The following is a 142,753-nucleotide window of genomic DNA, read 5'->3' as shown; positions in this document are numbered from 1 at the left end:
TGATACGACCACACTTTCCAGACGCTCCCAGGTTTATAATTCCCGCCCGGGTGGCTGGGTGGCGAGAAACCCGTGTTTGGATTTTGATTTAGACGAACGTGGTCATCCATTCATCTTCTTTTGTGGTAGGACAAAAAAAATTTCAGATTTAAAAAAAAAAAAAGGGCCCCAAAGGGTAAAATGAACTTTTGAAAACCAAAGGAAAAACGAAGAGGACAACGAGCTCAACTCGAAAAGGGGGGTTTTGTTTTGTTTTGTGCGCACTTTTTATTTTGTTTTTTTTTTATAAATGTTTTTTGCTTGTATTATGTTTCACCTGTAAATTTTTAATACGGTTTTGCTAAACTGTATTCGGGTGGTATTCCTTTTAATTGATTTAAATCCAGGCTTTAACTTTTTAGGTCTTCTTCTTGGGCCAAATCGTAGTTTGATAACCCTATGACTACTTTAGACTATTAAATTTTGTATGTTTCTACCTCGAAAAGGGTTACATATTCAAATTGATCTTGATGAATCTACTGTATGATAAAACCCATCTTCAGGTCATGTCTTCAAAATCATTCAATTGATGATTTGCTGTCAAAAAAACATTTCGATTACAATTTGAAAACAGGTGCGCACAGTATTTTTGTTAAAACGATACATTTATTTTTGGATTTTTGATGATTTTAAAAAAGTAAAAAAAACAAAAAAAAAAACAGCTTTTATTTAAACAAAATTTTTTGAAACATTGTAACTTTCTTACTGTCATTTTTGTCAATTAATGCAAAAATTTAAAATTATATATAATTATATGTTGTTGTGTGTGTGTTGGGGTTGTGTGGGTGTTGTGTTGTGGGGGTTGTGTGTGGGTGTGTGTTTTCCAACCTTGTAAAAATTTATGTAACAGCACCTTTTAAAAAAAATTTACTGAGAAAAATGGACTCGTGTTCAATGCTTATTTCAGCCCACTGTTATATGTTCATATATCTATATATAATATATTGTTGTTAATCAACCTGTAAATGACTACAGTCATACCATCATTTTTATAAACATAATTGAGTAGAATAATTAATGCAGTACAAGGGTCCTAAAGGCGGTTTTGGGAAGTAGATGTTGTCTCGAAGCGGGCCGCAGGGACCGGGTGGCGTTTCTTCATGGAAGATGAGACTGTGTTCTTGAGGGTTTATCATGAGAAACCTGCTGTGTGTGTTGCCAGATATTGACATTTCACACTCATCTCAAATCCCTTTCTTGCTGATACAGTCGGGACTGAAGAAACGGATCTTAGATTAGTGTCGAAACATTCTCATAGCTCTGAGACACATGGAGTGTGTGTGTGTGTGTGTGTGTGTGTGTGTGTGTGTGTGTGTGTGTGTGTGTTGTGTGTGTGTGTGTGTGTGTGTGTGTGTGTGTGTGTGTGTGTGTGTGTGTGTTTGGAGAGCTGGTGAAGACGATGATTGCTTTTTAACCTGGTCCAGTTTGATGTTCGCTCCGCTGCACCGCTGTAAACCGCGAGCGAAGCTGCAGCGTATGAACATCAGGTCATCTGTCTTTATTTGTGTTTGACTCTGAACAGAAGATTTTCTCTAACTCTGTTCACTCAGGAGGATTATGGATGTTGTATGACTTTAAAATGGGTTTGGTTTAATACTTTTCTACCTTTTACATGCACAAGTTGTGACCATTTACTTGCTCTAACGCATGTGTTTTCATGTCACTTCAGGGACTTTATTTTATTATTTCACATAACTACCTTTATATTGACCTTTTGCTTCCGTAAGTTGTATCTATAGCGATAGTTCATCCACAAAAGCACAATTCTGTCCTCATTTGTTGACTCTCGTGATATTCTGAACCTGTATGATTTTGAACAATACATGCATGACAGTGAATTAGATCTAATAATTAATGAAAAAAATCCTAATAAGTAATATTATTATATATTAGGCAAAATAATAATGTTATTATTTCTATAGCACTTTTTAGTTTAATATTACAATACATGAATCAATAAATGCACTTTTTAGTTTAATATTAAATACTGAATACAATTATTTTATTTTTTTTTTAATGTAGCATTTTTTGTTTTTTTGTATTATTTTCTATTTTATTTATATATTATTATTTTTTTGTTTTTTTATTTTATATTTTTTTCCATTTAGTTTTAATTTTGTCTGTTTTTTTCTAATAATAATAATATTATTATTAAGTATTAAATAAAATATTACCTATTATTATTTCTGTAACGTCCTATAGTTTCCTTTTTTTATTTTATTTTTTATTTTTTATTGTGAATGATAAATGATTATTAAATATTACAAATACAATTTTTTAGCAACGTTTATTATTTCTTTTTTTTTTTTTAGTTCACCTTTTTCACATTTGGTTTCCATTCTTCTAATATTATTAATAATACTATTTGAATATGAAATAATTTTTATTGTTATTTATTATTTTCATATAAGCAAGGCATGCAGCTCAAAGCATTACCCTTCAGCACATTACACAATACTTTACATGAAAAAAAGTAAAATACCATAATCAATATAACATTTATTCCCTCTCATATCATTCCAAAAAATTATTTTATTTTTTGTGTAAACTTTATTCTTAATATTTAATGTTATTCTGATTCTTTCCAGTTTAGTTGTGGTTTAGGAGTGCTGTGTTTTGTTCAGTGTTTTTGGACTTTATTCAGCCAACTCTGCTTTTAATTTCTGACAGACCTTTTTATTTTGGGAAACTTTGGGGAAAAAAAAACATTCCCCTTTTTGTTTTCATTAACAACTAGGTTCCTTTGTTTGGCTCTGAATCAGCGTGTGTTCCTTCCAGCATTTACTGCCAAAAGCATCCCAGCATGCACTGCTTCCAGCAGGGTCTCTGGAGACTTCACATCTGTTTTTGTGTTTTTCATTAACAACTTGGGGGTAGCGGGTACGGGGGTCGCAGTGTTACTGGGAAACAGCGCCGGCGAGGCCTTCAATGCGCCGGACGTCACTCTCTGACAGAGGGACAGTGAAATCACGGAGCTTTTCAGTGCCTCAGTGCTGCGGGGTTAGTAGACTGCATCAGGGTATAGAGTTTATTGTTACAGTTTTTATTTTTTTTCTTTATTTTTTCTTTTTTATGATTATTATTTAATTATTATAATTTATTATTTTCTTTTTATGTTTATTTTGTATTTTATAATTTGAATCTTGATTTCTTTAGCAATTTTCAATCTTATTTTCTATAGTAAACATAAGTATTTTCCAAATGATTAAAATTAATATATTATAGTAATTATACTTAATTTTAAATTCTATGAGTCTTAATTCTTTTGCAGTTATAGGACTCTTAGTTTCTGTTTATATATAATTATTTTATATGCTGCAAAATTGAAAATTAAAATTGTGTGTGTGCATATTATAAATTAAATTAATTTTAGATTTTAATCTTTTGCCATTTCTATCATCATTTTCTATCATATATAATTATTTTCATATTAAATAATTGTAATTAAAAAATATTTGTCTGTGATTAAAATTAAAATTATAATATTATGAATTTTACTAATTTTAGATTTTTTATTATTTTTTATGCAATTTCCATCATAGGTTTTTTAATCATAAATAATCTATTTATATTATTAAAGCATTATAATGAATATAATTAATAATAGTATTTTTTGTACAAGGAAGGTTTTTATTGAATATAAATATGTATAATTTTAACTTCATTATTAAATATTTTTGAATTATTTTGCGGTTTTCCATTATTTCCATCAAATATAAGTATTTTCAAATGATTTAAAGTTAAAATTACTTGACAAAATAAATAAAAATTTGATATTATATAATATATATATGTATATTATATTAGATAATATATATAGATATACTATATATATATATATTGTATATAATTCATTATTATTTGTGGTGTATGTATTGTAGATAATATATATATATATTATATATATAGGTCACAAAAACACAAACACAAAAAAACAAACAACACCAGGCCGAACACACCCCTAATAAACGTTGCGCCAGTTATGTAGTTAGGGTGCATTATTAATCTCAGGTGTGATAATTTGTAGTCTTGATAGATCTGATTGCTCCATTTCAAGCCTAGTTGGTTTCTCTCGGGGGACTACACGTGGCGGGATGGTTTTCAGGCAATAAGGAACGAATTCATGCAGCAGTATAAAAGAATAATTAAGTTATTGAGATTGCTGTCAGATGTGGATTGGTCTAAAAGCAGCTTGTCATGTGTGCTGTGCAGCTAACGGTTAACATCCAGTCACTGCGTCGGGACAACACACTTTCACTGACTACTCTAATAGCTGGTTGTGGCTCAGAAGGCTTGTGCTTCGTTACACTCCAGGTAATTAAATTCACTTAACTACTGCTGCTTGTTAGCTCTTGCCACGGTATAAATGATTTTATCAGGGAGACATTAAGAGATAATGAAAGCATGACAATTTTGGCAAAGTCACACCAAGCAGCTTTAGATGAAACTGAAAGAGAACCCAGTTTCTCTGGCGAAAACCTATAACGACGGTTCAATCTGAATATATTTTAAGTGTGTTTATATAAGTATTTATAAATATGTAGCATATATGCGTAAGTTTTATTTTATAGTGGCGGTAATGTAGATTTTTGTTTTATTTTTATGTGATTTTACTACAAACCTATTGTAATATTTGAAAAATGTTATATATTATTTAATAAATATATATTATAGATGCTTAATACATTTGAACAATATATTGTCATTATATATTTCTATTCTTTTACATTTCTGTATACTATGTGTAATTTTACAAGATGAGTTATATAGACTTTCAATTTATACAGATAGATATAATATTATTTCAAGTTTGCAATAGTATTATAAAACATAAAATAGAACACTAAATATTTTTTAAATAGGATAATTTAATGAATGAAATAATATCCTTATTTAAGCACTAATAAAACAAAAGTATAAGGAGAAAAGGCCAGGATTAGATGCTAGAGTCAATGCTTATATTGTGTGTCATGCTGCCTTCTCAGAGAGTCCTGCTGACAGTGAGAAGGATGGGAATTGTTTTGGGAAAGTAGTTAGTGCGTGCATTAACTGTCTGAATGGTTAGTTATTTTCAGCCTCGCTTTATTGCTTTATTGACTTCTTCTGGGGTCCGCGGCACATAAAACATTAAACTGAATATACGACATGTCAGCATCACAGTAAATCACTCAGTGCACTCTTTTCAGATCGCGGGGGTCCCGTGCTAAATGCTATCTTGTAAAACGGCGGGATGACATGAGGCTGAAGCAGCCTTAGTTCATGAATTATGACACAAAACTGATCCCAGACCTGCCTCAAACAGCTTAACTCCCATAGCTCTGGGCTGACTGGTTTAAATAGCCTTTCTCCTGCTCGCAACACCAATACATTTGAACATTCATCGAGTGCGGCTTTACTCCCACTCCAGCATTCACACTCGAGCCCCTCGCTGCTCTCTCAAACCGTTAGATGCGGAAAATGATGGAAGGATGCAGTGCCTGACTGTGCTGCTTCATCAATAACGCGGAAGCCGGCGTCATACCCAAGGCTTACTGAATGACCAAAAGTGACCGTAAGGACATTTATAATGTTACAACAGATTTCTGTTTAAATAAATGCTGTTTTTGAACTGTCTGTTCATCATGTGTAATCCTGGAAAAAATATTTTTGTCTCATGGTTTACACCACCAACTTATTTGCAGCACAACTGTTTTCAACACTTGAAATAATCAGAAATGTTTCTTGAGCAGCAGCATCATCATATTAGAAATTCTTTCTGAAGATATGTGGGACATTGAAGACTGGAGTATGATGCTGAACCTACAGCTGAATCCCCCCCACAGAAACTAACCCACATTTTGGGACTATGTTATTATAATAATAATATAATATGATAAAAATGTTTTACATTTTTTTGTTTAAAATGTTAAAATATTATATACATATATATATATATATCTATATATGGGGTGTGTGTGTGTGTTGTGTGTGTGTGGGTGTGGTGTGTGTGGTGTGTGTGTTGTGTCAATCTTTATTTTCTATCAAACATAAGTATTTTCAAATGATTAAAATTATATATTATATTAATTATAATTAATTTTAAATTCTTTTGAGTTCTTAATTCTTTTGCAGTTACTAGTACTATTATTTTCTGTTATATATAATTATTTTTATATTGCTGAATAATTGAAATTAAAATTGTGTGTGTGAATATTATAAATTAAATTAATTTTAGATTATTAATTCTTTTGCCATTTCTATCATCATATTTTTATCTATCATATATAATAATTTTTTTTCTTATTTAATTGTTGTTAATTAATAATTTTTTTTTTGTTATTATTATTATTATTATATTATTATTTTTTTTACTTTTTTTATTTTTTTTTTTTTTTTTTATGTTTCCATCATAGGTTTTTTTATCATAAATAATTATTTTAATATTATTAAATCATTATAATGAATATTAATTAAAATAGTAATTTTTTCCAATTTTTATTTGATATATAAATATTATAATTTTAACTTATTTTAAATATTTTTGAATTATTTTGCGGTTTCCATTATTTCCATCAAATATAATTATTTTCAAATGATTAAAGTTAAAATTAATTGAAAATAAATAAAAATTTATATATATATATATAATATATATATATATATGATATATAAATAGATTATATATATATATATTTATATAAGTATATATTTATGTGTGTGTATGTATGTTATATATATATATATATATATATATTTATATTCACACACACACACACACACACACACACACACACCAGCTAAAACAACACCCCTAATAAACGTTGGCAGTTTCTGTCGTTAGGGTGCATTATTAATCTCAGGGTGAATTTGTAGTCTGATAGATCTGAGTGCTCATTTCAGCCGTGTGGTTTCTCTCTGGGACTCTGTGTCGTGTGGTTTCAGGCAATAGGGAAAGCATTCATGCAGCAGTATAAAAGAATAATTAGTTATTGAGCTGCTGTCAGATGCTGGACTGGTAAAAGCAGCTTGTCATGTGTGTGTGCAGCTCACGGTTACATCACAGTCACTGCGTCGTGACACACACTTCACTGACCCTCTAATAGCTGTTGTGGCTCATGAAGGCTTGTGCTTCGTTACACTCCAGGGTAATTACATTCACTTAACTACTGCTGCTCTGTTTCGTATCTTGCCACTGTATTAAATTATTTTAATCAGGGAGACATTAAGATGATAATGAAAGGCATGACATTTTGGAAAATGTCACCAAGCAGCTTTAGATGAACTGAAAGAGAACCAGTTTCTCTGGCGAAACATAACGACTGGTTTCAATCTGAATTATGTTATGTGTTTTATATAATATTTATAAATATGTATTATATATGCTTACGTTTATTTTTATAGTGGTGGTAATTTAGATTTTGTTTTATTTTTATATGTGATTTTACTAAACATATTGTAATATTATGAAATTGTTATTATTTTTGTTTATTGTTTTTATATTTATTTATGATTTTATATTATTTGAAAATATTTTGTATTATATATTTATATTCTTTTTACATTTTTAGTTATAATATGTAATTTTACAAGATAGATATATAGATTTCAATTTATATAGATAGATATAATATTATTTTCAATTTGAATAATTATAAATAAAATAGAACACTAAAAATATTTTTTTTAATAGATAATTTAATGAATGAAATAATATCCTTATTTAAGCACTAATAAAACAAAAGTATAAGAGTAAAAGGCACAGATTAGATGCTAGATCAATGCTATATTTGTGTCTGATCCTTCTCATGAGTCCTGCTGACAGTGAGAATGATGGGAAATTTGTTTTGGGGAAAGTAGTTTAGTTGCTTCATTAACTGTCTGAATGGTTAGTATTTTCCAGCCTGCTTTATTGCTTTATTGCTCTTCTTGGTCAGCGGCACATAAAACATTTACAAACTGAATATACGACATGTCAGCATTCACAGTAACACTCAGTGCACTCTTTCAGATCGCGGGGTTTCCCGCTGCTAAATGCTCATCTTGTAAACGGCGTGATGTACATGAGCTGAAGCAGCATATGTTCATGAATATGACAAAACTGATCCCAGACCTGCTCAAACAGCTTTAACTTCCCTAGACTCAGTCTGGTTATAAATAGCCTTTCTCCTGCTCGCCACCAATACATGACATTTCATCTGTGCGCCGCTTTACTCCCACTCAGCATTCACACTCGAGCCCCTCGCTGCGGCTCAACCGTTAGATGCAGGAACATGATGTGAAGGATGCTAGTGACTGACTGTCTGCTGCTTCATCAATAACGCTGAGCAGCGTCATACAAGTGCTTACTGACATGACCAAAAGTTTGATAATTAAATTTATTTTTTTTGTTAAGATTTATTTTTTTTTATAAATGCTGTTCTTTTGAACTTTCTGTTCAACTGTGAATCCTGAAAAATATTTTGTATCATGGTTTCCACACAAATATTTTGCAGCACAACTGTTTTCAACATTGATAATAATCAGAAATGTTTCTTGAGCAGCAAATCATCATATTAGAATTATTTCTGAAGATCATGTGACACTGAAGACTGGAGTAATGATGCTGAAAATACAGCTGCACATCACAGAAATAACACACATTTTGGACATATGTTATATAATAATAATATAATATGATAAAAATGTTTTAAATTTTTTGTAAAATGTTAAAATATTATATATATATATATATATATATATATATGTTGTGTGTGTGTGTGTGTGTGTGTGTGTGTGTGTGTGTGTGTGTGTGTGTGTGTGTGTGTGTGTGTGTGTGTGTTAGTTATCAGACAAAAACAAAAAAGATATATAAATAAATACATTTTGAACATATGTATATATAATAAATAAGAAATATAGTATAATAAAAATGTCTTTAAAATAAATAAAAATTTTAAAATAAATGTTGTAGACAATTTTTTTTAAACGTTAAAATATTGTGTGTGTGTGTGTGTGTGTGTGTGTGTGTTATCAGACAAAAACAAAAAAAGATAAATAAAAATTTTTAAATAATTATAAAAATATAAATAATACATATAGAAAAACTATATATATTATATATATATATATATATATTATATATATACCTATATATATATATAGTCATCTATATCTATTTCTTGTCCATACATACAATACAAGTCTTGGTTTGTCTTAAGTTGAAAGACGGTTAAAACATTATTCAAAATATCTTCTTTTGTGCTCTGCAGAAGAAAGAAAGGCATACAGGTTTGAGAGCCATGAGGGAAGTAAATGAGACCAGAATGCGCATTTTTTGGGTGAACTGTCCTTTTAAGTGTCTGGAGCTCTTAAAAAGAGCAGTGATGTTTTCCTCTCGCAGTCATTGAGGTGTTCATCATCAGTCTCTCCAGTCGCTGAAGATCTTCCTCCTCCTTTAACTCGAGCTGATATCAAGCCGATACTCCTCCGCTCTCATGAAGAGCGCTGGACACACACTCCTCTGAAGAGCCTCGGCTGACAGATCAATAGCTCTGACTCAGAGTCTGTGGAGGGAATGATTCACAGCGGATCAGGGACACACAGCTAGTGCTAAATACATGCGTCGTCTTTAATGATTTTGACCTCAGATATCAGATGGAGGTTCAATAACTGGAGCGAAGTTGAACTCAATCAATCTTGGTAAAGAAAACACATTGAACTGTTTCATCTTGAGACAATTATTCATTAGTTGTTGATCATTGGCATATTTTATCGATAATTATTTTATTAATTATTTTTGGTATGTAATTAAACATTTGTTTCTGTTGAAAATGGTGTAAAATATATTATTTTAATGATTTTTTATCAGCGTAATGTTATTGTGACTGATTGATTGATTTAAAAACATTTAATATAATTAATTTATTTATTTAGTTATTTCTTAAGGAATGATTCATATTATAGGTTTTATATTGTAACAGCGCTGCTTGAAGCAAATTTTTTGTAGCTATATAGATGAATATAAAAAAAATATATAGCATTAATTGTGAGTAGATTTCAAGATTTTGAGTAGATGTGCTTGATCATTGTATTTCTAAAATGTTATTAATTATAACTTTTGATCATTATGTGTTGTTATTATTATTATTGGTCTGAAGATCATCTGACCCCATTTTTGTGAAGTCTGATTAAAATTTTATATATATATATATATATATATATATATATATATATATATATATATATATAATACACTAAAATATTAATTATAATATATATACACTAAAATATTAATTTAAATACTTTAATAAATATTTTATTAAAATTCTAATATTTTTAATGTGTAATGTGCACAGTCACTTTAAGTGAGTCACTGGTGGTTTAACTTTCTGAAGAGTGAAACAATGGATGCAGTAAAACCATTTGGGAAACCTGTTTCGGAAACAACTGCAGTCAATGCTGAAATGTCACATTTCACCTTGGACTTGTCATTTAATGCTGAGGCTTTCACTCATTCTTGTGTCGTGTCATGTATGTTCACAGGTACGAGCGCGTGCCCGTGATACTCGTGGGAAACAAGGTGGACCTGGACAACGAGCGTGAGGTCTCGTCGAGCGAGGGTCAAGCTCTAGCTGAAGAATGGGGCTGCCCGTTCATGGAGACGTCGGCCAAGAGCAAAACCATGGTGGACGAACTGTTCTCGGAGATTGTCAGGCAGATGGACTACGCCTCTCAGCCGGATAAGGAAGACCCGTGCTGCTCCTCCTGCAATATACAATAACCCCTCACAATCACACGCGGTTCTCAGAGGGGGTCAACATGGAGATCATCACTAAAGTGGTGTCCATACACGTCAAGCCCGCATAAACGGCGTCTACACACTAGAGAATGCTGCAGATCCATTGGTTTGAATGGAAATGATGCATTGCAAAGACATACACAGCCAACAGGGAAGGTTCTCAGTGTAACGTAAACAGAATGTTCGTTCAAAGTTTAATAATGCTCACAGAATGTTTGCACAAAAACATTATTCATACACCATTCATGGAATGTTTATTTCTAAAACGTTTTTGTCTAACATTTTTTAAATGTTACCATTTGTTTTAGAATGTTAGAGAGCATTTAATAGTAACATTCCTCTAAAGTTTGCAAAATGGAATGTTCGCATAACCAAGAAAGAATATTTTTAAAACAATAATAATAAAAAAAAAAAATGGAATGTTTTGAATGTTCAGAGATCATTGAGAAATAACGTAATGGAAACATTAGGGAAACATTCATAGAACTTTTTTGTTAGCTGCCAGTTTCTTCTTGGTTATGCGAATGTTACAGAAAACATTAGGGGAACATTTCATTTTATCATTTTGCAAACATTATCGAACGTTCCGATAACATTCAGATATAATGTTTTCACAATGTGATGGGAACGTTCCCAGAACATTCTTAGAACATATGTTTGTTAGCTGCCCATGTGTTCTTGGTTATGCAAATGTTACAGAAAACATTAATGGAATGTTCCATTTGATCATTTTGGGAACGCTACTTTTGAATGTTCTCTGAACATTCTGAAAACGCAAGTGGTAACATTTAAAAATGTATCAAAATGTGCCATGTATAAATAACGATTTTGTGAATGTTATTATAGACAATGCAACTTTGAATGAACTTTCTATTAATGTTACTGGAAAGAACGTTTGTTCAACTTTGAGAGAACCTTACTGTAGATCACAAGGGTTTGAGAAAGGGATTTTTAGCATCCGTTCAGCTCTTGGAATCTCAAGTGAGGCGAAATCCAGTTCACTGTTTTCCCGCTTATGATCCGACGTTTCCATCCAAGACGGATTGCAAGGTACAAAGCTTTATCTAGTGTGTAAATGCTTTAATTCAACACAGTTATGATTAATAAATTAACAAGAAACTGTAAAAAAGGTCAAAGGGGTTAAAAATGCACCAAACTTGAGTCTTTCTTTTCCCCGCATGTTTTCATTCTAAGTTTGACGCTGTTCGCAAGAGACTCGATCGCGTTGATTTCGCCGTTTAGTTTGCACATATAGAACCTGATGTCTTAAACTGCCATTACTTTAATAAAAAGCCAGAATGAGCTAGTTTTGTTCTTCCAAACGGCCCGCTGTCAGCGAAGGTGACGTTTCCTCAGAGGGACTCTCAGACGTCATGGTTTGAAATGTTCATGAGGGGATCGATAAGTGCGCGGGTGTCCCGTTGCAGCGATGAGGGGCTTTACTTTGAGGGACATTTTCTTTGAGGAAGCCAAATAGGATGCTGAGAAGCACTTTTCTTTTGTAATGTTGTGTCTGGTTTGATTTATGACACTGCTGGGAATATTCAGCTGATTATGGTGTGGTTTTTAATTAGCACTTCGATATAGAATGTTGCAATTATGTATTTTGTAATAATGTAGTAAAACAATCATGGGATTCGCTTTAGAATAGCTTTGAATTGGGTGGGAACAGTATTTGTCATGAAACGCTATCGGTACTTTCCACAAAAAGAGTCCAGATGCCCTGCTACTTTTATTTAAAGCAATAAAGACATAAAGAACTAGATAAACTGTTAAATTAATCTAGCATTCAAAGTAGCTAGTTTTAAAAATCTCAAATGTCTGTAAGAACCCTTGAAAATGATGATTTTGTCGTGTCACACCTCAGGAGGTCTAGACTATATTCAGTGGTTAAAATCATATAAAATCTGTTGAATTACTATTTAATTAAATGCAGAAAATTATTAATTATTTTTTATTAATTAATATTATTTAAAAATATGTGATAATTTAAAATAAATATTTTAAAATATTTGCAAACATTTTATTTAATTAGAATTAATTCATTTAATTTTAATTATTAAATCTTAATTTTTCAAGTAACATTTAGTCATTTAGCAGACGGATTTATTCAAAGTGACTTATTCTATTTAAATTATTCAATTTAACTAAGTTATTAAATAACTATAATAAACACACACACAAAAAAACTAGTAAGATAAACTATTCTTTCAAAGTAGCAGGTTTTAAAAACATAAACATGCTACATAAACATTTTATGTTTATGTCTCAGAGGTCTAGTTAAACTCATATAACATCTGTTGAATCGATATTCAGTTTAATATAGAAAAAATACCATTAATATTAGTTAAAAATAGGTAATCATTTTAAATATTTTTCTATAGTTTATATGTCTAAAAAAAACATTATATTTATTTTAAATTCATTTTAGTTATCAAAAATAGCTAAAATATACCTAAAAAAATATATTTAATATAATATTTAGTTTGACCTCCTGAAGTGGAGGAACATGATTTTCAATGTTTCAAATTCTATTTTGTACCCTATTTGTGGAAAGTGCCTTCGATCTTGAAGCCTGTACTAGATGTGATTATTAATTGAATGATATTTTGGAACGGGAATAATCATAATGCAGTCAAACACGTGAATGTTGTACAGAAACACGGAGGAAAATAAATATAGTTTGTACGGGGCAAGCATCCCTCGATTCATCTGCTTGAGCAAACATAACAAGAAATAATAATAAGCAAAATCATTTCATCATACCTTTCTCAGGAGAGTTACAGGCTACCAAATCTGTTATTAAAGTTTATTAGAGTCATTTTATTTCTGTTTATTTAATCAAGATAATAACGTTTCTTTATCTGTATTGTCATTTTAGTTTTATGGTCATTTGGTATTACAGAGCAATTCTTATTTAAACCATCACATGTGATCCATATGATCATGTGGTTCACGAATGCAGAAATGTACAAATGTGTAAAAAAAAAAAAAATGTAAAGAAGAAAATTCAAGACGGTTGTGTGTAGTTTATATAAAAGATGCCAAACTTACAGTATGTTGATTTAGCGGTCATATGCATGGCTAAAACATCATTGTTTGTGAATATTACAGCAGATGAGACTGAACAAGTGGAATAGACACACACAAAAAAATACACGATCACTCAAGGATCCTCCAGACGATCGTTTATGGGTGAATATGCCTTGCCATGCGAACTAAGGGTTTGCCTTTTTAACTTTCACCATTGATCTTATATTTTTTTAAGTGAACATTTACCCTCTTCCACATGGTAAATGGATTGTGAATGTGGGTTCATTCAACACTACAATAAAGACATCTTATTCACAGCTGAAGACGCAAGTTTGAGTTTGTCTGGCTGTTAGAGCCAATCCTTTTCATGGAAATGCATGTGCATTAGATGTGTGTGATTTCAGCTAAAGTTGCACAATTTATGAGTATTTTGTTGCCAGATTGTATTCCTAGTATTTTATTATAATGTTGACAAACAGTTTCTAAAAATTTAGTATTTTCCTGTTCAAGCAGACAGAGCTAAATTACTTTGTTTGTGGTTCAGTAGCCTTTATACAGTATAATAACTCAATCTAATCTAATGAATCTCTTTGGAGTGTCTGTCAACCAATCGAGAATCGTATATCAGTTTTATTTTAGTATTATTTATATACTCAAAGTATTTATTAATATTTGGAATTTGCATTTATTTTTATATTGTGAGGCTTCATTGTAATTTTAGTTAACATTTTAGTAATGTTTTGTCCTTTTGTCATTTTTATTATTGTTATGTTATTTTTATAATTGTAATGTTTCTATTTAGCTTTAGTTTTTATTTATATAATTTATTATTTTATTAACTTATGTACTTAATTAAAAAAATTTAGTTTTAGTTAACTACCCATACTGTGTTATAAGTACATGTACTTAACATTTTTATTGTTAATTATTATTATTTTTTATTATTATTATTTTTATTTTTATATTTATTGTTTTCATTTCTAATTTTAATTTCGGTTTTGTTTTTTCATCTAGTATTTCTATTTCACACACACACACACTTAATCAAAATCTCTTTTTATCAGTCAATTAAATACTGTATATATATATATATATATATATATATATATATATATATACATTCTTGTTATATCAGAATTTTATATTGTAATTAACCGTAATTATATCCATAATAGTTTTAGTTTTAGTTAGTAATAACAATGCTTCACACATTTCCCTCATAATAGAGTTAAGGTGTTGAATTCCTCCAGAGCTGAACATAAAGCTTGACTTTAATGTTGCATTAGCGGCGTTTGCAGTGAATGCGCTGTTATCTGGTGGAGTGAGTGAGACGTTTGACAGGAGATTTCACACCACCCACTACAGCAGGCTTTCATCCTCCTCTGACATCCTGCAATGATGGAACAGCATGTGAAGAGCAGGTCTATAGAGGACAAGATTCGCCCGAGGCGACATCGCTGGGTGTCATGGCAACAGGATGGTAACATAACATGATGTCCTTATCTCTGTTTATGGTAAATTGGGTTTTTGTATAGAAGAAGGAGCTATACGGTGTGTGCAGAGGCTCTGCATTCTCTCAAACGCTCTAATGTCTCAGTTGTTTCTCCCACACAGCAATGGCATTAAATGGAGTCTCCTTAACAATGTCTCAAACTTGGAAGCATTTCTAAGAAGCATTTCGAATCAAATTCACATGATCTAAACTGAAGAAGACAAACGTTGCGCTGGTGAATTGCTCAATAAAACATTTATGAGAAAGTAAAATAAGCCAATTCTGATTCCATGTTGACTTTAAGTCTCCTGGGTTTTAAAAAAGGAGCAGCAGATATATTTGTTTTGGATAGTTTGGACATTTCTATTGCTCTTGTTTAGAGTCTCCAGTAGTCGTTGTTTTGAATGTTTTCTGTAATTGTTTGTAAACTGGATTGTGATGGGATCTGGAGATGCCATTCAGTAAATCAGAGATGTTGGTACAGTAATGACGGGACGGAGGCAAGGACACAGGAGATGGTTGTGTGTGTTTGTATGTGTCTGATGGGAAGAGAACAGTGGTTTATTCAATCACAGCATAAAATGAACTATTCACACACAGTACAAGACGTTATGAGAACATCCATCTTCCTCAAAGAAAACCAGACTGACATGAACTTTACTGTATGACTTTCAAAGCATAAATGTCCTATTCAATAAAGACTTTATGACTGATGTGCGTGTAAAGCCTCAATGTCCTTGTCAGAAATCTCTCCACAATTTTTAATATGTCTCTGTCATTATGTGGAGCTGTCAAAATGCTGAAAAGATTATTTCTTTAGGGGTTGTAAAGAAATATTACATAACATTTGCAATAAATATATCTTAACAAAACAAATGCTGGTTATAAAAAGCCTAAGTCAGTCCCCTCACGGACTTATTTTAATTCGCAAAAAATTAACTTGCCGTCTACTCCGACTAAATGTTTTTCACAAAAAAAGAAGGAAAATTTGCACCGCCAAAAATAATAAATACTGCACTAATAAATGCGATACAAGTCACGTTAAAATGCGTTCCTCTGAAAAAATTCATCAGATTTCCTTTCTATTCCCTTTCTATGTTCTATGTAAACGCGATAGATGGACATATTTGACTGTTGCACTCGCGTCTCACGTTCTTGCCAAAAACATGGCGCTCAAGTAAAAACAAATTTAGCTTTTAAAAACGCTTTTTCTACCCTGCATTTTGGGGGTTTTAAACACAAAATGCATTCTGTGTGAATGTCCCTTTAAAATAATGCAGCACTGTGCTAGTTTATGTTATCACATGGACTAAAGCTGATTGGTCATAGGCCTCAATGATCTGAGCTGCACCCCATTTTATGAGTGCATATTGCCAAAATTATCCACTGATAATGACTTTTCACTCAAAAACTGAGGTACATAAGCTTAGGTTAATGAGGCCTACGACCAATCAGCTACACTGAATCAGAAATGTTAAACCTTTGCTAATTTTAAAGTAAACAAGTTGACAAAAGGATTGATGATAATATATCATATAAGGCTGGTTTTCAGCACAGCACAAGGGTTAAACTAGATTTGTAACTAAGGGGTTAAAAAGAGCTCTTCAGAACTTTCTACCATATAACAAATGGTTTCAGAATAGTGTCGTTTTTCAGAAACAAGCAGCTGGTCACATCTGGAAACACCTTCCCATGATTCATCATTCGAGGCCCAGTGAATTCTCCGCAGTGCTCTTTAAAAGGCATTATTTGCACTAACGAGGGCCAAAATATCCCGCTGATTCTGCTGGTGCGGTACGACATCCATCACTTTCTAATGCTTCATTAGAGGCTGCGTGTTATTGGGACGTTGTCAAGCTAATTATGGCCATTACCTCCAAAACACACTAGTAAAAAGTTAAAAGTTTCCATCAAATGTAACTGCAATGAAAAGAGCATTGTTCATGCTTACAGCACAAATGCGAAGTGATTTTTTTATTGCCCAAATAAACAATACCCAGATGTTAACAGTTTGTGTTTATGTGAATAGTTCTCGCCATGCAAAACTCTGTCATACAGTGCAGTCTGAAATGACTACAGAAATTTGTAATACATCAGTTTCTTCTAGACAGTAAAGACAGCAAATAGGGAAGTTTCCTGCTTCTCAGATGCTTTTCCTGAGGAAAATGCTTCATTAAATGTGCAGTATGTAATATTGACAGCTAGTGGTGGAAATTGGTAGGCCTACTGCAGTCCAAATTCAGATTGATGCTGACGAGGGTTGCCAGATTGAGGACATGCAACAGAAACGAGTGCATTGGAAGGCCTTACACAATTTGATGAGTTAATTTATCCGGGTTTTAATATGGCTCAGTCTGGGAATAGAGCTTTTTAGATGGATGCGAGGTTTTTTAGGTCAGGTAGACCCAATTTGTTTGCTGGCTTCCATGGCTGCAATACGCTGTGTTCTTCACCAACTGGCAACCCGTGGTAGACGGTCAGTGGGCGGAGTCACACAGACCAAAACAAAAACAGACATTCCAACACTGAGCACACAATTCAAAGAAGAATAACTGGCTGTAGCATTGTTATTGTTTTGTTTGTTTGATTGTTTGTTTGTTTTGTTTTTGGAGAAATAAGCCTGTGAACTTTATTTTTATTTATTATTATGATTCAGTACAGTCAGAAAATAACATACAGCACCTTTAAGTTTTTCTCATCCAATTCTTTTAAAGGAAACTTTATGAGAAAAATCTGAGACAAAGTACAACATTTCAAACTGATAACTCAATTATGTCTTCAAAACAAAAATAAATCCTTATGATTTTTGAGGAGTGCTGGTCTGGATCATCATTTGGGCAAAGCCATCTGAAGCTGGTGGTGGGTGGGGATGAAGAAAGCTGTGAAGTCAAGGCTTTCAAAGGGTCTCCATGCTGAGAGTCACTCTGTCGGGAGGCTCTTGGATGAGAGGTTTCGATCCTGCTCCTGGAGATGCGTCTTCCTGCAGAGTTTATCTCCAGTTCTGCTCCAAACACACCTGTCTGTGATTTAGAAGTGAACTCAAAGACATTGCGGAACTGGTTCAGCTGTGTTTGATACGAACTGAAAGTAATGGTAGAGGATTACGAATTTCCAACTTCCTTTTCGCAAAATTGCTATAAAGTCAATAGATTAAGATTATTATGGTTCCCTTTTGGTTAGATATTGTAACTACATCATGCACCTTCCATTCTGTTTTGGTCTGTTGCCAGGGTGTTGCTATGTTGTTGACAGGCTGTTGCTATGCATTTGTTAGGATGTTTTGGTTAGTTTCCAAGGTGTTGCTGTGCAGTTGCTTAGGTATTGTGAGTTATTGTTGGCATATTTCTATGTGATTGTTAGGATGTTGCTATGCAGTTACTAAGATGTTTTGGATGGTTGACAGGGTGTTGTGCTATGTGTTTGCTAGGATGCTTCGGGTTGTTGCCTGGGTGTTGCTGTGCTGTTACTAGGATATTTTGGTTGGTTGCCATGGGGTTGCATGCATTTTGCATTTTTGTTCTGTTGATAGTATGTTTTGGCTTGTTGTCAGGGTGTTGCTATGCAATTACTAGGATGTTTTGGATAGTTGACAGGGTGTTGTTGTGTGTTTGCTAGAGAATCCTGTGTTGTTATGCTGTTACTAGGATGTTTTGGTTGGTTGCCAGGGTGATATGTCTGGTTGCTAGAGGGTTGTATGCATGTTGCATTTCCATGCGGTTGCTAGGATGTTTTTAATGGTGCCCAGGGTGTTGCTATGTGTTTACTAGGGTATCCTGTGTGGTTGCTAGGGTGTTCCTATGCTGTTACTGGGATGTTTTGGCTGGTTGCCAGGGTGATATGTTTGGTTGCTAGGGGTTGCATGCATGTTGCATATTCAAGCTGTTGCCAGGATGTTTGGGGTTGAAGCCAGAGTGTTGCTGTGTATTTACTAGGGTATCCTGTGTGGTTGCTAGGGTGTTCCTGTGCTGTTACTGGAATGTTTCGGATGGTTGCCAGGGTGATATGTTTAGTTGCTAGAAGGTTGCATGCATGTTGCATTTCCATGCTGTTGATAGGATGTTTTGGATGGTGTACAGGGTGTTGCTATGTGTTTACTATGGTGTCCTGTGTGGTTGCTAGGGTGTTCCTATGCTGTTACTGGGATGTTTCGGGTGGTTGCCAGGGTGATATGATTGTTTGCTAGAGAGTTGCATGCATGTTGCATTTCCATGCTGTTGCTAGGATGTTTTGGATGGTGCCCAGGGTGTTGCTATGTGTTTTCTAGGGTGTTTATGTGGTTGCTAGGGAGTTCCTATGCTGTTACTGGGATGTTTTGGGTGGTTGCCAGGGTGTTACTATTTGTTTGCTAGTGTGTTCTGGGTGGTTGCCTGTATTACAACATAGCATGTATTGCTATGCTGTTACTAGGATATTTTGGTTGGTTGCCAGGGGGTTGCATACGGTACATTTTGCATGTCTGCGTTGTTGCTAGGATGTTTTGGATGGTTGCAAGTGTGTTGCTGTGTGGTTGGCCAGGCGTTCTGAGTGGGTGTTAGCATGTTTCTATGTGGTAACTGGGGTGTTCAGCTTTGTTGCCAGGGTGTTGCTAAGTGGTTGCTATGGTACTCCTATATTCTATTTAGTGGTAGCTAAGGCAATGTTCTTAGCATGTTAACACAATTTATTTAGCCACATTACATACTTTTTGTATAGATTTGAGCTCATTAACATATGACCGCCCACATTTATATATCATCACCTATTGAGAATATTTAAACTGTGCCTTTAAGCAAAGTTTGGTCAAACATAACAGGCTGTTTATTTCTTTTAAACAAACAACCCATTTAAGGATGTGGAAAATTTTCATAAAACACTACATTTTTTCAATTTGTGGTGACAGAAACTTTGACTAACATTAGAAGTGGAAAAATAAAGTGCCACTGCCACCCTCGGTGAACTCCACATCAGGCCTAGTGATGTTTACACACCACATTCTCCTCTGAATCTTCTGTTTTCCACACACACACTTTGATCTGTCACATCTAACAAGCATCCAGAGTTGTGCGCCATCTGGAGATACAATCTACATCAGATTTTGCAAAGCTTGTGTTTCCTCAAACCTCATACTTCTCATGCATATCAGAAATATCCACTTGTGTTATTCCACAAAGGAGCCAGTAGCTTTAAATTATAAATTTATTTTTGGCTATATTTTGAATATCATATTGCTATACTACTACTCATGCTACTTCTGCAGTATATGCATAGTATGGACATTTTTAGTATGCATAGAATGACCTTCTATATTTGCTGAAATGTGCACTGAAATGACTTAGTGTACTGCACTACAGTATATTAGTCTGAAACCATCTGAAATTATCAGTCTCTGAGGGTAACAGTATATATGTAGCACACTTTAGATTTAGAGAACATGATTCAAATAAATATTTTTATTCTATCTGCTGCATACATCCATAAATACCTTCCCTCCTGTTAGTCCTGTTCTCCCAAACACACCCACGTACATTACACACACTTTACATAATACCCATGAGCCCCTCTGTTCTGGGCAGCTGTGGAGGACGAGGGCTGAAAATGTCTCTGAAGGACACACGTACCATTAGACATCAGACCACTATGCAGATACAAAATCATGAGCAAGACTTTGACATTTTTTGAAGAAAATATCACTGGTGTTCATGCAAAACTTGCTAGCGCTTTGCTGAATAATTCTTTTTATGTATAGTGCATTTCTATCCTGTTGCTTGGATGTTTTTCTGTGGTTGTTGGTATGCAGTTGCTAGGATGTTTTGGGTTGTCACCAGGGTGTTGCTATACAGTTGATATTTTGGGTTGTTGCCAATGTGTTGCTATGCAGTTACTATGATTTTGGTTGTCACCAGTGTTTTGCTATGCAGTTGATGTTTTGGAATGTCGCCAGGGTGTTGTTATGCAGTTACTAGGATGTTTTGGATTGTTGCCAGTGTGTTGCTATACAGTTGATGTTTTGGATTGTCACCAGGGTGTTGCTATGCAGTTACTAGGATGTTTTGAGTTGTTGCCCGGTTGTTGCTATACAGTTACCAGAATGTTTTTGATTGTTGCTCAGTTGTTGCTATCCACCTTTTTCTTGTCATAAAAATGGTCTGGCTTCCGGTCTCATCTGCATCCACTCCATCCAGCAATTATTAGCTGAACAAAACAATTTGTTTTGCTGCTTGATATTGAAAGTTGGTGTGTCTTATCATATTATTTTAATGTATTTTCTTAATTATGAGCACACTGGTTTGTAGTGCAAACAGTTTTACCATTTACTGCAAATTGTTATTCTCCTCATTATTTACCTATAGCGGCTAATGAACCGGAAGTCCTTCCTTGTTGAAGAAAAAGGTGGATACAGTTGCTAGAATGTTTGCGTTGTCACCAGTGTCCCTATACAGCAGGATGTTTTGGGTTGTCGACAGGGTGTTTCTATACAGTTGCTTGAATGTTTAGGGTTAACACCAGGGTTTTGCTACACAGTTACAATACTAGGATGTTTTGGTTTGTCGCCAAGGTGTTGCTATACAGTTACTGTGACATCAGAGTGTTCCTATACAGTAGGATGTTTTGGTTTGTCGCCAAGGTGTTGCTATACAGTTACTGTGACATCAGAGTGTTCCTATACAGTAGGATGTTTTGGTTTGTCGCCAAGGTGTTGCTATACAGTTACTAGAATGTTTGAGTTGTCACCAGGGTGTTGCTACACAGTTACTATATGTTTTGGGTTGTTGGCAGGTTGCTGCTGTAAAGTTGCTAGAATATTTTGGGTTGTCACCAGGGTGTTTCTACACAGTTACTGAGATGTTTTAGATGGTTACCAGAGTGTTGCTATACAGTTGCTTAAGTGTTCTTAGCTATTGTTAGCATGTTGTTGTGTGGTTGCTCTGGTGCTCTAGGTGGTTGCTAGGGTGTTGTGGTTTCTAAAGTACTCTGGTGGTTGCTAAGGTGTTCTGAGTGTTTTGTATCACACTTATCATGTGGTTAGTGTATTCTTAGTAGTTGATTGGCATGTTGTGAAGTTGCTAAGGTGTTGTGCATGTTCCCTAACATTATTATGTTTTTTTTTGTGTGTTTTAAACTCAACTGTACATACTTTGATTTTTTTTTCACTAACCTATATTCAGCTGCAAAGGCTTGACGGGTAGTTTTACTCCACAGAACGCATGCCTCTTTCTTTTCCAGCTTCTATTTCCACTCCGCTTTGGTCGCTGTCCAAACTTCCAGAGGGACTCGACTGCTGCCAAAATGCAGAGTGCTATTTCCACATCTCCATCCCACACTGCAAAGGGTCATGGGAGATCCTGCTTTCCCCGTCTGTCAGTTGATGTGGCCTGGCTCAGAAACATTTCACTTGCCATTACAGCTCCTGGCTCCAGAGAGTGTATCTATTTTCTATCAATCACACACAGATCTATAGCAAATGATCTGTGAATTTGATTCAAACTGTAGGTTGTTTAATGAGAATAAATATGGGAGGCACTAGAGCGAACACTCTTTTAACAAATCACGTTTTAAAATATAACCTAGATACCCTGACAACTGCATGGCAATGTCCTAGCAACCACTTGAAACACCCTAGCAACTCCCTAGCAACCATTTAGAACATGCATAGAAAATACTGGAAAAGATGGGAACATGCATTGGTGAGTTTTGCATTGGCAAGCACCGCTCATATTCTCTTCAGAAAATATCATCTTAGTTTGTTTTTCTAGTGTGTGCACTGGGTCAAAGCGACTGTTGCGGAAGCATGCAGAGGCTGGACACTTTCCAGAAGTCAGCCCATGCATCCCTTCACAGGCTGTGAGCTTGAAAATAAAAGCTGTTCACAAAATAATGAAGCCATAAAAATATGAATAAACAATAATAGAACATAAACATTTATGGCGTAGGACTAATTTACTTGTGCACAAGGGTAAACAGACATTGTGTCATGTCAACAATTTCTGTGTGAGCCAGGGTTGATTGATGAGCCTTAAATATATTCAAATATCGAATTGTGTAACTCTTTTTGTGCATAATGTTTGACCAAAAAAGTTTGAAATTCTAAAACAATAGATGCAGTGTTGACAATGAAGACAGACAGCATTGTTTGTTTGTGGTTTCTGACTTCAAAAATCATGAAGAAAAGTGAAGTTGAAAATAAAAAATCCTGGAGCGTTTGAGTACAGATGACATTTTGTTCTCTAGTGTAATGACATTCAGTGTGACTGAAGAGAACAAATAGTTTTTGAAGGGTTTGCATGTGTCTGGAGATTGTCAAATTCTCTCGCGCCCTCTTGTGGCCAATTAAAGGTAATTTTATTCATTTTAAAATTTGGCCTTTTTTAGTCCTTCAGCAGAGCAGAGTCATTCTCAGATTTCCAAAGTTCAAGATTTACATTTCTGTACAGCACTTGCATCGCAACTGGATGGATAAGACGTTTATTTGTTAAAAGTATGATAAAACAAACATTACAGTCCAAAGCGCGGACACACACACACACACACACACACACACAGAGAGAGAGAGAGAGAGAGAGAGAAAGAGAGAGAGAGAGAGAGAGAGAGAGAGAGAGAGAGAGAGAGAGAGAGCTGTTTACATCATTCTCTTTGCATAAGAGATGTAATAAACATTTCCATTTTTAGTACTGCCTTAATGGAGCTAATTGATGTATGAACATGTATTTAATTTTCCTTTCAAACAATGCAAAATAGGCTTCAAACTAAAAGTTATTCAAGACATAAAAACAGAAGCTGAGCAGCAGCAAAGACAAATACAAACAAATATATAATATAATAAATGTAAGCATCAACAAGCATTTGTGATAAATCACTTAAAACAGACTTGTGATTAATCACTTTTATTTATGATAAATTGAACTCTTCATCTCACTATAATGTTAAAACAAATTGTAAACTTTAGCACAATTCAGTGTTAAGAAATCAAGGCCAACCAAAATTATTTTGTTATCATTTAATATATATTTATATAACTACTGTACATTTGAATAATGAGTGATATTTCCCATTTACAACATTAACAACATGAAGTCTGATGCTCCAAAGATATAATATATGATGTGTGTGTGTGTGTGTGTGTGTGTGTGTGTGTATTTACATTTACATTTAGACATTTAGACTTTTAATCAAAATCAACAAAAGAGCAATAATATACAAGTGCTATAACAAGTCTCAATTAGCTTAACACATTACACTTAGCAAGTTTTTTTTTATTATATAATAAATAAAAAGAAAACAGATAGAAAAGGAATAGAGCAAGCTAGTGATAGAGGTCTTTTTGCTTTTGTTAACCGAGAAATAAAAAAGAAAACAAATCGATAGAATACAAAAATATTAGAGAAACAAGTGTTAGTTTATTATTATTATTATTTTTTTTATTTAAGAAAACAAGCAATTAGTAAATAGAGTTCAAGTCTAAAAGGGTCTAAAAGTTTTTTTTTAAGAATAGAATTAGAATAGAGATTGCTAAAGTTAGAGGGTCACATAAAGATGGAAGAGATATGTTAATAAAAATAATATATATACACAGGCTAGTTTTCATTTTTGGGTGAACTAACCGTTTTTTCACAAGATAATCTCCCGCGTTTACGGTCGCGCTTATTTTGCAATGACGTCATTGCGTCCGTCTAGACTCCGCACACTTCGACTTTCCCCGCGTTCCGCAGCCAACGGGCTGATCAGCAGCTGAATTACACGCGCGTTACGATGACTGACAGCCCAACGCACCAATCACACCAACCATTTAATCTCATTCACAAGCCTTAGCCAATCAGCGGCGCAGAGACGGCGCGTCGGGAGCCAATCACGTCCCTCCGTTCATGCCGTCCGGTGTCAGAGGTCGCTTCCCCTGCCGGCTTTCATTCGCTCGTCCCTCTTTCTGATTTCAGCAACGATGGCGGAGCAGCAGCAGTTCTACCTCTTACTGAGCAACCTGATGAGCCCTGACAACACCGTCAGGAAGCAATCCGAGGTACGGAAGTCGCGTCGGGACCGCGTTGTGTGGCTGTATGTCGGGAAATCTAACGCAGTCTCGGCTCGCAGGTTTAGCGCGGGCCGCTCAGCCTCGCTCTGGCCCAGCACACGTGTGAAGCGCGCGCTGCTGCTATGCGGCTCCGAATCGCTTCAGAGAGTCGATTCGCTTCAGCGTGTGTTGTGATTTTTGTTTTGTTTTTTTTACTTAATTTCGATATGTTTGGTTAGATTACGTTTTAAATGTAAATTTGAGACCGTCTAGGGAGTTATAAACACTGACCAAATTGTTATCGTTTTTAGTTATATTGACGTTATTCACTCTGTACGCTATCGGATTTACAAAAACTGAATTCGGTTTAGTTTACACATTAATCTTACTATATCTGGGATTGTAGGCGTAATACGAAAGAGATGCAACTTCGAAATCAATCCGACCGAATCATTTAAAGGAATCGATTCACTTGAGCGATTCGTTCGCGAATCGGACATCACTGTCGTTCGTTGCGTATCAACGTGGCCTAACCAGCATTACAAACATGTGTTTTACGTATTTGTGCCCCGTCATATTTAAAACGCTTATAAATCAGATGTTTTTCTAATTGAATCGTTTAATGTCGTCTTTTTTATGTTTTTGTGTGTTTTTTCGTGACTGTTCTATGTGAGGCTGTTTGTCGGTTGGTTTGGCTTGGGTTGGACTGAGCGGTGGATTAAATGGTTGTTTAATAGGTGTTTCAGAGTTTAAAACGAGTCACACTTGCGTCTTATATTCCGAGATCTATCAGTCAAAGTGACGAACGCTGACCACACCGACAAAATCGCAATCTGTTTGTACTCTATATGCGTTGTGCTTGATTTGTATCTCCCCACAACAAGCAACACGATAACGGAACAACGTTCCTTAGAAGAATGATGAATATTTAAAAACTCCTTATCGTCGCTATCACACTGTCATGTTGTGGAAACACGTTGGATTTGGGTCAGGGATGTGAATTCAAGCGCATAGACCTTTTGGGGTTCTCCTCGTTATATTAAATTCGCACTCATAAACCCACTTTTGCATGGAAGGTCACCAGCGTTCCAGGTTTCGCGGCAAATTCGAATTTCCCCCCAAAACCTGGCTCCTTATTGGCACGTGTTCAGACTAGTCTCTTGTTAGGCGCTTCTTTCTCTGCGTGGAGTTCAAACCTGAGCTCATGTGGATCAGACTGGGTCTAATCGCTCATCTCTGCTGTCGGTCAGCACTTTGCTTTAGCACGGACAATGCTTGACCGGCGTGCCGCTAATGCTGAGCGGAAACAGACTCAGACTGGCCCCCAGAAATCAGATGTGATGTCACTCTTATGTCTGACCGTCCAGTGAAATTATTGCCATCAAGCTTCTGAGAGCTTTGAGGTGTGGGATTTTCCTGGTTTCAGTTACGTTCCCATTGCACCATTCATTCCAGACATTCTGTGCGTAACCACATCCATTTGTCACTTGTAAACCGACTCCAGGAGTCTGTTTGACTCATGCAAAATGAACATCTTAAGAGGCTTAGTTGGTCTCTTTCCTCCTCCTGGAGGAACAGAATGAACTTATTTCGCTTTTAAAGCTGCAATGTTCCACAAATAAGTAATTAAAAGTCTGAAATTAGAGCAGGGCATTAAATGATGGATGCATCTGTGTTCTGTGTTTTGTTTTGCAATATGAATATCTAAGCATCCTCGTATCATGCATTTGCTTGAGATGCAAATATAATATGCAGTCTAGAAAAATGGTTTATGCTTAAAACAAGAAAAAAATATTGGACGATTGAGGAATGAGAATGTTTCCATTTGAATTAAGTTGATTGGGAAATTTGTTGTTTTCTGTGGACTTTTTGCATCACTTTGCATCTTAAGTAAATGTACGCATTTTTAAGAAACTTTAGAAATTTGCACTGGGCAACAAGACAGATATTGAGTAGGAACTTCGCTTTTTTGCAACTCCCTAATCACAATCTCGAATTATTAAAGTCTAACCAAACATATTGGAATCAAAGTCATTTAATCCAAATAAGAAATTATCACATCATTCGAAAAAATACACCACAGAAGTGCCACACAACAAGCAATCTTCTGTGATCACTCAAAAAAACAAAAACAAAGATTGCTTTGAGATTTTTAAACTTGAAATGTTGCAAATAAAATACAATTTCCTCACCCTCATGCTATTCCAAACCTGTGTGAATTATTTTCATCTGATTTTTTTCGAAGAATGTTGGTAACCAAAAAGTTGCTGGTAGCCACTTCTTGGTTGCCATCATTCTTCAAAACGTTGTTGTTTGTCTTCAGTAGAGGGAAGAAACGCATACAGGTTTGGAATGACATGAGAGTGGGTAAACGAGGATGATTTTCATTTTTGGGTGAACTATCCCTTTAAGAAAACACATTTGATTCCTTGTATTCGATCTTAAAGTTCTTACAACCGTCTTTATGTATAAACTGTGATGGCGCTCATTAACGTCTTCATTTCTTCTTGTAGGAAGCGTATGAGACCATCCCCGGTCAGACGAAGATCACATTTTTACTGCAGGCCATCCGTGATGCGTCCGCTGCCGAGGAGGTACGTGAGCGTCTGTTTACTGTCATCAGAGCTGTAATATTTATTCCAGGCGTCCATTTGGACTCTATGCACTGTCTTTAACAGAATACATGGCAGACAGTGCTTTGTTTACTCTATTATGCCTCATACCTGCTCTCTCGGGGTCAGATGGTGTGCTGCTGTCTGGAGGTCGTTGAGATGTTGTTAGTAAAGTTGTGCTGACCGTGAGTGGGCGAGGTTAAATGGAGAGGCTGGTGTTCTTCAGACTGTTTATGCTTGAGTTTGATTCCTGGAAAAACTTGATTGCTCAAGAAGAGACCCACAACTTATTCAGACTAACCTGCGATGGAGTTACAGTTGAGGTTTTGACTTTACAAGAGCGGGCAGGCTTTCACCGCACACTTAACCCTCGGTAAACCTCTTTTAAACCCAGTGTGGTAACTATTGTTTCACAATATGTAGTGGTTTTTTATTTTTTATTTTTAGGGCTGCATGTTTAACTGTAAATAAATAAAAGGTTGAGATCTAATTTAATGTGCACTGTTTCAGATGGAAGCATGTCAGCTAGGTCAGCCAAAAATATTACTGTACTCATCAGTTGTACTATTTTTTTTTTTTTGCTTTATATATTTCAATATTTATTTAGTTTGAATAATTTGTAGTAGCAATCAAAACAAAAAAAAATTAATATTGATTTGTAATCACACTTTTTGTCTAAATTGTGCAGCCGTGCAAAAAAAGCACAGCAAACCTGGATTAAAAAAAAAAGCAATTAATTGTTATATTTATAGTTTTTTTTTTTTTTTTTTTTTTTTTTTTTTAATTAATTTGTTTAAAATGAATTGAGTTGTTCATTTTCATTTATTAAAAAAAAAAAAAAAGTCTTTTTTTTCTAAATATTATATATTTTTTACTTCAGTTTTGGTTTATTCCAAATTAGCAATTTTGGTTTTTCAGATGAAACTTCTTAAGATTTTTTTTTTTTTTTAATTCAGCTTTGTCAGTACTTTTTAAACTGTAATTGTTCATCACAAATTGCAATTCGTTTTTTGTTTTCATGCATTGTCATTTAACGATTTTTACACATTTTGTGAATGTTTTCTAACACAGAAAGTCCAAACATTGTGAGAAGCAGAACTAGGCTTGTGTCTTAAATCAATGTTTAGTTAAAAATAACATTAAATTGTGTAAAGCCCACCTTTAAACATCTTCAACGACCTGAATACCAAGATGACAATGCGGTTACTCCAAACATGCCGCCCATTGTCTAGCTGTCCTCTCAGTGCGTTTTAAGCCTTTGCTTCACCTACTGTCTCATTTCGCTCTCCTGACCTCAGATATTTATAGATGTGTGAAACTAGAGTGCGACAGTCAACCTGTAAAAGTCCTTGTGCATCCTTGTGTTTTCATGCTCTTTAACTGTGAAGAATACTAGTTCACTTTAGTAAAACGGTTCTTATCATCGTTAAGTATTCTCTTAATGCTAATACTTTATATAGCACAGCATAATGCATCATTTTTGTGTGAAATTATCTCCCGAGATGCTCTCTAGAGTTATTTTAGACTGAGTCTCCACCTGGACAGGAAGCTGCAGTCATTAATCAACCCTGCAGTTGTAAACTTCCTTTAATGCTTCACCTGTATGTTTACTCAAACTTTAAGTCCCACGTTCGCACCTGTGGCTTTATTTGCAAAGCATGTCCCTACAGTTGTGTAAAGCTCTTAAATGTGTCTCCACAGGTTAAGCAGATGGCAGCCGTGCTGCTGCGGCGCCTGCTGTCCTCGTCTTTCGAGGAAGTCTATCCCAGCCTGGCCATCGACGTGCAGACGGCCATCAGGACAGAGCTGCTCGCTGGAATCCAGTCCGAAGGCTCCTCCAACATCCGCAAGAAGGTCTGTGATATCGCCGCGGAGCTCTCTCGCAATCTCATCGGTGAGTCGACTCTTCTACTTCGGTTCGGTTGAACCAAATGGCATCAGTGTGAGCTAATGCCTTGTGTTTCTATCCCTAGATGATGACGGCAACAATCAGTGGCCAGAAATCCTCAAGTTCCTGTTTGATTCGGTGAACTCTCAAGACGTCAGCCTCCGGGAATCAGCGCTGCACATTTTCTGGTGCGTGAAGTTTAAGCTTCTACAGTTACTCAGAACTGATTCAGGGTTAGTGTACGCTGTGAAATTGTCTTTCTGAACCGTGTCCTCGTACAGGAACTTCCCAGGGATCTTTGGCAATCAGCAGCAGCATTACCTGGAAGTGATCAAGCGCATGTTGGTTCAGTGTATGCAGGATCAGGAAAACCCACAGGTCAGTGTCTCAAGCTCGTTAGCTTCCCCCGTCACACATTTGATAACCAGAAGTGTTTGAAATTTCAAAGTGATTTGAAAAACGAGGAGTTTTAAGTTGATAATGTGTATGTTTACAAATATGCATGCTTCTAAGAATGTGTGTGTGTGTATATAGTACTTAATTTAAAATGCAAAAATTATCAAGGTTTGTAAAATTTAAAAAGAAAAATCAAGAATTGTTTTGAAGCATATTGTGGGGAGCCTAAATAATCCCACCTTTACAAATCATCTGACATCTGTTTTCCTCATTGGTTGGTTGCAAGTTTAAACTTGCTCCTTGTTTGTATTTAACTGCGTTTTATTTTTTGTCGCCTCATATTCAGTCTTTTAACCCTGATGAAAGCCTTTGAACATGATGCACAGTAAAGAACTGGTTTTCTAAGCTGCTTTATTCTTTGATTCCTCCTCTCCACCGTGTTGGTTTTGTGACGTTGCACCAGAATAAACCTGCCAGAGTGACTCACTTGCACTTGCTTTCATTTTCAGATTCGAACACTGGCTGCGCGTGCGGCTGCGTCCTTCGTCCTGTCCAATGAGAGCAACACAGCCTTGCTGAAACACTTCTCAGACCTTCTTCCTGGCATCCTACAGGTGAAGAGCTCCTCACCACACCTTTGCTCAGTAACTTGCATGTCAGCTCTTTTGAATTTGGGCTTTCAGTAACTTTTAATTTTTTATGACTCAGAAAGTGCTACCTGGTTCCCCCTTTGTGTTTTTTAATATACCCTTTTGCCGAGTTCACACTAGAGAACTGAAAGGGCGGAGGGCGGCGTGCATATTAACACTTGTATAGTTACCATTGCACACTTTGAGCTTAACGAGTTTAATGCACCCTTGTGTTCATCTTCATTATAGTGTCTGCAGTCTTGCTTTGAGGTAAACTGGAGCATAAAATCAAAGATATTCGTCAAAACATTAAATACTGCCAAAGACATGAAAATACGCTGAAGACAGTTGATCAAAAATGCATCATTGAATTAAAAAGTCTATACAATGTCTAAACATTCAATCAATTTAAAATCATTCAAGTGCAAGACGTGAAAGTACTTAAAACTTCCGGATTGAGTCCTCTTTCACATCTTGTGCAAATACAATCAAAAGTCATCTTGGCGGGTATCCTCATAATAAAAATCAGAAATGAATAAATATTGAATCTGTGCGTTAGGTCTTAAAGTGACAGCAGCCTAATATACCTGCTGCTGTCTGTCATTAATGTTAATCAGTTAAAAGATAATCATTCACTGCTCTTGACTAAATAACTTATACAGACTAAGCAGTGTTTTTACTTTTAAATTTCTGTACCTAAATACCACTGTTAGACTTACCTGTTTTCTAACTTAAAGCAGTGTTTCTTTAATTTGTGCCTTTGTTCTAATGTATTGTATAACTTGTTCATTTATAAATTATTACTGACTTCAATGTTCTGACTTTATATCAGTTAGGCTAGTTAGTTTTGCTGTGGAATCAAGAATTGTGGTATCTAAAGTGTAGGTGTTGTAACAGCCTTATCTATTAGCATGTATAATTATGGGTCAAAACAACAAAACATTGAGGCTTTTATTTGTATTTTTTTGCAGGGAAAGTAAGAATCTGTACAACTGTAGAAAAAGTCCTTAGTGTTGAGCCCCGCAAAAAAAAAAAAAGGTGCACTGCAAGAATCTTTCTCTCTCCAATCAGGCGGTGAATGAATCCTGTTACCGTGGTGACGACTCTGTGCTGAAGTCATTGGTGGAGATTGCAGACACGGCCCCCAAATACTTAAGACCAAACCTGGAAGCCACTCTCCAGCTGAGCCTGAAGGTGAACAAGATTGGGAACTGCTTGTAACCGGCTGCATTTATTAGATCGAAATATACAGTAAAAAAATTTAAAATTGTGAAACTATTTATTTCTGTGATCAGTTGAGTCTTCAGAAATCGTTCATTGTAACAATATGTACTACTTCGATCACAGCAATAAATTCATATAGCAATTTTTTTTTATGGCAATAAGTTCACAATTTTACTGTGTTTTTGATCCCAAAAAACAGTTTTTGATGAGCAGAAGAGACTTATTAAAAAAATTAAGTCCTACTAATCCATAACTGTGTGTGCATCTCTTGCATTATTAACCTCTTCAGCTGTGCCTGGTGGTTCCTTGAGGCAGCTCATCTGTGCTGATCCATGGGGTTTAATTTAACAGGCACATATCGATCTCTGCGATTTAATGCTTGGAAGTTGCCATTCCCATGCAGCTTCCACAGCCCGGTTGCAGAAACATGTTATCATGGGTGTGTAAGCATGCTGAGCCTCAGACTAAAACCCTGTACTGCTGTCAAAGTGAGAATAATGCACAAACCCTCGCTTTAAACGATGTGACCTTTTTAATAGATAGAGACGAATGCGGAATAACATCAATTATTATAATCTGATTAAAATGCGTTTTTCCTCGTTCGACTCCAGTTGTGCGCAGACACCAACCTTACAAACATGCAGCGGCAGCTGGCGCTGGAAGTCATCGTCACACTGTCTGAGACCGCTGCTGCAATGCTGAGAAAACACACCAACATCGTTGCTCAGAGCGGTAAGAGAGGGACATTTAACACTCCGTACGTTTCAATACTAATCACCAGAGTCAACGCTAATGAAAGAGAAACTTGTCAAGCTTAAAGCTACAAAAAGTGCACCGTACCATGCAAATTAACATGCACTGACATTTTGCATTAGTGTTTTGTCATGTAAAATATGATTGCAGTTCAGAAGCAGTTGATCCGTTGTCACATTTCAGAAAAATGAAGCTGATTGCAATGCTAATTAGTTACTCTCCCAACACTGTTAATTACTTGTAGTTTAATAATGTTTGCTCTTAAATGTTTAGTACCTCAGATGTTGAGTATGATGGTGGATCTGGAGGAGGATGAGGAGTGGGCCATGGCTGATGAACTAGAAGATGATGATTTTGACAGGTGAGGTTAATATTTGCATACAGTAATACTGTTTTGGGGGCAGCAGACAATTGTTTGGTCATGCAAAATATTTAAACCACAGTTTAGCCGCAATTGACCAATCCAAGTATTCATAGTAATTTTCCAGTTACTAAAAATAGTTTTTCGGCAGCTCGCTAGGATTTGATCTTGGTGGAGTTTTGTGGATGTTAAGACCTGCATACAAACTGATGCTATGAAAAGGAGCTGAAAGTCCTAAATTCATGAAGTCATGGCAGTAAATTTAGCATGCACCGCAAAAAAGTTATATCTTCCCCTGTTTTTTTTTTTTCCCTTGTTTTACAAATATCTCAACTTCCCTTAAATCAAGGTACATTTACTTAATGCAAAATGAACAAGTCTTGTTTAAAACACCATAAACGTTACTTGAAATAAACTTACTTTTAAAAATATATAAAGACTCTATTTCAGCTAGTTGACGAGGCAAATCTTTCCAATTTATTTAGTTTAACTTGTAAAAAAAAAACTTAAACTGAAAAACATCTTAAATAATGCTGACAAAAACTCGCAACAAAAGTATTAAATTAACTAAAATTTAAATAAAGTAAAAAAAATGCAAATGATAGTAAACATTAAAATAAACTTGAATAAAATTAAAAAAAAAAAAATAGAGAGACTAATTTTATTTCAGCTAGTTGACAAGCCAGAATTTCTAATTGAGTTTAACTTGTAAAATAAACTGGAAAATATTAATAAAACCGATAGACATGAAATAACCCAAAACTATTAAAATCAACTAAAATTAGAACGAAAAGAGGGTATTAAAATAAAAGCTACTTCAAAATGTTAACTATAATAGTATCTTAAAATAACTTTGAAGTGTTGCTAATTCAACATTTACATTTAAATATCAATGATGCATTGATTCTTTACTCCTTACGTTTTTTTTTATAATTGGTCTTAAATGTACCTTCATAAACCCTGCTGTATCTGCAGGCGTTATTGTTTTGAAATGTCTGTCGGTAAAGCTTCATTGTTGCCGGTTCTCGGTGTTTCTGAGTGTAATCTGACTCTGTCCGGTCTCTGCTGGTGTTCAGTAATGCCGTCGCGGGTGAAAGCGCTCTGGACAGGATTGCGTGTGGCCTCGGAGGAAAGATCGTCCTTCCCATGATCAAACAGCACATCATGCAGATGCTGCAGAACCGTGAGCAGATGCGTCAGGATCTATTACTGTGATTGCGTTTATAGAAATGAGATTTCGTTCATGATGTTTTATGTCCTCTCAGCCGATTGGAAGTACAGGCACGCCGGTCTGATGGCGCTCTCCGCGATCGGCGAGGGCTGTCACCAACAGATGGAGGCCATTCTGAGCGAGATCGTCAGCTTCGTTTTGCTCTTCTGTCAGGATCCTGTAAGAACAATCGCAGCACTTCATTTCTGATGTGTGTTAACGAGTACATACGCTAAACCGAGCCTCATTCCGACCCCCTGCAGCACCCCAGGGTTCGATACGCCGCCTGCAACGCTATTGGACAGATGGCCACAGACTTCGCCCCCACCTTCCAGAAGAAATTCCACGACAAGGTATCGCTGGGTGGTGTTTTTTTTTCTTTTTTTCTCACTGGGCACACAATCATGATATAATATATAATATATATAATGAAAGGTGGGTTGCTCTAAAAAGGAAAGAAAAGCAATAGAAGTTTGAACAGTTTTGCACAAGTCTCTCTAAACTCCTGTCTTGCATATGACAACTACTGTATTAATGGTTATAGTGATTTATTTTTATTGGTTAACTAAAGCAGTAAATATAGTAATCAATATTACTATAATAAAAATGGTCATAAAAAATAACGTTATTATAGTAGCAGTAAATATAAATTAATATAACTGTGGTGAAGTGATTTAAAATAAGCAATGTTATTGAAATTATTACTGTAAAAATAAAAAAAAGATGACTAGTTAACAATGTAAACTACTACTAAAAACAATAATAAACAGCAGTTGTAATGATTTAAAGGTCATATGATGCGATTTTAAATTTTTCTTTCTCTTTGGAGTGTTACAAGCTCTTGGTGAATAAAGAAGATCTGTGAAGTTGTAAAGACTAAAGTCTCAAATCCAAGGAGATATTCTTTATAAAAGTTGAGACTCGTCCACGCCCCCCTGAAACGGCTCGTTTAAACACGCCCCCACATCTCTACGTCACGATGTGGGAAGATTTGCATAACGCCGCCCAGATGTTCACGCAGAGAAAGAAGGCATACCTTGTATTCTGGTTGTAGTATTGTTGTTTCTGCTGCCGCCATGTCATATAGACGCTGTGTGTTTCACTGTGAAAGCAAAACTATTTTGTTTGGCATCATACCTGGAGCTGATCCGTGCTGGTCGCTCAAGGTCGCGGTGTGTGACGCTGTTTCATTGAGAAAGCGTTCTTCCAAAAGAAGACACAACTAGAAATAATGTTTATATCACTTTATTAGGGGTTTAATGTTTATGTCTCGTCGCTCCGGCCGGACAAGGCATCACAATATGTTAAGAGGAGTAACATTTCTGTCACAAGTCTGAGGCATTCAGCCAATCACAACGCGCTGGATAGCTGGCCAATCACAACACACCTCGCTTTTCAGAGCGATGAGCCTCGTGAAAATCAACGTGTTTCAGAAGGAGAAACAATAATGTACAGTATGTGGAAAATAATGTGTTTTAACCTTAAACTGCATAAACACATTTCATTACACCAAATACACCAAATAATGTTCTTTTAAGCAGCATCATATGACCCCTTTAAATCAATGTTACTAATTAACAATAATAGTGAAGATTAGTTGTTGTTTATAAAATATAGTAATTGCTAAATTACAATTGCTGTAAATAAGTTAATAATAAATTTAAACAAATCAGTGTTATTACTAATTACAGTAGTAGTAATATATAACTAATATTATAACTAATTTATTATTATTGGTTAAAATATAATAACTGATTAATGCAAATTACTGTTACGACTAAAAATAAGTTATAATTTAAATCAATTATACTAATTAACAGTAGTTACGATGATTTATTATTGTTATTAGTGGTTATAAAATATGGTAATATTGATAAATTACAACTACTGTAAACAAGTTATGTAAATTACTGGTAAAAATAATAATAAACAGCAGTTGTGATTTTGTTTTATAAATTTTAATAAAACAGCAGTTACTAATTAACAATAATGGTGGTGTTAAATTACATCTACTGTAAGTTAATTTAAACAAATCAGTGTCATTACTAAGCAATTACAGTAGTAATAAAAACAACTGTTTTTATTGTAACTATACAATTTATGATTATTGGTTAAAATATAATAATTGATTAATGCAAATTGCTATGACTAAAAATAATAAATTAACAATAGAGACAATGATTTATTATTATTATTAGTGGTTATTAGATATAGTAATATTGATAAATTACAACTACTGTAATCAAGATAATACATTTAAATGAATCAGTGTTTTGTAATTCTAGTAGTAATGGTAATAAGCAACAGATATGAAGACTATAATTGTATTATAATATTTAATAGTTATAGCAATATTAATAATTGTAGTAAAATATTGATTTTAATTAAATTACGGCATATATATATATATATATATATATATATATATATATATAATATATATATATATATATATATATATATATATATATATATATATATATATAATTTATTTATTTATTTATTTATCTAAAATGAACTGTGCTAGTCCTGCTTGGTTGTCCCTTTAAAGTATAGTTTTGTCATTGCGTGTCTTGTTCATGGTTGCTGTCTGTATCTGCAGGTGATCTCTGCGCTCTTGCAGACCATGGAGGATCAGTCGAACCCTCGCGTCCAGGCCCACGCTGCCGCGGCGCTCATTAACTTCACCGAGGACTGTCCCAAAACCCTGCTCACGCCCTATCTGGACAGCCTCGTCCAGCACCTGCACGTCATCATGGTGGCCAAACTCCAGGAGGTGCGTCCCGTCTCTTCCGTTTATTGGGAGTTTGTACCTGAGCTGCTCCTGTAATGAGTTTAAGTCCGCGATCTCTCTTCTCTTCCGTTAGGTGCACAAAGCGAACGCGGTGAGATGTGGTTTGATCTGGATTAGGGTCTGTTCAACTTCAATTCAGGAGTGAACGCGGTTTCTTTACGTTTCCTGAATTGAAATTCAATTGACCCTCAATTCAGATGTTGGATTTGTTTGATCACACGTGACCCTGGAGCACAAAAGCAGTCTTGAGTCGCTGGGGTATATTTGTAGCAATAGCCAAAAATACATTGTATGGGTCAAAATTATTAAAAAATCATTAGGATATTAAGTAAGGATCATGTTCCATGAAGATATTTTGTAAATTTCCTACCATAAATATATCAAAACTTAATTTTTAATTAGTAACATGCATTGCTAAGAATTCATTTGGACAACTTTAAAGATGATTTTCTCAATATTTAGTTTTTTTTTTTTTTTTCATATAGTTGTATCTCGGCCAAATGTTGTCTGATCCTAATAAACCATACATTAGCAGAAAGCTTATTTATTCAGCTTTCAGTTGATGTATAAACCTCACTTTCATAAAACGGACCCTTATGACTGGTTTTGTGGTCCTGTGGTGTGACCGTGTGAAGTCTTCGATGCTTGCGGTGTGTGACGCTGTGTGTGTTATGGCGGTGAGTCGGTGCTTGAATGTCGGGTTTGATTCTTCCAGCTGATCCAGAAAGGCACTAAACTGGTGCTGGAGCAGGTTGTGACGTCCATCGCCTCGGTGGCTGATACTGCAGAGGAGAAGTTTGTGCCGTACTATGATCTGTTCATGCCCTCCCTCAAACACATCGTGGAGAACGCCGTTCAGAAGGAGCTTCGCCTGCTCAGAGGAAAGACCATCGAGTGCATCAGCCTCATCGGCCTGGCTGTGGGCAAAGAGAAGGTGCGTCTTGAGGGAGAAGGATCGTGGAAAAACAATACTTTTTATTTTTTATTTTTTTATTTTTTTTTAAGTATTTTTAGTTTTTTGATTTTATTTATGTACATGTTTCGTTCTATTTGATTTGATTTTTTTTTAATTATCTAAAAGAATGCATTCAATTTAATTTTAGTTTAGTTTTATTTTAATCTTTCTAATTTTCTTTATTTTAATCTAATGGATAAGTAAAAATTAAAAATCAAGAAAGTAATTTTTTTTTTTTAATAAAATTAAAGTTAACAATATTGAATCGGATAAATGGATCAAAATAAGGGAAATACATTATTTTTGTTTCGATTTATCTTTATTTAAACATTAAATGTGATGCATTAACTTCTCAATTAATGAATGAAGAATTGCAGATTATAAAGATTTTTTTTTTACTTGTTTTTAATTATTTACACTTATTTTATTGCTTTAAGTTTATTTGAATCTCAATTTTTTAGTGTATTTATTTGAATAAACCTAATTTGTTTCTTATACTTTCTTGACTTATTTTTATCTAATTAATTTTTTTTTATTCATCTTTATTTTAATTTATCCTTTTAGGTACAATAAATAGCTAAAAAAATCTGAAAAATAGCTCTGGCTTAAGCTAACTACACTTTCGAAAATAAAAAAAGATCCTGAATTCTTTTTTTTTTTTTTTTTTAACTTAATCCATTTTATTATTTACACTTAAATTTAAATAATGCTCAAAATACATTCATCAATTTTATTTACGTTAATTTATCTGCTTATTTAAACCTTGACAAATGAATACATCCCTTTTAAATCATTTCGCTGATGCCAACTCCTCGCGCTCTTCACCTGTGTGATCTGAACAGTATGTTTGTGTAAACTCGTATCAATCCTTTCACGTGATTTCTCTTGTAGTTCATGCCGGATGCTTCAGCTGTGATGCAGCTCCTTCTGAAGACACAGACTGATTTCAATGATCTGGAGGATGATGATCCACAGGTCAGCAAACACCAGCCCAGCACATCGTGGAGCCCGATCTCTAAACTAGACTTCGCTGTCTTGTGTGTTTGAGCTGCTGTCTTGTGTGTTTGAGCTGCTGTCTTGTGTGTTTGAGCTGCTGTCTTGTGTGTTTGAGCTGCTGTCTTGTGTGTTTGAGCTGCTGTCTTGTGTGTTTGAGCTGCTGTCTTGTGTGTTTGAGCTGCTGTCTTGTGTGTTTGAGCTGCTGTCTTGTGCCTGCAGATCTCCTACATGATCTCGGCCTGGGCGCGCATGTGTAAGATCCTGGGCAAGGAGTTCCAGCAGTACCTTCCTGTGGTGATGGGCCCGCTGATGAAGACGGCCTCCATCAAACCTGAAGTGGCCCTGCTTGATAGTGAGTGAGCCGTCTACACAAGCTGTGTGTGTTTAGGCATCATAGACACTCTTATGGTTTAAATCCATGTATCTGTGTATAAGAAACATATTGTACTTTTTATTTATTTATTTTTATTCAGGCTTTCACTTAATGCCATTGTAATTTATTATTATTGACTAAGATGTAGAAAAAATATTTACATTTATAACTACTGTAGTAATATTAATAATTCTGATAAGACAACCTACAATATAACTTGTTATTATTTAGAGTTATAAAATATAGAAGTTTTGATTTAAATTTACAACTACTGTAGTAATTCGTAACTGATAAGTTGCAATAATTTTAATAAATCAATTTTACTTTAGTCTATTATATATATATTATATATATATATATATATATATATATTATATATATATATATATATATATATATATATATATATATATATATATATATATATATAGTTGTTTTAAAATTTGTTTTTACATTTATAATAAATGACTGATAAAACAGTAAAAATTCAGCATTACTATATTTTACCAACTGTTTTAAAATATAGAAATACTGATTTACATTTACGACTACATTATTGTTATTAGTAGGTGATGATAAAGTAGTTTTAGTAAATTAACTAAATCAGTATTACTACATTTAGAAATTTTACATTTAAATCAATAATTCTACATATTAAAGTAATACATTTCTTAGTAAAAAAATAAATAAAAAAATTTGGCTGTAGTAGTTAAAAATAATGATTTATTTAAATGTTGCTGTTGTTGGTGGTGTGGAATTTGATTAAATCTGTTTATTATAGATAATAGTATTGAACCCGAAACGTTTCTTCAGACTTTCGCTGTTTTAATATAGTGTTAGATTAGTAGCTTTTGACTGTCTTGGACTTTGGCGTGACACTCTTTGGTCCGACTGGTTCAGCTCAGGACATGGAGAACATGTCTGAAGATGATGGTTGGGAGTTTGTGAATCTCGGAGACCAGCAGAGTTTTGGGATAAAGACGGCAGGACTGGAGGAGAAGGCGACGGCGTGCCAGATGCTGGTGAGAAGACGATCCATACGATTAAACCAGTGTTCACAATGACACCGAGTCACCAGAATGAACGCTTGAGGAACAAACTGATGTTTTGTTTTCCATAGAGTCTGGAAATGTAACAACCACTACATTTCCTTATTCAAAATTTATTTGAACACAATATTGCATTAAAAAATAGATGTAAATGTATACATTTTCATGCATGAAAAATAATGCATTTCTTTGGGCAGAAAGTCAGTTTTGGGCCCTGTAACTAACCAGTTTTCTGATGTGTTGCAGTAAAGGTTCTGTTGAATTTCTAGGGTGATGTTTAATTTGGTCCGTGTTTCTCCTCAGGTGTGCTATGCTAAAGAGCTGAAGGAAGGGTTCGTCGAGTACACCGAGCAAGTGGTCAAGCTGATGGTTCCTCTGCTGAAGTTCTACTTCCATGATGATATCCTTCATGAGATTACAATTACTTTTCTGGATCGTGCAGAGTAACGGTCCGAAATAGTTTTCTTTAATGCTCTTTAATCTAGAGTGCAGGACGGGTTTATTATCGAAGTGCTAAAACTGAAATAAAATAACTAAATAATAGGGATATGCCGGTATCAAATTTTCCTGTTGCGGTTAATTGATAATGTTTTATCACGGTATTATCACGGTATTGAAATTAAGTTTCAAAAAAGTGATCATAATACAGTAAAACAGGTTAAATAACTTTTTTCTTATAACAAAAATAGCTGAACATTTAAATACAATAAAGCAATACAAAAAATATATTTAAAGTTAAAAGTTTTACACTGATTAAAGTGCAAAAGAACTTTAAACACCCATAGGTATCACTATACAATAAGACCTCATTAGTTAGGCTTAGTTAATGCATTAACATTCACAATGAGCAATAGCTACATTTGCTACAGAAGTTACTAATCTTTCTTAAAAAATTCAAGTCTTAGTTCATGTTAGCTCATTAAATAACACAGTTGCAACTTTCGATTTTAACAATGTGTTATTAAATATTGGAATACTTAAGATTAATGAATGTTTAGAAGAATTTTTCATTGGCAGTAACTAATGAAGCCCTAATGTAAAGTGTTAATGAACAATAAAGAATCAAAACACTTTCAAACAATATCTAGGGCATGTTGTAATCCAGATTAAAATGGAAAAATTTTATGGAAATATCTAAATATTATTTTATATTATTTAAATGTTTAGAAAGTAGCAGCTGCTTTTATTCATGGGGTTTCCAGGGTAAGGGGCTGCATTTTCTGCAGTTTAGCGCCATCTGCTGTCAGAGAGTGAATGTGCTTTCATTCAGCGCGTCTCTCACGTGTTCCCCCATGTGCTTCTCGTGCGTGCTTGTTTACATCAGAGCGCACACACGTCTTTAAAGCAGCATACAGCAGTGTTGTGCATTTTGACCAGTTGATGGGAAAAGTGTTCTTAAAATGCATTCCAAATTCTGAATAATTTGCAATATATAATTATTCTCGGTGTTTAGAAGTGCCCACGATAACAATATTGTGACTGTTCATTCCACTACATAATAAATAAACTAAAAATGACAAATGCACAACAAAATTACTAAAACATAAAAATGGAAAATATTTAAAAAAAATTATTTTTATTTTATTGCGATGTCAATTTAATTTGACTTAGTTTTAGTAAGTTTGTTGTGTCTGTCATTATTTTTTTAAATGTCTATATAGTGCTTGTCTGTTTTTTGAAGTTAAAACCGTTTTTATTTTATCAGTTCATGTTTATATTTCCAAGGCACCATTTCTCTTTTTTTTGTTTAACTTGAAGTACTAAAATAACTAAAACTAAAATGAAATAAGACGCATTAAAAAATGTGTATATATAATGCATTTAGACTGAACAGCATGCAGTTTAGCGTTCACAAATAAGAGACACAATTTTACACCTGGTTCACTTTCAGAAACATAAAAACTGGAAATGTGTATTTTTACATTTATGTTCGTCTATAGCTATTAACTTTTTTTTTTAGTTTTAGTCATTTTAGTACATCAACTTTAATTTGTTTTGTAACTTATTTTCCAAAGTAATTATTTTTTTGATAGTTTGTTAACTGCAGTATTCCTCCACTTTAAAACTGGTGTTCAGAGATGATTGTTGACGCACCGGAGACTCTTGATAGCGTCCTTAACGTGTGTTTGACGTGTGCGTGTGGCGGCGGCCGAGTCCATGCCTCTCCTGCTGGAGTGCGCTCGCGTCCGAGGCCCAGAATACCTCACGCAGATGTGGCACTTCATGTGTGACGCCCTCATCAAATCCATCGGCACCGAACCCGACTCAGACGTGCTGTCAGAGATCATGCACTCGTTTGCGAAGGTGAGTCACGTGTTCCTTCTGCAGTTCCCTGAACGAGTTGTAAATGCTTTGTTTTAACACGTGAATGTCTTCTCATCAGTGCATCGAGCTGATGGGAGACGGGTGCCTGAACAACGAGCACTTTGAGGAGCTGGGCGGCATTTTGAAGAGCAAACTTGAGGAGCACTTTAAAAACCAGGAGGTCAGACAAGGTGAGTCACACGGGAGTTAAGCTCTCACTGAGGCTGTTTATTTGATAAAAATACAGTGAAAAAATTACAATTTAAAATAGGTGTCTTCTGTTTGAATATCTGTTAAAATGTAATTTATTCATGTTCAAAGCTGTATTTTCAGCATCATTACTCAAGTCTTCAGTGTCACATGATCATTTTAATATGCTGATTTGCTGCACAAGAAACATTTCTGAATTGACTGTGCTGCTGAAGATTTTTGTTGAAACGTTTTGATACATTTTTATTTTTCAGGTTTCTTTGATTCTAGAAAGTTTAAAAGAACAGTGATTATTTGAAATAGAAATATTTTGCAACATAAATTTCTTTACATTCACTTGATCAGTTTATTTAATCTGTGATGAATAAAAGAATGAATTTAAAAAAAAAAATGTTGAGGAAGAAGTTTCCAGTTTTCTTTATGGATTCAATCTTTAATTTTTTTTTTTTAATTTTTCCCCCGAGTTGTTTTTTGTTTTTTAATAAAAGTATTGACTTTTCAAAAATATATTTAGGCCCCTGTAAAATCCTTTTTTTTTTTTTTTTTTTTTTTTTTTTTTTCTTCCTCTCTCGCGCTCAAATGCATTTTTTTTTCTGGATTCTGTTTTAATGATTGGATTAAAATTTTAGAAACCAGAAAGTGTATCTAATTCATTGAAATTATGAAACTTAAAAACAAAAACAAAAAATTATAAAAAAAAAAAATCCCTATAATCCCCAACCCCTAAATTCAGTCTGCCTTTTTTTTTTTTTTTTTGAACATTTTTCCAACTTCTGGATCATTATTCTGGATTCAGTTTTAGTGTATGTGTGTGTGTGTATATATATATATGTATGTGTATATATGTGTGTGTATATGTATATATGTATGTGTATATATAATATATATATATATATATATATATATATATATATATATATATATATATATATGTATGTGTGTGTGTGTATATATATGTGTGTGTGTATATATATATATATATACATGTATATATGTATGTATATATATGTTGTGTGTGTATATATATGTGTGTATATATATATTATATATATATATATATATATATATATATATATATATATATATATATATATATATATATATATATATATATATATATTCATATGGAAAGTCGTACAGGTTTGTGAAGTTTTACTAATTGTATCTGTTCTCCGCAGCCAAACGACAAGATGAAGACTACGATGAGCAGGTCGAGGAGACGTTACAAGACGAGGTGCGCGGCTCATCTAACCTGTTTCTTCTAAGCAGCTGATTGGTTTAGTTCAGTAATCGTGAAGCGCCTCTTGATCTGTATGTTCAGGATGACAATGACGTCTACATCCTGACCAAGGTTTCGGACATCCTGCACTCCATCTTCAGCAGCTACAGAGAGAAGGTTCTGCCGTGGTTCGAGCAGCTGCTGCAGCTCATCGTCAATCTGATCGTGAGTCCTCACATCTGCACTTAAGATGGGTTTTTAAGGGTCATTCTCTGGAAATGTGCATTTTTCTGTCCCTGTCTTTTTGTTTGGATATGCTGTCAATTATAGTTTTTAGAAAGAAAATCTGCATCGGCAGGTCACACTTACAACAAATCGAAATCGGCGAAGATAATTGCAGTCGGTGCATCTGTCGCTTAAATGTTAGAAAACGAATTCATGCCATACCAAAAGTGGACATTTGTGTAGAATTACCCTTCCCTGGTTACAGAGTGTTTATGGTGTTGTGCTCCTGACAGTGTCCTCACAGACCCTGGGCGGACAGACAGTGGGGTCTGTGCATATTCGATGACATCATCGAACACTGCAGCCCGTCTTCCTTCAAATACGGCGAGTACTTCCTGCGGCCCATGATGCAGGCGCTGTGTGACAGCAGTCCGGAGGTGCGGCAGGCGGCGGCGTACGGCGTCGGAGTCATGGCTCAGTTTGGAGGAGAAAGCTACAGGCCTGCTTTCACAGGTGAGACATCCTCTCTGATGTCCAGCATAATTAGCGTCAGTAGGGCCTGATTAAGTGGGTGGTACTTGTTCCCAAATTCCAGTTTATTTATTCAAAAAAAATATATTTCATCTTCCTAGATTCTGCTTTTCGGTATTCCCCGTCCCAATAGTTAAAAAATAGTATTTAAAAAGCATGTCTAATTTAATCAAATTATTGACTATGTGGTTTATTAAAAGTTAAACAAATTACATCTTCGAAAGGGCCTTTTGAAATGAGTTTTTTTTTTTTTTTTTTTTTTTTTTTGAAAGTTCATTTTGGCTTTTTTTTTTTTTTTCCTTTTTTTTTTCTGGATTCTGGTTAATGTTTTTTTTTTTTTTTTTTTTTTTTTTAGTAATCACAAAACGCATCCAATTAATTGAAATCATTAAACTTGTACAATTTAACGAGTTTAACAATCAATTTTGAAACCCATAAGTTTTTTTTTTTTTTCATTAAACTTCTATCAAAAAGCATGTGTAATTAAAGTTATGAAATGTATTTTTTTTGTGTGTGTATATATATATATATATTAGTTATTTATTTATTTTTTGGAAATCCTTTACCACCAAAATGTAATTTTCTTTTTTTTTCTTTTTTTTTTTTTATTCAGTTTTAACAACATTTTAGATATAATTTATCTAATTAAGTGAAATCATGAAACTTGTTTATGATGTTTATTTAACAAATTTATTAAGTATAATAACTTCACTTTTTTTTAGGTCCCCTATTTTTTTTTCTTTTTTTTTTCTGGACTGCGTTTTTATGATCTAATTAAAATAAATCATTTGAGGCAGTATTTTTGCACTTGAGTTTTAATTTTTGTTCTCCAAAATTTGCCAGATGCCATGACATTGTGTTATGTTTTGGTAAATTAGTGGATTCTGTGAGTTGGTGTTTTTCTTCTTCATGGACATCATAGTTCCCTCCATCATGTTCTGTTTGTTCCCATTGTGTTGTTCTTCAGAGGCCGTCCCTCTTCTTGTGGGTGTGATCCAGTCTCCAGACTCCAGAGCTAAAGAAAACGCCAACGCCACGGAGAACTGCATCTCTGCTGTGGCCAAAGTCATGAAGTACCGGCCAGAGTGCGTCAACGTCACCGAGATCCTCCCCCACTGGCTGTCCTGGCTGCCGCTCAACGAGGATAAAGAGGAAGCCGTCCACACGTTCACCTATCTCTGTGACCTCATCGAAAGGTGCGTGTCCGTCAGCCGATGTGAACTCTGGGAGTCTCGGATGCAGAGTTGAGTTCAGTGTTTGTTTCCTCCTACAGCAACAATCCCATCGTTCTTGGACCTGATAACACGAACCTTCCCAAGATTTTCATCATCATCGCTGACGGTGTTGTGAATGAATCGATTAAAGGTGAAGACGGGTGCAGCAAACGATTGGCCAACGTGATTCGTCAAGTACAGGTGAGTGTGAACAGACAGGCAGAACAACACCTGCAGAAAACATAGAATGAGTGACTTGTCTAGTCTATTAATTATCTTTTTAATATATAAACAACACATGAATGACTTGGTGACTATTACTGTTTGTATTTGTTATATTGGTGCTTATAGATTTAAAAATACCAGCCATGCCTTAATGATTTACAATATAAAAGTGCATGTTTATCAAATATAAATATCTATATGAATTGAGCACCAAAGAGCTGATTTGTGCATGTTAGCATTGGTTTAAATTCATGTAGATATTTCTAATTGTTATATTGGTGCCTATAAGTATAAAATTGTTTATACTTGTTTAATGATCTGGTAAAATACAAATATTCAGTATCTTAAAATATTCAATGTGTAAATCTAAATTATTGCAAACTAATGTTTTAAAATTTCATCTAATTTGTCACCCTAGTCATCTTCTGTATATTCTATTATATTGCATAAACAGTGTAAGTGTGTATATAATTATAATTATAATATCATATTCAAATGTATGCATTTAAATATTGTATGCATTTGCTTTTAAATGTAATTAATTTCAGTTGTCTAGTCATGTAGTTAAATATTTGTATTTGATATGTTGATGTATATAAATAGTGTAAATATCTAGTAAAATAGAAATATATTTAAAAAATGTTTCTTGCATGTTTATGCATGCTTTTAAATGTTTCTATTTGCTATATTTATGCGTATAAATGTTGAATTGTTTATTCTCGTTCTTAAATTTCCTTTTTAAAAAAATCATGTTTTCTGAATACATGATGATAGTTCCTCTGATTTTAAAGTCCATCTTTAGAGTGTTTCAGGTTGACCCGTGCAGAGTTTGCATGTATTGACTGCACTGCATGCTGTTTCTCTCCAGGTTTCTGGAGGACTCTGGACGCAGTGTGTATCGGCGCTCAACGAGGCGCAGCAGAAGGCCATCCAGGACCTCCTGAACACGGCCTGAGTGAACGAGCGAAGCCTTAACCCTGTAAAACAGCCCATCGATTGAGGATTAAAAACTTTGCACCTGGAGTTCCACATCTAGATTTTTGGCCCTGTCCCCGTTTCGAGTAAAGAACCGTCATGAGTGTGTGTTGGGCCTCTGAGCCGTCTGGACCCGATCTCTTGAAGTCTTCATCACTGGGCCGAGTGTGTGTTTCACCTCAAACAGGGCCGACGGCTTCAGAAGCCCTCATCTTGAGCGGACGTGGGGGGGGTTTAGGGGTATGAAATGAAACTAACAGTCATCCATCGTAGATCTTTAAGAATTTCTGGTGTAGAAATTGTGCTTTTCTCCCTTCCGTAGTTGTTTTGTCAACTCGTGTGTCTGTGGACGCTTGCCGAAGCTGATTTAGGGCTCGGTCCGACTCTCTTCTCCGACGGACCGGACCGAACGGACTCGTGTTGGTTGAGCTCGAATGCAGTAGAGCGATGATGCAGCGGTTATGCCAACTTTTTTTTCTTTTTTTTCTTTGGTTTTCTTTTAGGCTTTTGTGTTCTTCTCTTGGACGCCGGCGCTGATGTTTGGGAGAATCGGGCAGCGGTTCGCTCCACCTTCGCTGATGATGTCTGTGTCACGGCTAACATTGTCTGTCATTGGCTCACTTAATCCATGCAATGAAATAAACAACATTGGAAAACCAGGACTCTGGGTTCGGGCTTCTGATATTATGAAGGAAATGCACAAACCTGAGGCCGGTTGGCTTAAGGGTTGTCACGTGTCCATGGAACATTTGTATGATATGCAATCTCTCCTGGTTAATCATTTTACAACACTTTCACTATTAAAGCTGCAAGACATGAACTTTGTGTGTCAGCGTTTCATTGCGATCTGCATGCTCTCAAAATGTGAAACTGGAATCCAATTACTTTTCTAAATTGAATTCAGTTCAAGTTTAAATGTTACGTTCCTCAGGTTCTGATTCTGAACTAGTAAACTTGATTCAGTAGTTTTACTCTCAAGTGCTCGTTCTTAACCATTGTTTACGAGAGGCTACAGAAACTAACATCACAGAAGCCGTTTATGGTTTTACAGCAGTGACCACAGATGAAGCTGATGGGAGCTTTTATATAACGCTTGGATTGTCACTAGCAATATCCGTGAAATGATGTGGGTTTAAAAGAGCATAAACAAATGAGGAAAAAATATCTACTTGGTCAGTTTTTAAACTAGTTCTAGTCAAAAAAATATAAAAGTGGATGTTTATCAAATATAAATATCTATATGAATTGAGCATCAAAGGGCTGATTTATGCATGTTAGCATTGGTTTAAATTCATGTAGATATTTCTAATTGTTGTATTGGTGCCTATAAATATAAAATTGTTTATACTTGTTTAATGATCTGGTAAAAATACAAATATTCAGTATCTTAAAATATTCAGTGTGTAAATCTAAATATTATTGCAAACTAATGTTTTAAAATATTTCATCTAATTTTTCACCCCAGTCATGAGTCTAGTCAAAACAAACATGCACAGGATGCTAAATTAACTTTAAGATGCTACTGGATTCATCCGTGAGAGTGATGCTGACTTTAACTTTTGGCGGGAATGAAAATGAGGCTGTGAAAGGATGAAGTATGGCGCGTCCAGTGGATTGTGTTTAATGACTTGTGTTTGTTCAGCTATGAAAAAAAAAAAAAATTCCTGATCCAAGGTCGCTCTCAGATTTCATTTTCATTCCCGTTAAATTTCCCTGATTATTAGTGTTGTTAGAATAATGTCTTGCTGGAGCTGTAAAATCCTCCAAGGTTTTAATTTTGGCCTGCTACATGCTCATTATATCCTGTTAGTGTAGTTACATTCAGTGTTGGGTAAGTTACTCTCAAAAAAATAATTGATTACTAGCTACTAATTACATCTTAAGCAGTGTAATTAATTAGATTACTAATTATCAGCTCTAAAAGTATTGCATTATTTATTACTTTCTAAATCCCATATCAACCTCGACTAGTTGAAAAATAAAAGGATGAAACTGCTCTTTTAAGACTTTAAAATAAATATAAAATTGCATAAATTACCCTTAAACTGACCAAAAATGAGGTCATATTAAAAACCTGTTTTAACATGATGTTACATTCACTGTTTTATACATAATTATTCAATAGTCTATGATACTGTAGTATTTGATGAATTACGTAACTAATAAGAGAAAGTAATCCCTTACTTTACAGTTTCAAGGAAAAAGTAATGCATTTACAGTATTTAGTAATTTATTTATTTAGTAAGGTATAAGACCCAACGCTGGTTACATCAAAAAACGTTCATCAAAGCTGAGACAAGAACACATTTTGGTTTCAGGACAACTTTGATAAAAGGTTTTAAATCCACATCGTCTTAAGATGTTGGTTACTGTATTTTGTAGTTTATGTTGGAAACTTTTGGACTGATTTTTGGACTGAATCGGTCCTGATTCCTTTAAATGTTACTAGAGAAATCCTGAAGAAACCCCCCTTATTTATTTATTTAATTATTTATGTATTTGAAGGGAAGTGAAGGATGCACAGCTTGGAGGCACTGTTACTCATCACAGTACTTTCTAAGACTGTATAAATGTAGACCTTTAAGTTCCTGGAAGCTTTTATTTGAGTCACTTGTGATTTCATAGTCCTTGAATTGTAAAAATGTGATGTGTCTTTTTACCACGGTAAAGTGAAATCTGGTACATTGGGACTTAGGTTGCCATCCCAGATGGTAATAATGTGATGCACTCCAGTGTTCTTCCAAGAATACTATGGTACAGCATGCCCCAAAACATGGTACATTTTTGTACCTCGAGGACTTGAGCAGGTGGAGCTTAATCCTCCGCCAGGTGTCGCTGTTCTCATCACGGCGTTCGTGAGGCTGTAGTGCTGGTGTTGGAGGCTGGAGGCGGTGTTTTATTGTATGAAATCAGTTTGGGATCAGTTCAGTCATGGCGTCTGGGAAGACGGTGGACTGCAGCGCCTCCCGCAAATAACCGCAAACGAGCCGACTTACCGCGACTCCCGCCGCTGCTCTGCGCGTTACTTCCGCGGAATATCATTCAACAACATAGTTACAGAGCTATCCAGACCCACGGAGTGTTCATTCAGCAGTACAGGTAAGAGTCTGGGCTATTTTATTGGCTCGCAGTAAACCGGCGGCAGCGAATCAAAGTAACTATTAATCGTTCGATCTCGAGATACATTGTAGCGGTTTCCATGGCTACACGATTAAATCTCTCGCGCCGCTGCTGTTGCCACGCGTCATATTGTTAGTTTCTACTCCTCACCTCTGAACATCAAAGATTTACTATAGTGCTTTACCATAGTGCTCTCCTGCAGAACTCTACTGTACTTTTTCGTTTAGCAGAAATACTATGCTGATAGCATGTTTTGTTTGATCCCAAAGAAAGTCCTCGGCAGTATACATGGTGTAGTGATGGTAGTTTATTTAAATGCCACTCAAAGGTAGTTCCAAGAATGCATTGGCCCTTGTCCAAAAACATAGTATTACCATAGTAAATGGTTTTCTTTGAAATATCTTGGTATTATTTGATAACATCAACCATACAATGGTATAACCACAGTATGTTCACTTTGCTTTTCCCTCAGCCTGCTTTTTTTCAGCCTGCAGAATATTGATGTATGGACTTAAACCAGAAGTAGATGAAGCATCTATATTGATCTTTGTCTTAATTGCATTAATTTTTCACATGATGTGGTATTTTAAGTGGGTGTGCTGGACATTATAGAATTTCCCTGTCACATGAATTCTTGATTCGGCTAAAACACACACACACACACACACACACACACACACACACACACACACACACACACACACACACACACACACACACACACACACACACAGAGTCAATGCAGCTTAACCTACTAACATCTGAACCTCAGGGATTACTAGAATAACCTACATCTGCTGGCCCACTGTAAGCACATGCATTGGCATGGATTTCCAAACTCATTTAGCACAATGACCACGGTAATCATCATTTCTACAGTTTTACCTTCATATTTCCCATCTTTAAAATTCAAAACAGCATTTCATGCTGTAATTATTGCCATTTATTTCCAAATTTACTATGGTGATCATTTGTTGTTTTTTCTGTTAATAATTATATATATATATATATATATATATATATAGGGGGTTGTGGGTAATTACTAGATGATTAGTCAAAATAATAAATAGCACAATTGTCTCATTATTACATGACATGCACGGTAAAGTGTGTACTTGTTACTTAAAAATTATGGGGCGTCGCAACAACACTGTTGCCGACTAAAAATGGAAAACTTTATGCATTTTAGCCGTTTATTTACATGACAATGTTTTGGGGGCCTGAAAACAAACTTTGGAAATGGGTTTCAAAAGTGGAAGTTTTCGGAAACAATAGTGTTATTGTCTCCATGAAAACTACAAAACAGCTAATTTGTAAAAATGGTGACATCATGTGTAAGCGTGTTTCGTGTTCAGTCTGTAAGAATGCATATGTGTGCATGCAAAGTATCATCGCCAACTACTGGCCTGTTATGATAATACTATGGTAGCCCAGTAGTGCACAACACAACAAAAACACATAGGACAAATTTGGTCGTTTTGTGCTGTTTTTGCAGTGTTGCTGCTAGTTTCCATTGTGTTGTGCGGCTTGATTCCGTGGTGCTGTGATATTTTCGCTGTGTTGCGACTTGTCTCTAGTGTGTTGTGACTTTTCCATTGTGTTGCGACTTTCTTCTGTTACGTTGCAACTTTTTTCCTGTTATGTTCTGACTTTTTTTTCCATTGTGTTTCGGCTTGTCCCAGTTGTGTTGTGCGAATTTGTTGTGTTTCGGCTTGTTTCCGTTTAGATTTCATTGTGTTGTGCACTATTGGGTCACCGTATAATACAGCGCTTTTAGTCATGTTTTTGAATCTGTATTTGAATGCAAAGAAAAACTTGTCAGTTTTTAGTACAATCCTTGTCGTGCATGTTTGAGCATGTTAATCACAATATGAATTTTCAGTATTGTTTGGCAAACTTTAGTATTTAGACAATATGATAAGTGTCGTACTGGTTTAGTATGTTGACAAGCAGTAGGCTATAGAATGAGTCCTCCTCAAAGTCTGCTTTACAGAGTTTCCCTTCCCATCAGTCCCTGGGCCAGCGGTGTTGATCCATGCGCTCAGATGTGTATTTTGAGTCTGTCTCACACTGAAGCCTCTGTGAACTCCGTGTGCCTCAGTGAACACTGGGAACTTTCAGGCAAACAAGTTGAAAGGCAGGTTAACTAGCCGAGCGAGATTCTGGGAACGAACCCACGCTGCACGCATTGTGTCCCTCGTTCACTGTTTTCTGTGATGGGTGTGTGTGTGTTTGTATAGGATGGAAAAAGAAAGATGTTTACGTGAAAGTGTTTAAATAAAGTAACAGTTTGGGAAGGCATCAAATACCCTGTTTTACCCTGCATGAGATCATTGACTAGCAACTTGCTACTGAAATAGATTTGCACTTTGGTTTTAATGACACAAAATAGCTTTTGCTCCAGAAGTACTTCCTGTTTCTCGTCTCAGACGAGTTGTTTATCTGTGTGTGACCTTCCTTCTGTGTTCACATGCTTCCTACTTTGTGTAAAACTTTCCCATTTGTGGCCTGCTTGCAGAGGTTTCCCTTTTGCTCATTTGTCAGTGTTCACTGTGACGGGTTAGCATGAGACGCTTCCTGCTAATGGCCAATTATAGAAAGATGTGCTGCACTGCATCAGGACGCTCTTATATAATAACTCTGTGGTAGCAATGGATAGCAATGCCCTAGCGACCAGCTAATGATGCCCTAGCATCCATCGAGAACACTGTAGGAAGTAAAGAGCAACTTGCTTAAAACCACTCAGAATGCCTTGGCAACCACATAGCGAGATACCACAACTCCCTAGCAACTGCTTAGCAATGTCTTTAATGAACAAGAAACAGGAAACTTAAGCATTTTGGCTGTTCATTTACACATCAGTGGCGTCTGGGAACCTAAAAATGAAAACATTTTAAAACGGGTTTCAAAATAGAAGTTTTTTTTTTTTTAATGATATGCGTGTTACATGTTCAGTCTGCAGGAATGTGTATGTGTGTATTCAAAGTGACATCGCCAACTACTGGCCAGGCATGATAATACAGCGTTTTTAGTCGTTTTCACGGATTCCTTTGAACAGGGATCGTCTATAGGGCTGCAACAAATGATCATTTTGATAATCGATTAATCTAACGATTATTAAAATGATTAATCGACTTGTTGATTATTCAGCTTTTGCAGTTCGTTAAAATATAGTTATACATGTTCGTACACATATAGAGCTGCTTTATAGTAGAAAATCAAGTTTTAATTTTAACTGAAAGTGACACTGATGATGATTATTCATGTTTAATATTGTTTTTAGCGATAAATTTATTGCATAAAGTGTTAGCCTATATAAATAATTTTTACGTGACTTCCACATTCACATCATTCTGATCTGATGCTTTCTTAACCGCTGTTTTCTTCATGTTTGTGTGTGTGTAATAGTTATTGAGAGGGAAGCATGTAGCATATTTTTACAAATTCATCTAAAGCAGTGTCAGGATGTTTGCTAACAGTAAACCCGTTGCTTGCATATATCCAACTTCTTTTTAGCCCCAACCAAAGAACAAAAAACTTTGCAGTGAGTATATCGAGAACATTTTTTGTTTGAATTTTTGAAAAACTTTCTCACGTTTGGTTTTGTTTGCACATCCCATAAGCGCCGTGTGTGTCTTCTTCTATTGGATTACATGCAGGAGGAATGACTTAGTCTTGTGCTACAGCGCCACACTGGTCAAACTGTGCAATTGCAGGCCATTACATTACATCATATGAGATCACACAACTATTTGAAAACCAAAATATAATTTTTTTTTATTGCTAATAATGTTGACTAATCGTTTCAGCCCTAGTTGTCTGTATCCACAACTTTTCAAAGTCTTTTAGCACATTGTTGTTCAGTGTACATTCACTTGCAACTTTTAAAAATGTGAAAAGATAAAATCTCATATGCTATATTGTGTTTCACTGATTGTAGAACTCTCAGTGTGGATGAAATGAGATTAGAAGCTGATCTGATCCATACGCGGTTATGGGAACGTGATCCCTCATCTTTATGTTTGTCCGAACTCCTTTGGGAAAGATTATGAGCTCTGAGAAAACATAAACGAAGCTCCTCTGAGATGATATTAGCAGGAGCTGGAGTGTGAGAAAGTCTTGTTGAATCTGCCTGCAAAAGAAGCTCGGTCAACCTGTTGAACCAGTAACCGGTGCGCTTCTTGTCATGTGTGTTTCAAACCAGCGCATGGTTAAAACACAAGCTTTACCCAACTACAGAGGAGTTTCTTCTGCAAATGGCCTGTTAAAAATGGGTGAACTAAAGATAGCTCGAGGAAGATTAAAGATAATGGAGGTGCATTTGTCATCATGTTTCTGTAAGTGGGTTTTAATGGCTCTGGTTTGAATGGAAATCCAGTTCTTTAGAGGTCTTTGTTCCCTGCCGTTTGTGTTTGCATTGTTCTCGTGATCAGTCTCTCTGTAATTAAAGGGCCGCTCCGCTAATAGAGCGGCAGACGTTCATTGGTTTACGCATAAATTAGACTCTCAAGACTCTGTCCCGAACGAGTGGGTTTTGGGCGGGTAATGAAACTGGCAGCCGGGGGGGATTAAAGGTCCCCGAGGAGCCGCTTCTCAATTACTCATTCAGTTTAAATGTGTGTAACCAGTAACTTCGGCCCAGGACAGGAAAGAATGGGCCCCTTTATTGCGGTGTTTGTGCTTGTGGACCGGCTCCTGAAGACTTCATGGGAGCCTGTTGGTCTTTCTCTGTCCCGTTCACTCTCTTCATCATCTATAACACAGTCCTCTTTATCACACAAAATGTCAAACAGCAGATGGAAGTCAACTCACAACCAACTTCTTCCATTGCAGGAAAGCTCATGTTACAGTGAACATCTCCCTCGCTCTCTTGTTCCCTTGATGAACAAAGCTTTGTAAACGTCTGCTAAGCTCTATTGATCAGCTCTAACCTCATTAACATCACATCCTCTGGATCTACTGTTATCACAACGCCTCAGATAGACTCAGCAGGTCTCTGGGATGGTGGTTAGTGTAGGTTGAGTCAGAGGGGATATCTGAGGGTGTAGATGCAGAAACCCCCTCATGCCTGGTAACCTGTCCAGACTCGTCTCTCTATCACACATCTAAGTGCTGGTGAGGAATGTGATTCTTTGGGAATCAGATGAGGGTTCAGCGTCTGGATCTGAGATTCAATCAGTGCTTTTTAGTGTTAGAGTATTAGTTAGTTCAGTCTGTGCAGTCTTTGCCCATTTTTTTACACTGAAATTTTTCAGGTTAAAGAAAAAAATAAAATAACTACGATTAATGGATTATTATTATTATTATTTATTTATTTATTTATTTTTTTATTCTTTTTATTTTTGTTTTTATTTATTTATTTATTTATTTTTTACATTTTTTTTCTAATTTGTAATTTTGTGAAATGTACTTTTTCAGCGAGAATTTCCGAGTAAATTCAACATCAATAGTTTTTCAGTGTGTCTGGTATTTTGTGTCTGGCACTGTTTGCTTTCAGTTTTTCATTTTTATTTTTTTTTTTTTATTTCTTTTTTTTTAGTTTGATTTTTTTTTATTTGATTGAAATTGATTTTTATTGCATTCCATTGTTTTTTGTTATATTGCATTACGTTTAGTGGCATTTCATTCCATTGCATTGCATTTTATTTTGCTTTATTGTATTTTGTATTGCTTTGCATTTTGGTTTATTTTTCTTTATTTGATTTTTTTTATTGCATTGCATTGCGTTTTGTTTCATTGCATTGCACTTTATTTTGCTTGATTGCATTTTGCTTTTTTTTGCATTGCATTTCACTTTGTTTCATTGTAAAGATTGCAGTACACTTTACAAGAACATACTATTTTAGTGTTTCTACTTCAAATTTCACGTACAGTTCAATGTTACTTGGTCTTATTTGTTTATTTACTTGCAATTAAATCTACATCAGTTTTTTAGCTCAACTAATGTTCATGTCATTTGCATGCTTTGTATGTAGAATTGAATCCTGATGCTTTCTTGTGCAGCAGTGTAGTTTTTCACGTGTCATGTTTGTTTCCAGTATGTAAATCCTCATGGCAGTGTTTGTGTTGGGTAAACACCGGAAAGCTCTACTGTACATGTTCCTGTTATGTTATGTTTGTAGTGTACTTCTGAGGTTCCTGTTGAAGAATTGAAAGTGGCGTCTCCATGGAAACCACTTCAGGTTATCATAGGAGAAGTTTTTCAGTGCTACAAGCAGATAATTGGTCTCTCATCTCTCTTTGATACAAACGCACCGTTTGTAAGTTTGATTATCTGCTGAGGTGTGTGTGTGTGTTTCCTCACATATCATCAGCTTCAATGCTGCGGTTTGGCTCATTTTCCATCTGTGACTCCTGTAGTAACTCATTTCATGCAGCTACATGTGTCTTTTTATTTTTGTGTGTTTTAGCGATACAGGTTTTTCATTGGCTGATGTTTAGAGAACAGGCTGGCAGATGAATGGTATTTATCACCCAAGCACAAGGCTTGCTGCACTGAATACACAGTGATATTGTTTTTATTCAGTAGTTCAATAAACAAGACGGCTATATCAAGAAACTGACATTTTAGAAACAATATGACCAGATGTTTCATTTATTGTGCTTTGTCAAAGAAAATAGACGACGAAAGGAGTGGAAATGCACTGAGAGAGTGATGTAGACCGAAGCATTAACAACTATTTTAATGACTAAATTCTATTCAATGACTAATCAATTCATGCAACTTAAAAAAATTGGAAAGGATAAATAATTATTAAAAATATTATATAGTATATATCCGTGAAACAAATTTTTCTATTAAAAGGATAGTTCACACAAAAATGTAAGTGAATTATGTAAATCACGACACATCTCATAACAGCTAAATACTGGCCAGTTAATCTGTCATATTATATATTGGTCCATCACTATTTTATGCTCTTATTTATGATCATAGTTTATTTTTGTATTCAGAAAACAACCCAACATCAATGTCAGAACATTTGCCAAATTGCTGACAAGCAAAGACTGTAATTCTGCGGTTTATTGTTGCTGTTAATAGATTGATGTTCACTGAAATACTCTTAAAATTTGATTGTTTAACCCTTTACATGAGGGTAAATGGTGCTTCCTAACGGAGGAGGCAGCGCTCCAGTTACTTCAAATAGAAGTCAGACTTATTTTGTGCTGTTTACTTTAGTCAAATATAATTCTGTATAATTTAGACCCTTCAAACATAGTCATTCAAAACATTATGCTTTCCTTCCCAGACAGAATATTTTGGAGGACGTCTGTAACAGGGTTTAGATGTAAGTGGGCAAATTTCATTAAGTCTCAGTTCCTTAGAAAGACAGGTTAGCATGAGGGGTTCAAGTAGAACCAGTAAAAGCTGTTTTTAGTGTCTTAGTTGAAGGGATTTCCCATCTTTAATGAACGTTTCTGTTTCTTAATGTTTTCAAAACAAGTTGAAGGTTAAAAATGATTGTCCATTCGGCCATGCAAGCTTATAATCCAGTCATTATCTTGGAGGTACAGTGTGCAATCTGGTTCTTTAGGGTTAGAAATCCCTGGATTTAATGCCTCTAAAACCTTCCTAATGATTTCCTAAACCTATAAACTCTGATTTTTTCAGCGATGAGAGATGATGGGCCTATTGTTTGACTTTAAGCCGTCACTGCAGTATTAAAGACCTTGCTCAGTCACAAACATGTATACAACATACAATTTCATTGCATGTAATTTTATTACATTGCCATTTTTGTATTGTTGTGTATTTTGGTATAATGAATTGCATTTTATAGCATTTTTTTCACATTAAAATGCATCACATTTTATTTCATTGAATTTGATTTTTTTTTATTGCATTGCATTTTGTTCCTGTGGCTCAGTGGTAGAGCATTGTGTTAGCAGTGCAAAAGGTTGTGGGTTCAATTCCCATGGAACACACATACTGGGAAAAAATTAAATACAGTGCATTCAGGCTATACATTTTAAGTCACTTTGGATAAAAGCGTCTGCTAAATGCATAAACGTAAACGTAAATTGCTTAACGTTGTATTACATTGACTTGCATTGAATTGCATTTTATTGCAGTGGATTTCATTGCACTTTATCACATTGAAATGCATCACATTTTACTGCATTGAATTGCATTTTTTATTGCATTGCATTTTGTTGCATTAAATTACATATATTAATACATGAAATCGCATTAAATTAAAATTACATAACATTGTATTGCATTGCATTGAAATGCATTGCATATTGTTGCATTTTATTGCATTGCATTTTTTTTTTTTATTACATTGCATCTGGACAGGATTTGTTTTTTCAGAGTTTAAGATGGGATTGAAATCACAAAGTATGTCTACGGAACACACATTTGCCTGACCTGTTGGTGCCAGGTTGGATTTGTATGGTTCACTTCTTTACCAATGGTTGTAAATTTTTTTTGGGTTGGTCATAACTAACAGCTGTGTTTATTTGGCTAACTAGCAGTCAGGCAGAGCGAGGCTTAAAATCAAAGATATGTGTGAGAAATTGCTATAGCAGCACAAGTTGTTTACTGCAGAAATACACATTTCAGGAATCATAAATCATTCCATGCTCCTTGGCGTTTCCCAGGGCAGCGTGAGGCTGAAATTCCAGCTGCAAAAAGGAAAACTATGTAAACGTCCGTGGCGATCACTAGACCAGCTTTAGGGAAAAGTATAGAGTCTGTGTGTTTTGGCCCTCATATAAACGTTTTAATTATTTGTGTTGTCAGGTAGGTTTGCAGCAGTATGGTGGAGCCAGAAGAGCGGCCCTCAGTGGCGGGCCAGAGGCTTGGGGCCCCTGAGAGCATGGGCATCAGTACGCTGGAGCCTGGTCAGCGGCCCCCCACCATGCCCCCCGGCAGACAGGTCTCCATCCGGGTCCAGATGCTGGATGACACTCAGGAAGTCTTTGAGGTCTCGGTAAGGCATTATTTACTTTCTGTTGTTTTTATTTTTTTTATTTTATTGCATTGGACATTGGACATATATTGCATTGCATTTTGATTTACTTTATTTTAATTATTGCATTTCATTTTCACCTTACTTTATTTTATTGCATTCGATTACATTTTATTTTTATTGCATTGCCTTTTGTTTTATTGCTTTGCATTATATTTTATTTATTGCATTCTGTTTGCATTTAACGCATATAAGACAACAACTGGACAGCAGTGGACAATGTAAGGAGGTCATGTGACAACAGTGCTGCATACTACTACTTGAATGACTTTTTATTGCATCATTTGTATTATATTTCTTAAAAATTGTAGGCAGGAAGCTAATTTTTCATTTTGAGCACAGCTCTGGTTTAATTGTGTGGAAAACCCCTACATTTTATAAATGTTTAGATCTGGCTGTGTACCTCAGCAGGCCAGCAAGAACATACTAAAGCGTCTGCTGCTTTCCGCCTCAAGTTTAGACTCTTTTGTGTTCACTTGCCCTCCTGTTTCGTCACTTAAGCTCCCTAGGGAATGTTAATGATGTTGAAAAGCTCAGTCTTGTTCTCTAATGAGTAAATGCCCTCATTGATCGCCACCAGGGGAGCCATAAGCTCCTCAGGCATGTTGCGCAAGTGAAAAATAAGGAGAAAGAAGATCTTCCAGCCACTCAGCAGGCAAATACAACCCGCACTGAAGGAAAAGCAGCGGACACATGGGTGGCAGCTCATTCTGTTACCTGACTCTTTGTTTCTGGGGTTTGTGAAATGCATATGTGTGGTTGGAGGCACACCCAGCTCTCCGGTGATGCCCTGAGGGCCGGTTATTGACAGTTAGGCTCCACCTGATGCTGTTTTAATAGCGAGATAAGGCCTATAAAAGCACTGAGCTCCTGTTCTATGGCTGTTCCTGTTTTGAAACGCTGTCAGTCTCACTAAATTGATTTTTGGTTTCCTGAGGCGATTCACAATCAGTCTCCATTCAGACGTGACACCTGACTTGTGGAGAAACGGATCACCTGTGGTTTTGTGTCATTTGTTTTCAGTGTGCAGGGCTTTTGACAGCTCTGTTGGTTTTGTTTGATTCAGGCCTACTTGGTTTTAGCTCGTTGTTGGAATCATTCAGTGGATTAATTTGTTTTTAATGATTGCAGATTGTAGCCTCTACTTCATTCAGCGTTATATTCTATTCTATTCTATTCTATTCTATTCTATTCTATCTGTCATTTTAAGATCAGCATCAGTCAATAAACCTCCCGATAACCTTGGCTGTTTGTTATAACTAACCTTTGTGTCAAAGGCAAAATCTACTGTACCAACAGCCTTATAAATAATCACAAAATTTCTAGAGAATTTTTAGAAAATATTGTGCTTTTTTAAAATTATTTTTCATTTTATTTCACTGTTTGTTCATATTTAATATAATTTTTTCATATATTATTTTGAAAATGGCCATGAATTGAACTTAACTCATGTGCTAGTGTTATTTTGGTTTTACTTAGTTTTATTAATATGCTATATTATACTATTGTAGTTTTCACTGATATTTAGATTTAGTTTTATCACTATATATTCTGTATTCATTTTAATTTTAGTTAATATTTTAGTACTTTTGTTGTTTTAGTACTTTTATTATAATTTTAAGCATGGTCGTATTATTATTTTAAAAATATTTCTATAGAATTTGTATAATATTTTATTGCAGTTTTAAAGCAGTGGTAAATGCTTTTCGATGCGATAAATTTTGTATTTTTTGTAGTGTGTGATAAAAATTTTTGCAAAAAAACAACAACAACAACAACAAAATCCCATAGACGTAGCAACTACTCACAGCATCTTTTCTTCATAAAATGCAAATTTATAGTAAAAAAAAATTTAATAAAAAACTGTTTATCATTATAACATCCATCATTTTTTTTTTTTATTTTAATGTCTGTCCTTCTGGTGTTGAAGAACCCATTTGGGTGTTATGCATTCATAGCCGATCCGAGGGAAGAATGCTGCTCTTTTCTTCTTTTTCCAAGAAATCTCCTGGAACAGCTGCTTTTCTACTGAGCCATTGAAAGCCACTGCGTTCTCCTCCAGATTTCTAAAGTGAATCTGACACACCCTCCACAGCGCAGATCCTCTCTGGCAAGAATTCATAATAAAATGGATAAAAAATGGATGAAAGGCTTTATCTGTCCTCTAAAGGCCAGAGGTGTGAAATCATAAATATGTATCGTAAGCCTGTGGCTTTGGTGAATCAGTGATGGAGGGTTTCATATTTCACACACATTTTTTATTTTTTTTAAATTTTTTTATGGAGAATCAATTAAAATAATAAATCAACATAAAATGAATGATCACAACTAGAAGTCGACAAATATTTTAAGTTGGACTGCATTGCCCGATAAACCGATTAAGTAACCGATTGAAATGGATACTGAATGAAAACAAACATAACACTCTAAATAAAATGATGAACTTTATATAAAAAAAAATATATATATATTAAAGAAAACAGTACTGACCCATGAAAATGCACCATATGGATTTTGCAGATAACCGATTGTTCCAGCATTATCGGTGCCGATTAATCTGCAAAACCGATCAATCTATCGACCTCTAATCACAACCCACTTATTTATTATATGTTTAAATTCTGTATTTCTGTGAAAGCGCAGTGTATATTTAACGTCTTTGAGGGAAAATACAGGTTTTGTTATTGAATGAGACAGCTGAGGATGCTCATGCCAGTCCAGTGACATACAACATGCGATAGAAGCTCCCACAGTCATGTAGATGAGACGGCCTGATGCTTGAGATGTTTGATCTGTGCTGTGAGGATGCTTTTGGCTGGGCTTCGTTAGTCTCAATGACAGAAGCATGCTGGGATTGGAAAGGCTGATTTCCTGTATCTCACAATATCCAATTTCGTACTTATCTTTCATACTTATCTTGACTAGATTTGACAGTGCTAACTGCTTTAGATCTGGGCCGGTAAGATTTATTAATATTTTTGACAAAAAATAAAAAACAAAACAAGTCAGAAATGTCAGTAAAAGTGAATGAAGTTTGAGTGATCAGACCATGAAATTCTCTCATCTGTACTGACGACAGCTCTCTTTTGAATAAAAAATGAATTCTTTGAATAAGAAATAAACCTTGACAAAAGAGGCAAGCTGAAGTGAAGCCTCAGAGCTTTTGAAAGGACGTTCGCTCCAGAAATTCAAATTGAAAGGCAGTGAAGTGAAACATCAGCTATACGCTCGCTGGAGGTAAATAATGCACGTTCAGATAGCGCCACAATCTGTATATGCAAATGGACAAGAACTAATTTGGGACACAATGTGAGCCGAGGCCATGTCTGTGTCGTGCAGTGGCTGCGTTTCCTCGGAGGGCCGTTCGTTGCTCTTCCTGTTGGAGCGTCTCAATCTGTGAGAACAGAGTCAGTCTGAAAAGTTACCATGCAAAAACATAATGATTCCTTTTTATGCAGAGAGATTTTTCCTTGTATATTTTGGGGTTAAATATGAGATTCTTCCATACATTTAAAAATACCTGATTGCACTGTGTTTCTCTTAAAATGTTGTTCAAAAATACAGACCACCATACTTTATTTTTTTTTTCTCTCATTTCTAAATGACAGTCTTGCATGCAGAAGGAAACCACAGACTCCAAGCATCCAATAACATCCCCAAACATCACGACACACCCTCCATTACACGAATACTTGGCATTTCATTCTTTTTCATCAAACCAGAGAATATAGATACCCGATGAAACTACACATCCCCCATGTGAAACTGGTAAAAAGACAGATGCAATGAACACTAACCAAAAAAAAAAAAACTAGATTTACTTTAAACCAACTCAGAACTAGTTGTGAGAGCAGACTGAATGTTTATGTCTCTGTAAAAGCTGCAGTTTTGTTTTACACTTTAATTAAGCCTATTTAGACAGTGAGCAGCTGCCGAATGTGGGCTCGTAATTGCCGACTAGCACAAAAATAGAGAATTAAATGAGTTATTCCATATCCAGATGGCTTAAAATATTATACATGCAGAATAATTATAAATAATTTTCTAGGAAATAGCCTGGGTGAATTCAAATGATGGCATGCATGATTAAAATATTTTTTTGCAGTTTAATCTCTGCTGATGTGATATGTTAGATTGATAGATTCTATAAAATAATATAAAATTTTGTAGGATTGTGAAAGAGTTTAATAAAAATATAATATCATATTGCATGATTAAAAGCTGATGATTTGTGAATTCTGTGAACTTGGAAACAGGAACTGTGCCAAGACTATTGGGATTTCCTTATTGAGATCCCATCAGACAGGATATCCTGATGGCTGAAGCTTGGAGTCAGTAAGATTTATGTATACATTGCTTTTTTTGACTGAAATTAATACTTTTATTAAGCAAGGACACATTCATCAGAAGTGACAATAAAGACATTTATAATGTTATAAAATATTCTATTTCAAATAAATGATGTTCTTTTGAACTTTCCGTTTATCAGAGAATCCTGAAAAATGAAATGTGTCAGTTTTCACAAAAAAATATTGGGCAGCGCAACTGTTTTTAACACTGATAATATTCAGAAATGTTTCTTGAGCAGAAAATCAGTATATTAGAATGATTTCTGAAGGATCATGTGACACTGAAGACTGGAGCAATGATGCTGAAAATTCAACTGTGCATCACAGAAACAAATCACATTTTACTATACAGGTGCATCTCAAAAAAACTAGAATATCATGGAAAAGTTCTTTCTTTTTTGTAATTGTAATACTGAATTTTTAATTTTCCTAAGCTGTAAGTCATAACCATCAGAATTAAAAAAAACAAAAAACAAAAAAAAAAACTCTTGAAATATTTCAGTTTGTGTGCAATGAATCTAGAATTTAAGAAAGTTTGCTTTTTTTTTAATTAAATTACAAAAAAGAAAGAACTTTCCCATGATATTCTAATTTTTTGAGATGCACCTGTTTATTCAAACAGCAATTTTAAAATGTAATAATATTATACAATTTTAGTGTATTTTGATCAAATAAATCCAGCCTTGTTGAGCATAAGAGACTTCTAACTAAAAATCCCTAAACTTTGTAAAACCAATTAATTTACTGTTGAACAAAAGTCTGATGTTAGCTAGAATTGGGTCAGACCTAATGCATCTGGGATTGATTGTCTGTTTGTGTGATATTGTGTGTGTTCTGACACTGGATGCCTGTGTGATTTGCTGTAGCCAGTAAATGTTTCTGTCCAGCAGGACGCGGCTGTCGCTGTGAGCGTGTAACATCAGATGTACTTTGCCCCTGTGAATTATTCAGACGTGAGATGCTGCGACTACAGAGGTTTTCTGTCTCACAGGTCAACATCAGCGCTAACACACACACACACACACAGACACAGATGATCGGGTAACACCGCTAACAGATGTCCTTACTACAGAAACTAGAAAAAATAGACTACAGTCTATTTTACACAATCCGGGAGTTTCCACAAGGACGACTAGATATCTGGAAAGCACCATGCAGATGCAATCGTAAATAGTGATTTTTTTTTTTTAAATTTTTTTTTTTAACAATACTATTTAGAGGTCGACTGATGGTGGATTTTACCAATAGCTAGGTTGGACCACACTGGCCGATACCGATTAATCAACCGATATTTTTTAAAATGGATACTAAATTAAACTATAACAGTGCTTTACTGTTTGTAAAAAAGCAGTAGCATTACTGAACCATACTTTGTAAATGAATAAACATATTAATATTAATTATTATATTGATCATTAAAGTTATTTCATAGTTCACTAATGTTAAAAAAAAAAACTTAAAAATGTAATAATGCAGCCTATTAGTAATAGTTAATGTTGAAATGAATACACTAGGAACAATACTTCTACAGCTGTTTTTAATATTACAAATGGATTCTTACTGTTAAGAATTACCATTTAATTTCAAGTCATGCTTAAAGATAGCCATCTTTAAATATCTACACGAGGCCATAGCATTAAAATTACATACATAGCCATGAAATAGATGATTGATAATGCAAAGCTGCTAAATAAACCAATTTTTGGGCCAGTTTGAAATATGTATTGAGCGATAATTGTGCTGGCTTGTGGTGTTAATTCAAAAATATGTGAATGGATCTTTGATGAAAAATACTGCCTTGATTAATAAAAGTATAAAATTCTTGCAAAAAAGTCAACATGAAACAATGTTACCATGTTTACAAGTGAAACAGGATATTGACCTGTAAACACTGTCGGTATGTGATTTTATCATTGAAATCGTTCACAATAAAATCTGCAGTATGTATTGTAGTTGATATTTATTCCATGTTGACTGTTGAAAAATTAAATACAATTCTCAATGAAATACTTTAGCGTGCAAATGTGCACTGTACTTTTGTACTTCATTACTCCAGTCTTCAGTGTCACATGATCTTCAGAAATCATTCTAATATGATGATTTGCTGCTCAAGAAACATTTCTGATTATTATTAATGTTGAAAACATGCTGCACAATATTTTGTGGAAGCTGTGATACATATTATTTTTCGGGATTCTTTGAATAATAGAAAGTTCAAAAGAACAGCATTAATTCGAAATAGAATCTTTTGTAACATTATAAATCTTTACTGTCACTTTTGATCAACTGAATGAATAAAAGTAATAATTTATTTAAAAAATACTACTGAAAATGCTACTTGCCACACTCCAACTCTACAAAAAATAAATAAATAGATAAATAATAATAATAAATGTATAAGTAGATAAAAATAAATAAATAGATAATTTTTACTCAGAAAAGTAAAATCAAACACAATAAACTAAACATTACATTTCAAACTACTATTTTTTTTTCTGTGAAATGTACTTCAATAATCATTCATTTACAACTTTAAAAAATATATATATTTTTTTACAGTGTATTGTCCAAAAGCATGACTGATCCTAATAATACCGTACAGCGCGTCACGCTCCCGTTTGCCTCTGAATGAAGTTGTGCGTGAGGACTAGCTGCTAGCATGAATGAGCCCGCTGTGACCCCCTCAGGAGAGACACGACCTCCTCCTCCTCCTCCTCCTCCTAAACCCTCTCCTGAAGGTCTCTGGGAACAGCTCCTCAAGCGTAGCGTCGGTTCAGCTGGTGACAGATAATCTCTCATCTGTTGGTCACCCGTTCATCCTTCATTCCTGACCTTAGCTGACATTTTGAAGGATGGATCTAACAGATCGAGTGCTGGATCGTTGTCATTAATTCATCAAAACCTAGAAACTCTTCAGATAAGTTCAACATCTAGCGAAGATGCTCTACAAACAAGATGATGTCTATCTCAAAGCATACATTACGTTTCTCAAATCGTATTACTGAGAGAAATGACAGGGGCTCAATTATTTACTTAAAAACTGAGCGTTTTTTTTTTTTAAGAAGTCTCTTCTGCTCATCAAGGCTGAATTTATTCAATCAAAAATGCAGTAAAAATTGTGATATTATTACAATTTAGAATAGGTGTTTTCCGTGTGAATATATTTTAAACTGTAATTTATTTCTGTGATGCGCAGCTGTATTTTCAGCATCATTACTCCAGTCTTCAGTGTCACATGATCTTCAGAAATCATTCTAATATGATGATTTGCTGCTCAATAAACATTTCTGATTATCAATTTTAGTTTTATTAATAATATTTTGTAACATTATAAATGTCTTTACTGTCACTTTTGATCAATTTAAAATGTATACATAAATATACTACTGATTATTTAATATATAAACCTTTTTTTGTGAAATGTAAAGAAGTTAAACGTGAGTTTAGAACTTAGTTTATGAAAGTTAATGCATTAGCTAATGTTAACTAATGAAACCTTATTGTAAAGTGTTTTTAACAAGCAATTTACAACTTTTGTGAATAAGTTTTAAAAATGAATGCAACAATTTGCAAATAAATTTGTTCATGTACATGCTTCATGAATGAGGCCTAGTGTACACTGCACACTATTGTCGTTATATTGAGTTTTGTCTGTTTTGCAAAGATACTGTAATATGTGGCATTAAATTAAAATAAATGCTAATTAGTTTGTCCCATGACCTTATTACAACATATGCATTTTTAATTTAACAACTGGCATCCAGTTATCATTTCAGAAATAAATATTGCTGCTTTGCATTTTTTAAATCCATTTTTGTTGGGTTCGATATTGGGTCAAGAATTTGATATTACATCTCGTGTTCATATGTTGCACTGGAAATGGGTGGTTTAGTGCATTGCATTTTGGGAAATGGTATTACAGTGTGTTTTTTGATTGCATACCTTTGCATTTTATCAAATGTAGTATTGGTTTTGCAATGCATACACAAAATATTCATATTATAACCTGTATGGTACAGAAATGGTCTTATTGACTTTTATCCAGAGGAGAGATGAGTAATGAATGGGATGAGTGGCTGTGTGCTAACAGCTTAGCCATCTGTTTGTTTAAAAGCTATGAAATGTTTGCGCTTAAGTAGTTTATGCCTGTCGTGGATCATCATAATAGCTAGGTAATGCTATTTTGACACACATTCCCATCTTAACGCCAAACCCTCCCATCCCGTACGCCAAAGCTAGAATAATGCATGTGGCTAATGATGGCAAAGCTGGTTTTTGGGTGGATCTTTGATGAATAATGCAGCAGCGTGCTCTCATGAATGTGTTAATCATCTCTGGAAGCGAAGGGAAGCCCGAGGCCTTGGTTGCCGACGGCTAATCCTCTCAATATCCCACAACCCCGTCTGCTTCCTGCCCCTCCGATCCGCTGCAATTCCAGCTAACGGGATCATGTTGACACTAGATGGAATGTGCTCAAATCGCGCCGATGTCTTTCTGATTACACATAATCCTCATGAAGAGTCGGGATTGTTTCAGTGTTTGAAGAGCAGAGTTTTCTTCAGATGTCTGTGTCAGGTGTGTTATCGCTCAGGTAGCTACATATAAACAAACTAACCTCATTCTATTCATAACAGCTGTGTCGTTATTATTTCCCCCAAGCACTTGCGTTGCGTTATTGCATTTTAATTTGCACAGCGACCTTTATTAACAGTTTCCTTTTGTTTAGATTTAAAATTAGCTCTCCTCTCGCAGCTCCACTCATATCAGTATTTCCTGAGCGTTTCATTCCTGCACAGTAAACGTAGTGCAGTTGAAGGACCAGTATTTGTGATCCTGTGGTAATTGGTGTTTTCCGGCAGTAATCATCACAGGCTGACCGCAGCGGCTCCACTCCTCTTCGCTGCTTTCATCTTTGATTTAGCGCCACAGGAAACATCGAGCCACCTATTAAATGCTGCTGCCGGACCAGCCCAGATCCTCAACCCTTTATTTCTGAGCATGTGCTCCATAGGGGCTTTCCAGGGTGAAAAGTCTTCTCTCTCGATGTCTGTAGGATAATTTCACCTGTTTTAAAGGGTTTTATAGGTCAGCCAAAAATGTAAATGTGCTGTTAATTTACTCACCCTCAGGCCCTCCAAGATGTAGGTGACTTTTTTTCTTGAGTAGAACAGTAAAGAAGGTTTTTAGCTGAAAACGTGGTCTTTTGGTGATTGATAAAATGCAAGTCAATGGCTACCAGCACTTTGAGAGTCAAAAAAGCAAATACAGGCAAAACAAAATAAATACCCGTGGCTCCTAACGATATATTGACGTCTTATGAAGCAAAAACAATCGGTCTGTGCAAGAAACTGAACATTATTTACAACATTATTACCTGCAATCCACAGCCTGAAATCTGATTCTTTTCTGGAAACTGATTCTTTCAGACAGTTCATTTTAATGAACTCTCTCAAATAACTGATTCATTAGCTCTTTTAACATAATCACGCAATGACATTAATCTCAAAGCAATTATATTATTAAAAGACTCAATAGAGATGTGAAACGTGAATGTTTTAAGCATATAAAGTGAATAAACTAGTCTTCATCAGCTCACCTTTTTACATAAACCATGAGAAACCATAAAAACTGTAATTCCCCCTTCAGTGTTCGGTTCACACATGCTCCGGATCAGTTCATTCATCGCAGGAGCAGATTTGCCGCTGTTCCAGCTCATTTTCAGTCGGAGTGACTGTCCTGAATTTCCTCACCGTCACAAACCTAACAGACGTCTGAAAGTGAGTTTTGATTGAGTAACTTGTAGATCAGTGCTGTTCGAGCCGAGAACTGATTCAGATGCTTTAATCCGACTTGTTGAATTGATTCATTCAGTTCACTAAAGAGAACCGGTTCAAAAGAATGATTCATTCATGAACTGAACCATTTGTCTGAGGCTTTGGATTACAAGTAATAATGTTGTAAATAATGCTCAGTTTCTTGCACAGACTGATTGTTTCGCTTCATAAGACCTCATTATATCGTCAAAAGCCATGGGTATTCATTTCATCTTGTCTTTAAATGCTTTTTGACTCTCAAAGTGCTGTCATCCACTGACTTGCATTTTATAAATAACCAAGGACCAATATTCAGCTGAAAATCTTCTTTCTGTTCTGTTGAAGAATCTTGGATGGCCTGAGGCTGAGTAGCAAATTAAAATTGTCCGGTGAGTTATTCCTTTAACTTTTCTAGAAGTACGCTTGAAAACGTCCTCCACATAGGAGAGTGTTTCTTTTTGGAAAATGTGACCTCAAGGAACATTTCTAGCCACAAAAATCTGTTCCCACCCAAGAAACATGTCTTTAAGTGGTCAGGGCTGGTCATCTCATGCCTCTGAATACATTGGGTCTATTCAGTGGCTCTTATTTATGAGCAGGAAATTGCGTCCCCGCAGGATTGGTGTTATCTGTTTGTATGCATGAATGTGTTTGGGTGGTGCTTTGACTTCAGGTCATTATCATTCTTTCCTCTTAGAAAGAGAGCTGGAGCTTTTGGATAAAGACGTGACATTTGGAGGAATCATGGTGTCTGACTTGGAAATGATGTCAATATAAAATTAAAATAAGCTTTTTCTTAAAACATGTTCATGGTCTCACTGTGAGTGCTTCATAAGTGCACATTATTCCAAAAATGTTTGTTTTTATCTTAAAGTTGATTTTGTCATGTTAATGGGTATTTATTTATTCTTAAAATAATGTGTAATATTATCCATATTGTGATGCATTACTAAGTAAAACTGGATTATGTCCATAATAAGGACACAAAACATGTTTTGAAAAAGTGTTTTTATGAATGAACTGAATAAATGTATTGCATACTAAGTTCACGTTATTATAACAGAAGTTGTGACAGTTGTGTTTCCTATGGAAACTGAAGAGATGTTCTTGAGGTCCCGCAGCTGCTGCTGGTGGAGGAAGCTCAGATTTCTGCTGTGAGAGTTTACCTGTGTGCGCTCGGCCCGGCAGGGAGGGTTATTAATATTCATGTGTAGGGCACATTTCTGCGAGACACGTCTGGGTGGTTTTAGCGAGTGCTGGGGTCCCGGAGGGGACACTAATGAGCAGAAATTGCTGCCGTATGTCAGACGGCGAGGGGAATCGGAAAGCTGCTTGGTGTTAAGCAGTGCGCTGGTGTACTGCCGTCTTCACAGCATGAACCCAGGAATGAGTCTGTGCTACCTGTAATGAGTTAGCCACTGTCTTCTGTTACAGCTATTTAATTTAATTTAATTTAATTTAATTTAATTTAATTTAATTTAATTTTATTTTATTTTAATTTAATTTAATTTAATTTAATTTAATTTAATTTAATTTAATTTAATTTAATTAATTTAATTTAATTAATTTTTTATTTTTTATTTTTTATTTTATTTCTTTTGTATTTTATTTAATTTATGCTCTCTTAAAATAATATATTAATTTAGTAAATATATTAATATTGTAACGTAACTAATATTAATGTTAAAAACAAAATAATATAATGTTATTATATTAATATTAATACTTATATACTTATGTATAATCTAAATTATTTTTGTTAAATTATCTATTTTTTAGATATATGCAAAATAAAACTCATAATTATCATACTTAATAGCTCAGTTACTGTCAGCATGAAATTAAATTTGCAAAACACAAACCAGAATTTTATTTTATTTTATCTTATTTTTTATTTATTTTTGTGTAATATTTATTGTAGTTTATTTTGTTTTTTTTTTTTATTTTTTTTTATTTCTTTTTTTGTTGCTTAATGGGAAAGTTTTATTTTGTATTTTTTTTTTTTTATTTTATTTTATTTTATTTTTTATTATATTTTATATTTTATATTTTATATTTTATATTTTATTTTATTTTTTATTTTTTTTTTTTTTTTTTTTTTTTTTTTTTTTTTTATTATTATTTTTTATTTTTTATTTTTTTTTATATTTTATATTTTATTTTATTATTTTTGTTTTATTTTATTTTATATTTTTATTTTATTTTATTTTATTTTATTTTATTTTATTTTAATTTATATTTTATTTATTTTATTTTATTTTATTTTATTTTATTTTATTTTATGTTATTTATTTATTTATTTTTATTTTATTTTATTTTATTTTATTTTATTTTATTTTATTTTATTTCCATGTAGGGGACAGGACCCAAAACACAAGCTCCCATCACAGGCCGATTCATTGAGAAAGCGCAGAGGAGTTGGCTGAGGCGCTGGAGAAAGACGCCAAATGAGATTCTTCTGTTGACTGGCTTCACAGCTTCACACAATCAGTCATGTATCTCATATAATCCTGCTATTTCCTGTGCGCTTTAACCCAGAGCACTTCACACTGCTGCAGATCATTCAGGGACTTTTTAAAGTGCATTGACTCATTATACTGCAGGATGCATACTGTTTTATAAAGAGTATGCTGCATATAAAAATGTTTTGATTGCATTCATTTGGTGAGCACAGAAATGTCTCAGTTTTTGTCCCTTGATCAAATTGCAGCTGATATTACATCTTGTACATAATGATAATGTGGAGTGCATTGCTTTCTGGGATACAGTACAGTACTCCAGTGTTTTCTGGTTGCATGTTCAAAATAATGCCATATGCACATTTTCTGTATGTGTTAAAATACAGTACATTTGCTGAAATGTACAAAACAAGAATGCTCTGTGTGGAATAATGTGACCCATAATGCAATGCACTCAACTTGACCTTCCATTTCCTGTGTGCCAAATGAAGCAGAAGTGATAACAGCATATTTTAACATCTCATCATCAGGGTCAAGACATTTTTACACTACATTTACAGATATTCTCTCCAGATGACTGAAAGCAATATGCTGAATTATAAATACAAAATAATAATAACAATACAGTACACAGATTGAATGCTTATCACTGCACAGTGTCTACTAATATATACACACACAATTAAATTAAATGTAATAAATATTTATTAAAATAATTAGAATCTTAAATTATTTGTTTAATTTATTTAATTGCATTTCTAAAATTCAGTATATTTAAATTATTTTATTTATTGTTTATTTATTTTGGGTGCGCAAAAGAAGAATATTATTATTAGTATTAATTACATAGATTATATAGATGACCAAACCTACAAAAAAATAAATAAATAAAAGATAGGAAAATAAAAGATTTTTTTTAAAATATTATTTGTGTTGTGTGTTATGTATGCTTACTGAAGTAGTATAGTAGTAGGAGTATGCCATTTGTAGCCTCTTGTATTAACTATCCTGAGCATATCTGCATTCAGTTTTTACATTTCCCTTACTTTCAGTATTGTGGTTTAATAACTGAAGGCTCCTCCCGAGGTGTGAGACGCTTGGCTCTCGTCAGTGAATGGAGCGTTTGTGCAGCTCTTTCCCGCTCCAGTGTTTGCTTTGGGAAGTGTTTGAGCGGCCGGTAATGAGTGACAGACCCTTCACACGCTGACGCTCAGCAGATCGCCAGCCTGGTGTGTGAACCCCACTGAATTCCTGATGTAAGAGAATCTCAAGACAGAAACTCACCTCAAGGCTGGCCTTTATCAAAGACGTTTGTGGAGGGTGTGTGTGTGTTTACATTTCTGTACTGCTTAATAGAGTATCAGTGTGCACTTTTTCAGCACCATTGCTTCTGGAATACTGCAGGATGCATAGTGTTTCATAAAGAATATGCTGCATATAAAAATGTTTTGATTGCATTCATTTGGTGAGCACAGAAATGTCTAAATTTTTGACCCTTGAAGTATTATTCCCATTCATTTTCTCCATATTGATTTATAATAGCGATTAAAAAAACTGTTTATATATATGTGTGTGTGTGTGTGTGTGTGTGTATAGTTTTTTTTTTAATAAAATACAAAATAAAATACAATTTTATATATATATCTATATAGATATATGTATGTATGTATATGGATGTCTATATATGTATATGTATATATATATGATGTATATAGTATATATATATGTATGTATATATGTAATATATATGTATATATGTATATTGTATGTATGTATATATGTATATATGTATGTATGTAGGTATGTATGTATATATATATAATATATATATATATATATCTATATAGTATATATGTATATATATGTATATATATATATATATATATATATATATATATATATATATATATATATATATATATATATATATATGTATGTATATATATATGTATGTGTAATGTATGTATATTATTTTTGAATTATTACATTAAATATATTTTAATTATTTACAATAATGATTAACTAAAAGTAAAACTGAAAATATTGAAAACGAAAATGAACAAAAAATAATAAAAATAAAAAAGACTACAAATTAAATTAATAAAAGGTAAACTAAAATAACTATAAAATATACTTCAGAATATTAATTAAAAATTATATATACAGATAACACTAAATATAGTTTTTATGTTTTTTTGTTGTATTTTATTGCATGATTTCATACATAATCAGTATAAAAGTATAAAACGAAATTGTAATTTTAATGTATATTTATTTAATATTAAATGTTATTTTATATAAAATTTATATTTAATTATAATATTATTAAATATCATTTAGAAATTTATTTTTATTTTGTGTGTGTAAATCAAATCAAAAATGGAAAATTCATGTGTTTACAAGGTACCAGGTCCATAAAGCGAGCAACAAACTGGTGTAACTGAAAGTTTCTAATGTGTTTATAGTTATATATTGTGAATATGAGTTGGTTGGTTTGATTCATGTGTCTTTATTGTAGACTCTAGTGAATTGCTGTTGAGCGTTTCCTGCTGTTGTTGGAGTAGGAAGCCGTTATCTCTGACCGCTGATATCATATCTGGCCTTCAGTAGGTGGAGTTCCTCATGTGTCCGACAGCCGTTTGTTTTTTACAGTGCTGTGATTCACATTTAACAGCATCTTCAGCTCTGAAGCCATCATTTCTTTCAGTTTGATCCGTCTTCTGGAAGTCTTCTCTTGACTTGCTCAAAGCATTTCAATCCAGATGCACTGAAATATGCATGAATATATCAAGGCCAAATCAGGATATGATGTTTAACGTCTGCTTCCTCCCGAGATCCTGAGTTCATAGGACTCAGAAATATTATTGTATGTGGAGCTCACAGACAAATAAATACAGGATTACTGTACTGCTCTCATCATGCCTCACGGTTTATTGACATTGTTAGCAAAAATATTGCCTTTTTAGCTAGCAGATAAAACATGAAAATTAATTGACTGAAAATTAAGTATAATTCTATAATTATATTTATTTATTATTTATAGAATATTAATTAGAAATTGTAATATATTATTTATAATATATAATATTTATATATCATTTTTAAATAGCTTTTGCAGAATCTGAGGAGTCAGAAAATCACACAACATCAGCAGCAAAGTCAATAATTTGTAAGGTTATTGAAATTATTTAAGTGGTTTTACCTCATCGTTAAAAAATGATAAAAAAACTTTTTGTTGTTGTTGTTCTCATCACCATTTTCTCTGTCCATGAACATTTTAAACAGCGTTCTCGCAACGGGTGAAAACTAGATTATTTAAAGCCCATTTCTTTTGTTGTCAAGATTTTATAATAAGCTTATATAATCCATTTTAGATGTATTTTTTTTGTATTGTTGTGCTCATTTATTTAATTAAAAAATGTATTTCATCAAAAAAAATTATTTTCTGCAAAAATCTTTCAGGCAGAGATTCTTAAATAAATTTATATAAATAAATCAGAAAATATGTTATTTTGAGGACATATCACTAGACTGAAAAAAGCAAAAAAGAGCAAAAAAAGACTTTTGGATAAAGAAAATGAATATATATTTTTTAAAGATCTGTTTGCAATGGTTTGCAAGGATATGTATAAAAATATAAAATGTCCTGTACATTGTTGTAGATAATCAGTGTTGCAAAGCATTATTAGATAGCAGCTTGTTTTTGCCCTCCCATATATATACTATATATTATATATATTATATATATCTATATATATATAGTAATATATATGTATATATATATATATATATATATACACACACACACGTGCGCACACACACGCACACACACACAAAATATGTATATTTTATAACTAACAAAATATGTATATTTTATAGTAATATTTAACTAATATTTATTACATTTTTTAAATTGCACAATCGCCGTTAAAGCAAATAAAGCTATGACAATATATAGGTAATGAGAATGAGACTCATATGAGATTATAGTAAAGAATATCATAATGGTCCTAAAATTTTCTTCATTTCCTTTATGCTAAGTATAATATTTTTATTTTTATTTTTTATTAGATTACGGTGTAAAATATGACCTGGACATGTTCACTGGATTCACTCATTCAGCATATTTGACCAGTGACTGCGGCTGATATATGATATTAATATCTCCTGGTTTGAATAGCGCCTCTCTGAATTTATATAAATGAGCTTTAATTTCCTTTTCCTCAGATGCCGTCTGTTGTTGAATATCCAGTTACTCCTGGATTCTGCTGCTGAGTTCCTAAAGGTTTCCGTTTGTCCTCTTCTTCTCTGGTGTCAGGACCGGCACTGATGCACTGACAGGGTTTCACAGGCTCTCAGTCCGTCTGCGTCTGGATGTGGGGACGCGATGGTAACTGGATTTGTGGAGCTGTAGGTTAAGACGTTTAACTTGATCCCTATAGGGCAGGTTTCTCTGAAGGGAACGGCTTGGAGCAGACGACTGGTTTGTTGTCATGATTTGCGGTCAGTGAGTGATCTCAAACATCATCAGAACTGACCTTTGATTGGTTTCTTTTCATTACACCTTCTGTGTTTTGTTTTGAAATTACCTGTAACTCACCCTAAAGAACAGATGTGTGTTTCTGCTGCATCAATATGAGCAACCGTTACTGTGTATGAAGAGCTTGTGTTTGTTTGTTGTAGTTTTATATTGTGTTGAATACTATAGTTTATACTAATACTGCATATTGATGTTATTTAGTACAGCTGAAGGTAATCATATCTGGAAACATTTGTAACTCCAGTGGAAATGATGCAGTGTGAGAAGGTAACTTAATGCTATTTATATACTATTATAGTATTTGTGAATATTTAGAATTTTCATCTTTTCAGTTTTTATTTTAATTTTGGTTTAATGTTTGGCAATTTTACTATGGGTCTTGTTTTTTTTTAACTATTTTTTGTCTAGCTGTAATTGTTTAAGGTTTTAATTTTTAATAATGTTTTTTTTTTACAGCAGTTAGTTGTCAAGGCAACATTTTTAGTGTTCTTTTAATTGTTCCCTATTTTATTTTATTTCACCTTTTAATTTTTTTTAGTTTCTTTTTTTAAAGCTTCAATTTGTAATTATATTAATTTATTTATTTATTTATTTATTTATTTATTTATTTATTTATTTATTTATTTATTATTTTTACAAATTTAGTACTTATTTCAGGTTTTGTTTCAAGTTTTTATATTTTTGTATTTTAAAACATTATTATATTTGATAATATATAAGTTTTTATATTTTATAACATTTATATTTTATTTTATTTCAGCATGTTTTTTTTATTATTATTATTATTATTATTATTATTATTATTATTATTACATTTTAATTTCTATCTAGCATTAATGCATTGTTATTTTAGTTTTTAGTCATTTTTAGTTCATAAACTAAATTGCTGAACAGCCAAACATAATTCACGATATCCTTACAATATTTAAAAAAAAAACAGTCAATCAGTCAATCAATAAATGCACAGTTAGGCAGAATTTTTTTTTTGTACCGCATATATATTTTGGCTACCCACACTGAGGGTCAAATGTAATCATTAGAATGCAATGATGAACCCTTCCTCTGAAACTAGACTAAAATAACAGTGAAATATGACTCAGATTTCCATCGAAAGACAGCATATTTTGAGATTCAGAGCTGCGCTCCTGTGCTGGTTGCACATATGTCCTTCTTTGGTAATGATGAGTCCATAATGTGTGATTACCCACAGGCTTTTCCATGTCTAATCCACTATCTCCACTTTAGTTGAGAGCGTGACTTGCTGTGTTTTCATTAGTTTTCATTTGTGCCTGACATGATTAACATAACCTTAGAGACTCGCTGATGTGCGCTGCATTTTAATGATCAGACCGTGGCTTTTAATAATGCTTGGGCTTCAATTCTAATCATACGCCGCTCATCCACACACACACCCGTCATAGACCGAAGGCTTTGTCAGATCCTTTTAGGGCTTTCCTCATTACCTCGATACGGCTGTTTGTGGACGACAGCTGAGAAAATATATCTTGATATTTTTAGTTTTGTAGTTTGGCTTCATCGCTAGTGTTTTAGCGTCATTAGTTTGAAATGTTTCTGCTCCATCATTCTGCCTCATTTACCCCAATTTACTGAAAGCGGGTAGAGCTGGGATGTGTATGCTGGATTTCAGTAATGGTGTTTGTCTGGTCATTTGTTCAGTCATGTACGATAATATAAATGTAGTTTCCACACGTAGTTTGATGTGCATTTGCTGGGTGATTCCACACAGAAAACCATCACAGCTGCATAGAAACACCTTTGTAACCATTTAGAACACCTCATAGCAACACGCTGGCAACTAAACAATACCATAGCAACCACTAAAACACATCACAACCACTCAAGACTGCATTAACAGTTGCATAGCAACTCCCCGGGAACCAGACAATACCCTAGCAACCAGCCACACTTCCTAGCAACCACTAAAACACATAGCAGCCACACTGACAATGGACTAACAACCACTCAGAGTGCATTGACATTTGCATAGCAACACCCTGGCAACCTACCAATACTCTAGCAACCACTATAATACATAGCAACCGCACTGGCAATGGTCTAACAACCACTCAAGATTGCATTACCAGTTGCATAGCAACACCCTGGCAACCAAAAAAAATCCCTAGCAACCACTAAAACACATGGCAACCACTGGCAATTGACTAACAATCACTCAGACTGCAATAACAGTTGCATAGCAACACTCCAGCAACCAAACAATGCCCTAGCAACCACTAAAACACATAGCAACCACTGCCAATGGGCTAATAACCAATCAGACTGCAGTAACAGTTACATAGCAACACCCTGGCAACCAAACAACACCCTAACAACCATTTAGCAACAGACTAGCAACCGTTCCAAAAACCTCAGCAGCCATATATCAACGCTTCAACAACCCCCTGAACACCTTAGCAACTGCATAGCAACACCTGGCAATGACTAAGAACACCCTAGAAACCACATAGCAGATTAACAACTGCTCTGGACACCTTAGCAACCATCCAGAATACCCTAGAAACCACATAGCAGATTAACAACTGCTCTGGACACCTTAGCAACCATCCAGAATACCCTAGAAACCACATAGCAGATTAACAACTGCTCTGGACACCTTAGCAACCATCCAGAATACCCTAGCAACCACATAGCAACCTCTCAAAACATCATAGCATATTGTTGCCAAACGCTCACATTTTCTTTTGGAAAAAAAAAATAAATGAGTTATTGCATTTAGGGTCTATAAAAAAACATGACACTATTTTCATCTAAAAACTGCAAACCTTTTATGCATTTTGGCCATGCGTTTACACGACAACAACCTTTTGGGGGCCTAAAAATGCAAACTTTTGTAAATGGGTTTCAAAGTACACATTTTGGAAATGATACCATTATGGCCTCTGTGTAAACTACGTGAACAGTGATGTCGCCAACTACTGGCCTGGCATGATAATACAGTGTTTTTAGTCTTTTTTACGGATCCAGGTGAATTGTTTTGACGTTGTCATCTGTTGTAAACAAACTCTTATTTTAATGTATGGTGATGCTCTCGTGTGTTGAATTCCAGGCCTGTTTTTCAGTTCGGACACAAGCTCTCTCTTTCAGTAAGGTTTTGGCAGCACCAGTCACAAGATTGAGTGTTTTTCTCTTTGTGAGCGATCAGCGGTTGTCAGATCTTGTGCGTCCCGTTAGATACGAGCGCTGGTGAAAGAAAAGAGCGCCGCGGGAGAAGAGCTCTTTCACAGCGGCGGATGAATGGAGGATTGTTGCTTGGCTGCCGTATGCTGCCAGACACCCCGAGCCTGCTAACCAGATCCTTCAGTGAGGGCCGGCCTTGTGTGACGCTGCTCTTCAAGAGCTGCCAGATATTTGGGAGATCTCTGAAAGCTGATGAATGCAGCTCTGTCATGATGTCAGCAGCTCATGAATGTCCAGTGCAAAACACTTTTTCATTTTACCTGCAGAGCAGCGCATGTGTACATTCAGGTCTTTATCATCTGCGCATGAGTTTTGATTTGAATAATTTAGTGCATGCAAACATCACGAGTCATAAAAACTGACAGATGGATTTAAATTTCATCCAATCAATATCACATATTCATGTACTGTTTCATCTGAAACAACACACAATATTTTCACCTTTGATTTGACAAAAATACAAAAGTTGTGAATTGCAGTCTTTCTTTATTTCTGTCTGTTTGCTAAGCAGTGCAATTTGAATTGCATTATGTGTAATGATTCTGTGCTAAAGATTGAGTGATGGGTTTCGATTTCATCCAATTAATATTAAATATTTATGTTGTAATTACATTCTATATGTGGAATTCAGGATCCTGCTAGATGCTCTGATTTTTAAGCATTTCATGCATATCCAGCCAAAAGAGTTTACTTTTGTAGTGCACAAGATTGGTTTATTTTAGGCATTCAGTTTGTTGCTCTTGATCTTTGTGTTTGTTGAACTCTGGACACCTGAGGTCAGTGTGATGGACTTCAAATGAAGCTCCTTCATCTATTAAATGATCAACACAATCCTAAATGAAATGTGGCCAGTCCTTCTGTCTCTGACCGTGAATATTTCCGTGAGTGAATCTGTGTGGATCCGCGTCTTCTCTCTGCAGGTTCTCATCATGAATCTGGATCTGTTGTCAGGCTGTTGCTGTAGTCGGATCTTTCCTGCTCAAGCTGAGCGGAATCTCAATGAGAGCGTGTCTGTCTCCCGCTGACTGGAATTCTGTGCTGCCGAGATTAATGGCTGGATTACATTTTATGTTCATTTGGAGTCTTATTTTGTTACTCGCGAAAGACATAGTTTACATTTTCTGTGAGTTTCCAGTGTGCTTTTTTCTTTCACACATTTGTGACCCTGGACCACAAAACTAGTCACAAGGGTCAATTTTTCAACATTGAGATTTATATTTGAATAAATAAGCTTTCCATTGATGTGTGGTTTGTTAGGATATGACAATATTTGGCCGAGATACAACTATTTTTATTTGAAAATCTGGAATCTGAGGGAGCAAAAAAATCTAAATATTGAGAAAATCGCCTTTAAAGTTGTTCAAATGAAGTTCTTAGCATTGCATATTACTAATCAAAAAATAAGTTTTGATATATTTACAGTAGGAAATTTACAAAATATCTTCATGGAACATGATCTTTACTTAATATTCTAATGATTTTTGGCATAAAAGAAAAATCATTAATTTTGACCCATGCAATGTATTTTTGGCTATTGCTACAAATATACCCCAGAGACTTAAGACTGCTTTTGTGCTCCATGGTAACATTTAGTTTTAGTTTTTGGCCTTTTTGCGTTATATATTTTTTTTGGATTGTTTATGATTTGTAGAACAAAGCCAGCATACATGGCTTACAATAACTATATACAGGCCAGGGTTTGCATTAAAGGAAAAAAGGAGAAGAGAAAAAAAAAAACTCTAGGGGTGACATGCCACATTTATACACACCTGGAATTCCTTTTTGCTGTTTTGATACCTAGACTGTATCAGGGTTAAAAAGTATTTTACTTGAAATAAAATAAATGTTAACTGGAATAGAATATATATATAAAAAACGTAAAAAAAAAAAAATAACCTATGAAATGATTTAACTTGTAATACTAAAATAACTAAGACTAAATAAAGTAGTTTAAATCTAATGCATGAAGATGAATAAAAACTCTGTACGCATAAAGAATAATAAAAATGACACAACAAAAATACACAACACAACACAAAATTACTAAAACTTTACCTAAAATTAAAGTGAAAAAAACTAATTTAGCATATTAACAAAAACATTTATCATTTTTGTTTAGTTAACATGAAATGCTAAAATGAACTAAAATTAATAAGCAAAAATTAATAACTGTAATAAACTGGAGACAAACTAATAAAATTGAAAAACAGAAAAATTGCTAAAACCTTTACTAGAATTACAATGAAACCAGAAAATATAAAATAAAATCTAATGAATACAAATGAATAAAAACTACATAAACACACTAAAAACAAACACTAATAAAAATTACCAAAACCTAACTAACTAAACTTAACTAAAATTAAAGTGAAAAGAGTATAAACATAAAAATCTAATTAATAACAAATCTATAATAGCATATAAATCATGCTGAAATAATAACACTGGGGTGTATCTGAAATAATTCACAATATTTTCACCTTTTAAATCATTTAGTGACTTGTTAAAAATGTGGAAGTCACTCCTAACCAGTTTGCAAACTGGCTCTGTTTTGTGACTTGCATTGTGCGTTGCATTGTGGGTAATAGTATTTACATTTATTATACACTGCAAGTCAGAGTCCATTGTAACTGTATGGGCACTATATAGGGAATGAAATTGTAGACTAAAACACAAAAAAATGGCCTGTGGATTGATTTTGGGACAAGTAGAGAATAAAAAGGAGGTTGGATCTGAATTCTTCTCTGATGCAGAAGTCGTTCTGATTCATGCATCTTCCACGTCTTCCAAACAAAAAGATTTGCGAAATCCGAAAAGCGTCCAGTTGTGTTGTGCTATAAATAGAGCGTTTGCTCGAGCCAGATGTGTCGGGATGAGGAGGAATTTCCGTCTCTGAAGCTCTCGTTTAGTCTGATAGCGTTTTGAGGTTTAATTGCGTTTCAGCAGAAGAACAGCGAGGCAGGACTGTGGGATGCAAACATCTGGATCCAATGAAAGCAACACGTGGAAGCCCAGAAAAGGGAGGGACGCAGCTACTGTACCTCATCCACCGCCGGGGCCACACCGTCTGTTCTGCTTTCCCATGATGCCTCTGTTTTGCTCTTTATCATCCGCCTGCACTGATAAACCCCGGACCGGAGCCAGTTTACTGAGATGAGACTCTCTCTTTCAGCAGTTAGTGATTCACACAAAGGTTTGCATTCAGCAGTAGACCTTTAATGCCATTTAGTTGTTAACTTCACCGCCTTGAAGCATACTTCTGCTAACCACCGGCAAATGTGTCACGTCACAGACAGTCTGGATTTATTCACAGCTGCCTGCTCCTTCTCACATTTTACAGTCGAGGGGCATTAGGACGCATCGTGATCAGCGTTAGCATTCACTGGTGTTTCTTCAGCTTTAGGCTCAAAGGTGTTTGTGTTTGAAGTCAGTGTGAAGTCGGGTTCACAGCTTGTTTTGCTTCAGTAATGTGTTGGGATGCATACTAAACAGTGCCATTTTGGTCACTGGCCAATTGTATTTGCTTATTTATTTTTAGCCACTCAAACTAACTAGTTTATATTTAATAGTGTTATTAAATCAGAGATTTTTAAATGGAAGTAGTCTCTTCTTCTCACTAAGGCTGCATTTATTTGATCAAATATATTATATAGTAATATTGTGTAATATTATTACAATTTAAAATCTCTGCTTTCTGTGCAAATATATTGTAAAATGTAATTTATTTCTGATGCGCAGCTGAATTTTCAGTATCATTACTCCAGTCTTCAGTGTCACATGATCTTCAGAAATCATTCTAATATGATGATTTGCTGCTCAAGAAACATTTCTGATTATTATCAATGTTGAAAACAGTCGTGCTGCACAATATTTTTGTGGAAACTGATGCATTTTATTTTTCAGGATTCATAGATAAATAGAAAGTTCAAAAGAACTTTTGTATCTTTATAAATGTCTTTACTGTCACCTTTGATCAATTTAATGCATCCTGATGGATAAAAGTATTAAACATATAGTTTAATCTTTAGGAAATAGTGTTGTGATGTCTAAATTTACAGCAATTTTTTTTTTTTTTTTTTAAATGCATTTAGATAAAATATGATAGACTTTTAATATCTGATATTTAATGATTATCAGCCACATTATCACTATCATACATGAATCACTATATTTCAGAGAGTGTTTATTCAAATTATTCAATATTTCGGAATGGAAAAGTCATTTTAGAGAAAGGAAAATTGTAAAAAAAAAAATTAATTTGAATAACATTGTAATCATTCACAATTCAACCAGAAATGTGTATTAAAGGGGTAGTTCACCCAAAAATGAAACTCCTCTCATTAACTTGTTCTAAATATGAGTTACTTTTTCTGTTACAGACAAAAGATGAGATTTTGAATAATGTTGGTAACCAAACAGTTGCCGGTAGCCATTGACTTCCGTAGTATCGGAAAAAAAAAAAAAAATACTATGGAAGTCAATGGCTACCATCAAGTGTTTGGTTAGCAACATCAAAAATCAAAATCTCTTCTTTTGTGTTTAACAAAAGAAAGAAAGTCGTATAGGGTTAGATCACTGGCTTGAGGTTGAGTGAGTGACAGAATTAGAGTTTTTTTGGGTGAACTGTCACTGTAATACAGCAGTTTAGTTTTATATTGGCTCTCTGTATCACAGTGGCGTTTGTGTTTAAGTATATTTTATCTGAGCTCGTGTTTTAAAGCAAACACTTCCTGCCGCTCACATCTCACATGACATCAGCTGTTTGCACTGGGCCCCTGTGTGACCCGTCTCGGCCCCTGAGAGGGTGCTGGGTTTGTACCGCGGTAAACAGCTGCTGCAGGAAGAGTAAAACAAGATGCTGAGGGAAAATATCCTCAGTGAACCTCTCTAGCATGAATTGCAATTTCTATTTTTATTTTATGTTCCTTTTAAACTGTTATTGAGCCTTTTATGTGGTTTTTGTGCTGAATCAGATTCAGCTTTGCAGCAGTGTTTTACAGCCGCCTTCATGTGCTTTTGGGGAAATGTTCTCATGTGTTTGATTATAATGTATAAAGTGGATCCATTGGGAATTATGTTGTGCTTTTTGCTCTCTTTTTAGCACCAGTGTACTCTCACGTGACACGCAAAATCTGATAGACTGATTTTTATTATATATTTTATTAATTTTTATTATATATTTTATATAATACATTATATATAATGTATATAACTTAATATTTATTTTTTATTTATTTTTATTATATATTTATATTCATATATTTATTAATATGTTGTAGTACCTTCTACTTATCTAGTACAATTTTTTTTATATTTTGTTTTCATTTCACTTAGTTTTCTTTATTAATTTTATTGTTAAATATGAATTTTAATGTTAATTTATATGTGATTTTTGTTTTGTCATATTTATTTTTTAGCTTGAATTTGAAAAGAACCCTATTTTTGATTTTAGAATTGTATAGTTTATTATTTATATTCATATATATTCATATACTATTTTTGTTGTATTTTCATAATTTAATTTAACAACTTTATTTTAGTTTGTTTCAGTGGTTTAAATGTGGTTTTGTCTTTGTAATACTTTATACACATCTTTCTATTTAGTTTGAACTTATGTCAGTTTTTGAACTTCAACTTATTTTATTTATGTACAATCAGTTTTATTATTTATATATTTATTAATAATCTGAAGTAGCTTTTATTTGTAAATTAAATTTTTTATTATACATTTTTGGTTTCATTATCCAGTTTTCATGATTAATGTCATTATTATTAATTTAGTGAGTTTGTTACGTGCTTTTGTCATTTCAATTTCTTTTAAAAAAAATTATATTTGGATTTATACTTTGTGAACTCAGCTTCAGCTTTTTTTTTTTAATTCAGATAGTTTTTGTCTAATATTTATATTTTTATATTATTTCAGTTTCATTATTGAAAATGATTTAGTTAATGATAACATCACTGTTTGTTAAGTGGCTACTTTATCTGTAATTCAAAATAATAGTTGTATTGTGATGTATTCTATGAAGTGCTGCCACCAGGAATGATGGGAAATGTAGTTTTGAGCCCTTAAAATATCAAAATATTTAATATTGGTATAAGTGTATATAAACCGTGTAAACAATATGTATATAATGTGTAAACAATAGTCATTCACAATTAAATGGTGATTATGAGCAATACCAGTTGTCTTCCAGCGTTTGATTCTTGAACTGCTGTTTGTGGTGGTTTCTCACTGACACGATCTGCTCTAGTTTTGACCTCTGTGGTCATCTCTTATCACACATGCAGACGGCAGCGGAACGTGCAGTAAATCTGACGTCTGAACGTCTTTCATGTGTCCTGAGAGACTCGGGGAGCGGTTACCCTGCCGTTACTGTAAACACACACACACACACACACACACACTCATTTATCTGCCCTAATGGAGCTTCTCCATGTATTAAAGGAACGGCCGCCTCCCAAAATCAACTGGAGCGTTAACCTCGGCTCGTTTCACTGGACGTGAGCTGGCAGACGCGGGGTGTTTTGGTTGGCAGGAGTGTGAGCTGATAAAATTAAATCCAGTTTTCTCAGGATTAACCTCTTCCTGCATTGTGCTCACTGCTGAGGATTCAGACCTACGGCAATTGTTTTTTTTTTTTTTATTATAGTGATAGACTGAAAGCAATTTATATTTATATATTATTATTATCATTATTATATTTAATATAATTATTACATTATTAAAATAATAATGATAATAATAATTATTATTATTAGCATACATTTAAAAAAGCTCTAAAATAACAAATTTAAATGCACGATGTAGTGTTTTAGGTTAAATTATTTATTTTCATAATTATTATAGTCGTTAATAATGATAAGAATAATAAGAATAATAGTAATAATAAAAATAATAGTTTTATTGAATGTATGTGGCTATATCTATCTATCTATCTATCTATCTATCTATCTATATAGATATAGAAAAGTATTATTTATATATAATTTTGTATTTATAAAATGGTTGTTTTTTTTGTAGTATTTTTTAAATAGATTTATGCTTTATATATGTATATAAACATATTTTCAAGTACATATTTTCAAAATATGAATGATCATCTTTTCATATTATGTTCAGTTATGTTTCTACTCCAATTCACTTTTGAAATATGAACATTTAAACGGTGGCTGTAATAAAAAACTTGTTTTCATGACAGATTTATTCAAACATGCATTAAAAATGAATGCAATACGTTAAGTAAGAATATAATGAGTATGTGATCAGAATGTTCCTATCTAAAGTTATATTATTTTTTCTTATCTTATTATCCAGTTTATGGTCTTTCCGTGAGGTACATGTGACGTTTGTGTTTGCAAGATGTTTTATAGACTCATTTTCTCTGTTGAAACGCATTGATTTTTGGTTGCATCAGTACTTTATGAATCCTTAATTTCCACCTCGTGAATCCTATATGAAAGGTCCCAATAGAATTGTTTTGCAGAAGTGTGTGTGTGTGTGTGTTGTCTGGCCTGGTTTTAACAGCGAGCTCATGGGTCACGGTTGCAAGCGTCTCATTAAAACTGTTGTGAAATCGATGGCCAATCAGCAGCGTGTGTCCCGCTGGATTTGTTTGACAGACTCTCTGGCTGCTGTTGTGTTTAGTGTTTGTCGATATGTTTACTGTAATTATACGTTTCACTGAAGTCTTTGATCGATAGAGACTGAGATGCTTGATGTTGAAGTGACGTTTGTAACCTGTGTAACGAGTGACACACAATATATTTAAACATGATTCCTCAGCATTAAAAGAAACGCTTAAACAGGTGCCTGTGCCGTCAGATGAACTGCTGCATGTGTTTCATGTCTGAAAGTGATTGTGTCTCTGTTCGGACAGCAACGGGCTCCAGGGAAGGTGCTGTTTGACCTGGTTTGTGCTCACCTGAACCTCATCGAGGGCGATTACTTCGGTCTGGAGTTTCAGGACCAGCGTAAAATGACCGTGAGCAACACTTCATTTATAATTCTGATGTCAATATGTGAAACATAAGCTAACTTTATAAACTGTATTCAGGTGCTAACGTTCTTTGTGTCCATTAGAAATGTAAAACACAGTGGCTCCTTACCAAACCCTAGTGAGCTGCCTCATTTTATTTTATTTTATTTTATTTTATTTTATTTTATTTTATTTTATTTTATTTTATTTTATTTTATTTTATTTTATTTTATTTTAATGTTTTGTTGTTTTGTTTTTGTACTTTATTATTATTATTATTAATATTATTATTATTATTTTTATTATTATTCTACTTGAATGTACTTTATTTTATTTTATTTTATTATACATTTTATTATTATTTTATTTTTTATTATTTATTTATTTATTTTTATTTATTTTACTTAACCATGATGTGTTACAGAAATTCTTGACGTAGTGTATTATGCTAAATTATTATTATTATTATCATTATTATTATTGTTATTTTAATAATAACAATAGCAGCATAAATTGTTTGTGGAAATGATTTAAGTGTTTTTAAGTGATGTATTACAGTAAATGCTTGACATGGTATTTTAGGCTATATTATTATATAATTAATAATAATGATTAATTACACGATTGTTTGTGTAAACTATTTAACTTTTTACATAACCTACATATGAATACATACATAACATACATATTCCTGGTTAAGTGAAGTGACGTGTTCTTGACGTACTGTTAGTGAAATAACTTATGCAAACACATTAAAATATTAAGTTATTAACCTGTAAACACTGTATGTTCCAAACATTCAGCAGCAAAATTATGCTGTCATATATTCCTTCTTTGACCAACATCTAAGGCATTAATATATCATTAATATATCACAATGCATTGCAACAAGCTCAGTGGAGATTTTGTAAGAGGAATGTTAATTGTAAATGTAACTGTACTAAAGCTGTGTGTGTTAACGAACAGCGTGTGACGTGTGTGTTGTTTGTGTGGTTTGACTCTCCTCTCAGGTCTGGCTGGATCTGCTGAAGCCGACTCTAAAGCAGATCAGACGTACGTATCCGAGTATCTCTCATGAGTTGATCTGGTGAACACGATCAGACAGCAGCACGTCATCATGCTTCATGTTTGTGTGTCTGCAGGACCCAAGAACACCATCCTGCGCTTCGTGGTGAAGTTCTTTCCTCCTGATCACTCGCAGCTGCTAGAGGAGCTGACCAGGTGCCTTTACAGCCTTTTACATCACCAACACTGCCTATAATCATCTGTATGTTCAAATAAATAAATAAATGAATGAAATATATATATATATATATATATATATATATATACACACACACACATACACACTACCGGTTAAAATTTTGGGATCAGTAAGACTTGTAATGTTTTTTTTTAAAGAAGTCTCTTCTGCTCATCAAGGCTGCATTCATTTGATAAAAAATACAGAAAAAAACGGTAATCTTGCAAAATATTATTAGAATATAAAATAATGGTTTCTATTTTAATATACTTTAAAATATAATTTATTTCTGTGATGCAAAGCTGTATTTCAAAAATTGCCATTACTCCAGTCTAAAGTGACACATGATCCTTGAGAAATCATTTTAATATGCTGATTTATTATTAGAATTATCAATGTTGGCAACAGTTATGCTGCCAAATATTTTTTTGGAAACTGTGATACTTTTTTCAGGAGTCTTTGATGAATAAAATGTTAAAAAGAACAGCATTTATTCAAAATATAAATGATGCTGGAAATTCAGCTGCGCATCACAGGAATAAATGAGATTTTAATGTATATTAAAATATAAAAATGTTATTTTACATCGTAATAATGTTTCACAATATTACATTTTTTCTTGTAAGTTCCAAAAAACTGAGAAAATAATCAAATGAGATGAAATACTGTTATTTTAAGTATTTTACTGAATAAAAAAATGCATGAATTAATCAGAAATTCTGCATTAATTAAATCCATTAATACATTTTTAATGCATGTTCTCACTGAATTTTAAAATAATTTAAAAATAATAAATACTTAAATGAAACCATTAGTATGAGACTTACTTTAATATTTGAGTCTTAACTGAAACATATATATAATTTAAGAGTTTTCAATCATTTGTCATGAATAATCTTTAAGGTGCAAGTAACAAAGAAAATTATTAGAGCAGATGAGGTATCTTTCATTTGTGAAATATTTTACATAATGCATAAAATATGCATATATTAATAAACAAATCGAATTTCCAATGATAATATATCTAAAAAGAAAAACATAGCGCTACCATAAAATTACTGTGACATAATTGTGTTAAATTCATAGTGTATTTTAACCAATTTTGTTCTGTTAATAAAGATAAATATTACAGGTCATTCTCAGATTGGATTTCAATAAATAAACCTTCAGAACATGAATGTTGGAGACATTTATTGTCATGTGCATGTAATGTGGCCTCAATCACTCAGTATACATATAATGCATCTGATGTACAGTAGAAGGTGAATGAAGCGGCCTGTAAATAATGCAAGAGCTTTCAGTTGCTGTAATGTTCCTAACGAATGACTTATTTATGGCTGAACTGCATGTTAATATTCTGCGGCTGATCGTGTCGACACGCCGTTGCCTGACAAGCGTAATGAATTTTACAACATGTTCACCGGCAGAAAGACTCGTGGCACATTTCCCCGTCGGCTTTAGAGAGTCAGGCATCATTCAGGAGAGGAAATCTGAGGCAGAATAAGACTGTGTTGGGTCTCCCAGGAGTCTGTGTTTTCTCTGAGCGTTCTGGCCGGACTGTCAGTAGCTGCTGGCAGGAGAGAAAGAGCTTCTGATGTTCCTGTGCTGGCTGCGTATTATATTACTGCCAAACCTGAAACATTCAGCCAAGGACATTGTGCCTTTGCAAAACACTTCAAGCTGTAAAAATCTTTGTGATGGATTGTGCAAACATAGCTGATAGCCTAGTAGAACATTTTGGAAATCGGTTAGAAAACCCACTGCACTTAATTTGAAAATGGAAGATTATGCATGATTTAATTTTTTAAAAAAAAAATTTTGAGAGAGAGAGAGAGTTTTTGAAGTGTTATTTTAGGATTATCCAGGGTTATTATAGTTGAGAAAATGCTAAAACTAAAACCATAAAACAATTATTTTTTTTTGAACTTGAAATAAAATAAATGTTCACTGAAGTAAAATAAAACTAAACTTTTTATTCCAGATTATTGTCAAGGCAACATTTTTATTAAAGTTAAATAACTGAAACTGAAATGAATTATATCAACAAAAACTACTAGAAATGAGAAAAACTGAACAAAATGACTAAACAGAATACAAAAATAAAATTCAAAATGTAATAAAAATTTGAATTGCATCTTGATACTAAAGTAACACTGGTATTATTTATATATTATTATAGTATTTATTCATATTGAATTCACTTTTTTTTTTTTTTGTAATTTTATTATTATTATAAGTTGTTTTTTAATAGTTCTGTTTAGCTTTAATTTATTTGTACTTTAGTGTTCGTATTTTTAGTACTTCAAATTAAACTTATTCCAAGACAAATATTTGTTTTATTTAATTTTAATTCAAAAGAGTGGGCGGTTTGACTAAAATCATATTTCATGGTGTGAGTAATTTTATGCAACAGTCACGGTATAAATCATTATATAGTTATTTTGGCTGGAAATGCCATAAAAAATAGCTTGTATTTTCATAACCACATTTTTTTTATATAATCCAGTGAATTAAAATCTTCACATTTGCTGGTGATTCATCTCATTTGAGTTCAGTTTTGTATCTGGAACTTAAAGGTGACAAACCAAAAGATTATTATTTAAAACTACTAACATTATGTAATTTATGTCATATTTTATATATAAATACAGAATCTATAACACAGATGCTGTTATCATTCAATTCAAAAGCTATATAAAATTTGTTTTTGTTGCTTATTTTGTAAATAAAATCTAACAGTGTAAATTTAATTGGAAAGTATATATACTTATATTTAATTTAATAAAAATAAGTATATACTTTCCATTTGGCACACATAATAAAAGTTTAAAATAACTATGATCATGTTTTGCGATTGGTTCACTAAAGATATTTTGAAGATGTGCAAGTACAATCTACAGATTATGGTCTGACTGGACCAGCAGAAAAATCTCTATTGTTAAACTGTGAGTCCTGTTTGATCGCATAATCAACTGAATAATGATTTTATTGTGCTTGGCAGCAGCACAATAACAGATGGACATACTGAGAGAGAAACGCTGCCAAACTCAATCAGAGCGTCTCTTTATAGTTCACAACTGCAATTAGCATCACGAGAAGATGCTGTTAAAGCCAGACTAACCTTCAAACACAAGCACTTCTGATCTGCCCTCTGCTCTGTTGCATGAAAATACCAGAAAATATTGATCAAAAATGGTTAAAATAGACTTTTAGCTAATAAACATTCCTAATATTTTGTATAATGTTTCATTAGCGTCAGACTATTGAAATCAGTTGTGTAATTTTTGCACACATTAATTCAGTTAATAAGCATCTGTCACTGAACTGAAACCTTTCTATTGATTTACTCTGTCATTCTGATTCAGTCTTTCTTCTAAACTGCTCTAATTATTTCCCGACAGGTATCTTTTCGCCTTGCAGATCAAGCATGACCTGGCCTGTGGACGTTTGACCTGCAATGAAAGCAGCGCCGCCCTGCTGGTGTCTCATATAGTGCAATGTAAGACATTCAAGACCAGCACTAGAAGTGTAAATAATCACTCTGGCATGGGTTAGATTTGATTATGATCCTTAATCAAATAATGTGCATGCTTCAAATTGTGGAAGTAAAATTATAAAGCTGGATTTTGAACTGAAAATAGATCAGGCATTGTGTTTTGGGTAAGAAATAATTGCATAATGCATTGCATAATAATTTATTAAATTCTGTAATAGATGCATTGAAGTTCATTGTTAATTTCATTGCACTTTCATCGGTTTGATGATTTTGGCACAGTTCATACAGTCTAACAGTCGAAAACATTCACACATTACGGAGCTGAAAATAGGTCAAGAATTGTATTTAGGACAATAAAGACACTGAACAAACAGAATTATGATCCATGTTAAATCTCCATCACAAAAGCTAGACTAGTCTTTGTTGTCAGCAGAATTCCTGAAGGATTATGTGAATGACAGCGCTGTCATCAAGTGGATGTATCGGATTATACTTCATGTTGTCGCTCATGCAAAACCATGTTCAGATCATGTCAAACACACTTTGCTTCCACATCACTACATCACAGACTGGTCAGTTGCTATGGAAACCGCTGCTGAGGATGCTGAAGACTAGTGTAGCATCAGTAATCGAATCAAGAGACTGACCAGTGGTACAAACCAAAGGGTTTTTAGATTTTTAAAGCTCTTATATTAGCAGCAATTCTATAAAAAATTAAATATTAAAATACTTTAATATTTTAAAATAATTAAGTGAATTTAATCTCATTATTTTGTTTTACTTTTTTGTTAAATATAAAGACACTGACATTTAATGATGTATTAACTGGTAGCATAATATAATATAATACAATACAATACAATACAATACAATATATACACTTTTTGTAGGCCAAATATACATTTGTTGCTGTGTACAGCATGGTAACAGTAAAAAAACAAATATAGATCAAAATTTTACGATTTGTAAACTCCAATGAACATAATTAGCAATATATTTTAGATACACACACATACAACACACACACACACACACACACACACACACACATATTTATATACATACACTGTTAAGTTACTACTGCATACTGTTATATTGATATAAATAATATAATTGATATAAAAAAAAAAAGTTTCTGTTTCTATGGTTGCAGCTGAGATTGGAGACTTTGACGAGGTGCAGTGCAAACAACATCTGCTCAACAACAAGTACATTCCCGAGCAGGACGCACTGATGGACAAGATCATTGAATACCATCGGAAACACGTGTGAGTGTAACGTCATGACTCCAAGTCAAAATTAAACTTGTTATTTGGTTTAAAGGATGCTTGGATTTATATGCAATATAGTCCAGGTGAAAGCAAACATAATATCAGATGTTTCTGAGCATTAAATGATCAGTGTGATGTATATTGACACAAATGAAGGAGCTTCTTATTTAGCGAAATTCCCTCTCTTTAGAGCTTTGCTAATTAAACATACTGTTCAGGGAATTGGTCGCCGTGTACAATTTGTAGATTGCTTTGACATTTAAAGTTCAGACTATTTTTAATTTAGAAAGTGCCAGTAAACTGTGTGATATTTATCAGTGAACAGATTTCATCAGCAGATATGAACAATTATAAAAGTTCAGATCCTGTATGCTGATTCTGACAGTCTTTTAAGGTCGTGATTATTAAGCTTATTACTTACAATCTTAATCTTACAAACTTGTAAAGATTCTTCACACAAACAGATGTGGCTTAATTTTGTATAATTTAACCCTTCCACAGCGGGCAAACACCAGCTGAATCGGACTACCAACTTTTGGAGATCGCACGGAGACTTGAGATGTACGGAGTGCGTCTTTACCCGGCAAAAGATCGTGAGGGTACGAAGCTCAGCCTCGCCGTGGCCCATTCTGGTGTGCTAGTCTTTCAGGTAAGTTACAAGTGTTTTTCTAAATGAAGAAGGGTATTATTGTGGCTATATGAGGTTTATCCTAGAGCAAAGCTTTCTTGTTCTTAAATGGAATATGTTGTGGTTTTTATTTTCCTGAATTGTCCCTAAATGCACTTTTATGCTTGACTTCTAAAGGGACACACCAAAATAAATGCTTTCAACTGGTCTAAAGTCCGCAAGCTGAGCTTCAAAAGGAAGCGCTTTCTCATAAAACTACGACCTGACTTAAATGTAAGTGCTCCCTTGATTGTTTTAAAACAATATCCGAATGTCTCCGTTTGCCCTGTAGGTTAGGGAACATTAAAAAGACAACATTTTCTGTTTCTGCTCTCATAGCAAAGTAACTGTCAGGATACTCTGGAGTTTATGATGGGAAGCAGGGACTGCTGCAAGGTGTTTTGGAAGATTTGTGTGGAGTATCATGCCTTTTTCCGCCTGTTCGAAGAACCCAAACCCAAGCCCAAACCGGTTTTGTTCACCAGGGGTTCTTCTTTCAGGTTCAGGTAATAACGTGCACATAAAGTTGTCTTAAATTGACTTAAATGGTGTCTTCACCATCACCAGAAATTAAATTTACCACTAAGTGAGACGTTTTACGCCAGTAACTTCTTTCTCTAGCTCAGCATGTATTCTGCATGCATTTATTTGCTAAATAATCACAGTGCAAGTAGGTCTCAGTTCTTGCCAGATGGTTAATGTTTTGATGTACATGTTTTCTGCCTCTCTCTTTGTCATCTGTCATGTTTTGCCTCATTAGTGGCCGCACACAAAGGCAGGTGATTGATTATGTAAAGGACTCAGAATTCAAAAAGGTTCCTTTTGAAAGGTGAGTTTTCTCTGTTGACCTTTGTGTAAATGTCACTACCTTTCTGCTGCATTTAATTTCCCTCCAAAACAGTCAACACACCAGTTATCTATTTCCTGAGAACCTTTATTGAGATAAGTCAAATTTTGCATTCATAAACACCACGTCTCATGTACATGCCACTTTATGACTCTTTTATCCAAATGACATTCAGATATGACTTAACCATATTCCATTCCAATCTCCGTTGAGCATTTTCACCAGGTCTGTGCTGAAATATGTCATATGCTGCACCCTAAAAATCACCTAGCACTGACCTAGAAACTATCCAGGAGTCCCTAGAAACCACCTAGCAGATCACCTTAAATATCCAAAAAACTCTTAGCAGAAATCACCTAAAGCACACTAGAGAGCATCTAGCAATGTCCTGGGAACAACCCAAAACATCCTAGAAACCACCTAGCAACGCCCTAGAAACCACTCAAAGTACCATAGAAAACACCTACCAATGGCTTAGAAATGACCTAATATACCCTAGAAACCATCTAGGAATGCCTTAAAAATCACCAAAAACATCCTAGAAACCACTTAGCAACGCCCTAGAAACCACTCAAAGTACCATAGAAAACACCTACCAATGGCTTAGAAATGACCTAATATACCCTAGAAACCATCTAGGAATGCCTTAAAAATCACCAAAAACATCCTAGAAAACACCTAGCAGAGATCAGTTAAAGCATCTTAAAAACTACCTAGCAACACACTAAAAACCACCCAAAACAGCCAAAGACCACCTAGCAGTGGCCTCAAAACTACCCAGAAATCCCTAGAAACCTCCCAGCAGGTCACCCAAAATATCTTAAAAATCACCCTTAATGCCCTAGAAAACCACCCAGAACACAATAGAAACCACTTATGAAGGCCTTAGAAATCAGCCAAAACATCCCAGAAACCACCTTGCAGAAATCAGCCCATCCTAGAGAGCACATAGCATAAATCCACCAAAACATCATAGAACGCAACTACCAATGCCCTGGAACCACCCAAAACACCATAGAAACCACCAAACAATGGCCTAAGATATTACCCAAAATACAATAAAAAACACCTAAAGATCACCCAAAACGTTCTAGAAACCACTCACAGCACCCAAAAAACAACCTAGCAATGCCCTTGAAACCACCTAGCAACCACCCACTTCCCCCTAACATCACGCAGCATCAAGGTTTTTAAGCACTAGATGAAATAAATCTTGTTGTCTAGTGGTATCATTCTAATCAACTAGCAGCAGTCAAGGCCTTTTCATTATCATACAGTAATGCAATCAGCCAACACCCATAAAGCAGCTGAGTAGAAATATATCAAATTTTGAACCTAGTGAAGAGATCCCCTTGGAAAAACTCCTTGCTAATCATTTCCAATCCTCCATCCTCAGAAAACACAGTAAAATCCAGTCTAACAGCGGCCTTTCTCCATTCCCACCCAGGCTGTGTGTCGAGGGTCAAGGAGAGGTGGGTGTAATCTATCTTGATGTACTGTATAAACACAGCAGGAATGCATTAAAATATCCCATATTACGCAAGTTTAAAGTCAACATTATAATCTACCCCAATCACTTTCTAAATACATGTTCCTGGTCTTATCTTAAACTAATCATCAGTAAACCTTTTTCCAAAGTAAAAAGCCTTAACAAATTTTTCACCATAATATAATAACTTGCTCCACCTCTGGTAACTTCCATTCATGGATCCGCTTCCATTCTGGAATAGAACCCCCAAGTGGCTTGCAACTGCGTTTTCTTGTTGACTTTAATGTGCCAGTGTTAAGATTGGTTAGTTTATGCCTCTCATCCTCTTCCTTCCCAAATATCTTGCGATCTACATGTTGCAGAGTAATGCCAGTGCTTCAGGACACCAGGCGGACTCACCTGTTGGGCGCACCCAAGTGACTGTTGAAAACCCGGCTCTCCAGCATTACACTGGGAGCCTAACCTCACAGACCAACGGATGCCGAAACGGGACCCACGATGAGGCGGATGCTCGATTAAAGCCATCCCCATCCAAGCAGCAGGCCGAGCATCTGAGCACAGGTCTAGCATCGCATGCTGCCAAGGGTAGCAGCTCCTCGATACCTTACATCGACTGCAGTGACATAGATAGCGAATATGATGTGGTCAAAGGCCGCGTCACTAGATCTCACTCCCACACACATGACAATGATGAGGTTGAGCCAAACGGCTGTAGAGCGGGCAAGAGTAATGGTTATGGAAATGGTCAGCATAATGGACAAAGAGCAAGCAAGTCTAAATTCCGTGAGTCTCCTTTGACCAGCCATCGGTTGGGTCAGAGTTCAGATACCTTCAATGGTAGTCAGTTGTCTAATGGGTCGTTTTGTGGTAACGGATCACCACGTGCTCTCCCCCTGAGTAGTACCTTGGTGGATGAATTGTTTCAAGGTATGGACAGACGTGGTCTGGTGTCACCTTCAGGTCATCTAGTTGGTTCCCGGAGTGCAAACTGCAGCCCAGTGATGAGCAGTTTTCACAAAACTAACTCCCTGAACCATCCAGAGCAGATCGGCTATAGCGGTCGTCGCCGTTGGGATGGCGGTAGTCATTACCTTACCAATGGCCGATCTGGGAGTGAGCCTCAACATTATGGGAGCTACTCCCCAATTGTTAATCGATCCCCACACTTGCAGAAACTTCAAAATGGCATGCGCAACCGTTCCGACACTGATCCCATGATTTTGAGCCAGTTAAGTTCAACCCCAGCCAATGAACCTCGATCAGTTGTCTCGAGGGCTGAACGTATGGCCGTCCTTGAGCGCCGTGTGGCTGCTAATGGGATTGGAGCATCTAGCCAAGCTCGATCAGGCGAAGTCCAGAGACTCTATGGAAGCCGGCTAAGTGCTAATGACCATAGTAGCCCAGTCCATATGATTGATGGTTCCACTAGTAGTGGAACGGAGTCAAGTGATACTGAGTCAGATGCAGGCAGCAACTCTTACAGTCAGCCCCTAGTCTTTGGAAACCCTGGGGCAGCCAATGCCTCCCCTATGTCACAAAGCAGGTTTTCATTTGGCAGTCTCCAACTGGAGGATGAGGGACAAGGGGGCGACAATGACTATCGTTATCCCATCAATTAAGAGGATGGGGTGAAATTCTTCAACTGCTAGAGAAGATAAAGTGCGCCTGGTTATTTGTTGACTGTATATCCATTTTGCAATTTGGAGGCCCAGTCAAGGTACTTAAAGTTGCATTGCGTAGTCTCTGTGCTGTTAGTGACACCAAACGGACATGGCATGGCCTGGCATAGCATTATGTGCTCTTGTGCTTTGGGGCATGATTACCTGCAGATACAGGCAGTGTTTGGGAGTTACATTTGGTGGCACTAGTTGAGCAAGGATTACAAGATTAACAAGATTAGCAATGATGGTATTTTTGCAATGTTTGCAAGGTTTAGGAAGAAGACTCTGTTCAGCCTGAAAGAAATATTTTAGAACTTCAAATATAGGTACAATTCATATCTATTACTCTTAGAAGATTAACTTCAGACTGTTAAATAATTGGTCCTTCTGCAAAGTGCCATGTCTATAAATGTAGAGACTGAAATCTTTTTACAATTGCTAAATAAGGTTACCCATATTACTGCTAACCAATTGACTACTCATATTGCCAAAAATGTGAAAGTTTTCTTTGTCATTCATGTAGAAACAAAGGATTACAAAAATACAGAAAGATACCATGCCTTTACTCAACCAGAAATACCTTTCTGTTAGTCATAGCTTACAGAAGCTGATGTCTTTATGCACTAGTAATATGCTATTGCTAAAATAGTGGCGATATGACAACAAATGTCCAAGATATGAAAGTTTTGAGAGTGTCACTCCTGTGTGGCATTGATGATTTGTCACAGCTAGGCAAGCTAGTGCTTCAAGATTCTGATGGATAACTTTTGTATAAACTTGAACTAATCTTGTATTGTCATAAAAGCAGATCATACTTATTGGATGTGTGGTAAATTAGATACATTTAAGAGATTGTGTAGACATAATTTGAGATAAGCAACAGTAAATGGTTTAGCTTTTTATCAGGCTCATCAAAGATTTTCACCCAACCATTATGGCTTCATGCTAGCTTTGTTACTGTTTTTTTTTTTTTTTTTTCGAACTGGTTGAAGTTTCAAGTTCTTTATCTTTTATGTTTCTACTTGGGGTGCGGCACGATCTGGTGGCATTGTCATGTTTGCTTGCCCATTTCTCAGCATGCATCACTCCTGTTAAAATACAACATTATAAAGATTTAATTTTGTTTTGCTTTGCTGCTTAATTTCTTTTTCCTAAACAAACCGCTGTATCTCTGGCACGCCTCATCAATGTCATCTGTTTGTGGTGCCTTTGCAATGTTTGATGTACACTTGATTTGTAAGTATATTAACCTGTGCTCAGGTTGCATTGCTTTTAAGACCTTTCCTGCCCAATTTCAGCACTGTTCTTGCAGCATGTATCTCTGGAATGCCTCGCCTTGTCTTTTTTCCCTTTCTCTTTGAAGCATGTCAACCTGTCCTTGTCTCAGCATTTTGCTGCCATCCTTTTCATATGTATAAAAGACTTTGCATTGACAAGGGCCCATTAAAATGCAGTGGTCTTTTGAAATGGAGATGGGTGTAGGTGAGAATTGGACATTGTGAGTAAGAAACTTTTGAGGCTCAGAATATGAAGTCTAAAAAGATTAGGAAGGTTTTCATGAGCTGTCCTGTATTTATGTTCAGTCTGACCTTGTAATCAGAAGGTCTTGCACTTTTTTGCACTTGTTTCGTTTTTTTTTTTTTTTTTTTTTTTTTGCATATATTTTATTGGGTTCTGATGCATTTGAAATATAATCTTAAAAAAAAAAAATTTTTTCCAAAAGCCAGTTCTTTTCAGTTCTTTTGATATATATTTTGTATTTTTGCATGGCAATCTTATGTCAGTGAAAGGTTTTGGAAAGTGTTGGCAAAGCCATTCGCAAGACCACTGCAGTTTTTGGGTCTGTTACTCAAAATTTGGCACTATTTATTGGTAAGCGTCAGTTTATGCCACTGTTGATATGAACGTATATAATCCTCACCCACCCATCGATCTGTAATTTATCATTGCCAGTGACCAAAGTAGTTCCTAACTTTTTGTAAATGACACTAAAATGTGATTTTACTTGTAGGTTGTATTATCACAAGAATACTGTAGCAGTATTGAATGATTCTCTCTTTTTCAACCTGTGATTTTTTCAGTATGAAATGTACTTTGCCGAGGTATACGAAATGTTCCAGATTTGTTTGTGTAATATATTGTAACTGTACTTTCTTAAAATACTCATAATTAACAGTGCAATCACTGTGGCACATATGCAAAACGATTAACCAAAAGTGTATGTGTTTACAAACCGTCTGACGTAGACTGTACTAGACTAAATAACCAGATAAGCAATGGAAAGGTCTCACCTGTGAGCCTTAGTATACGTTTATTTTTTATTTTTTTAACTCTTCCTCTCTGTTGCAACCCTGTAGCACTTATAAATGGACTTACAGGTTCTGTACGATTGATGTCTGTTGGTATTTTTACTACTCCAAGCCCTTTTCAGTACTCTTCTGGAACACTTTAACATTGTAAATGAATGTGTATTAGTAGTAATAAAACATGGTACTTGTGAAGCGGGACTCCAGACGTTTACTCTGATGCCCATAGATGTTAGCGCCTTGTTTCGTGGTAGAGTAGCCGTAGTCATTTAGTTGTTTGTCTTGCATGTTTGCATGTGTGCGTGATGAGGCCTTTGTCACCAGATTTGCGGCTCGTCCAGCGTCCTCAATAATGGCTGCACTGTGGACACTCGGTGCATTTGAAATGTCACGGTTCGCATGTCCCATCCCATTCGTGCCAAGGCATGGGCCACAAAAACGTTGTCGGGCAAGTATGTGAATGTACTTGTGTAGTGATTGTGTAGTGGTCTGAAGATTTCCCCATCATCCAGGGAATGTGTTATGTATCCCGGCAGTGTCCTCAGGGGGAAATCCCAGACTGGGATGGTGTGACTCACTCATGTCTGGATCCCGATGTGGTGCTGTCATCCATAGTCTATTTCCAAACACAATGTGTTTCGTGCAGCTTTACCCCATGGCGATTTTGAATCTTTACTAGTAGTATTAAGGATAAAAATGTCAAAACTACCCTGCAGAAAAGACCTGCTGAGATTGCCATGGATTTGCATGCTAGTACAAGCTGGTTGTTGCTGGTCTTACTGATAAACCATGCAGTTTTTTATGGTAAAGCTGTTGACTAAGAAGTCTTGCTAGTGAAGATTTCTGGACATCTAAAATGCTTGCTGGTCACTAGCTGTTTTTTTCAGTAGGGTAGTTTGACTGAATGTACATTTTGAACCCTCATACTTGATTGTATTTACTAAACGCAGTAGGTCTCACTAGTCCATTGATGTTTGATAACCCAATACGCATTACTTCAAGGCTTTAGCATGACGTGCCTGTTCTCCTTTAGGTCCAGTTTCCAGGAGCCCTCAGCACAGCGAGTCTCCGTCTGCAGGCCAGGTGATGGTGAATGGCCAGAAACAGAGTCTCAGCCTGGGCCAAAGTCCAGACAGACGGCAGCCTTCGCCTCTCACCAGCCCCTTACTGACGGACGCTGGTTTCGTCCGCACAGACGACGAGGACGAGGTTCGGAGGAAGGTTTGTCTTTTGGAGAGGGAACAATGTTCAAGATTAGCAGCAATTCAGTTAGTTCAATTAGTGGCGTTGGTGGGTCACTTTGGTTGTTTACTGCAAATTACAAAATATTGACTTGTTGTAAGAATATTATTTTGAACCTCGCTAATCACTGATCAGATCGAAGATATATATAAGCCATCTAGAAAACGTTGTTTCAGGTTTTTTCAAATAGTTCACCCAGAATTATTATTTTTTTTCATCATTTACTCACCCTCACATTGTTCCAAAACTGTTTGAGTTTTCTGTTTCTTGAACTGGTTCTTTGTTCTCTTGAGCACAAAAGAAGATATTCTGAAGAATGTTGGTAACAGCTGACGGTAGCCATTGAATTCCATAGTATGAAAAATAACTAATAATAATAATAATAATAATAATAATAATAATAATAATAATAATAATAATAAATAATAACTAAATAATGGCTGCCGTCAACATTTTTGGGTGAACTATCCCTTTAATGCTGATATCTAGAGAAAAGGGTTTAGTTTAAAATCATAAATGTGAAAGAGCTTACATATAGTATTTATTTATAATGTTAACTTATTAACTAATTTTATTTTATTATATAAATTAATAATATTAATACTTTATTATACAGTTTTATGAAAAAATCCTTTTTTATGTTTACATAAATGTTTTTTGTTTATTAGAATATATTAGAATTTATTTGTATATTTATTTTTTTTATTTGATCAAGCTATACAATTTTTATTAGGACTGTCAAATGATTAATTGCACCCCAAATACATTTTTGTGTTTACATAATATATGTATGTGTATATGTATATATAAACACGTACACATGCATGTATATATTTAAGAAAAATATGTTATGTTTATATATTAAATATATTTATATAATATAATTATATAAATACATAAATATAAATACATGTAAATATTTTCAAAATATATACTGTATGTGTGTATTTATATATAAATAATAAATAAACACAGTACACACACATATATATATATATATATATATATATATATATATATATATATATATATATATAGATATATATATATTATATATATATATATATATATATATATATATATATATATTAGGGCTGTCAAATGATTAATCACGATTAATCACATCCAAAATAAAAGTTTTGTTTACATAATATATGTATGTGTACAGGGTATATTTATTATGTATATATAAATACACACACATAAAATTATATCTTTTAGAAAATATTTACATGTATATACATTTATATATTTATATTCTTATATTTTATATTATATATAAATATATTTAATATATAAACATAACATATTCTTCTTAAATATATACATGCATGTGTGCTGTATTTATATATACATAATAAATATACACAGTATACACACACATATATTATGTAAACAAAACTTTTATTTTGGATGTGATTAATCGTGATTAATCATTTGACAGCCCTAGTATATATATATTATGCAAACAAAAACTTTTATTTTGGATGCGATTAATTGTTTGACAGCACTTGTATATATTTATATTATATATAATTTAGATATAAATATTTTATATTTATATGTATTTACATAATTTAGCCTTTAGCTTTAATTTACTCAGCATTTACTGAAAAATCACTCAGAATAACCAAATATTAAGTCATTAATATGTCTGACCAATATAATGCTTATGACTAGTTAAGTCTTTTGTTGCTGATAAATACTTAAGTTTCTCTAATTTCTCAGTTGTTGTGGCAAAAGGTTACATTCGGAGCCTGTAATTGTTTTTGTCAGCCAATTCAACCTCTTTAACTGTAGCTCAAGAACACCACAGTCGTCTCCTCAGCAGTAGATTTCAAGGACCCTTGGCTAATTTTCCTCTTTAAATTACATTGTGCTTGAATTGAAGGCGCTCTAGACAAATTAAGGTTACGGTGAGAAGTGGAAGGGCTGCGTTAAAAGAGTTTTATCATCAGAAGTGCCACTGCGTTTTGGTCAAGTGTCTCAGTGGACGTCTCAGAATAGGAGACCTAGATAAACTCAACCCAAATTCCAGTCTATTTAGGGCAGATTATGTAGCGGCGGAGTGAAGCGGCTCAGTGAACAGTGAGAGTTTTACATCACTGAGGGGCCGTTGTGTGTGTGAGGATCAAGTTTGGTTTTGTCATAGATGTTGTCCGGCATTTGGTTCAAGTCACCTTTATTTATATAGCGCTTTTAACAATACAGATTGTGGCAAAGCAACTTTACAGCATTGAATAGGAAAATAGTGTCAATAATGCAAAAAAAAAAAGGAAAATAAAGAAAAATAGCATTTTATTGGACTAAAATGTCCCTTGATGTTTATGTTTCTGACTCCTTTTTATCAGCGTAAAAACTTTATAAATATATATTTTTTAATATATTTAATTGATTTTAAATGCCGTAAATTAATTTCTAAATGTATAGAAATATCTCCTGTTATTTGTTTGTGAATTTATTTAATTGTGTCCTCATAATTTTAGTTCTAGGCAATGACTAATCGCGATTAATCACAAGTTTTTGCTTATATAATATAATATAATGTGTGTGTGTGTACTGTGTATATTTATTATGTATATATAAAGACACACACGGTATGCATTTTGAAAGTATTTACATGTATATATGTATATTCATATAATTTATATTATATATTAATATATTTAATATATAAACAACAGTTTATTTAAATATATACATGCATGTGTATTTATATACATACACAGTACACACACATATATTATGTACATAAAAACTTTTATTTTGGATGTGAGTAATCATTGCCCAACACCATTTAATTTTTCAATTTCTTTAATTTCATTTAATTTCTTTTCATTTTTCCTTTCTTTCACTCACAGAGGTTCCCGACTGATAAAGCGTACTTCATCGCCAAAGAGCTCCTGACCACAGAGAGGACGTATCTGAAGGATCTGGAGGTCATTACCGTGGTAAGTCTCATGCAGCCATTGAGTTTTCAGTCTAATGTAATATCTGCTACATTCAGCTGTGACCTGCGCTGTTACTTAAGTTGTGTTAGTTTTGAAATACTGTGAAATTGTCACCTTTTCTAAAGAAAATGTTTTTTTTGATGATTGCTTGTGCATGAATAAGCTGTTGCTAGGTTGTTTTGAGTAGTTGCTAGGGTGTTTCTAAGTGTTCTTTATGATTGCCAGGTGGTTGCTAATGGTTTGTGGTAGGGCATTGTTAGGCTGTTGCAAAGATGTTTGGGTGTGTGTAGCATCGCTTCAGTAGATGGTTGCTAAGGTGTTAATGGTTTCTATGGTTCTAATGTGTTATAGGATAATGTTTGAACTGCTAGAGTGATCTAAATAGCTACTAAGGTGTTGCTAAGCAGTTGCTAATGTTTTCTGGTAGTTGTTAGGTTGTTGCAGAGATATTCGGGAGTTGGGTATTGTGTTTCTATGATGATCTGGGGGTTGCTGTGTCTTTTCTAGGGTTACTAGGGTACACTACGTGGTTACTTGAGTATTAAACCATTCTGAGTGTTGCTAAGGTTTTCTGGTTGTTGCTAGGATGTTAATAAGCTGTCGTGAGGGTGTTTTGGGTAGTTGTTAGAGCATTGCTAGACAGTTGATATAGTGGTGTTGATAGTTGCTAGGTGGTTGCTAAGGTTTCTAGCAGAATGTTTGGACATTACTAAGGTGTTCTGGGTAGTTTCCAGGGTGTTGCTAGGCAGTTGCTACTGTTTTCTGGTGGTTGTCGGGGCATTGTAAGGCTGTTGCATAGCTGTTTGGGGTGTTGCGTAAGGCATTGCTAGATTGTTGCTAGGGTGATTTAGGTGATTGTAATGGCTTTCTAGATGGTTGCTAGGGTTTTCTGGATAATTGTTGCCAGGGGGTTGCTACCAAAACCATAACATGTTGTCAGGTGGCTGCAAAGGTTTTTCTTTGGTTGCTCTGGTGTGATAAGCAGTTCCTGAACAGTTGCAAGGTTAATACTAAGGTTTTTTTTTAATATTATTGGTTGGTTAGTTGGTTTCTAGGGTAGTTCATAGGGTGTTTCTGGATTGTTGCTAGGTAGTTTCCTTTTAAATCCTTAAATATTGCATTGTTTTTTGACTGAAATTTTATTGTCGACTATGAAGTCACATTTTGATATTAATATCTATTGTCTGGAGGTTAAGGAAAAACATCTACACCAAACATACTAAAGCATTTAAGGTAAGGTGTAGTTGTTGTTCCTTCGCTGCTTGCCTCCTCCTTTCTGAACGTCTGCATTGTAATGCATCTCTTTGAAGTGTTACAAGGTAGTGGAAAGAAGCAGCGGGGCGACACGTTTACATGTCTCATAAATATTTCCCTTTGGCTTCTGGATCTGAAGCTGCTGTTTGGATCCCAGACCGCCACACCCACCTGACTGCTCGCGTTATTACAGCTGCATCTGTTCAACAGTTTAAACACCATAGAGATCTCCTCACAACCCTCTGCACTGCTAGTGAGCGAAGAGGCACAATTAAGCCCAAAATTTAGTTTTACGCGTATGCGAGGGTCTGCGTACGGTATGCGTCATGCAAATTTCGTCACTAGAAAAGTATGCACGGACTGCACACGCACCTGAATTTTTCAGGTGAACAAACACCTGATTTTTGTGTAAAGCTGTGCACTTTGTACACATAGGTTGCACATGAGCATTGAATTTGTTTTGCACTAATCTGTTTTTCCACAAGGTGGCAGCACTGGCCCGGGCCGTTGTTTCACAGTAGTAAACAAAACTAAAGACAGAACAATAACAACAAAATACTACAACGTGAGATAACCGCGACTTTAGTTTAAAAGAGTACAAAGTTGAGGCTCTCTGGAGCTCTCTGGTTGCTAGGTGGTTGTTATGTTTTTTTTGGGTTGGCTGCTTGGTGGTTGTTAGGGTTTTTTGGATGGTTGCTGAGGTGTTAACAGTTTCTAAGGCATTCTGATGAATTGTTAACTAATTGCCAGGTGGTTGCTATGTGGTTGTTAGGGTTTTTGGTTGGTTGCTAGGTCGTTGTTAGGGTTTTTGGATGGTTGCTAGGCTGTTAATATGCAGTTCCTAGGGTGTTTGGGTTAAAAAGTTGGCAAGTGGTTGTTAGGGTATTTGGTTGGTTTCTAGCTGGTTGTTAGGATTTTTGGTTTGTTGCTGGGTGGTCGTTAGAGTTTTTGGTTGGTTGCTAAGTTGTTGTCATGCTTTTGGATGGTTGCTAAGGTGTTCTCGATAATTGGCAACATGTTGCTAGATATATATCACATAGAATATTTTTTATATGGGCGTACAGTGTAAAATCACAGTGGATGTTTTGTAGAACATGAGAATGAAGAGACGGAGTCTTTATTCATGGATTCTTCTGTCATCACGTCACACAGTCTGTTTGAGATAGTCATCACACTGCTGATCTCTTCATGTTTGGATCTGTATGAAGAAGCCCAATGGTTTTACAGTGTGGGATTTCATGTTTGATGTGATGATGGGAAACGATTGATGTGTTCCTCTATTTACTGTAGACCGTTTAAAGGCTCATGGAAAACTGATTTTTGGAGTTTTTGAAGATTGATGAGCTAGATGTATTCAAAGCTTCCTCTACAACTGATCCAGAGCATGAATGCTATGAAAATGTCTTATGTTTTTCTTCTTTCCCTGTATGTTTTCAGTCCTTTCAGAAGTCTGTAGGGAAGGACGAGGCCATGCCGGACTCCTTGAGGAATCTAATATTTGCCAATTTTGAACCAGTGTATAAATTCCACGAGACGTTCCTGAATGACGTGGAGCAGCGTCTGGCTCAGTGGTGTGTATATGAGATAAATGTGTTTGTTATATTGGAATGTGTACAAACTTTTCCAACCGTAACAGACACACGCCTCGATCTGTCATTCAGTATTTTAATACGCCGTTTGATGCCTTTTCATTTGCTAGTCGAATAACAATTGCATTGCATCAGATCTAGTTAGCTGTAACATGACATGAAATTAACCTCACATGACTGAAATAAAAGTGCATCTGTCAAGAACATGCCCAGGCCACATTTAATCACCAAATCAAAGAAATAAATAGGAAAATATATTTTGCATGCAGAAAATGTGTCGTGACGTTATTTTTGTGAAAGTTAAACACTTTTTCTGCTGCATTTTGGTCCTAAAAACACCCTTTATGTTCATAATACTGCATGGTTTGGTTATCTGTTGTCCGCCTTCAGGGTAAAGAATTAGTTTAACCAGCATAACTAGCAAGTCTTGTTTAGTTGAAAGGCTTCACAGATTATGTTTTGCTAGACACCAGATAGGCCAGTGTATTATTTCAGTTGTAAATTAAAAACATATAAATATTTATGTTTTTATAAAATATTAATGTTATAAAAGATAATATTAATATTTTTAAATAAAATATTAATATATTATAAAATGTTTGTAAAATGTATATAATTTTCATTCACACACTTACATTATAATATTATTAATATAAATTTATATATATAGATATATATATATATATATATATATATATATATATATATATATATATATATTATATATATATATATATATATTATTTATTATTATTATTATTATTATTATTATTATTATTATTAATTTACTTATTTTATTTTTTTGTGAGAATTATTATTTTTTATTGAATGGTTGTTTTTTTAATTTGATCATTTTGATCAGTCAATAAAAAAAATCATATTGCATTAAATATTTGACATTTTATTTATATATGCTAGATTTCTTTTTTTTCTAGAAATAAAGACGTTTTAAGATAATTGATATAATACTTCTAATTATTGTTGTATATATAATACCATATATTATATAAATTATCTTTCTATCTATCCATCCATCCATTTTTAGCCAAATTAATACTGTGCCATGAGACACAGCTCATATTTTTTTATGAGCGCAAGTCTTTAGAAATGCTGCTCAGAACAGAGCTGCAGTATCAGACTCTACACATGTTCTCCGCTCCGGCAGTATAATGTGTTCAGACAGTAACTGATGGAGCTCTGCCGGCTCAGATGTTCTCCTGCGCGGCTGTAATGTTTAATGCTGCTCTGTGGGGAACTGGTTGGACCTGTGTTAAAGGACAGGATGATAAATGGAGGTTTTAGTGTACAGTGGCTCTCGGTGAAAAGCGGGGAACGGCTCTATAGCATGACAGATGATGCTTCATTGATGTTCAGGAGCTCAGAAAGTCTGTGTGTGCATTGATGTACAACAGAGACATCTGCTGGACGACACAAGAACTTCAGCTCACCCAAAATTTAAATTTAAAGTGTGAGTGTGACGTGACATTCAGCCAAGTATGGTGACCCATACTCAGAATTCGTGCTCTGCATTTAACCCATCCGAAGTGCACACACACAGAGCAGTGAACACACACACACACTGTGAACACACACCCGGAGCAGTGGGCAGCCATTTTATGCTGCGGCGCCCGGGAGCAGTTGGGGGTTCGATGCCTTGCTCAAGGGGCACCTAAGTCATGGTATTGAAGGTGGAGAGAGAACTGTACATGCACTCCCCCACCCACAATTCCTGCCGGCCCGAGACTCGAACTCACAACCCCTTCGATTGGGAGTCCGACTCTCTAACCATTAGGCCACGACTTCCCCCAAAATTTATTTACTCTCATGAATTCAAATATGTATGACTGACATTCTTCTGTCAAACAAAAATGGAGATGTTTAGCAGAATGTGCAAGATGCACATTCAGTGGAAGCAAAGGTTCCAAAAAGGAAAAAATGTAATCAATATTACTTGTCCTTAGAAAGTGAGTCCAACAAAAAAGGAAATATGTTTATATTAAATTATTACATATATAAATTATTACATTATATATCTAATTAAAATGTTAAATTTTAATATATTAATTTAATATATATTCAATTTAATGTAATGAATAAAATAAATGTAATATATATTTATAAATACTGAATATATTAATTTAATGATTGTTAATTTTGTTTGTTGTTCCCAGGGAAGGTAGATCTAACGCACACATCAAAGGAGACTACCAGCGCGTTGGAGATGTCATGCTGAAGAACATCCAGGGTTTGAAGGTCAGAACATCTAGATCTTTCTTTGATCCTCGTTGATTTCACTGAGATATTAGTTTTGGACAATGTTTTTTTTTTTTTTTTTATAAGACATAAAATGCGAATAAATGGGAATTTGAAATGGGATATAAAATGGGACAAAAATTGTTGTCCAAATTTTTGTAAAAAAAATAAAAAAATAATAATAACGACAACAATAATAATTATTATTATTTTTTTTTATTTTTTTTCATTAATGTTTGAGGTGATGTAATACTATGCCATAAGCCACACCATAAAATAAACCACATACTGTAAACACAATAAACATGTAGGATGCCAATGGTGTACAAGAATTTAAAAGATTACCATGGTATTATCACAGTACATGACCAAAAAACATAATATCAGATATTATCTGGATTAATTGTAAAGGTTTGATAGAACTGGCTGGAAGACCTGCCAAGAGAGCGTTGCAATAGTCCAGTCTGGACAGAACAAGAGCTTGAATAAGGAGTTGTGCAGCATGTTCCGAAAGAAAGGGCCTGATCTTCTTGATGTTGCATAAAGCAAATCTGCAGGACCGGGCAGTTTTAGCATCGTGGTCTGATAAAGTCAGCTGATCATCAATCATAACTCCAAAGTTTATGACTGTTTTGAAGGAGTTATGGTTGATGTGCCTAACTGGATGATGAAATTGTGATGAAATGATGGGTTTGCTGGAACCACAAGCAGTTCTGTCTTGGCAAGGTTGAGTTGAAGGTGACGGTCCTTTATAAACCAAGAAATGTCTGTTAGACAAGCTGAGATGCGAGCAGCTATCGTTGCATCATCAGGATGGAATGAGAAGTAGAGTTGAGTGTCATCAGTATAGCAGTGATAAGAAAAGCCATGTTTCTGAATGACAGAACCTAATGATGCCATGTAGACAGAGAAGAGAAGTGGTCCAAGAACTGAGCCCTGAGGCACCCCAGTAGTTAGATGTTGAGACTTGGACACCTCACCTCTCCAAGTTTTTTTTTATGGGGATATATGTGAGGTGTGAGTCTCAAACCACTGGAGTGTGGTTCCTGAGATGCCCTTTGCCAATAGGGTTGACAGGAGGATCTTGTGGTTAACCGTGTCAAAAGCTGCGGACAGATCCAGCAAGATAAGTACTGAAGATTTGGAATCCGCTCTTGCCAGTCTTAGTGCTTCAACTGTAGTCTAGAACTACTACAGTATCCATCGTATTTACACATTGCACTCAACGCCTCTGCACTTACTACAGATTTTCCTCAACATGGGAACAGAAGAGCTGTTAGTCACAAATCTGTTAGAAAACAAAGTACCTGGCATTACTTATTTAAAAAAGTAGCTCAGATATTTTGCTGTAAATTAAAAAGTAATGCATTACTCTACCTTTTTTTTTTTTTTGTTTGTTGTTTTTTTTTTTTTTTTTTTGTTTTTTTTTTTTGTTTTTTTTTTTTTTTTTTTTTTTTTTTTTTTTTTTTTTTTTTTTTTTAAATTAAAAAGTAATGCATTACTAATCTGATTACACAACTCAGGTTACTTGTAATGTGTTACCCCTACAGTATTATCAAAAGACATTTTTTTTTTTTACTAGTTTATTCTTAGAGTATCTGATATATCACAGTATTGTGGTTTTTGCCATGGTGTGATGGTAATACCATACCATAGTATTATTACAGATAGCTCATCTGTGTGTTTTGTTTCCTCAGCTGCTCACGGCTCATCTTCAGAAGCATTCGGAGGCGCTGCTGGAGCTGGAGCGGACGTGTCGCTCGTCCCGGAGGCTGGAGGGTCTGTGTCGAGACTTCGAGCTGCAGAAGGTGTGTTACCTGCCGCTCAACATCTTCTTCCTGCGGCCGCTGCATCGCCTCATGCACTACAAACAGATCCTGGAGCGCCTGTGCAAACACTATCCACCAACACACGACGACTTCAGAGACTCGCGAGGTACGCCATCCCACGCCCGCTTTAGCCTCCGCTCTCAGTTTCTGAATCAGAATTAATTATTATAATAGTAATTATATGTAACATGTTTAACAAGGACAACTTAAAGCTATTTAGGACACCTTAAGGCCACCTAAAAGCACCTCTTGAGGTTGGATATGTGTAAGGTTAGGGACAGGTTTGGTGGTATGGGTAGTTTTAAAGGTGGGTTAAGGTGTAAGACATGGGTCAACAGTGTAAGTATAAATGTAATTACAGAAATGTATTACAGATGTAATTACATGCAGGTATTTTAAAAATATAAGTGCAATGTATCAAATGATTAATTTAAATGTAAGTACATAGTAGTTAAAGCCACTTAATAAAAATAGGACCAACAATATTTGTTTTTGCTTTGTTTTGTTTTGTTTTGTTTTGCTTTAATTTGCTTTGCTTTAATTTGTTTTGCTTTGCTTTGCTTTAATTTGTTCTGCTTTGCTTTGCTTTAATTCAATTAATTTAATTAGCTGCTTTTAAAAAAAGAATATCTGATATGCGGACGGACATGTGTAACTGTTTTAATTAATGGTGGTGGATATTGACTTCTAGCCCCTATTTCGTTTGTTTACATATTTTAAACTCATTGCATCTTCACATGCAAATATTCTGTAAATTTTGTGTAAATCTGCTTTGTATTTTATATTGTAATTTATTGTCTTGCAACTTATGATTGAACGTGTTATACAGGACTCCCTTGTAAAAGAGACTGTGTCTCAATGGGACTTTTCTGTTTAAATAAAGGTTATATATATATATATAGATATATATATATATATATATATATTTATATATATTTGTTTTGCTTTGCTTTGCTTTAATTTGCTTTTTGTTTTGTTTTGCTTTGCTTTAATTTGTTTTGTTTTGTTTTGCTTTGCTTTGCTTTGATTTAATTTGTTTTGCTTTGCTTTGATTTAATTTGTTTTGCTTTGCTTTGTTTTGCTTTGCTTTGCTTTGCTTTGCTTTGCTTTGCTTTGATTTAATTTGTTTTGCTTTGCTTTGATTTAATTTGTTTTGCTTTGCTTTGCTTTGCTTTGCTTTGCTTTGCTTTGTTTTGTTTTGCTTTGGTTTAATTTGTTTTGTTTTGCTTTGCTTTGCTTTAATTTGTTTTGCTTTGCTTTGCTTTGTTTTGTTTTGCTCTGCTTTGCTTTAATTTGTTTTGCTTTGCTTTGCTTTGCTTTGCTTTGCTTTGCTTTGCTTTGTTTTGTTTTGTTTTGTTTTGTTCTGTTTTGTCCATCGACACACAGTTTCTACATCTTCTCAAGATGCATTTGGTCTGTTCCAGCTGCGCTCGCGGATATTTCTGAGATGGTCGTGCAGCTTCACGGCACCCTCATCAAGATGGAGAACTTCCAGAAGCTTCTCGAGCTCAAGAAAGACCTCACTGGCGTCGAGGATCTCGCCATTCCTGGACGGGTCAGTTCTGACGGGCTTGAAATCAGAAAGGTGGACGAGTTGGATAGAAATGTTCTGGTGTGACCTGGTTGTGTCTGTTTTGACAGGAGTTTATCAGGCTTGGTTGTCTCAGCAAACTCTCTGGAAAAGGTCTACAGCAGAGAATGTTCTTCCTGGTAAGAGCCGCTCACTCTCTTATACTAGTAACGAAGTACTAGACACCTGTTACAGCCAGATGGTTTGTTAGAATTATGATCTATTCAGACTTGCAACATCCTTTATCAAAAGTACTGTATTGGTTTGATTGCTGTATTAATAATAAAAGAGTACTTCAGTGTTTTTTTTTTATTTTATGTTGTATTTGATCATTTATTATGTTTGTTTAATTTATTCATAAAAACAACAACTTAGTGTTCATTTATTAATATTTTTGATCATTTATTATTTTGTTTTGCTTTATTATTTGTTTATTTTATTTCTTTTACTTTATTAATGTTTTTTTTGATCGTTTATTATTTTTTTGTATTTTATTTTTTGTTTTATTTTGTTACATTTTCAATGTATTAAATATTTTGTTTTACTCTTCATTCTGTGATTGTTTTGTTTGTTATTTTTAAATGTATTATTTTTGTTCTATTTAACTTTTTTAATGAATGATTTATGTTGTTTTCTTTTGTTTTATTTTAAATGCATTCTTTTTATATTATTATTATTAATTTTTTTTTTTTACTTTAATGTTTAATTTTCTTATTGTCTATTTTATTATTTTGTATTTTGTATCTTTGTTTCATTTTATATATTCATGTTTTGGTTGTATTTTACTTTTTATTTTATTATTACCACAGTATGATAGTCTAAGTAATGACCAAAACGTATCATGATATTACCATGTTTTTGACCCCTGCTATAGTAATACTGTGGTATTTTTTGAAGTGCCATGGAATACTAGTTTAAGTGAATCATCTTTCTTGACAGTTTTAAGAGAGATAAAACAATGAACACTATTGTATTCCTTTCTCCTCTTGAATTTGTTTGCAGTTCAATGATGTTCTGATGTACACGAGTCGAGGGATGACAGCCTCCAATCAGTTCAAAGTGAACGGCCAGCTTCCTCTGTACGGCATGACGGTGGGTAATATTTGATTCATTTCTGACCACAACATAAACAGTGATGTTTCTTTCAGCTCTGTATATTATATAACTTCACTGACAGTACCATTCAGTACAGCAGCAGTGCCTGTGTTTTGGCCGTGTTACTAATTGCACATTCACACAAACAGGAGCTCCATTGTTCTGCAGGCCACAGCTAAATTGCATATTGCATGTAAATGTAATTATCCAGAAACACGGATGCTGAATTGCAATCTTGATGAGGTTTTAACTGAAAAATAATGAACGCTTTTGTTCAGACCTCGGCGCAGGAGAATCGAGGGACAAAATAACATCAGTGATGATTGATTTTATTTTTCTTCTTTTGGCTTTGAGGTGAAATGTGAGTGTTCGTAACCGATGGGTTAATCTGTCGTGTTTGTGTAGATCCGTGAGAGCGAGGACGAGTGGGGCGTCCCACATTCCTTCACTCTGTTTGGACAGAGACAGTCCGTCGTCGTGGCCGCCAGGTAATTAACATGCTCACTAATTAACCTGTTCAGGGCTTAACTGGTTAATTATTACAAGAACGGCTGGCTTTATGCTCGTCAGTGTCAGTGTCAGTTGTTTTCTCGTAAGACTAGTTTCTTTATTTCTTGATTATATAAATTAGGGAATGCAGTTCTGAGTAAATCAAGTATCAGTAGATTGTAAAAAGTTATGAAGTGTTGTTGTTGTTGTTCTGTGATCAAATGCAGTGTTTTGCAGCATTACATAAAAGCTGCTTCTAATGCATTTACTGAACTGAGTTTAGAGAAGAGCTGCACAGCAGGAAAAACCCACAGAAATACTACAGGATTTTCAGTTGAGATTCTGACAGGACAGAGCACAATGTTTTTAATAATAATAATATTATTATAATATATAATATGAATAATAATATTAATAAGGGCTGCCATCAATTTTTCTACTACTACTACTACTACTACTACTACTACTACTACTACTAATAATTATAATTAAAAACTATTTTTCTCATCTGATATTATTATTATTTTATAATTATTACATATAACAACAATATTATGAATATTAATATTCATATTAAGAACAAAAATACTACTAGCAGTAATAATACTAATACTACTACTCATAATAAACTAATTTTACAATTATAAATAAACAATTATTTTTTATAATAATATACAAAAAAGAAAAATTGTTTGGTTTTAAATAATAATAATAATTATATATTAATAACTATTATAATAATTAAAATATTTTTTCTTTTTATCTGATTATTATTATTATTATTATATAATTATTACATATAATAATAACAATATTCTTAATATTCATATTCATATTCATATTAAAAATAAAAATACTACTAATACTACTACTCACAATAAACTAATTTAACAATTATTTTGTTTACGATAATATATGAAGAAGAACAATTGTTAGGTTTTAAACAATAATAATAATAATAATTATTATAATTAAAAACAACATTTTTTTTGTATCTGATTATTATTATTATTATTATATAATTATTGCATATAATAATAACAACAATATTATGAATATTAATATTATTATTCATATTAAGAATAAAAATACTACTAGCAGTAATACTACTATTACTACTAATAAACTAATTTAACAATTATTTTGTTTATGATAATAGATGAATAAGAAGAAAAATTGTTTGGTTTTAAATAATAGGGTTAGGGTTAGAGTTAGGGCTAACCCTAACCCAATAATAATAATAATAATAATAATAATAATTGTTATTTATTATAATATATAAATAATAATGGTTATTATTAATGCTAATAGTATTAGTAGTATTATTATGTAATTGTAAGTGTTTATTTGAGACTTTATTTTAGTAATTTTTTCGTAATCTACTTCGTGCTGATAATGATAATGCCCCTTAACTAAAATGGGTGGTGAAATCAAACTAAAGTGGTGAAATCCTAGTATCGCTGTCTTCAGTGCTTTGATTGACAGAAGCTGTGTTACTAGCGTCCTCTCAATGCCTCCGCAGCTCAGCGTCTGAGATGGAGAAGTGGGTGGAGGACATCAAGATGGCCATTGAACTGGCGGACAAATGCAACGGCTCCTCGGCTGAGATCCTGTCCAGCAGTTTCACGGACAGCAGTGAGTTTTCTCGTTAACTGCCTGTTCACTTCTGCTAGAGCTGATTCACTGATCTGACCCACAGGGCATCATGACATAGAAATACTGTGAGTGTTTGCACTGCGTCATGTTCCACAGGTTCCCAGTCCTGCGGTCTGATACACACATGCTCTTTTTCTTCTGCTTCATTCACAGCAGCTAAATCTCTTCTGCTTGTCTTTCATCACATTGTTCCTGTCGTCTAGACGTGGAGTTTGATGTCATTGTGATTTGACTGTTTGCGCTGTGTTCTGTCTCCTGACCTGATGCATGAACTCATATCCAGTTTCAAAGTATTGACAGAGTTTTTGTTCGCTGTCTTTGTCTCATGAAAACTTCAAAGGACATCGTCTACCTGCTTTATATTGATTGTTGTAATTGTCTATGAAATGTTTGTTTTTTTATTTTTTACATTTATTTAATATATAATATTATGTAATAATATTTAATATAATATATTATTGATACATATTATAATATTTAATATACTAAAATAAAATATGTAATTATTTTACTTATAACTACTTTTTTCTTTCTATATTTGTTGATATTTATTTAATAAATGGTTTCAATTCATGAAATTATTATTTTTTTATTTAATATATATATATATATATATATATATATATATATATATATATATATATATATATCTATATATATATATAATAAAAACATTATTTATAATTAAATTAAAAATATATTATTTATAATTATTTTTATGAACAAATTATTTTTTTAATTAATTTTACATTGTCTATTAAATGTTTTTTTACACTTATTTAATATATAATATAATTTAATAATAGTTCATATAATATATTATAAATATATATTATAATATTTAATATACTAGAATATAATATATAATTATTTTACTTACGTCTAACTACTTTTTTCTTTCTATATTTGTTGATATTTATTTAATAAATGGTATCAAATCAAGAAGTTATTATTTTTTTATTTTTTTATTTTATATATATATATATATATATATATATGTTATTTATAATTTTTTTATGAACAAATTTTTTTTTTTTATTTGACTTCATTTTACATTGTTTATTAAATGTAAAATTATTTTAAAGTATTTTTATGTGTGTTTTTTTTTTTTTTTTTTTTTTTATATATAGAATGTCCAAAACATTCGTTTTTCAGACATGGTACTACCATTAGTTCTACCATGGTATTTTGGATGTGCACTATGGTATTCTTGAAGGTACTTTGAATACAGTGATGAGTACTTATAGTGTACAGTGTATAGTGTGATAGTATCTATAGTGATTACCATATTTATGGACCCCTGTGTATTAATTTGATGCTCTGCAGTACCTGAAGGCTGTTTTTACCATAGTACATATGGTACAAAAACACATAACCTCAAGAGATCACCACCTTCCTTTGTTTTCTTGTTTAAATGGCTGCTCTTCCCACATTTCCCAGAATCCCCTGAGGAATCTAGCGCCGACCAGGAGTCAGAAGACGACCTGAGCGCCTCGCGGACGTCTCTGGAGCGGCAGACGCCTCACCGTGGTAACACCACGGTTCACGTGTGCTGGCATCGCAACACCAGCGTGTCCATGGTGGATTTTAGCGTAGCTTTAGAGGTATCCAGAGCTCCAGAGCGCCGTCTCTGTGTTTAACCTTCCTCTCTTTCTCTCTCTCCTCCTCGAGGAACTTCGACTGTTTTCAAGGCGTCACTCCTAATCGGTCCCACGTTGAATTTGTGCACTGTTCCACATTTCCATAATTTGAAATCTGGAATGAAATAAAGCAGAGAGTTTTATTGGTAGCCGAAAGCATTATCAGATGCATTGAACTTGAACATGAAAATAATCACTGTTCAATTAATAATGACAGAAATTTCATCCACTGCAGAAAATCCCGTTCTTAATGAGTATTTTTGTCTAATTATCCAGTTAAAATATCTAAAAATCCTTTACGCAAGATGCATTTTCAAGAATGATTCGATGACATTAATAGACTATTTAAGAATCAGAGATGAGCCTCCAAATAATAATTAAATCAAATCTTTACCACTACTAGATTTCACCCATTTCTCCACAGATTTAAACTATTTAAGATATTATAAAATTTAGTATCACTTATTCCTTTGAATAAGTACCGGTCAGAATAAGTATGTTTCATTTTTTGCATAAATGTATCTATTGCACTAATTGACGATGGAACATTATTTCACCCATATTTTGACGTTTAATTTTCACAGAGGTTATTTGAAACATTATAACAGACACTTTACGGGCTTTTTATATTCTCTCTGTGGATATAAAATCACTTTTGTAAATTTAATTTGATGCAGGCACCCAAAATCGGGATGTTTCGTCTTTGACCCATAAGCATTCAAAGGTTTTTTTTTGATCAGAAATACAGTAAAAATTTTGAAATATTTTTACAATTTAAAATAGCTGTTTTCTATGTGAATATCTATTGAAATGTAATTTATTTCTGTGATCAAAGCTGAATAAAAAGACTTGTTTCTCAAGTCAGTTGATCTTGTTTGAAGGATTTGTAGATGTTTTTACTGTAAAGACTCATTCAGAAGTGTGTTTGCAGTGTTTTAGGTCTTCTTCAGATCATCGGGCCGTGTGTGGTTTCCGTCTCCTGTCCGTGTCCATGTGTGTCTCTCATGTCTCTCTCTGTGTTTGTGTCTCTGTCCGGCTCTGTGTCCAGTCAGTCAGTCAGAGGCTCCCGCTGCGGCCCCGCTCAGGGCCCAGGGGCCCGTGTCTCTCTCTCTGGTGTGTTGGTATCGTGTCCAAAGCTTCTGCTTTAGTGAAAGCTGCAGGAATAGAGAGGTAAAACACGGACGCTTTCACGCACGATGATTTGCTAGCGTTCGTTTAGCACAGGGGCCACCAGACTCGGTCCCGGAGGGCCGTTGTGTCAAACCTTAATCAGACACACCTGAAGCAGCTAATCGAGCTCTTACTAGGCATCTAGATGGAGATAAACTCTGCAGGACCCAGTTTTGTGACCCCTGATTCAGTGGATGTTAACGTTCAAGAAAGCTGTTCCAGAAGAGCCTGGAGTTTGTGTTTGTTTTGTAAAGATCCCATGTAGAAGAAGAAGAGCTCAGTCTTGTAATGACAGGCAGGCTGTCTTCAAACCAGAGTTATTATTAACTAAAACGATTAAAAATAATTATCAGTGATCGAAAGAATGCGAAAATACAAATAAAACAAAAATACAAATTTTCTATTAAAAAAAAAGAACTTAATACACTTAAATGAAAATTATACTGTAAATGTTGCCTTGAAATATTTTAAATAAAAGTTAATGTACTTAAATTACTAAAACTACAATTGAAATTAAATAGAAATATTTCTTGGAGATCAATACAATAAATAATAAAAAAAAGTACAAAAAAGTGCAAAAAGTAACAGCGCATTAAATGTTTTTTTTATAATAATATATTATATATAATAAAATAATAATAATAAAATTATAGTTTTTGTGACCATTTTGAATTAGATTTAATTTTTAGATTACTTTCATTTAATGCGGTAAGTTTACAACAAGCTTCCATTTGTTTTTGTTTTTTTAAATAATATATTATATACAGTATAACAAAATAATAATATCTTGCATATAACCAAATTACTAACACTTAAAACTGAAAAAAATCATATAAATAAAAGCAGTTTCAAACATGTAAAAAAACTGAACAGAACTGTAGTATATACTGTATACTGTATAAATACTAAAATAACACTGGATCTGGTACAGTAGTAAATTTGACATTCCTGCTGTTTATTGGCTGTAGTGTCACACAGTCAGTGATTTGTCGAGGTGAATAACCTGCGGATAATTAAGCTGGATTTCTTCTGCTCTGCACATACAGCACTGTTGAATAAAAACAGCTGGATGAATTTGTGTTGTCTCTGAATGCTGACTGTACTTGGGCTGATGCTGCTTGAGTTCTGTGTCCTTCTCTCTTTGAATGTTGTTGAGTGTGTTTGCTGCTGCTTCAGCACAAATGTGATGAGACGTGTCTGTTTGTTAAAGAGGAGTCAAGGTTTAAAACCTGTTGGGATGAAATCGAACTGGATTTAACTTCACATTACATCTTAGAGATGCAGCACGCTATACTGTCTGATGCACCAACATAAACAAATAAATAGTGCAGATGTAATGCAAGAACATCTTTTATAAATAGTGCTTTTTTCTAATCAGATCTGAATATAAATTCAAGTGTCTTTGAATAATATGGCGACACTTTGTGCTGTCAGTCTCAAACACTCTCAAAAATCGACTGCTATTTATATGTTGTTGTGAGTATTTTGTGATCTCTTTTGATTTAAATCATGCATTACCTTTTTAATTTTAATGTCATGCATGATTGAAATCACAGTAGAAGACATCAGTGATGTTAGTTTACTAAATGCTATGTATTAGTAATTAGTAATAAAATAATATATTGCAGTATTATTGATATACTATTATAGTTTTTGTGACCATTTTGAATTAGATTTTATTTTAAGATTATTTTCATTCATGTGGTAAGTTTACAACGAGCTTCCATTTGTTAACAGTTAGTTTATTTAGAAAAATACTTCCAAGACATGTATTAATCTCAGTTAAAGTAGTTAATTCCAAAATATACTAAAGCATTATTAAAAAAATAAAATGTAATCAAATTTTTAAATTATTTAATGGACCTACGCTAACGTGAACTAACACTGAATATTTGTATTTTTTTGTATTTTTATCTTTGTTACTAATGTTAACAAAAATGGAAAAAATAAATAAATAAATACAAGAAGTACAAATGTAATGTTAGTTGATACTAGTTAATGCATTAACTAATAACATTAACTAACGAGATCTTATTGTGAAGTTTTAGTTATTTTGTTTTTGTAATGTAATTCTATGAAAATTTATTTTTTTAGTTTATTTAGTTGTATTTGCTGTATTTCAGTACTTAAAGGTACTCAGTCTGTAACCCTGGACCACAAAATCAGTCTTAAGTGTCAATTTTTCGAAATTGAGATGTATACATCATCTGAAAGCTGAATAAATAATCTCTCCATTGATGTATGGTTTGTTAGGAGCACAATATTCGTTCGAGATACAACTATTTGAAAATCTGGAATCTGAGGGTGCAAAAAAAAATCAGAATACTGAGAAAATCATCTTTAAAGTTGTTCAAATGAATTCTTAGCAATGCATATTACTAATCAAAAATTAAGTTTTGATATATTTACGGTAGGAAATTCACAAGATAACTTCATGGAACATGAGCTTTACTTAATATCCTAATGATTTTTGGCATAAAAGAAAAATCGATAATTTTGACCCATACAATGTATTTTTGGCTATTGCTACAAATATACCCCAGAGACTGAAGACTGGTTTTGAGCTCCAGGGTCACATATATTAATAATATAGATGGTGTTGATTTTGGACCCTGAAGTTGTATCTGAAGTATGTTTTCGTCTTTGCTCTTCAGAATCAGCTCTCTGGGAATCTTCTGAGAAAGTTCAAAAACAGCAACGGCTGGCAGAAGTTATGGGTGGTCTTCACCAACTTCAGCCTGTTCTTCTACAAAACCCACCAGGTCAGAAATGTTCCTGATGTGACGTGACGGTGCGGTGTCCGGCCGTGTCTCATGTGAGCGTCTCTTTGCAGGATGAGTTTCCTCTGGCCAGTCTTCCTCTGCTGGGATACTCCATCACCGTTCCCTCAGAGTCCGAGAACATCCACAAAGACTACGTCTTCAAGCTTCATTTCAAATCACACGTCTACTATTTCAGATCTGAGAGCGAGTACAGCTTTGAGAGGTACAGTACCAACACGAACCTAATACTGTTCAGAATGGACAGCACTGCTAATAATCCTTCAGTAGTTGTATTAGTTACATGAATAAATAAACAAATAAGTATTTGACAAATTTATTAAATGTATATAAATATTTCCTTTATTTTGTGTTATGCTTCAAAATGTTATACCTTTAGATATTTTTTATGTATAACATGCTACAAAAAGTATTTACAGAAAGTATAACATAATATACACCTAATATTTTAATTACAGTGTATATAATTGTATTTATTTTGTAATGTTTCTATAACAAAATGTTATACTTCATTTTAGAAAATTTTTGGTCTGTTTCTGAAATAAAAAAATACTTTTATTACAGAAGCATGCTACCAAAAATATTATGTTACAAATTATATTTTAAATGTAGTTTGTAATGTTTCTGTAACAAATGTTATACTTCGTTTTTGAGTTTTTTTTTTTCTTTCTTTTTTGCTGTTTCTATAATAAAAACACCTTACTACAGAAATATGATACCAAAAAATATATTTAAGGAAAAAAAGTACTACTTAAGAAATAAGTAATAATGAAGTAAAAAAAAAGTAATTAAATAAGTTAAAAAAACAAAACATTATGCAGTTTTAGGTGAAAATTTATATAAATATTTCCTTTATTTTGTGTTATGCTTCAGGAACAAAATGGTATACCTTTAGATACTTTTTGTAGTATGTTGATGTATAACGTGCTACAAAAAATATTTACAGAAAGTATGACATATACATATAATATTATAATTTATTTTATTTAAACAGTATATATATATATATATTGTAATGTTTCTATAAAAACAATGTTGTACTTTTTGCTACCATGCTACCAAAAATATTATTTATGTTATAAATTATATTTTTAATTTATTTTGTAATGTTTCTGTAACAGAATGTTATACTTCGTTTTTGAGTTATTTGTTTGTGCTGTTTCTGTAATAAAAATACTTTACTACAGAAATATCATACAAAAAAAATATTTACAGAAAAGTACTACTTAAAAAATAAGTAATAATGAAGTAAAAAAAAAAGTATATTTTTTTAATGCAGTTGTATGTGAAAATGTAAATAAATATTTCCTTTATTTTGTGTAATACTTAAAAATGGTATACCTTTAGATATTTTTTGTAGTATGTTTATGTATAACGTGCTACAAAAAATATTTACAGAAAGTATAACATAATATACATCTAATATTTTAATTTCTTTTATTTAAACAGTGTATATATATTTTTTATTTTGTAATGTTTCTATAACAAAATGTTATACTTCATTTTCGTTGTTTCTGTAATAAAAAATACTTTTGCTACCAAAAATATAATGTTATAAATTATATTTTTTAATTTATTTTGTAATGTTTCTGTAACAAAAATACGTTATACTTCATTTTTGTTTTAGTTTTTGTGCCATGTTTCTGTAATAAAAAAATTTACTACAGAAATATGATACAAAAATATATATTTACAGAAAAGTACTATTAAAAATAAGTAATAAGTAAAATAATAATAATAATAATTTCAAGTAATTATTAAAGTATTTATTTATTTTTGTCTTGAAAGTCCAAAAAGTTGAAGTTGAGATGTTAAAAGTGTTGCTGTCACTTTTGAATTGAATGTCAGGCGGACTGCAGTGCATTGTGGGATGTGTTTGTTGTGTTGTAGGTGGATGGAGGTGATCCGCAGCGCCACCTGCTCATCCAGTCACATCCGCTCTCTGAGCCGCAAAGAGCCACACGTCTACTGACCAAAGACTGTTCTCAATCAGGTCCTCTCTACACACTTTAACACGGTTCTTATGGAAGTTTTTCGTGTGCTATATCCTTGTTTCACTTTATTGTGAAGGCTTTGAAGGGTTGAGATGGAGGTCAGTGCCAAACACTTCCAGATCTACAGTTCCTTTCAGTGTGCAAAGACACAGTCCTCGTTCATCAAACTCAAGAGCTCATTCCTGTAAATCGTGCATAACATTTACAAGAAAGCTTTCAGGAATGGTTTATTGACTTGAATGCAGTGGTTATGTTGAATGCGATGATTTGTTCTTATGAATGTTTTATGAATGTGTTTTATGATTTTTTGTTTTGTATGATTTGGTTATGTTGAATGCGATGATTTGTTCTTATGAATGTTTTATGAATGTGTTTTATAAATGCTTTATTGGAGACTGGTTTTGTGGAGCTGAATGAGATGTTTTGATATTAGAGCTTTTTTTATTTGATTGTTTTTTTGTGTTTTTTTATGGGGGTGATGCTTTGTTTTTGTTGTAGTTGCACTACAGCTTTTATTACTGACTTCTGCTCTGATATTTCTAAAGGGTGATGCTTTGAAAATATGTGGGGGGAAGTGTGGGTGTATTTTTCACACAAAAGTGTAAATATAAGTTTTTTTTTTTTTTTTTGTTTTAAAAATATGTGTATTTTTTTTGGGTTTTTTTTTTTTGGTTTTTTAATGAATATTTTGCCCTGTTAAAAAAGTTACTAGCCTGACATTTTCTTTATTTTAATGCAAAAAATAAAAAGTTTAGTTTTTATTTTGATTTTATTAGTATTATTTTTATTTTTTCATTATTGTATTTGTGTGGTTTTTTTAATACAAAACTGTATGATTTTCATTACTGTATTAACAAGCATCTTTTTTTTTTTTTTTAAGAATATATTCAGAATTTTTGCATGAAAAAAAATAGGCTATTTTTTGGCCTGTATTGAGATACAATTTGCCCTGAAAATTTCATTATTGTAATTCAAAAATATTAAGTACAATTGTTATTTTACATAATGGTATTATAAAATTTACACTGTTTTCAATTAAACCAAAAATGTCTTGATTTTTACTGTATTAAATTGAAAAATTTAGAAAACTTTTTAAAACAGGAAGAAAAATAATCAAAAATATCTTCAAAAAATATGCTTGTTTTGGTGCAAAATAGAGTTTCACTTTTCACACTTACTGTTTAGTTTTTTTTTTTTTTATAAATATGGTGGGGGTATTTTTGGGGTGAAGTGACCTGGTCGTCCCATAGACCCGAGTCTATGCACAAGCTGGATTTGTAATGTTTTAAGCCTGAGATGTACGGCACATGTTGCTTTCTTGAGTTTTTTGCGTACTCGAAATCTTTATTTTTTTTTTGTAGGAAGTTTTTTTTATAAGTTTTTTTATTAACTGTGAAGCGCTACTAACTGTTTATTTGTAATGTTTAGTTTTGAGGGATCAGTACACAGTCCCTCATGATTAGCCATTATTCTGTCATGGTGCAAGAAAAACAACAAAACAGAAGGAAGCCGGCTGCCTTTTTATCCAACTGCTTGAGTGCCAAAATTCTTCTCTTTAAACTTTTTTTTAAGCATTCTTTCTTAATGCATATACATATATATAAAATTACAATATGGATTATATGTTGGCAGAAATGTATGTTTGACAGTGCGTGAATATGTTCAGAATAAATCCATATATATATACAGATGTGATGCATTTCTCATCATTTTCATGATAATAATGAAAACATTCAGAAATGATTTTATTGCAACAAAAAAAAAATCTGATTTTATTGTAGCGTGCAGTATAGAAAACTCATAATAAACACTTCTACAGCATAGTCCTCATTATATATATATATATTATATAATATATAATATATATATATATATATCTATATATATATAAATAATATAATATAATATTAAATTCTTATTCTCCAAAGAAAGGTTAGATTTTTGTGATTTTTTTTTTTAAAATAAAAGATCAAAAGGATTAACAATGCAGATTTATTTACACAGCCTTCTTTGATCATATTTATCAAGTGTACCAACAATTCTGACCACACGTGAGTGTGTGTACATATGCATGCATGAATTTTGTAACATCTAAATGATAAATGGACGTGACTCTGGCAGATGTGGTAACTTGTTAGTTCTGGACCCTGCTGATTGTTAACGGTACAGTCGTTACTCGGGGGTTCTATCCTCAGGAAGCACATATTTCAGTGCGTGGTCACCGTACGCATCATAACTCTCGTATGTTTGGTTCTGGAGCCACGCGGGTTCATGTTTGCTGTACACAAATGCCTCCTCGAAGCGTCCAGGCCTCAGTGTGTGTTCTCCTTCACCGTCCCCGTCCTGCACCTCCAGCTGGATCTTGGTGCGCTGGTACCTCTCTGGACAGCCTTCAAACTTGTCCAGGAAGTCCAGCATCTGTTGGTCCACGCGGTAGAGCTCTCCGTAGACACGCTGACCCGTCCCGGGCTCGTTGAGCAGGAAGGGGATGTTGTATTTGGTGGTGATCACGAGCGGGTATGGCTCTACGGTTCGAGCGCGAGCGAGGAACTCGGCCTGACCGTTAGAAGCGTTCTCCATCCTGAAGTAGTTGGGCTGGCCTTTCTTCAGCGTGCCGTAGACAAACACCCGAGTCATGTGAGCCACGGGACAGACCACACCGACCATCAGCTGTGGACACAGAGACACTCTTGAACATTCGAAATCAGTCAAACATCCACACACTAACAGAAAACAACCCTGTATTCTCTCAGGATAAATCTGTTACATTAGCTAGATTTTTATTTCTACTTTTTATAACTAATGATATGTCATGCATTATAGTTGTCAACATTTAAAGTGAATCAAAACCTTTCATCAAAGTTGTCCTAAAAGTGTGTTCTTGTCTCAGGACAACTTTGATGAACTTTTTTTTTGATCCACTTCAAATGTTGACTACTTTATATAAACTGGTAAAAGTAAGTAAATGTTTAATGTAATTATTTATATATATATAGTTTTTATAATACTGAGGGCCTTGTGTCTTGGAAGAAATCCTACAAATATTAGGCAACAGTGTATAAACATTTTTTTTAATGATATAACAATGTTGTTTGACCATTGTATATGCTGACAATATTTAAACAGACGTTTTCAGTTTGCTCACATACAAATTAAGCTGTAGGAGAAACAGCACTTCAAAATAATAATAATAATATAAACATCTGTAATTAATTAATGGCTTTTACATGAATGACGAACTGAAATTAAAATAAAATAACCCTTACAGAATTTCCTTCATTTGTCACTTATAAAGATCTAAAACTGCTAACGTTAGTCGTTAAAAAAAAAAAAAAAAAAAAAAAGTAAGGTTAGGCCTGTTGTCAAAAGTGTCAGATGTTGAGATCGATGATAAAAACTCAATCTTAGTCTAAAAGTAAAATTATAGCATGACACGTTTTTTTCTGACACGCGATTTTCATAATAAAAGCACGAAAAATACAAACGCACACACATTTATTAAGAATGCGATCAAACTCGTTTTGATATTCATGCTTGTTTCTGGTCAAATGTCTATTTTATTCGATCAGCCAAGCTGTCATATGTTCATTTTAAACCACAGATGATCAGACATTATATCACAGTTTAGATGAAAACACAGCCACGTGAACTCTTATGATATTACTGACATTAAATCACTGCTGCTCTCTTGTAAACACACGCTTCACCAGCCAATAAAGAGCTAAACCAGAAGAAAACTGGCTCTCTTACCGTTAATATAACAGATCCTTTCATTTATCAAAGATACAACTGTGAGTTCGGGAGAAAACAGGACCGAGCTGCTGAAACACTAACAGACTACAAACAAAAACATTCTGCGCTCCATATATGGAAAAGTAAGGAAGTGACGTGTGTCATTACGTCACATGACATGAGGGATGGGCGGGGTTTGGTATGAAGAAAGAACGAGCCGTTTCGCAATACCAAGTACGCAAATTCGGATGTTTACAACACAGAGAGGCAACAAGAGATCAAGACTTGTCAAACTACACAAACTAATAAATGAAAATAAATTTTACACAACATTAACGTGACCTACTGTAATGACTGACAGGCGACAGTGCTGTGAAGTGTTTTAGTGGTGAAAGGGCGCCATCTAGTGGTCAGTCTGTGTATCTGCACGGTGACCTGATCACATACTGTCACTGAATGAGAAAAGCTCAATCAGACTCTGAGAGTACAGTAAAATATTGGTATTGCACTGGAAGTGATTAAAAATTCGTTAAAGTTCATTTTTGCTGTTATTGTGAGTACAGCTGACATAAAAAGCTTTAAATAAATAAATATAAATGTGCATTTTTATTTCTAAGATAAGGTGACGTATACACGTTCTAATGCCTTAAAAAATATTAATATAAAATCAGACTCCACAGAAAGTGACAGCTTTATTTGTTATAATTTCTTTTATTTGAAAAAAAAAAAAAAAAAAAAAAAAATATATATATATATATATATATATATAATATTATATATATATATATATATATATCGATATATATATATATAAATATATATATATATTTTTTTTTTTTTTTTTTGTGGGAGTCTGAGATTGTAGATTGTATATGTATGTATATAGTATAGGTATTCTATCTATTATGTATATATCTATGATCTCTCATGTATACTATGTCTATATATATATCTATATATAATATTATATATATATATATAATATATATATAATATATGATTATATAATATTATATATATAATAAATATACATTATACACCTAATCCATAACATTTTGATCAAACCAATCAGGTTATCTTCAAGGTAATAAAATTAAAATAACATTTTGATCAAACACATCAGTTGCTTTTGTTCATCAACTATAAACTCAGACCCCACAGAAAGTGCCGGCTTTAATGTAGTTAGTGGCTTTTTTTGTGCTTTAAGATGCATAAAATGTAAAGGAGAGTATTTTTCTTAAACCTTAAAGCTCCCGAGGAACCCTTCATTCTTTGAGAAATGGTCTCGTTAATGTTGTGGCCGCCCGCAGGACATTTGAGCTTCTGGACGTCGTAAGAGACCAACGCAGCAGGAGATGAGATTTAGATTTGCTTATTTTAATAAAAGTCTTAGAGCTTGAAAAAGATGGATAGAGCACATTACATGACGAAACGGCTGATGGTGCAAAACATCACAGGAGTTCAATGAGCCGGTGACTGTATTTCTGCACATCATCCATCCAACGATTAATACATGACACTTCTGTGATTTAATGTGTTTAACACACGCACACACACACACACACACGCACACACACACACACGCACACGCACATGCACACACACACGCACGCATGCACGCACGTGTCAGCATCTGAGTCGCCTAATAAACACACTTCAGTGAGAAACACTCATGAGCATGAGACCAAAAGTCTCAAATCTGGGCTTTCCCCGCATTTAAATCCATAAATCTTTTAGGGTATTAATAAATAAATAAATATTTTTAATGTTATGACTGTTTTAAATGACATTCTAAAAGACATTCTAGATTTTGAAACAAATTTGAAACAAAAGAATGTTAAAATAAAGAAATATTCTAAGATTTTTTTTTTTTTTTTCAATTTCACATTTAGGATACAATAACATCATGAGGCTTTAATATTGTTAAAATATTACTTGATTTCTACTGTATTATTATTATTATTATTATTATTATTATTATTAGTTTGGTTGTAATAATCACCATAAAATAATTAAACATGTTTTCAGAGAATTCAATATAAATGTTTTGCATTGATTGTAGTAGTAGTAGTAAATGATTAAAAAAGTCATAATAAGTCATAATATTTATTATTATTATTATTATTAATAATATTTATTATTAATAGTAATATCAATTATTAAACATGTTTTCAGATAAGTACATTTTCTAATTACATTTAGAATCTGCCTATTGCATTATGTCATTGGCAGATTATAAATACTGATTAATAATATTAATAATAATATATTACAGCTATAATAATTATATTTCCAAATATTATAGTAAATAGAATATTTAGGCAATAATATGCATAATAAGCTGCGTAGCAACACAGTATTTTAACTTCTGCAACTTTCTGATGTCAGTCAGATGAACACATGTCCACATTCACACTCTAAAATAGTCATGCAAAACTAAATTATAAAAGAAAAAAGAAAAAATCTTGAAAAAGGGCTTCAGAAATAAATTAAATGAAGGCCGTGACAGAGTGGTGAGTCTGTGGGACTGTGATATCAGGACGAGCTGCAGGAGCAATAAGAGCAGATGTGCAGCTTCACTGAGTCATCAGTTATTGTCCCAGAGAGACGAACATGTCCCGCTCTTCCAGAGACACTGACACTGCTTCTGTGTTCAACAGCAGCCTCACTGCTCACTTAGCAGCGCATTATCATCAGCGGCGACAATTCACTCTGTACAGAGAAATCAACTGCATAACCTTCAGAAAGCACTCAATTCAGGAGCTCAACCCAGACTGACGATCTCTGACTAAAACTAAATCATTACATAAACATTTGAAATTAAATAAACCTTAACCAATACAAAAAATAAAAATTTTACTTTGTTTCCTTATTTTCATTTAGTTTAATTTAAGTACTAAAATGACTTAGACTTACTAAAATTGCTAACTAAAACTTGAATATAAAATAAAAATTAAATAAAAACTAAATATGCAATATAAGGCTATAATACTGTTGAGCAAGGTTATAATAATAAACATTATTATTATTAAAATATGGAGGTATAAATAATAACTATAATAATGACAGCAACAACAAAATTACAGAAATTAAAATAACTTAAACTAAAATAAAATCGTAAACAGACAGAGTAGACATATTTAAAACAAAAGCACTATATAACACTATAATAATGATAAACTGGTAATAATACTACTAATAATAAAATATTATTATAATATTGATGCATTAAATTAAAATAATAACTTTATATATATATGTGTGTGTGTGTGTGTGTGTGTGTGTGTGTGTGTGTATGTGTGTGTGTGTTATTTCACTAAAATTACTAAATGTGACTAGATATAAAAAAATGATAAAAACCAAATAGACATATTTAAAACAAAAACACTATAAGATAGCACTTTAATACCGCTAGGTCAACGTTAATTGTAGAAAAATAATAAATATTATTAAATAGTATAATAATAATAATAATAATAATAACTATTTTACTAAAGTGTTTAAAAATGGAAAATAAATAAACTAAAAATAACTAATCAAATAGCTAAACGAAAACTGAAAAACAATTAAATAGACACATTTGATAAAAAATATTATAAAAATGATGACAAAAAACTAATGACTAAACCTAAACTAAAATTAAAACAAATATAAAAATGAAATCTAATTAAAATATTAATAAATACTAATATTGTAGCAGTTTTATATAAGTAGAATTTTTGCAACATTACTAATCAATATGCAATGAAATAGCATCATGAAATCTCTTTAACGAGACCCAGAACAGAAGAAAACATATGCTGCATGTCTCATCTAAAGCACGTAGAAAGTAAAAACCAATGACTTGTGTTTAGATTATTTGTGCTTGATGATTAGAGGTGCTCATGATCTTCAACATGAACTCTGTTGTCACAGAATGAACATTAAACACCTTCACACTGAGAGGAAAGACACAAAACAGAGAGGAAAAAACAGACTGCATTGAAGCATCTGCTGAAGTGTCATTCAGGGCTTTCAGAGGTGAGACGGTCGCTGCGCCGTCATGTTCTGCTCATTATTACAAACACACAGCCAGATGTTTGAGAGTCAAAGCAGCAAGGACACACTCGTACCATCAGATACATTCATACGCAGCTACAGCCATACAACTGAACAAATACAGTGTGTTTGACTGAGCAAAGCTCACTGCTACAATGCAAAGTTGTTATAAGTGTGTTGCTAAGTGGTTGCTAGGGTGTTCTGGGCCATTGTTACTTGTGAGCACCTAGCAACCACCCACAACACACTGTAAACCTTAGAAACCATATAGAAAAGATTTAGAAACCACCCACAATACCCTAGCAACCACACATCTAACCACAATACCCTAGCAACCACACAGCTACACACTTAAAACCATCCAGAGCACATTAGTGACCATTTTGAACTGCCCTAGCAACCACCCACAACACCACAGCAACCACACAGCTACAGACTTAAAATTATTTGGAGCACCTTAGCAACCATATAGAAAAGTCCTGGCAACTATCCTAGTAACCACTCATTACACCCTGGCAACCACACAGTTACCCAAAACACCCTAGCAACCACACAGCTACACACTTAAAAGCATCCAGAACACACTAGTGACCATTTAGAAAAGCCCTAGCAACCACCCATAACAAACTGGAAACCTTAACAACCATATAGAAAAGCCCTAGCAACCACCCATAACAAACTGGAAACCTTAGCAACCATATAGAAAAGCTCTAGCAACCACCCAGAATACCATGGCAACCACACAGCTAACCACAACACCCTAGCAACCACACAGGAACACACTTAAAACCATTCAGAACACATTAGTGACCATTTAGAATAGCCCTAGCAACCACACACAACCACACACAACAAACTGGAAACCTTAGCAACCATATAGAAAAGCCATAGCAACCACCCACAATACCCTGGCAACCATACAGCTAACCACAACATCCTAGCAACCACCCACACCACCACAACACCCTAGCAACCACACAGCTACACACTTTAAAATTATTTGGAAAACCTTAGTGACCATATAGTAAAACCCTAACAACCACCCACAACACCCTGACAACCACATAGCTAACCACAACATCCTAGCAACCACTCACAACACCACAGCAACCAAACAGCTACACACTTAAAATTATTGGAACACCTTAGCAACCATTTTGAGAAGCCCTAGCAACCACCCACAACACCCTGACAACCAAACAGCTTCACACTTAAAATTATTTTGAACACCTTACCAACCATTTAGAAAACCCTAGCAACCATCCACTACACCCTAGCAACCACACAGCTACACACTTCAAACCATTCATAATAAATTAGCAACCATATAGAAAAGCCTTAGCAACCACCCACAACACCTTGGCAACCAAAAAAAAAAATAAATAATAAAAGTGTGAATTCAAAATGGTTTAAAAAGTCATATAGAGAGCCCTAGCAATTATCCTAGCAACCACCCACAACACCCTGGTTGCTATGGTTATGATATATGTTGTGAGCATCTGCTTAATGTTTCTTTAGAAAACTTAAAAGTTGGACTGAATTATCAGGGCTTTTATCACTGCATTGCATGTTTATGCGGCCTAATTTCACAAATGAACTCATAAAGTTCAAATTTATGATAATGTATTTTCATGTTGCATTCTAATGAACGGCAAATAAGATGCATCATTTGATTCTCGCTCATTCTGTTCATCCACTCCTCCTCCAAACACACAAAAAGCTTCAATCAAGCCCTAAAGATGTTTAACGCATGTTGGATTGCGCACGATTTCAGTCAATCCTCTGAGGAGAGACGGAATAATAGATTCAGAGAGAGCCGAGTCTAGTTTTCCTGCCTGGCTTAAAACGACGGGAAATTAGGACTCATTTACAGGGCGGTTTGTCTATAAAAGCAATTAGTCTTTCTCTCCTAGGATTCAGATCACAAGGGAACGTGTGGAGGAGGATGAGCTTCGTTTGCCTCTTTTATTGTTCATGCATATAGAGGAAAAACAGATTTGAACACACAAACTTCTGATTTGGAGGCAAACGTGTGGAAGCTTGTTTCTGCCGCAAATAAAATAAAATAAAATAAAATAAAATAAAATAAAATAAAATAAAATAAAATAAATAAAAATAAAATAAAATAAAAATAAAATAAAATAAAATAAAAAACTGAGGGGAATACAGTGATATTTAATTTAAGGTAAAATAAAATAAAATATAATAAAATAAAATAAAATAAAATAAAATAAAAAATAAAAAATAAAATAAAATAAAATAAAATATAAAATAAAATATAAAATAAAATATAAAATAAAATAAAAAATAAAATAAAAAATAAAATAAAATAAAATAAAATAAAATAAAATAAAATATAAAATAAAATAAAATAAAATATAAAATAAAATAAAATAAAATAAAATAAAATAAAATAAAATAAAATATAAAATATAAAATATAAAATATAAAATATAAAATAAAATATAAAATAAAATAAAAAATAAAAAAAATAAAAAAATAAAATAAATAAAAAAATAAAATAAAATTCTCACAATTTTTCTTGCAATTACTAATTTATATCTTGCAATTCTGACATTTTTCTGAGTTTATTGTTTCCTTTCAGAGTTTTTTAAGGCAATTTTGACTATTTTCTTACAATTGCAAGATTCTTTTGCTCACTATTACTCACAATAGCGAGTTCTGGTAGTATCTGGCAATTCTGAGAAGAAAACGTCAAAATTGCGAGATATACATTTGAAATAGCAAGAAAAAAAGTCAGAATTGTGAGCTCAAAAGTTGCAATTATCTTTTTAATTTTTTATTCAGTGGCAGAAATGCATCACTGCTGGACTGTGAAAAATATACTGAGAAACGGGATGATTAGGCCTGTTTCTGGTGCAAATACAATCAAAACAATCAAACATACAATCAAAACCGGACTAGTTCAGATTTGTTTTCGTTACATCAGCTGACAGGATGTAAAATTGGGACGTGATGTTTCCATAGAGACCGAATGAAGACTAGAGGGATGGATGGCATGATGTAAATCAATACGCAGTTATGAGGGCACGCTAATTGATTTTATTAATGAAGTGCACCACACTCCACAAGACAAACAGATAGATAATTATCATCTACTCTTGAGCTTTACAGAGCAGAGTTTAGATGAGGTCTGCGCTCACATCAATATGCTGACATATGAGCACCACTGTGTGTGTGTGTGTGTGTGTGTGTGTGTGTGTGTGTGTGTACTGGTATATATGGTTTATGCGGCACAAATGTGTATAATGACATGGGTGCTACAACATTAACATGGTTTATGAGGACACTTCCTGTGTCCCCGTAAAACAAAAGGCTTAAAAAACATACAAAAAAATAAATAAATTAATAAATAAAAATAAAAATAAAATATATATAAATATATAGTTTTCATTTTAATTTCAGTTTATGTTTAGGTAATTAATTGTTATTTTGCATTTTTGTCATTTATTTATATTTTGAATTAACATTTTTATTCTTTAAATTTTTATTTTAACTTTAGATTCAGTAATTTTGGTTTGTGCTTTTGCATTTGTGACTTTTTTATTTAAATCTTTTTAGCTAACAATTTTTATATTTAATTGTTTTCATTTTAATATTAGTTTATGCTTTAGTAATTTTGTTATAAGTTTTGTCTTTTTTTTTTTTTTTTTTTTTTTTTTTTTTTTTTTTTTTGTCATTATTTCTTTATAGCTTAAATGAACTTTGAGTTCATAATAATATTTCTGTTTAGTTACTTCTACTTATTTATCTGAGTTAGTTGCCGAATCAACATTTTTTTTTTAATATATTTTTAGTTTTCATTTTAATTTCAGTTTAAGTTGTAGTAATTTTATGTAATTTTGCATTTTGACATTTTTATATTTTTGGTTTTAATTTTCATTTTAGTTTAATAATATTTCTGTTATTTAGTTATTTTTAGTTCCCAAAGCAACATGTTTTAAATTTTCCCATTTAATATTTTATTTTAGCTTCCTTTCAAATACTTTTATTTATTTATTTATTTATTTATTTATTTATTTTTTTATGTGAGTTTTAATTAACATTGCAGGACAAGATTAATTAACATTGCAGGACAAGATTAATTAACATTGCAGGACAAGATTGGTATTTTTGTGAAGACTGTTTTCTAAACCCAAGGCAAAAGAAGTGAATGAATTAATGAATCAATGAATGAACATTCATTCGAAACATTAAAATAAAGTAAATATAAACATTTATGCTCAGATGCTGCATACTGTATACTGCATAGGTTTTGAAGTACATGAAACAGCATGTAATATGCAATGATAAAATGCATGTGTTGTGCATTTTTATTTAGCATATTTGGGATATTTAATTAAAAAAATGTTTTAATGTTTAATTGTATGGTAGGATACAGTATTCCAGGTACTGATGCATACTGCACAGTCTGACAAATGCATCCTAATATTCTTACAGGCAATATGCATACTAAGCACAGAAACTGTGCAATAAACTATCTACATTTAATGCAACAAGAAATGAATTGCACTCCAAAGCTGTTTGAAATGACATGATTCTGCATTACGAGCCGCAGCAGAAAGCTCACATCACAGGCAGTGTAAATGCAATTTGTTTTCTTATGCATCCAGTTGTTGCTCCGCCTTGTTGTGATTTTCTATGAATATCTAAACAGCACCAGCACAAACACTGCCTGCATTAACACCAGGCTGCCGTTACCAGCTCAAGCACTAGATGGTGCTAGAAATCCTCGTTAAAAAGTCACCGACAGGAAATGATGGCGAGCAAGAGAAGGTTTTGCCCTCGAAATCTGACCAAATTATTAATTAAAGCCTAAGCCTTCCCTTGGGACTCAACAAACAAATAAAACTAACAACCGGCCTCTGCAATTGTAACGAGGATTTAGAGCTTCTGGAGCTGTGCTGTTAATATCATTATCAACAACCGAGATATTTGTACAAATGCACAAATTGAATTTAGATTGGGCACGAGGGCCAGAGCATTTCAGCAGCATGAAATGATTCGATGGTGTGAATAGGGCCAGACCGCAGGAGAGGTCATGATTAATACATTTAAAAGCTGCAGAAATCAATAGCAATTGTGCAAAGGGTGCTTAATATGAAGGGCCGGCCCTTGATCACTGTGTGCTTTTTATCTGGGGCCACGCTTCATTTCGGCGGAGCTGCTAACACAAGCACTAAATGACCACATGATAGATTAAAGTCTATTATAAAACAGATAGTTAAAGGCTGTACAGTCGGATTGGATGAGCCACACTCATCACTGCTGCAAAATAGCTGACGTAAACAAACCCGCTCTATATTAAAGCCTGCAGCTCTTCATGTGTCTTGAGGAAAGTGTGCTGGGTGTTTTTTTCACCTGCTGGGCCAGAAAAGGGCGAGGAAATCCCGAGAGCAGAAGATCATAGATTGCCAGTTGCTAAGCAATCACAAAACAACCGCCTAGCAACGCCCTGCCAACCTCCCATAATAACCCATTTCCATGTTGACAACCTTTGCACAGACAAACATCATTTATTTAAAAAAAAGTAACAATGTTTTACTAACCTTTTACATTCAAAAATTAAGTTGTTCACTGATAATCTTTTAAAATGTAGATTTATTAGAATTGTTTATCCAAACACCCCCCCCCAAAAAAAATACATAATTTTAATGACAAATTAAAACATATCGTTTTAATTATATTACATATATTTTAATAAAAATATTTTACTGATGAATTAAAAATGATAATTTTAATGACATTATACAATTATAATTTTAGTCAGATTGTGTGTGTGTGTGTGTGTGTGTGTATATATATATATATATATTATATATATATATATATATATATATATATATATATATATATATATATATATATATATATGTAATAAATGACTAAATTACAAATTAAAAACTATTTTTGTCACATATATTTTATGTAATAAAAAAATAAATAACTATGACAAATTAAAAAGTATTACATTATATTGTAATCATCTAATAATTTTAATGAGAAATTAGTTAAAAATGTAAAATGTCTTATGTATATTTTTTCTACACCTATTTTAAAGGGTCACTAAAATTCCTTATAAAACATTCTGTAAGTTTCAGAACTCAAAACTTTGTCATTACTCTAAAAACAGCTTATATTGAAGGCAGTCTGCCAAAACCACAGCTTTTACAGTGTCCTACTCTATGATGTCATAGTGTGGATAAGCACCGCCTCCGCAGAAGAAGATCAACGCCTGCTTTGACATCACTGCATGTTTAGCCCCGCCCACCGATTCACACACATAGTGTTTATGATAGAGGAGAACGCGCAGGTCTACGCAGAAACCAAATTATAAAGATGCTCTGAAGAAGACAAGACGCTGTGCAGTGCCAAGCATTGCCTTCCTTCTGATCCCAGTGTTAGGAAAGAGAGAATTAACTTTATTTTTAATCAAGTGCCAGACTGCATCAGTAAGCACTAGCTTCTCTAATCTTTTTGTATTCTATCTGTTTTCTTTTTATTTATTATACAATTTAAAAAAGGCATCTAACACAATTCTTTTTTTAATTATTATATAATTTATATCTAAAAAAAACCTTGCTAAGTGTAATGTGTTAAGCTAACTGAGACTTGTTATAGCACTTGTGTATCATTGCTCTTTTGTTGATTTTGATTGCTTCCATTGTCCTCATTTGTAAGATAAAAGCATCTGCTAAATGACTAAATGTAAATGTAAATTATGATGTTTTTTGATGCAAAAATCGTGAACACATTATAAGTGGCCCTCAGAGAACAGTACAAAATAAAAAAAAACAAAAACAAAGGCAGTTCATGACCACTTAAATACATAAAATAAGCACTGACAATATGATTTGAAAACTGCAATAAAGTCAGTGAATAATGATGTAAACTTTGGCCTGTTCCTCATCTAAAGTCATCATATTAGGCTATACTTCGGGAGACTTGGAACAACATATGAGCTGTGCTATGTTTTCATTTGTCGTTGTAGAGCTAGATCATTCAGGATATCCTAAAACTCTCCACATTTTGAAAAACTCTACACAGTTTGGTTGCTCGATTCCCTTTAAAATCAGCAGACGGACGGGCCGCTGCAGCGCAGTCCCACAATCCCCTGGGGCTGACCAGCGCTCTCTTACTGATGTAAACAGAGTAAAGCTGAGTCAGTCTGTAAGCCTACGTGGTTGTGTGCATGTAATGAGTGTGTGTGTGTGTGTGTGTGTGTGTTTTATTCGTCAATCCCGTGGGCAGACTCTTTGAATTAATGTCAGCTTTTACTCGCCCTCTATTTTTACGTTTGCTAATGAGACATGAGACTGGAGAAATGTAATTAGAATATCCAAATCAATTAGAGCACGTTATTCCTACCGCATCAAAGCTCAATACAGACTTTGAGAATTGTGTAACTCGTGTTGTACATAAACGCCAGCCCTCCTCCTGTGATATTTCCATTAATGGGTGTAGTGCTTAAAATGTTACGACCACCCCTATTATCTTTACAGCAGCTGTTTTAATTCATAAATGTATTATGTGTTCATGTCTAGGCTATTTTATTCATAAAAGTCACGGGGCAGCGACAGCGTCGACAGCATGTTTCTGTGTGTGCGCAGTGCAGTCTCAGGCTCTCTCTCTCTCTCTCTCTCTCTCTCTCTCTCTCTCTCTCTCTCTCTCTTTCTCTCTGTGTGTGTGTGTGTGTGTGCGAGTTATGTTTGTGGGTTTGTGTGCATAAATTAAAGCAGCGCATTAATATAGAACGGTGATTGAACTGACTTGGAACTACCTGTACATGAAAGAGTTTTATTGCATGCCTGCCAGCCAATCAGAATCCAGTATTCAGACAGACCATGGTATAAATATATATATATATTCCATGGTTTAGGTTTAATTTATTTTTACTTTACTAACTTTTTACTTTAATTCTATATTTTAACTGTAGTGTTGTGACAAACTTATTTCAATATTAATATACATTTTAATGAGAAATTATATAATTTTCATTACATTAAATTTTTTGTAAAACACTGTTTGTACTATGAAATATTTTGTATATATTTTGAACAGACATTAACTACATTAAATGTAACAGTTTACAAAAAAAAATTGTTTATATAAAAATATCTGCCATTATGTATTACCACCAATTTATATCATCCTGTTTTAAGTTATAAATAAATAAATAAATAAATAAATTGAATGAACGAATTGAACGAAAAAAAAGTTAAATTGTATACATTTTTATAAAACTTTATTTGTATTATAAAACATTTTAGTATTTTTTTTTGTACACAAATTATCATATCATTAACCTAAATTAAACAGCATATCCAAAAATTTAAATTCTGTCATTATGTACTCTCCCCCATTTGTCATTCCAGTTACAATTATTATTATTAGTTATTTTTCATTATTATTTCTTATGTTCATCTTATTTTACTATTGATTTACATTTAATGCACAGTTGTTGTAGCTGATGAGGATTACATTTCACTCAAGTTGTATTACAACTACATATATATATTTATTATTAACAAAATCTTGAATTTTGACTGAAAAAGCTCCATAGTTTAATATATTTTGAAGCTTCTTGGGCCACTGTATATGATGAACAGACAAAAAACGGAGGATTCTCAGAGAATGCAGTCTTACATTTCAGTCTGTTCCTCTTTGAACAACATGAGAGTTGTTGAAAACAGCTGAACATCGTCAGCTTTGGAAATGTGTTAATTTGAGACAGTTAACTTGAAAAATCTCTTAACACTTACATAAAGGTTTAAATAACAACACATTACCAGTCAAGTGTCGCACTTGCACTTCCTCTGTTTTAAAATACAATGTAAATTGGCTAAATCCAAATGAAGTGTCTGAAGTGAGTGGATTTTGATGGACGTTTGAGGAGTTAAAAGCAAGTAAACTTAGCAGCACATACCGATGCGCTAGAGACCACCTCAGTAACATCCATTCACAAGCTCACACACATTTCCTTCATAAAATATACTGTGAAACAATCCTCTCTCGTCTGTGATAGAATATGATTTAATGCCAATATAAACAGACTGTTGTGTGCTTGTTGTTATCCTTAAGTAAAGACTGACTGCTTCCCTAACTTAATTAAACAGGCCCTGTGGGAAAGAGACAAGACGAGACGAGCGTAACAGCAGGTACTGTGTGTGCTTCGTCTCTTCTGTTGTTTTTACCTGCTTAGGCATCGTTTTACATTTAACTTGCCTTAAAGCTGCTTTTTTAATTTCTTATTTGTGAAAAAAAGCTGCTTAAATGTAGAAAGCTTATTATTTATTTTTTTTTAACCACGTAGCTCACAGACTAACTTAATTTCTCTAAACGAGAGCTTAGTTAGCTCATTTCTCATGTGAATCATGTAGTTTTGGGCCCAACAGCGCTAACAACAAAACACACAGAAAACAAGTAAGTCTCAGATGACAGGGATGTAACGCAGGTCAAATCGGAGACAACAGCATTTTCATTTATGCTGCTTTTGTTCCACGTTTGCATAGTTGATGAGTATAGTGATGAGCAGATTATAAGCCAGTAAAAATGGCCTCTGATGTCACATTAAACAGAAAATAATACAGTTTACAAATAGAGCAAACATGAATTAAAAAAAAAAAAATAAGTGCATGTTTCACTTACCAATTTTAGCTCTGTTTTAGATACTTAAGTTAAAATTTGAAAAAAAAGAAAGGGATGACAAGTGGGTGATAATACATTTAATTACAAAAATGTTTTATAAAAATATATAGCCTACAATGTAACTAAAAATAAAATAAAAAAATAATTAACTTGGCTTAAATTAATATTTTATTTTGTTTTGTTTTGTTTTATTTTATTTTACTTTACACTAATATATAGGCAACAGTCTCAATGACCGAATTATTATTATTTTCTTTTTTTGATAAACGGTTAAATTTTAATACTGACCGAATTATTATTATTTTCTTTTTTTGATGTAGGGTTAGATTTTAATAAATTAAGAAAGAAAGAAAGAAAGAAAGAGAGAAAGAAAACCTTTTTCTAAATATGTGGAGGACCTTTTTTTAGATATGTGGAGGGTACAGAAATAAGGAATATAATAGTTAAGTAGTGAAAGAAAATAATAAATAAAATAAAAATAATACAAAAATGAATGACTAAAATTAAGTAAAAATATTTGTTTTATTACACATGTTAAATATGATATGATACTATATGATATAATAAAGCGAGGCTGTTGTCCTGTGAGCTCTGTTTGTTTGTGTTTGTGTGCGTGTGTTTGTGCTGAAGACACATCTACAGCATTACTGATGGTCCCATCACAAAGCTGCGCTGCTCGCTGATACATTACCGCTATTTGTGCTAAGATACCTAAAGAAGACTTTGGCGAAGTGGAAGTCATCCTTCCATTTACACAGTTTTGCCTCCTGCAGTATTTGGGCTGGATGACAACCGAGATAACATGCATTAGCAGAGAGAAGAGCTCAGAGGAGTTTCTGAGGAAGGTTATCATCAAACACCATTTGTTCAGATACATACGCCACTGTACTGATAACCGAGAGAGAGAGAGAGAGAGAGAGAGAGAG

At 33.8% G+C, this 142,753-nt stretch overlaps 3 protein-coding genes and 1 non-coding gene across 4 annotated transcripts; 3 read left to right on the top strand and 1 right to left on the bottom strand.

The window, feature by feature from the left end:
* The first annotated feature begins 25,154 nt into the window (after nt 1-25,154).
* On the top strand, nt 25,155-48,265 carry LOC109058135 (importin-5). Its single transcript, XM_042717012.1, has 26 exons — nt 25,155-25,311; nt 27,816-27,896; nt 29,616-29,808; nt 29,888-29,990; nt 30,084-30,180; nt 30,708-30,812; nt 31,899-32,021; nt 32,663-32,783; nt 33,078-33,165; nt 34,242-34,348; nt 34,431-34,555; nt 34,639-34,728; nt 36,978-37,151; nt 37,885-38,103; nt 39,016-39,099; nt 39,340-39,472; nt 40,394-40,515; nt 40,846-40,942; nt 42,674-42,846; nt 42,926-43,037; nt 44,235-44,290; nt 44,378-44,500; nt 44,794-45,013; nt 45,999-46,227; nt 46,305-46,446; nt 47,339-48,265. The coding sequence occupies exons 1-26, from the start codon at nt 25,234-25,236 to the stop codon at nt 47,423-47,425; spliced, it is 3,282 nt and encodes a 1,093-aa protein (XP_042572946.1). The 5' UTR covers nt 25,155-25,233; the 3' UTR covers nt 47,426-48,265.
* LOC122136111 lies at nt 32,345-32,482 on the top strand. Its single transcript, XR_006153934.1, has one exon. It is a non-coding gene; the product is annotated as a small nucleolar RNA SNORA84 (small nucleolar RNA).
* Nucleotides 48,266-50,297: 2,032 nt separating the features above from the next.
* On the top strand, nt 50,298-124,668 carry farp1 (FERM, RhoGEF (ARHGEF) and pleckstrin domain protein 1 (chondrocyte-derived)). Its single transcript, XM_042717011.1, has 27 exons — nt 50,298-50,544; nt 59,312-59,501; nt 87,798-87,902; nt 88,907-88,949; nt 89,039-89,117; nt 92,541-92,638; nt 93,789-93,903; nt 94,408-94,555; nt 94,712-94,807; nt 94,913-95,079; nt 95,334-95,402; nt 96,817-96,892; nt 97,272-97,494; nt 101,910-102,097; nt 104,980-105,069; nt 107,761-107,894; nt 110,084-110,165; nt 111,863-112,100; nt 113,419-113,549; nt 113,636-113,704; nt 114,567-114,656; nt 115,065-115,147; nt 116,671-116,783; nt 118,245-118,408; nt 122,269-122,376; nt 122,448-122,599; nt 124,285-124,668. The coding sequence occupies exons 2-27, from the start codon at nt 59,328-59,330 to the stop codon at nt 124,364-124,366; spliced, it is 3,117 nt and encodes a 1,038-aa protein (XP_042572945.1). The 5' UTR covers nt 50,298-50,544; nt 59,312-59,327; the 3' UTR covers nt 124,367-124,668.
* Nucleotides 124,669-126,347: 1,679 nt separating this feature from the next.
* On the bottom strand, nt 126,348-128,265 carry LOC109107849 (gamma-glutamylaminecyclotransferase C-like). The gene is made up of 2 exons (XM_019121012.2): nt 128,139-128,265; nt 126,348-127,058 (listed from the first exon to the last, which is right to left on the bottom strand). The coding sequence occupies exons 1-2, from the start codon at nt 128,160-128,162 to the stop codon at nt 126,561-126,563; spliced, it is 522 nt and encodes a 173-aa protein (XP_018976557.1). The 5' UTR covers nt 128,163-128,265; the 3' UTR covers nt 126,348-126,560.
* Between the last annotated feature and the right edge of the window lie 14,488 nt (nt 128,266-142,753).

This window comes from Cyprinus carpio, chromosome B1 (genome assembly GCF_018340385.1).
Source record: "Cyprinus carpio isolate SPL01 chromosome B1, ASM1834038v1, whole genome shotgun sequence".
Taxonomy (NCBI): Eukaryota; Metazoa; Chordata; class Actinopteri; order Cypriniformes; family Cyprinidae; genus Cyprinus; species Cyprinus carpio.
Note: the sequence above shows the minus strand (reverse complement) of the source record. Positions and strands in the feature narration are given on the sequence as shown.

Excerpts from the sequence above, each read along its gene's own strand:
- LOC109058135 (XM_042717012.1), top strand. The coding sequence starts at position 25,234 with ATGGCGGAGCAGCAGCAGTTCTACCTCTTACTGAGCAACCTGATGAGC. Across the intron at positions 25,312-27,815 it reads CCGTCAGGAAGCAATCCGAG|GAAGCGTATGAGACCATCCC; the intron begins GTACGGAAGTCG and ends TTCTTCTTGTAG. Across the intron at positions 44,501-44,793 it reads AGCTCATCGTCAATCTGATC|TGTCCTCACAGACCCTGGGC; the intron begins GTGAGTCCTCAC and ends TGCTCCTGACAG.
- farp1 (XM_042717011.1), top strand. The coding sequence starts at position 59,328 with ATGGTGGAGCCAGAAGAGCGGCCCTCAGTGGCGGGCCAGAGGCTTGGG. Across the intron at positions 107,895-110,083 it reads GAGCAGCGTCTGGCTCAGTG|GGAAGGTAGATCTAACGCAC; the intron begins GTGTGTATATGA and ends TGTTGTTCCCAG. Across the intron at positions 112,101-113,418 it reads CGACTTCAGAGACTCGCGAG|CTGCGCTCGCGGATATTTCT; the intron begins GTACGCCATCCC and ends GGTCTGTTCCAG.
- LOC109107849 (XM_019121012.2), bottom strand. The coding sequence starts at position 128,162 with ATGAAAGGATCTGTTATATTAACG. Across the intron at positions 127,059-128,138 it reads AAGGATCTGTTATATTAACG|CTGATGGTCGGTGTGGTCTG; the intron begins GTAAGAGAGCCA and ends CTGTGTCCACAG.